The sequence below is a fragment of the Nicotiana tabacum genome, chromosome 5, assembly GCF_000715075.1.
Source record: "Nicotiana tabacum cultivar K326 chromosome 5, ASM71507v2, whole genome shotgun sequence".
In the NCBI taxonomy this organism is placed as follows: domain Eukaryota; kingdom Viridiplantae; phylum Streptophyta; class Magnoliopsida; order Solanales; family Solanaceae; genus Nicotiana; species Nicotiana tabacum.
In genome coordinates, this window is record NC_134084.1 from 94,390,012 (window position 1) to 94,534,190 (window position 144,179).

At 38.2% G+C, this 144,179-nt stretch overlaps 2 protein-coding genes across 4 annotated transcripts; one reads left to right on the forward strand and one right to left on the reverse strand.

Moving 5' to 3' along the window:
• The first annotated feature begins 22,721 nt into the window (after positions 1 to 22,721).
• LOC107768241 (rRNA biogenesis protein RRP5) lies at positions 22,722 to 69,440 on the forward strand. The gene is made up of 40 exons (XM_016587353.2): positions 22,722 to 23,041; positions 23,451 to 23,665; positions 25,214 to 25,357; positions 27,585 to 27,761; positions 39,414 to 39,513; positions 44,944 to 45,062; positions 45,194 to 45,316; positions 45,410 to 45,481; positions 47,801 to 47,893; positions 49,023 to 49,136; positions 49,233 to 49,355; positions 49,884 to 50,069; positions 50,164 to 50,238; positions 52,621 to 52,757; positions 53,888 to 54,022; positions 54,736 to 54,881; positions 55,010 to 55,075; positions 56,008 to 56,114; positions 56,425 to 56,505; positions 56,618 to 56,692; positions 56,789 to 56,890; positions 57,771 to 57,939; positions 58,022 to 58,167; positions 58,629 to 58,712; positions 58,799 to 58,899; positions 59,956 to 60,109; positions 60,208 to 60,282; positions 61,316 to 61,466; positions 62,329 to 62,956; positions 63,962 to 64,019; positions 65,680 to 65,825; positions 65,903 to 66,086; positions 66,445 to 66,543; positions 66,923 to 67,308; positions 67,412 to 67,588; positions 67,818 to 67,914; positions 68,024 to 68,179; positions 68,266 to 68,496; positions 68,604 to 68,687; positions 68,815 to 69,440. Exons 1-40 carry the CDS (start codon positions 22,882 to 22,884, stop codon positions 68,920 to 68,922), a joined length of 5,784 nt encoding a protein of 1,927 aa, XP_016442839.2. The 5' UTR covers positions 22,722 to 22,881; the 3' UTR covers positions 68,923 to 69,440.
• A 1,005-nt stretch (positions 69,441 to 70,445) lies between these two features.
• LOC107768240 (putative ribosome biogenesis protein RLP24) lies at positions 70,446 to 73,323 on the reverse strand. Of its 3 annotated transcripts, none has more exons than XM_016587352.2 (5): positions 73,205 to 73,323; positions 72,785 to 72,897; positions 71,202 to 71,315; positions 70,944 to 71,080; positions 70,446 to 70,860 (listed from the first exon to the last, which is right to left on the reverse strand). In XM_016587352.2, exons 2-5 carry the CDS (start codon positions 72,863 to 72,865, stop codon positions 70,692 to 70,694), a joined length of 501 nt encoding a protein of 166 aa, XP_016442838.1. In that variant the 5' UTR covers positions 72,866 to 72,897; positions 73,205 to 73,323; the 3' UTR covers positions 70,446 to 70,691. The 3 variants fall into 3 exon arrangements, with proteins under 3 accessions (XP_016442838.1, XP_016442837.1, XP_075109931.1); XM_016587351.2 differs by having other exon boundaries at positions 72,785 to 72,888; positions 73,205 to 73,300; XM_075253830.1 differs by lacking the exon at positions 73,205 to 73,323 and having other exon boundaries at positions 72,785 to 73,180.
• Positions 73,324 to 144,179: the final 70,856 nt, after the last annotated feature.

Below are 144,179 nucleotides of genomic sequence, written 5' to 3' on the forward strand. Positions count from 1 at the left end.
AATTTTGGAGCTCCATTTTCATCATCCATGTCAAGGTAAGGGATTCCCGCCTATTGCAAGTTAATTACTTGGATTATATCTAGATTTTAACATGGAAAATCATGTAAATTAGTAGAAATTTTGGGATTTTGAAGAAAACCTAAGAAATTTGTATTCTTGGATTTTGACCACATTTTTCGACATGAAATTGAGAACCGATTATTTGAGTTTGTGAGGTTGTGGGTAAACTTTATCTTCAAAAAATTTCGAAATCCGGGCACGTAGGCTCGAGGGTGATTTTGTCAACCTTTCGAGCGGAGTTGAGATTTTATATAAATTGAATTGTTATAAGTATTAGGGTGTATTTTCATTGGCTTGCCCGTTATTTGGCTAGTTTTGGAGCATTGGGGCATCGGTTTGAGTCGTCGGAAGGGGCTTGGAAGCCGGTTATTGGACTTCGGAGCGAGGTGAGTCTCCTTTCTAACCTTGTAAGAGGGAATTGTCCCCATAGGTGAGTTAACTGATTATGTGCTCCTATTTGTGGGGGCTACGTCCGTACGAGGTGACGAGAGTTCGTGCGTAGCTACTATTATGCTTAATTCCGGATAGTCTAGGGCCCAAAAGCATGCTTTACTTGTAATATTTGCAACCTTGTTGTCAATATAAAAATTCTTAAACACATATCGAATGTACAGATTTCTACAAGGCTAGATATCACTTCTTGACTTTTAAAAGAGAAACTTGCCTTTTCCTGAATAAATGCTCCTTGATGAATTCTTGATTTGATTGTTTGAATGTGTTTATCTATTGTGGAACGGGCCGAACGCCTCGGTAGATTAAATAGATGCATCTATGGTTCGCGTCATTTGACCCTCTGGCAGTGCACAGTTTAAATATTGTTGGATCGGGTCGTACGTTCTCGGCATGATTTGCGCATGCTTGTAATGCTCGCTTGAGATTTACAACTTGATATTGTCTCCCTAGTCTGAGATAAATTGATTAATAATGGATTATGAATTTGGAGGCTTCTAAATATAAAAAGGAATGTTTACTTGTTTTTTGACTTGCTTGAGTTTACTGTCGTTTTTAATAAATCCATGATTATTCGCATTATTAATATATTATTATTGGACCACTAGTAAGTGTTGAAGTCGACATCTCATCTCCACTTCTTCGAGGTTAGACGGGATGCCTACTAGGTACACGTTGTTTTTGTACTCATACTACACTTGCTGTGCAATTTTTGTTGCACAGGCACATGTATGTCTAGTTGGGCGCAGCGACATGGTTGATACGAAGACTTAGGTGAGCTGCACCACTCGAGACGACCCACAGCCAGCAGAGTATCCTTCAGAGTATTGTACTACATTTTCTTTTCTATCCAATTTGTATTCCGGACAATTGTTGTATTACATTATTTCCTAGAAACTGTTCATGCACTTGTGACATCGGGTTCTGGGATGATTATAGGGTATTCTGTATTAACTTCTAAACATTCTTTTATTTATTTTGTAAAGATTATATTTTACTAGCCAAATTGAAGAAAAATTGTTGGCCCAAGTAAAGGTTAGTTTTGAAGACTGACAAAGGAACTCAGGATGAACCAGGTCCATCCCTCAGGTGCACAAAAACGGGCAGATTCGAGCATGTGGGTTGCACGTAAAGGAGATAAGCTTAACTTGGTGTATTTAATATCTCCTGATCGAAAAGGTTGCATAAGTGATAAGGAGAAGGACTCCTTAGTCAAAGAGAACACTATCCAAGATAGGGAAGGAGTTAGAAGTTAAAATCAACTAGAACTCTTCCACCAAGGAAGAGTTGCATCAGAACTCTAGTTATTTCTTCATCTACTAACTCTATAAATTGCAGGATGTTCTCACATTACAAGTGTTGCACAAAAACGCAGAAGTTAAACGTGAATTGAGAGCAAAATAGCAAGGCTTTTTGCAAGTAGTTCGTGTGTGATTCAAGTGTGCAAACCTGAAGCTACATGAACCAGATTGAAGAACCAGCTCCATAAAGAGTTTTATGTGTCTTTCTTTATTTCTAGTTCAATTGTAGTAGGTGTTTTCATAATGTACCTTTCAGCTTTATCTAGAAACAATTGTAATAGGTACTTTGAGTATTCAAGTTAGAGTTAACTTGAAGTTGTCGTAACAGTTAGAGGTTGGTTGCTACAACGGGATTAGAGGTAATCCTTAGGTTTACAAAGAGTTTTTATAAATGCTGTTTTGGCTCAGTGATTTAGTGAAGTATTGGGGAAAATCCTACTAAGTAGTAGGTCGTGGTTTTTTCACCTTTTGAGCCAGGTGTTTTCCACGTAAAAATCTCTGTGTTCTTTATTTTCTGTACTTCTAATTCCGCAACAGTAGCAGTTAGAACACCTAGAAGAACCAGGTTCTTCTAGATCAAAAAATTGGGTACCACACAATTCAACTCCCCCCTCTTGTGTGGTATTGACGTTTAGAACATCAATTAGTATTAGAGCGGGTTATCCTTGAAGAGGCTAACACCTTAGGAATAGATCAAGATGAGTGCACCATCTGGAAACTGGGAAGGGCAATCCACTGATAGGCCTCCACTCTTTAATGGCCACTACTACTCTTGGTGAAAAAATAGGATGAGAGATCACATCATCGGAGAAGACTATCAGCTATGGGACATTATCACTGATAGTCCCCTGGCTACCATGAAGAAGAATGTTGAAGGAGTAGATGTGCCAAAAAAAGAGCTGACTGCAATGCTGAGGACTTGAGGAAATGGGAAAAGAATGCTAAAGCGAAGAAATGGCTTGTGTGTGGACTTGGTCTAGACGAGTATAGTAGAATTCAAAGTTGTACCACTGCTAAGGAAATCTGGGATACTTTTCAAGTGGCTCATGAAGGAACATCTCAAGTGAAGAGGTCTAGAGGAACACTGCTATATTCTCAATATGAGAATTTCACCATGGAGGAAGGGGAAACCATCCAAGAGATGTATACAAGGTTCACCACACTGACAAATGAACTTAAGTCTCTTGGAAGGGTTATTCTTGAAGAGAAAAAGTTGAGAAAATTTTGACAAGGGTTCTGCCAGTCACTTGGGAAAGCAAAATCACTGCCATTCAGGAATCAAAGAACATTGTCACTCTTAAGTTGGATGAGCTAATTGGAAATCTCACTACCTATGAACTTAGAAGGCAAATCATGAATATGGATGCATCTAAGAAGGAAAGGAGTCTGGCATTCAGAATCACTGAAGGTGTTGATCTAGAGAAGGATGAAATCACCATGATCACAAAGAACTTCAAGAAGTACCTAATGAGAGGAAAGGGTCCTTCCAGAAGTGAAAGCTACAACAAACCAAGGGTTCCTGAAAAACAAACCAATGAGGGGTGTTACAAGTGTGGGAAGACTGATCACCACATCAAAAACTGCCCTCAATAGGAAATTGAATGGAAGAAGGAAAGAGCTAAACGAAAGAGCAGGAAGAAGGAACAGGTTCAACCAAAAGGGAACAAAAGATCAACAAAGGCTATGGTTGCTGCCTGGGGAGATACATCAGATGAGGAATCAGAAGATGAAGCTGGAGATGAACAAGCTCTTATGGCCATAGGAGAATTAGATGATGAACAGGAGGTAAGTATTCTTCATCTCAAAGACAAGATTAAATTCCTGTCTAAAGAAAGGTTGTCTGAGCTATTGCGGGATTTTATTGATGAGTTTGAGATAATTAACAATGAAAAGGAAGAGCTGTCTAGGGAATGTATGATCCTAAAAGCCAAGTGCAAAAACCTAGAGTCTAGGGCTAATGAGAGTGAAAGTGAAAATACTGAGTTGAAGAACCAGGTTCTTAAACTTGACACTAGTGTCCTAGAACTTAGGTCTGAGAACTTAAAACTGAAACTAGGAACAGGAAAGAAGAAAGCTGATCACACGCATCTCACCCTAGAAAAAAACTTAGGAAAAATGAAGGATGAGCTGTACAGGAAAGATGAGCAGATAAGAGTATTAAAAGAAGATCTAGGGAAGGTAAAACATGAACTAGACAGAACTTGCAAATGGAACAAGGCTTCTGATGCACTCTCCTGGCTACAAGAATATCACAGTAGCAACAAAAGATGACTTGGTTATCAGGCTCAAACACCTAAGTGGGATCCCAAAAGCAAGTACCTCACACTTCTTGAGAACAAAATTTGCACACACTGTGGTAAAACTGGTCACTATAAAAGTGAATGTATTGCAAAAGAAAAGGCTAGTCAAAAGAATAATGAATTTGTTCAAGGGAAAAATAGGCTGTCAGGTTGGGCTAAAAAGAATCTGATTCACCCTTTTGCCTATAGAAAAGGACCCAAACTAGTTTGGGTTCCTAACACTAACCTTTGATTTCCTTTTGCGGGTCCTAGTGAAGGGGAGCAACCAAATATGGTACATGGATAGTGGCTGCTCAAAGCATTTGACAGGAAGCAAGAACCAGTTCCTTTCACTTGAGGACCTCAAAGGAGGTAATGTCTCCTTTGGAAATGGGAAGAAAGGTGAGATCATTGGAGTTGGGAAAGTAGGTAAGACTGATTCTCACTCTATTGAGAATGTCTACTTGATATATTACCTAAAGTACAGTCTAATCAGTGTATCACAATTATGTGTTAGAGGTAACTTGGTAGCATTCACTTCTACCAAATGTTTTGCTATTGATCTTACCACTGACAAGATTGTTTTGCAGGAAAAAAAGAGTAAACAATATATACATTGTAGATTTGTCCACACTTTCAGAAAATGAACTCACTTGCTTAAGTATGTTGGGCAATGATCCCCTCATTTGGCACAAGAGACTTGGACATGCAAGTCTGAGTCAACTCAACAAATTAGTCTCCAAGGACCTGGTGATAGGGCTGCCTAACATCAAGTTCAAAGAAGACAAAGTTTGTGAGGCTTGTGCAAGGGGGAAGCAGGTAAGATGCTCTTTTAGATGCAAGAAAGTGGTAAGCACCACCAGAACGATGGAACTGGTCCATATAGATCTCTATAGTCCAATGAGAACATTAAGCATAGGTGGTAAAAGATATGTGATGGTGCTTGTTGATGATTACTCTAGATTTTCTTAGACATTGTTTCTAACATTTAAAGATGAAGCATTTGACATGTTTACTTCTTTTGTTAGAAAAACTCAGAAATAACTAGGTAATCAACTTGTATCAATTAGGTCTGACCATGGAACTGAATTTGAAAATGCTAAATTTGCTGAATTTTTGCATTCTACATCATAAATAGTTGCATGACTAGACCTCTTGTTAAGAAGATTCCCTATGAGTCACTTAAAGGGAGAAAACTAAATATATCACATCTTAGGGCATTTAGATGCAAGTGCTTTGTGCACAATAATGTCAAAGACTCCCTAGGTAAGTATGATCCCAGAAGTGATGAGGGAGTATTCTCGGATATTCTTCACGTAGTAAAGCTTATAAGATATATAGTAAAAGAACTATATGTGTAGAAAAATGTATATGTTATTTTTTAAAAATTAACATTCTTTCTGAGAGGCAGGAACAAAATAATAAAGAGATTGGGCTGATAAGAAATTCAAATGGTGAAACCACAGTCCAGCCTGAAGATGCATCGCAGGAAGGAACAAGTGATGGAACAGGTCCTTCTACCCAGGGCAGCATGACAGAGGGAACTGACTAGAGAGGAACTGATCCTCAAACTTCGAGGGAACCTGTCCATGAACCTATTCCTCAGTAACAAAACTAGGAAGGAACATTCAAAGAAATTGACATTCCTATTGCAACATCCACAAAATTGGATATAGATGAACCTAGTTCATTTGTTGATCAGAAGTTGTATAGGGGAATGATTGGTTCTCTTTTGTATCTTACTGCTAGCAGACCTGATATTATTTTCAATGTAGGGCTTTGTGCTCGATTTCAATAGTATACTCTTATGTCATGTGTTAAAATGACTCATTAATCTCTAATGATATTTTCTCTATTTTGGCAAATTTAGACTTACATAAGAGAATTATCAGTGAAGAACCTGGTTCATCAAGATAACACGGTATGTTTTCTACACTCTGCATAATTTGAAATAACTATATTTGGATCATGAGCAGAGTCCTACCAAATACCAAAGTTCTTTTGAACTTATCCGTTACAAGTGAACCAGTTACGTTCAAGACTCATAACCTTATCAAACTACCTAGATTCTTTTAAATCTGCTACTCAGGGGGAAGAAAGTGGCTCTTCCGAAACTGAACAAGTATCTTCTGATTATAAAGTTTCTCCTGAGACAATTTCTAAAGTTGCTGCAAATTTGGAAAATAGATTTGTAGGATCTATAGCAGGTGTTGAGACTACAGAATCTGGAGAAGTTGGTGGTAAAAATGAAAAAGAAAAAAAGGAGAGCAAGGGTGCTAGGAGTACTGTGAGGGGAAAGGGGACAAAAGTGGTTGATTCTTCACCCACTCTTGTGAGTTTAACCAAAAACGCAGGTGCAATGGTTGTTTGGGGAGATGAACCTGGTTCATCTGTAGAGGAAATCCTCACAGACCTGCTGAAGAAAGTGACTGAAAGCTATAATCCAGCTTCTTGATAGAGTTATCGATGGTACCAAAACTCATATTATTCCCTATGGCTTCATTCTCACAACTGTGCTTGCACATTTCAATGTACCTATAAAAAAGTGGGAGGTTAGTACAAACATGGATCATTTTTAGGTTAATACTCTGCTTGCTTACAGTCATAAAGTTAATGTCACTCCTAAAGAATCTAGTTCATCCAAAAAAGTACTAGTGAATAGCAAGTCCAGAGCCTTGGTGCAAGAAAGTGGGGATAAAGATGCTGAGATTGAAAGGCCGAAGAAGAGGTTGGTTGAGGTGGAGACTAAGAGAGATACTCTCAGAACTGAGCTGTCAAGAGAAAAAAAGAAGAATGATGGCATTCTTCAAGGTATGCTGAAACTCCTCCAAGTCAAAAACCAAGCACCTAGTTCTTCACAGCCTTAAGCCTCCTAGCCTAATGTAGATAAACCAGTAACCCAGTTCGGGACTTTTTGTTTCTTTTGCTCATGTTTTCAGTATTTTTATTTCTTCTTATGCTTTATGGTAGAATCTTATCAATCATCAATGAAATTCACTGTTTCTGCTCTAATTGTTTGTTTATATTTCTTTGATAGTTAAAATTATTAGCTTGATCTATGATGATTAATTCATGATTGCATTTGAAGTACCCTCAGTGGCCATGAGTAAGCTTTAAAATCTAGTTATCTCACATTTTTTTGCAACTTTTCGATGATGCTAAAAGGGGGAAAAGGTTGTTCTTTAAACAAGTGATGTTTACACTTTGAACAGTGATGTTTATAACCTAATGTACCTGGTCCTTGATGATAAGTGATAAAAAGGAAAAATGTTTCCAACATTGTGTTGATGTTGAGCTGAGTTGAAACAGGGCCTAAGCTTATGAAAAGCACAGAGTTTGTCATCATCAAAAGGGGGGAATTTGTTGGCCCAAGTAAAGGTTAGTTTTGAATACTGACAAAGGAACTCAGGATGAACCAGGTCCATCCCTCAGGTGCACAAAAACGGGCAGATTCGAGCATGTGGGTTGCACGTGAAGGTGATAAGCTTAATTGGTGTATTTAATATCTCCTGATCGAAAAGGTTGCATAAGTGATAAGGAGAAGGACTCCTTAGTCAAAGAGAACACTATCCAACATAGGAAAGGAGTTAGAAGTTGAAATCAACTAGAACTCTTCCACCAAGGAAGAGTTGCATCAGAAATCTAGTTATTTCTTCATCTACTAACTCTATAAATTGCAGGATGTTCTCACATTACAAGTGTTGCACAAAAACGCAGAAGTTAAACGTGAATTGAGAGCAAAATAGCAAGGCTTTTTGCAAGCAGTTCGTGTGTGATTCAAGTGTGCAAACCTGAAGCTACATGAACCAGATTGAAGAACCAGCTCCATAAAGAGTTTTATGTGTCTTTCTTTATTTCTAGTTCAATTGTAGTAGGTGTTTTCATATTGTACCTTTCAGCTTTATCTAGAAGCAATTGTAATAGGTATTTGAGTATTCAAGTTAGAGTTAACTTGAAGTTGTCGCAACAGTTAGAGGTTGGTTGCTACAACGGGATTAGAGGTAATCCTTAGGTTTACAAAGAGTTTTTGTAAATGCTCTTTTGGCTCAGTGATTTAGCGAAGTGTTAGGGAAAATCCTACTGAGTAATAGGTCGTGGTTTTTTCACCTTTTGAGCTAGGTGTTTTCCACGTAAAAATCTCTGTGTTCTTTATTTTATGTACTTTTAATTCCGCAACAGTAGCAGTTAGAACACCTAGAAGAACCAGGTTCTTCTAGATCGAAAATTTGGGTACCACACAAATCGCCCCCCTCTTGTGTGGTATTGACGTTTAGAACATCAAAAATCATAGTTTTCACAATTATTTAAACGAGAATTTAATTAAGTACTTACGGTTGGCTTGCCTGACAGCGGTGTTCGGTGCCATCACGACCCTTAGTGAATTTTGGGTCGTGACAGAATCAATCTATTTAAAGAAAAAACTATCATATCTTTAGTTTGCCAAACTTTAATTTTAAAAGGTCATTAACTAGGACATGTAACTTGACACGAAAAATGATCAATTACTATGGCTAATATTTACTGAGGAGTATAACAGCTATCTTTTTTATCCAGCTTTAATATTTATTTTCACAAAGGAAAAGTCAATATTGCAATTAGATACTAAATTAAAAAAATTATGTGAAATCTAATTTTGTATCCTCAAGTAAAGTCTATCATCCTAATTTTGCAAGATGAATTGATAAGTCCTAGCTTAAGCAATCAAAATCATGATTTTTCCTGCAGATGGACCAGAAACGTGAATGACAACAATTTAAATCACTTTCCAATAATTTTCTTAGGTACATTCTACTCTTTTAGCTGATTTTATTGAAAAAAATAGTCAAAAAATTATTTTTAAATTAATCAATCCTTACCAAATATAATGACATATTAAAAATAGTAACATAGTGTCACAACCCTAAAACCGATCCGGTCGTGATGGTGCCTATTGTGAAACTAGGCCAATCATCACAATTCCCGAATTAATCATCATTCAATAAAGGTTATTTTTAAGCCTTTAATTAATCAAATATCTCATAATGTAAGTCTAAATGAATAATGCAGAATGAATACACATACCCGACATCGGGGTGTCACAAGTCACGAGCATCTACTAAGGTCTCAATACAAGAAGAGTCTGAAAATATACTAAAGACAATCTAAGAAAGACAAGAGGGAGAAGAGCAGGGCTGCGAACGTCGAGCAGCTACCTTGCTAACTCCAATGACTCTGCCACTGAGCAATCAACACCCACTACTGGGTTCAAAAATACTAGAATCTGCACACAAGGTACATGGAGTAATGTGAGTACGCTAACTCAGTAAATAATAAAAGTAAATGAAAACTGAGCAGTAAGAAAACACGTAAACCACGTCATAACGCTATAGCAAATGTAGTACATTTCCAAAACAGTACAGAAATCATTTACTTCGTAAATCAAGCTACGTTTCAGTAAAACCTTTTAAATCAACTTTCAATAGTTTCAAACGAGTGATGAAACAGTGAGAGGAAATGATAGAAACGTAAACAGCCCCTCGGGCAAACCATGTACCATACACCGCTCCTCGGACAAAATATTAACAAAACCAGCCCCTCGGGCTACCTCACAATCACTCGTAATCAGCCCATCGGGCATAACATGAATCAAGAACCGCCCCTCAGGCAAAACATGAAACAACAGCAGCTCTTTGGGCAATATCACATCTCACACTGGGTACCCGCACTCACTAGGAGTGTGCAGACTCTGGAGGGGCTCCTACAGCCCAAGCGCTATAACAAGCCATCTCGTGACATAATCAAACTGGCCCTCGACCCCATAACAAGCCACCTCGTGGCATAACAAATCAGGCTTTCGGCCTCATAATCATGAATCAGTACAACACTGTTACGGCGCGCAGCCCGATCCCATAATGTCCTTACAACACAGGCCTTCAGCCTCACTCAGTCAGAAATCTCTCAAGCTACTTGGGCAACAGTAAAACATGATGCTCAACCCAAATATCATTTAAAATATCAAAACGGAGTAAATATGGCTGAGTTATGAAAACACTAGAATACAACATGACTGAGTACAAATATAAAGTCAAAACAATGAGGAATATTAGTAAAAATCCCTAAAGGTCCAAAACAGTTGGCACGAGGCTCAAATATTGCATTCAGCCCAAAATATGGTAATAATTTCCAAAACACAATGATATCAAACAGTTTTCAATCAAATACGCGACTTAACAGTCATACAGGACGGACTAAGTCACAATCCCCAATGGTGCACGACCCCACGCTCGTCATCTAGCATGTGCGTCACCTAAAAGTAGCACAACGATGTGAAATTCGGGGTTTCATACCCTTAGGACAACATTTACAATCGTTACTTACCTTAATCCGGTCTAAACTCTATCTCGTAATGTCTTTGCCTCTCCACTCGGCCTATGAATGCTCCAAATCTAACCAAGAATAGATTCATACCATCAAAATATGCTAAGGGAACAAAGCCCACTCGAAAATAACCAATTTGCACCAAAAATCCAGAAATTGGCCAAACTGACCCCGAGCCCACATCTCGAAATCCGATAAAAATTACATCAATAGAATCATTATCCTCCCACGAGTCCATACATACTAAGAACATCAAAATCGGACCTCAGGTGGCCCCTCAAATCCCCAATGTACACTCTCCAATTAATTTCAAGCTCTAATTCCCTAATTTTAGGCTTTAAATCCCACTAATTTCATGTTTAAACAAGTAAGAATCAACATAGGATCGAGTATTGAGTTCAAAAATCTTACCTCCAAGTGTTTACCTTCAATTCGCTCTTCAATCCTTCTCAAAAAGCCCCAAAATCGCTCAACAATGGAGGAAATAGACCAAAAATCGCGAAAGACCACTTTTAAAACATTCTGCCCAGGGATTATTTTCCTTCTTCGCGAATGCGGTCAAAGCCTCGCGTTCGCGAAGCACAAAAATCTTTGACCAAATATTCCTCTTTCGCGAACGCGACTTCTTTCATGCGAACGCGAAGCCTCCGCTGACCAAGCCATCACGAATGCGACCATTTCTACGCGAACGCGATGCACAAACCCCTGGGATCCCAGCTACTCCACTTTACCCTACGCGAGCGCGACTCCTCTCACGTGTTCGCGATTCACTGGAAATCAAACGTATGTGAACGCGACCCTAGGCTCGCGAACGCGAAGAACATATTCTTCTCCAGACCTCGCTTCTCTTCGCGAACGCGAAGAACAAATTCTTCTGCAACAAAAACTAGCAAAATCTGCAACTTTCCAAACCGAAAATTGGTCCGCTAACCACCCGAAACTCACCCGAGGCCCTCGGGACCTCAACCAAATATGCCAACATATCTCGTATCATCATTCAAATTATTCCAACCTTTGTAACCCTTAAAACAACATCAAAATATCAAATCAACCACGGATTCAAGCTTAAGAACTCCAAAAACTTTCGAATTCCGATTTCGATCAAAAAGTCTATCAAGCCTTGCCCGAATGACCTAAAATTTTGCACACACGTCCCAAATGATACCACGGACCTACTCCAATTTCTGGAATTCCATTCCGACCCCTATATCAAAATTTTCGCTACCAACCGAAAAATGCCAAAATTCCAATTTCACCAATTCAAGCCTAAATCTACCACGACCTCCAAAATGCATTCCGGACACGCTCCCAAGTCCAAAATCACCTAACGGAGCTAAACGAATCATAAAAATTCAAATCCGAGATCGAATACTAAAAAGTCAAACTTGGTCAAACCTTTCAAATTTTAATCTTCAAATTGAGAACTGTTCTTCCAAATCTATTTCGATTACCCTGAAAACCAAAACCGACGATTTACATAAGTCATAATACATCACACAGGGCTAGTCATGCCCGAGAACTGGCGAACGAAGTGCAAAAGCTCAAAACGACCGGCCGGGTCGTTACATCCTCCCCCACTTAAACATACTTTCGTCCTCACGTGCCTAGAGTTGTTCCGAAAGCCATCAAATTGCTGTGTAACCTTACCATGCGCATACCCGGGGGTGATCCCACATCACCCTATCTCATATAGGTCTGATAATACAATGTAACTGAAATTTCGCAATCCAATCTAGCCATAAACCTTAGAACCACATTTTCACTTCTGAAATCATCTACAAGATCAGAATCTCACATCTATACTCTGAATAAGCCCGAATAAGTTGTAACAGACCATACATGCAGCCTCAGATGCTATTACATGATATACCACATAGCTCAAACTCACGTAGCGATAACTTTTGATCACAACAGTTGCTCGGAACAACCGAATATCGATAATAAACCTCTTATCAAATAAAGCCTCATTCCAACACTTCCTTATACTGCCAATGATAAATGAAACACGTAGAGAGTCATAACCATTCCTCAGATCAACCATTCGTGAAGCCACTTCTCCTTTGGCAAGGACCATAGAAAATTTCTGAGCTGAACATCGATGTTATCCTTCCAACACGCTGAAACTGAATGCGTTTGTATTCATTCTAGATCCCAACGATCTAATCTAATCCAACACAACTACTCTGGTGACATGACACATCAATACAATCTAAAGCCACAACTCGTGCAATCCACGCACCAATAAGCAACAATTCGAACGTACTCAAATCATGAAAAATGACTCAAATGAGAACTGTACTGCAAGCTCACCAGTACCACCACACACAATGTTGAGAACCCATCACACATCGTACAAACAGAACACACGAATCTAACCCGAAGGGTCATACCTCCACGTAACTTCGCTGCAATATACAACCCTATCCAAACACTGGTCTACATGAAACATCTCAAATCACTATGCTCAAAATCGACAACCACGCACAATTTGATGTCTAGGACCAAAACAAATCATCATAACCATGTCTAAGCGATTGACATAACATTACACAAACCCGAAAGGACACAATCGATATGCCACTCTCCGAGCAATACCCAATACTCTTCCCGCTCGAATTCCACTGAGAGACCCCAATAAAAACCGTACCACATGTACCTATAACCAACAAATCCTAACGCCTCATAACACGAAAAGGTAACTCATAGATCTCCCCAGATCACTAATAAGCTCAATAACATTTGAATCAACACATCCCTCAATAATACAACTCGGAGTCAACTAAGCCGACTCGATGTAGAACACACATCCCTATTGGCCTATTAATGAACCATTTATCAAGGAGTTCCTAAAGCTGCTCCTTCAACTCATTTAACTCTGCTGGTGCCATATGATACAGTGTCCTGTACCAAATCAATACCGAAATCAACAACCCTATCCAACGACATGCCCGACAACAGAAAACACATCCGGAAAATCCCCCACCACCGAAACTGAATCAATGGTAGGAGTCTCTGCACTGACATCCATCACGAAGGCCAAATAAGAAAGACAACTCTTCACAGCCATCCGCTAGGTCTTCAAAAATGAAACCACCCTATTGGGAACATAATCCGTCAAACCTCGCCACTCAATCCGTGGCATTCCTGGCATAGCCAATATCGCCTTCCTAGCGCAACAGTCCAGAATAACATGACACGGAGACAACCAGTCCATACCCAATATCACACCAAAATCTAGCATATTAAGCAACAAGGATCTACTCGGGTCTCCAAACCTCCAATAGTACCATACAAGACCGATACACGCAGTCCACAACTACGACCTAACTTGTTTATGAGAACTCCCAGTCTCCAAACCCATACAGTACATGAATCACCATATCCGATCCCAACTCCACCGTCTGAATATACAACATACCTCTAATACCCAATCATCCCACGAGAGGTACTCCTATAATTCTTTTGTGCCACTAAGCAAACTCGAATATCAGCAGTCAATCCAGCAAGAGAGCGTCACAATACCAATGAAGTACCCTTAACTCAAACACATTGCCCTTTCTGAAATGTACACCATCATCAAGTCGCACCAATTAGTGATATTATTTACCTAGTCATCTGAAGCTGCCCATGTTGTCTAAGAATTTATGACCTTCCTTTCAGAACCGAACTGTGACCTTACACATGCAAATCTCGATCCTACACAACATACCGCATATACTATACCCTCCTATGATAAACATAAGAACTTCATATCCATTCCGAGCCACAAGCAATTACATACTCAACTAGCCGAGAACTTTCTATCTGATCCCATCTAGAAGAAAATCATTATTCATCACATGCTCCTCATGCCAGTAGAAAATATACAACTCTAACCGTGGTAGAAACCATCAAGAATTCTTCGAATCCCATTTGCACAAAACCAAACCGTCTGAATTGAATCCTTCTAGCTCAACCAAGCTACGCAAGTCACCAAAACTTAAGAGCATTACCACGAGACACCTGTAGAAACTCATTACCTCGTAGGCACCCAAAGAACTAATCATATCCCTTACCATGCCGATCCGACCTACTACCAAGTTGTCCTATATATCCAAGTTCCTTATAAATTACCTTCAAATTGATACTTCTCCTTGCCATAATACCGCAAATCCTCAACCCAGACTCACTACACGAGACCCAAGCATAAAACCACACCGTCTAAGGCTCATAAGCTATTGAATACTCTCTTAAATATCCCCAAAAGCACCACATTTAAAATAACTACCCTGAAGAGACTTCCTGCGAATCCAAAGCCATTACCTTCACCTTTCCGATACTGATATATAGAATCCCATAATTGATATAGAAATGCCACAAGTCTTGACACCCTCCAATGTAAACCCCCATTCCTAGCCAAATATACATCCTGAAGATCTCCAATTACTACATGTAAATTTTGAATCCTTCAAAATCATTCTCGAGAGTCATTCACTCTACTCAAACCATAATTAGAGCGATCAAATAGATCGGACGACCTGTGCTCCATTAGCACTCCGACACCGCAGAATGTAACCTCACCTTGATGCAACCAAGCACTTCATGTTCTATGCACCGTACATCCTTTACCAATAACAACTCAAGTCATTCCGTGATTCTCATACACCTACAAAGCATAACGTAACCTTTATTGAAATTTCCTTTACTCGAGCCATCCTCCGCCTCAACCTCCGTAAGCCATCTGATTCACCAGTATGCCTCAAACTAGAACCAACATAGCACGTAACCGTGCAATCAACTAATCAATTGCAGACTCCCCCACTTGGCTCAAAGCCATAGATCAAAACACACAATAACCCATAATGCATATACCCTATTACTGCCATAATACCATAGTGAGATTAAACTCAATCATTCATAAGCTCGTGCAACATAGACCATCTAGTACTTCAAATCTTCTGCAAATCTTGCATTCACCATCATAACTATCAAGCCCACTCTCTTAAGCAACCCAAATTCAAATTGCAACACATATAATTCACTGGAAAAAGAGATCTTCCAACAAACAAGATAAGGATCACACAAACTTCAGAACACTCCGCATGAGATAACCTACCTGCTTCGCCTCAAACTAATATCTCCTTATACCCTTCCACCGTAATAAACATTATGCAGTCACTTAATCTTCTTGAGTCGGAACTCATATCACAACGTGAAATCTACTTCACTTCCCAACTAGGCAACATGAAAAAATCCTTCAACACACCCATAACTCGGGGCTATACATCAAATCACGATGGAAATCAACCACCAGATAGTTCTTGCTACCCCCAAGCAGACCCTTCTCATCTCATTCAATTCGTATGAACACATCTCGCAGTCACATCATACTCATCACGTAACTATCCAGTCATCACTTCCCTTAATAGGGACACTATCAAACATATAAATCCAGAAACGCTCGCTCGCACAATCAACAGCTCAGGGCTCAAGCTACAAGCAAAATTCAGCATCAAGTCCTCTTGACTGGCCCAACATCAACACACAGAAAATCACATCTCGCCCCTCGATCAGGAAATCACAAGCCGTCGATGCACAACTGATACCGAGCGCTCATGCGCGCATACGAATGCGTGGAAGGAATTTCAAGGGTTATATTTCAAGCTAAATCGATGTCGCACGATAAGAATTCAAGAATGTGGGATTTCCTAAAGGTTCTGCAATTTCCCGAGGATAAGTACAGACGTCTCCATACCGATCCGCGAGACTCTACTAAACCTGCTCATGACTCGTGAGACCTATGTAACCCACGCTCTGATACCAACTTGTCACGACCCTAAAACTGACCCGATCGTGACGGCGCATATCGTGAAACTAGGCCAGTCGATACAATTTCCGAATTAACCATCATTTAATAAAAGTCATTTTAAGCCTTTAATTAATCAAATATCTCATAATATAAGTCTAAATGAACATTGCGAAATAAATACATAAACCCGACATCGGGGTGTCACAAGTCACGAGAAATTACTAAGGTCTAAATATAAGAAGAGTCCGAAAATATACTAAAAACAATCTAAGAAAGATAAGAGGGAGAAGAACAGGGTTGCGAACATTGGGCAACTACTTTTCTAACTCCGATGACTTTGTCACTGAGCAATCAACACCCACTACCGGGTTCAAAAATACCTCAATCTGCACATAAGGTGCAGGGAATAATGTGAGTACGCCAACTCAGTAAGTAATAAAAGTAAATAAAAGCTGAGCACTAAGAAAACACGTAAACCACGTCATAACGCTACATCAAATGCAATACATTTTCAAAACAGTACAGAAATCATTTACTTCATAAATCAAGCTCAGTTTCAGTAAAACTTTTTTAAATCAACTTTTAATAGTTTCAAACGAGTGATAAAACAGTGAGTAGAAATGATAGAAACGTAAACAGCCCCTCGAGCAAAACATGTACCATACACCGCCCCTCGGGCAAAATATCAACAGAACCAGCCCCTCGGGCTACCTCACAATCACTCGTAATCATCCCCTCGGGCATAACATGAATCAAGAACCGCCCCTCGGGCAAAACATGAAACAACAACAGCCCCTCGGGCAATATCACATCTCACACTAGGTATTCGCGCTCACTCGAGTGTGCAGACTCCGGAGGGGCTCCTATAGCCCAAGCGCTATAACAAGTCATCTCGTGGCATAATCAAACTGGCCCTCGGCCCCATAACAAGCCACCTTGTGGAGTAAAAAATCAGGCCCTCGACCTCATAATCAAGAATCAGTACAGCACTGCCGTGGCGCACAGCCCAATCCCATAATGTCCTTACAACACAGGCCTTCGGCCTCACTTAGTCAGAAATCTCTCAAAACACTCAGGCAACAGTAAAACATGATGCTCAGCCCAAAATATCATTTAAAATATCAAAACGGAGTAAATATGGATGAGTTATGAAAATAGTAGAATACAGCATGACTGAATACAAATATGAAGTCAAAACAGTGAGGAATAGTAGTAAAATCCCCTAAGGGCCCAAAATAGTTGGCACGAGGCCCAAATATGGCACTCAGCCCAAAACATGGCAATAATTTCCAAAACACAATGATATCAAATAGTTTTCAATCAAATATGTGCCTTAACAGTCATACGGGACTAACTAAGTCACAATTCCCAACGGTGCACGACCCTACGCTCGTCATCTAGCGTGTGCGTCACCTAAAAGTAGCACAACGATGTGAAATTCGGGGTTTGATAACCTCAGTACAACATTTACAATCATTACTTACCTCAACCTGGTCCAAACTCTAGACCACAATGCTCCAAATCTAACTAAAAACAGATTCATACCATCAAATATATACTAAAGGAATAAAGCCCACTCGAAAATAACCAATTTACACTAAGAATCCCGAAATTGGCCAAACTCGACCCCCGGGTCCACGTCTCGGAATCTGACAAAAATCATATCAATAGAATTCTTATCCTTCAACGAGTCCATACATACCAAGAACATCAAAATCGGACCTCAAATGACCTCTCAAATCCGCAATATACACTCTCCAATTAATTTCAAGCCCTAATCCCCCAATTTTAGGCTTTAAATCCCACTAATTTCATGTTTAAACAAGTAAAAATCAACATAGGATCGAGTATTGAGTTCAACAATCTTACCTCCAAGTGTTTCCCTTCGATTCCCTCTTCAATCTTTCTCAAAAAGCTCCAAAATCGCTCAACAATGGAGGAAATAGACCAAAAATCGTGAAAAATCACTTTTAAAACATTATGCCTAGGGATTATTTTCCTTCTTCGCTAACGCGGTCAAATTCTCGCGTTCGCAAAGCACAAAAATCTTTGACCAATTATTCCTCTTTCGCGAACGCAATTTCCTTCATGCGAACGTGAAGCCTTCACTGACCAAGCCATCGCAAATGCGACCATTTCTACGCGAACGCGATACACAAACCCTTGGGATCCCAGCTGCTCCACTTTACCCTACGCGAATGCGACTCCTCTCACGCGTTCGCGATTCACTGAAAATCAAACCTACGCGAACGCGACCCCAGGCTCGCGAACAAGAAGAACATATTCTCCTCCAGACCTAGCTCCTCTTCACGAACGCGGGACAATCTTCGCGAACGCGAAGAACAAATTCTTCTGCAACAAAAACCAGCAAAATCTGCAACTTTCCAAACCAAGAATTGGTCTGTTAACCACTCGAAACTCACCCGAGGTTCTCGGGACCTCAACCAAACATGCCAACATATCCCGTATCGTCATTCAAACTTGTTACAACATTCAGAACCCTCAAAACAACATCAAAACATCAAATCAACCACGAATTGAAGTCTAAGAACTCCAAAAACTTCCGAATTTTGATTTTGATCAAAAAGTCTATCAAACCTCGCCTGAATGACTTTGCACACACGTCCCAAATGACACCACAGACCTACTCCAATTTCTGAAATTGTATTCCGACCCCTATATCAAAATCTCCGCTACCAACCGGAAAATGCCAAAATTCTAATTTCACCAATTCAAGCCTAAATCTACCACAGACCTCCAAAATGCAATCTGGATGCGCTCCCAAGTCCAAAATCACCTAACAGAACTAAACGCATCATAAAAATCCAAATCCGAGATTGAATACTAAAAAGTCAAACTTGGTCAAACTTTTCAAATTTTAAGCTTCAAACTGGGAAATGTTTTTCCAAATCCATTCTGATTACCTTAAAAACCAAAACCGACGATTTACATAAGTCATAATACATCACACGGGGCTAGTCATGCCCGAGAACTGGCGAGCGAAGTGCAAAAGCTCAAAACTACCGATCGGATCGTTACACATAGCATGTTCAAGCACAAAAACGAGGCAACATTATTCTTCATATACACATTTAAAATAGAACTCAAATAACAATTTATATTTTATGTAGATCACCTTGTAAATACAATATATCCCTGTTTAATTTATGTAATGGTGTTTGACTGGCGAGCTATTTAATAAAGAATTACCTTTTTTTTTTAAAATTATAGTTTAAAACATGCTATAGACATTTTTATGGCTTAGATTTATTTTATCAAGCGTAAAATAAGAACTTTAAAATTAATTATTTTTAAATATAAAAAGGTACTGCTCTTTTATGATATACTAAATGAAAAAATAACAAAAAACGAGACGGAGGGAATAAAAATTAAAACTAAGTATTGCACATTTGTCTTTTATGTAAATGCTCCAATTCATATGCTAGAAAGTTTATATAACTTTCGCATCTTCATTGTAAAACAACGTGTCCAATACGACATTATCACTTGCTATCAGGGATTCCTTCACCTTCTTTAGCCGAAGGTTATTCAAAAACAGTTTCCCTATCCTGAAAGAGTAAAGGTAAGGCTGCATACATCCTACCCTTCCCAAACCCTACTTGGTGAGATTATACTGGATAGTTATTATTGTTGTCCAATACGACGTTAACGAGTTCTCTGATGATCGCAAACTAAAATTGACACTAAATTTATTAATTTAACATATCTAACAAATAGAAAATAAAGTTTCATCATTAACAAAATTTATTTATGTTAATTTTTCCATTAGAGAAAATACTAAATATGTCCCTTTATAAGTAGCTTATTACAAAAATTGGCCAATTCATAAAATATTACTAATAATAGCCAATTAGTTATTTGTACCCAAAAAAAGGTCAAATTTTTGCTTTCTTTTGAGTGAGTGTTATTACAATAGATCGGGTACACTTTAAGGAGCTTGAATCTCAGTTTTGGGATGATTTGGTAGAGTTTTGAAGTGGTTTGAATTGAAAATTTGAAGTAGAAGATGAACATGAAAAAAATGATAGGTGTATCACATTGTGATTTGTGTATCGCACATATATATCATATTTGTATCAAATGTGTATCACATGTATATCCATATATACCTGCGTGTGAGATAGATGCTTGATACATGTGTCGCAAAAGAATTTTTTTAAATCGATTTTAACCATAAATTTTGATTCAAAATCAGTCCAAATCATCTCCAATCTTTCTCAAATGTTGTATATTAACTCATCTATATGTTTTCAATGAATCTCAACCATACCCATTGGAAAAAAAAACCATTTTTTGCTTAGATTTTTGGATTTTGTATATATATATATATTTTGTATTTCGTCACCTTCTTTGCTACCGGATATGAAATTTTCTTTCTATCTTACATCTAGTATTGCTAATCACGCTTAAAAATATGGAAGGAGATCTTAATGTGTGATTCTTGTAGAGAAAGAACCTTATTTCTTTGGTTTTTCAATTTTAGTGCTTGGCTAGTTTTGGTAAGTTTGTGATTAATGGTTAGAGATTGGTAAGTTAAGATTTTTTTAAGATATTTCCATAAGATTCCCTTTTCCATGTAAGAATAGTACGGACTAGCCAGTTTTCAGACTGGTCATTCAAAAATAGTCAGCGTTTGCAAAGTCATTAAAAAATAGCCAATATTTTGGTTCAACACGGAAATTTCCAGCATAATATAATGGAGATCGGTGCACCTATGTATGAACTTCCAGCATATTATGTTGGAACTCTAACACGCGGAAAGTTCTAGTATAATGTACTGGAGATGTAGCACTGGTGCTCCAATCTCCAGTACATTATGCTGGATCAACATATTATACTAGAACTCCAGTATATTATACTGGAGTATTTTTCTGGATTTTGAACAATGTTTTCGTTCAGATTTATTTTTACATGAAAAGAGACTAAATTTTGATTACTTTTGAAACTGTGACTATTTTAGAGAAATTTTCATAAAGCACTATCTTTTAGTGGTAATTAGCTATCTATAGATACCATTTGCTATATTACGGATTGTAGATACGTTTTCTGTTGTTATAAGATGTATTTAAGTTACTATATTCATGAATACAATAGCAAAAATAGGCGTGAATCAGGGAAGTCCAGCTAATCAGTTGTTGTATTCGAGTGTATTCGACTGTATTAATGGCGTGAAACATCGGATTATAGCTGGACAGATTATTGTATTCGACTGTATTTATGGTGTGAAACAAGGGATTACACTGTTTTTAAACGGAAAGTATATCAATTAACATAATAGACTCCTAATATAACTCAACAAACTCAATTATAACACATAAAATTTGTATTTTCGGTTGTAAAAAAAAATCTCAACCGAAAAATACCCCAAAACATAGCAATCTTCAGAGAAATTATATAATACATCTGCATACATAAATTATATTAATTAAAAAAATATGTGAATACATTCATGGTATATAGCGAGACATTGAATATAATAAAATACATAAAATACAACGGGATACATTGAAATACAATGAAAAAAAGACAGTGAATACAATGAAATTCATGGAATACAGCGAGATACATTGAATTACAATGAAAAAAGACAATGAATACAATGAAATACATGAAAATACAGCCTGATACGTTGAAAATACATTGAAATATATTAACATAAAATCAAGTTGCTCAGCCCCAAACTCCGTCGTCTTTGTTCAAGAACAAACTCTAATTTCCGACAAATCCGCTGTCGAGCAATAGTGGCAGAATAAGGAGCTGTTAATCACCATTAACGAGCAGATTATTAACAACTTTTGAAGCAGCAACAACATAATCTTCATATAAATCAAACCCGATGAGGACGTGCCTTCTCGCTAACCACCCAATCAAGCTACGACCTTGAGTTCCAAGCAGTTTTGGCAAGAACTTTCGAAGTTCATTCATCTCCAATATCAAACGAAAATTTTAATACTAGAGCCTGATGTAGGCCTTCTTCAACAGTGAACTTTCCAAGTTCCTCCATGGTAAACACAATAGTAGGTTCTCCATGAACTATTTCAATAGGTTTAAGAATTGTTTTGATGGATTTTGAGCAGGTTTGTTTGTGAGCACTCTCATAGCGTATGTAGTAGCTGGGTTAGGGTTTAAATTCGTCTCTCCCACAACGGCATATATCAAAGTAGAGAGAGAAAGAAAATAGTGTAACTAAATAACGTATTTAGTGGCTTAGGGGTAGGAGGTAACCAAAATTAGATATTTTGCTATAAACTTTAAAAGGTATCTATAGAATATAATTTTTTAAAATGGTATTTATTTAAAATAAATAAGGTGTTAACCTTTGCAATAGGAGGTAAAAATTCCATATAAATATGACCGATTTTAGGTTTGAAACATAATAAGAGAAAAAAATATATGGGGTGCAGCCGTTTTGAAGCTTTGTGAGATAGTTACCTTATATTTATGCACTTGACAGCAAATTGAAATAGCAAAAATCTGTACCAGCCCACATGGCCCATCGTCAAAATCCATCAACTTAAACCCTTCTAAACCCTCCGCCAGTCTCTGGCTTCTCGTTCTTTCTTTCTCGGACAAGAACGTCGTATTGTTTCTCTGAAAATTGAAAGAGGAAAAACATAGTAGAAACATGGCACCTCCTTCAAAGAAATCCCAAAGCAAAAAGTTTTCTAAACCCGCTTCAATGAATGTTCAAAATCCATCTAAAAAACCATTCAAGGCCAAAGGCAAAGGCGACGTTTCAACCATGCCCCTTCAGCTTGAAGACGACGTTCCTGACTTCCCTAGAGGTTCTTCTTCTGCTCAATCACCATTTCTTTTTTGTAAAAGGAAGCAACTTTGTTCAGTTTATTATTTGTATATTAAATTGCATTTAATGGAAAAATGGGTCATGAAGATTGTTGTGGGTATTTCTATTGGAATATTGCTATTGGGTCCGGTCAACATATTAGCTTTTATGAAAATTTGTTCAGTTTCTTGATCATATAACTGCTTGTGAGAAAAAAAAATGTAGTGGGCATTTCCCTTGTTGTGCATATCTACTGACATGCATTTATCTGTCTAAAGATTTTTTCTTTGGAAAGAGCTAGTTTATTTAATTTTCTCGGTCGTATTGGTTTGTTGAGCGAAAAATATGTATGATATATTTAATTTGGTTTCTCGAACATATGCACCGGTTTGTCCATATGAATTTTGTAGGTGGGGGAAGTTCTTTGAGTAGAGAGGAATTGGATGAAGTTCGAGCTGAGGTGGATGCAGAGTTTGAGGCTGAAGAGAGATTGTTGAAGAAGAAGGGGAAGAAGCAAAACAAGGTGCAACGGAGTAGTCAATCAACAGAAGATGACTTAGGTTCGCTTTTTGGCGGTGGCATCAATGGGAAATTGCCGAGGTTTGCTAACAGGATCACTTTAAAGGTATGGCCTGCCTGGAATTTCTTAACTAACTTTTCCTGGAATTGTAGAGGATTCAGACTGATCATAGACGTGTGCTATATCTGTGGCTTGAGCCTTGAACATTAGGGAAATTTACAATTATAAGTAGTTTCTCTGTATTTTGTATCCCTTTCAAAGAATGATTTTGTCACTGCCCATCCTGTTGAAAAATGTCAAAAGAGTATAAATGTTAATGAGACAAATTATATTTGGACTTGGTAATTGGATGTCTGTTGAAAATTCAAGTGCACGAAGTATGATATTAAGGCTGTGGGATTGAAAATCGAGTAGCTGCTTGCATAGTAGGACGGAAAGATAACTTTTCAATCGTAAAACGGTAAAACAACAGGGTACATGCTAAGATATCACAATGTTTTCCTTATAAAAAAGAAGTTGTCATACCATTATGATTAAGGTGGAGTTGTTTCATCCATATGAATCTGATTTAGAAGTCATTTTTTGAAATATATGTGCTTTGCTGATAATATCATTGTAAAAGTTCTTGAATTGGTTAGTGCAGTTGAATCTTTGGGTATTTCCATATTTAAAAAATGACAATGGAACTGCCAACACTAGTTGCCACCTATTGTCCAAAAAAAAAGGGGAACAGAAAAGGAAATTAGCTCAATTGTTGCAGATTTTCTTGAGTTATTCAGTACCTGTATTGGTGTGAGGTAGCAAGTACCCGTGGAATTAGTCGAAATGTGCGCCATCAAAAAGAATTTTTTTTGCTGATTTTCTTGCACGCCATATGCATTTTTCTTTTTGATAGTTAGCACCTTATGCATTACTTACCTCCATTTTAACCTTGTTCAATGTGTTTTGACTTTTTCTCTCAGACTTTTTTCCTTTTTCTTCTGATCTCTTCATTTTCTGGCTAGTACTCAGGCACTTGCTTTTATCGTTTGTGTTTATAGTTTTAGGTCTGAGTGCAGTAGATGTAGGACATTTCATTTAACCATGTATGTCTGTTGAAGGGTGTATCTCATCATAAAGCTAAACATGCTCTGTTAGTATAGTAGCTTTCTAACGGAGCAGAGATAGAGAACCATACCGTCGCTGTAATTTTGTGGTCTGCAGTACCTTCTTCGTACTTGCATTAATAAAATTCTTACTTTAGCTGGAAGTCTGTCTCTCGAAAAAAGAGTGTACTTAACAACTTGCTCACATGTCTGTGAAAACCTTGGGATCGTGGTTTCAATCGCTTCTTGAAGCATTTCTCTTCCTATTTTTGTATGCGACGGCTTTTCTTTTTTGGCCCTTTCGTCAATGAAAAATTATTTACTTTATAAAAAAATGTCTGTGAAACCTTTTGCTTTCACAATTACATGTGCCTTATACGACGTCATGGACTTCAGAAATTCCATCATGTTGTTTAGGCAGTTAAACAGTTTACAAGTTCATTTTTAGCAACTACATATGTAATTCATCATGTCTATCTGTGTTCCAAGTTTTATGCTGTGTGGTTGTCCTAACACTTACGCCAACTGGCAATAAACATATAACTGCTTCGCTTTCTTATGCATTCAGAATATATCTCCTGGAATGAAGCTCTGGGGAGTGGTTTCTGAAGTAAATGAGAAAGATATTGTTGTCAGTCTCCCAGGAGGCTTGCGGGGGTTGGTTCGAGCATCTGAAGCAGTTCCTCCTTTTGTGAAGGATGGAGCAAAAATGGTACTGAATCTTCTGACAACTTAATTTCTGAATCGTTATTTTCTGAATCCTAAGTATACGTTCTATGCACTGTATTTTCGCTATATTCCTGAAGTACTTTTATTAATGACAATTTAAGAAGAATAACTTTTGTTCCAGAGCTTATTCTAGGCAGGAGTTTTCATTATGTAGTGTGTGGTGCATCAATTTCTTCAATTTATCTATTAAATGGGAGGATAAAAGAAGGTGAGGTACTGTAACCAACCAAAAAGTGATGTTCCCACACTAGTTTAAACTTATTGACTAAATGCCCTTGAAATTCAAATGCTACTGAAGTAGACATATCCAATTAAGGCTCTTTATGTTTACTTGTATTCTTTCTAAGTAAATAATGTCTCTTTTAAGCCCCATTTGAGTAGGAGGTGTTAAAAGGATGGTAAGCCTAAAATCTCATATAAAGAAGTTGTCTCAAACACCTACAGTCTCTTAGAAACCATGCAGAGTTGGCACAAAATAGGGCAAAATGAAAGAAAAGATTCATGTAAGAGGTATCAATTAGCTGTGGTTAAGGTTTAGCTAACTAGGAGCCTTCTAATCTTGTTAGAGATTAGTATGCCAGCAGAATACATAGAGAGTTTCTAGTGGTGGGATATTTGAATCTTCAACTATTGAATTAAGGTTGTCTTAAACGGGTTAGTTCACTTAGCGAACTTGCTTGGCATTGAGGCATATTTGTTTTTGTTGATGAAATGCACTAGAAGGTATAAAATCATTAATTGGTTTAAGGTTTTACCCAGTCTAATTTTTGGTTAAATTAATAGGAAATGTTTTTGATTCCTTATGTTTGATAGTCTCTCATGGCTTACTGAAAAAGATATATGGTTATTGCATCTCAAGAAAATTCTGATGTACCACTCCCTTAAGTCCTTAATGAGACATTTGGTCGGCCTTTCAATGGATTCATATCCTTTGAGTTCATAGTCGATTTCTTGAGACGCAACGGGTGATACTATTTCACGTAATTTAACATGTCAAAGTTAAAATGATCTTGTTACTTGAATTAAGTTCCTAGATAATACTATGCTAAGGATCTCCATTAGAGAAAGGTCTTCTTGTTTACTCAAATACGGATAAACATTGAGCTATAGCATATCTGAAATATGTTGTATTCACAAGAGCTTTGGTCAGTCCTTTAATGGATTCATATCCTTTTAATCTTTAGCCAATATCTTGAGAACCATTATGAGAGGTGTGGAGTAGTTATTATTTACTATATGAAAACCAACTGGGCAAGGTTAAACTGATCTTTTTACTTGAACTTGAGTTCCCGGATATTACTGTGCAAAACATTTTCAGAATATAACAGTTATCTTGTTTAAGGTCAAAGATGGTTAAACGATGAGCTGTATCTTATTCGAAGTATTTTACATCCATGAGGTCATTTTTGGGCACACAATTTGATGTTTTGGAGAGAAAAAGCTTAACTCTTTTTCTTCATAAGAAAAGCTCAACTCCTTTTACTTTCCATGATCTAGAAGAATTTGTTAGTAAAATCTTAGAGGCACACACCACAAATCGAATAATGAAGGGAGATTTCCATATGTAACCCCATTAGTTAAGACATGCAATGTTAACCTTTGAAGTGGAAGCTTTTACAGATGTACAACACATACTTAGATTTGAGGAGATTATTTTTATGTTTATGTTTACTTTTCTATGCTGGAGGAAACCATTGATTGTTCTTTCCTATCATAAGATGATGATGTATCATCCAAGTATGACTTCTCTTTAGCAGCGCATAAATTCGATTCAGTCTCTGTCTGAAACCTTTATGAATTATTAAAGATATAATCCTTCTAGTTTTTTCTTTTCACCAAAGAGAATTATCAGTGGCACAATTTGTTCATTTAGTTGTTTAATTTTTGAGGTAATACACACAATTACACAAACAAATAATAGCTGAAATATTGTGTGTAGAGAACACTTGATTTTATATACATCTTATATGAGGAGTTTTCCCTTTTAATTAATAATGTTTATTACTTTTTCAAAATATTGGGATTTTTTTTAATGGAAGTATAGCTTGAATCAAAGAATTCTAATAAAGGTCAATTCAATGCAAGGTTCCTTAAATCTCTACATAGTTTATCATCTCTACTCTAATAAAAGTAATTGTTGAAGATATTACCTGTTCTTAATGATTGTTGTGTTATTTTATTTTTTTAATGGCTCAAATTTTCCTTTACAGTCGGAGATGAACACCAATCTCCTTTCTAGTGTATATCACGTCGGGCAGCTTGTTTCTTGCATCGTCTTGCATTTGGATGACGACAAGAAAGAAGCGGGGAAGAGAAAACTTTGGCTTTCTTTGCGTCTCGCTTTATTGCACAAGAGTTTAACTCTTGACGTTATTCAAGAAGGAATGGTATGTTAATAATCTTTTAGTTACCACCATTTTGAATTATTTCTATCGTGCTGTAGCCTAGTAAGGAGGTTGTTACAAGATGAGGTTTTTATAGTTACCTTTTGCTAATTTTTTTTTAAAACAAATTAAAATTAAAATGAAGGCTTCACAATTTCCCCAACAGAATATTATCATTGTCCTGCCTTTTGTTTTATCAAGGAGAAAATTAGAAAGTACTTACCAACAACAAAAAAGAAAATTAGAAATTATACGGTAGTCTGATATGCATTTCAGATTTTGAGGCATAAGCTGACAACTAATATTTGAGAAATGAATGAATAAAATTGACAAACTTGTGAATTTTTTGTTAATGGTTAGTGTAAGAAGAAATATTTTTACAGTAAGATAACTCATAAATCCACCTTATTGAAAAGATAACTCAGAAATCCAAGTGAACGTACACTTATCAATCAATCAAGTACGTCTGAATTCGGAAAAAAATTGGTAATATGAATCCTCTGTAACCATTCTGCTTTATTTGGGCCAAACACATTCAAAATTTTCTTTGCTCGTAAATAATTTGCATTTGAAGGGGAATTCTGGGCTCTTTAATTTTAGAGCTTCTTTAGATCTCACACTGAACTCTACAGTGGTATACAAGTTTATTCAAAACCAGAAATACTCATGGTGACATTGGACCTATTGTATTTGTAAAAACAATAAGTAAACCTTTTTTTAATAAAGAAACAATGATAAGTAAACCTTAATTCCATCTAATTGATAGTAGCACCCAAGGGTATGACCTAGTGGTTAATGAAGTAAACCTAAATTCCATCTAATTGATAATAGCACCCCAAGGGTATGACGTAGTGGTTAATGAAGTGGGTGAGAACCATGAGGTCTCAGGTTCAAATCCCAACGGAGGCAAAATACTAGGTGATTTCTTCCCATCTGTCTAAGCCTCGGTGGATAGAGTTACCTGGTACCTGTTGCTGGTGGGAGGTGACAGGTATCCCCTGTAATTAGTCGAGTTGCGTGCGCGTTGGCCCGGACACCACGGTTATAAACAAAAGTCCAACTAATTGATAGTAGTTTTATGGATCTGTTCCTTCCGTTGTGTTTTGTACTTGGCTAAGTATGCATTGATGCCGATAAATGATAGGTGTGAGACAATTTTATCCATGTGATTTTGGATCTTCCTCGTCTCATTTTAGCACCTTCAATCTTCATAATGTCGTGCCTAAAGACAGGTGCACGTGGAGGTGTATGTAGGACATGGGCTAACCAGTAACCACCATAGGGGACTTTATCTTATTTTTATTTTATATCCTTTTTGTGGTACTTGCACTTTTTGCTGGATGTGAACATTTCTAATCTTGTCCAAGATTGTATGATCACACATCCATTTTGACATTCATATTTCGGGGACCCTCATCTTCGGGATATGCTAAGGGTCAACATTCACTCCCATATAGTGTGATGTCACCACAATTCTATAGAATTATCTTTTATTTTGGTTATTTCCTATTGCATATCAAGCGTGTCACAGTTGTTCGTGTTAGCCATCCTATTATAATGTTATGTGCTATATCTTCATCTATTATGCCATTCTCTAGCAAGATTGATGGTGCATATATAATCACATTTCATGGACCCTCATCTTTTGGATATGCGAAGGGGCAACATTCACTCCTATAAAGTATTGTGGTGTCACCACAATTCTTTAGAATCTTCATTTATTTTGGTTATTTCCTATTGCATAGCAAGCATGTCACACTCTTTTGTGTCCTATTATTATGTTATGTGCCATATCTTCATCTATCATGCCATTCTCTAGCAAGATTATGGTGAATATATAATCACATTCCAGTTTTATCCTTCTATGGGGTCTAATTGACGGTCCATATATAATTTTTTCTACTCATCTTAAAACCCTTATCTCTAAAGTGCTTCTCCATATTACATATTTTCATGAACACTATTGTCACTTCTTCATCAGTTGATAGGCATTTTTCTTCATCAGAAGAGTGTAAAGTGTGTAGGAAGAGTATGAATGGTTTTAGCTTGGCTGGAGATAGACGTCTGAATTAAAGGAGTTTTACATGCTAGATAGGTTTCTCTAATCCTTTGTGAGGATGTGTGCGGTGCTATGTCTTGACATTCTTTCACAGGAAAGGAAATCTAATGGGTGTTGGAGTACTTGAGGGAAGTTGAGAATTGGAAGAAGTTGTTATGGAAATGGGGGGTTACTAATGCAAGAGGTGTTATGATGGGAGAGAGTAAAGTTCTTACAATGCTTTTCCGTGTAGTTGAAGTAGAGTATGCAGGTAAAAAGTTGTCTTAGGGGGATGATGGGGGGATATTTGAAAGGGGACACCATATGCGAATCCCAAGTATTTTCGCTATTGAACCAGAAACTCACTTCCAACCTATATGATGTCACTCTTTCCCATCCATGTAAGTGTCACTCAGAGACTGGATAGACTCAGAAGATCTTTCTTGTGGCAAAGAAACAAAGAAAAGAGGGGTTTTCACTTAGTGAAATGGAAATCTCTCATTATTGGCAAGAACAAAGGTGGGATAGGTATCAGGAATTTAAAGAATCAAAGCAAAGCCCTGAAGATGAAGTGGTTATGGAGATACTCTCAAGACCCTCAATCCTTATGGAGTAATGTCATTAAAGCTAAATATGGAGAAGAAAACAACTGGGTGTCAAAGGAAGTCAACACAGCATATGGGGTTAGCTTATGGAGATCTATCAAATTTGGCCTGCAGTGAAGAGCCAATCTTACGTTAGAGTGAAAAATGGTACCAAAACTTCCTTCTGGCAGGATAATTGGTTTGGATCTGGAAGCTTGATGTTATTCCCTGATATGTATGGCCTAGCTCAACACAAACAAAAGACTATTGCTGAAATGTGGACTCCTCAAAGTTGGGATCTAATACTTAGAAGAAGGCTGAATGACTGGGAACTAAGTAGGCTGACTGAGCTCTACAAGCAACTGGAAGTATTCAAAGGCCTACAGAATGGAAGGGATACTTTTTGGTGGAAGGGCCACAACAGTGGCATATACAAGGTGAATAAAGCGTACACGATATTTAATCATACAAACATACAAATTACTAATTGGCCATGGAAACATATTTGGAAAGTCAAGATACCTTACAAGGTATCTTGCTTCACTTGGTTACTTGCAAATGAGGTAGTTCTGACACAAGACAATCTTATGAAGAGGGGGATTCCACTGTGCTCTAGGTGCTTCATCGATCAACTATGGAAGATATTTATTAATCTCAGAGGTATCTCATGGACAATGCCCTCTAAGATTACTAAAGTGCTCACTAGTTGGGATGAAGCTGGAACTGGAGCTGGTAGCAGAGATAGATGGAGGACTGTCCCAGCTTGTATATGGTGGACAATCTGGAAGGAGAGGAACTCTAGATGTTTTGAGGACAACAGCAATTCAGTGCAGAAGATCAAAATGAATTGTGTCCTACTTTTTTATTTTTGGTGTAAACAAAAGTGGCCAGAAGATACTGTATCAATCCTAGAATCTCTAGGATACTGCTAGGACAGTAGCTCAGTAGCCCCCCTTTTTTTGTTTTCATGTAAATATGGTTTCAATACAACTTATGTACTGTTATATAAATATACACAAATGTTACCTTCTAAAAAAAAGAAAACAGAAAATGGTGCTGGCAATAGTTACCAGCTAACAAAACCTAATTTTATTAGAAGGTAGAAACAAAGTTGTTTCAACAGAAAGTACGATGTGCCACAGTTTTAATTCATTTCAAGTTTTGGATCGGGAAGTATAGCTGTAAAAGAACCCGGGGAGTTACAGGCTATAAACTGGCGGGCCCAAATAGTTCAATTTGATCAAAAGCAGTGTTGTGAAGAGCATGAAGCGAGGAAACGCGACAAGCCCCTTTTCGCTTAAAGCGACACACGAAGCGCTCGCTTTTTTGAAGTGAAGCGGAATTTTTAAAAATATTAAAATAAATACTGCATAGACAACACATGTAACTGTAAGCAACTGTTCAATACTTCAATGTAAAAACAAAAGAGTAGCATCAATTAATGCACAAAATGAGCATCCTATTCTTCTACTAGATTGTCAAATTCTTGTATTCCACTATCATTATTATATTGCTCTTCAACTTCTTCTTCTTCATCAACTAGGGACAAAGTAGCTGCTTTTCCCTTCCTCTGTGAGCTTGAAGTTGAGGTGCTCCCCCTCAAACCATAAATCCTCTCCTCAATTCCACGCGCCTCCGCTACATCACCCCAAGTGAAATCAGAAGTTTCCTCAAATACTTCTTCATCTACATGATCTATCGGGACTTTGGTTAGCCATTCATTAGCATCATCGATATTGTCCAAACTAACTGGATCAATTATATTGCGAGCGTTGTAACAACGCCTCAATGTTCTATTGTACTTGGTGAAGACTAGATCATTGAGACGCTTCAAGGTTAGTTTGTTCCTCTTTTTGGTATGAATATGCAAATAATAAGTAATTAGTAAGATTAGGACAATTGCGATATAATTGAATTGTCTTAATATACTAAATCTTTTTTCTTAGTTTTTACATGTTCAAACACGCTCCAATTCCTTTCACACCCGGATGAGCTACAGGTTAGACTTAGAACCTTGATGACAAACTTTTGTAATTCTGGAGTGGAATGGCCATATTGCTTCCACCATTCAACTGTAGAAGTAGAACAAATATTCAAAGCATAATATTGATGAAGAAATAACTTATTAACTATAAAGCAACATATAAGCACTCGCTCACCTGGTGACTTTATACATTCATTGTCCAATAGCCATGTTTTTTCCAAAAAGTTGCTCAGCATTCCTATAAGTACTAAATTGCTCTGTTATTTTATCTTGCACGGATAAATCGGGTATCAACTTCTCAATACATTCAATATATCCATTCCACAATTCTTCATCTCCTATAATCCTTTCTTCATTGTCATAAAACAGTTCCGAGTTCAAAACAAGTCCAGCTGCATGCAAAGGGCGATGAATCTGACCACTCCACTTTTTATCTATGATCTCAAAGACTCTTTTATATTTTCTTTAATCACTAAAAGAGTCTCGAATAACCACTTTTGCCCTATCCATTGCTTTGTAAAGGTAGCCCATTGGTGGTCTTTGCTCTCCATCTACCAAACGAAGCACTTTAAAAGGACCACCAATATTCAATGCATGAACCATATTATTCCAGAATGAAGTAGAAAGCATAATATCTGTAGGTTCTCTCCCTCGAGCTTCCCTTCTATAGGCACTGTTAGTGTACTCATCTGAAACAAACAACTTCTTCAAATTACTTTTTTGCTCATACATCCTATGCAAAGTCAAGAAAGCGGTAGCAAATCTTGTCTTTGCAGGTTTCACCAAGCTTCTTTGTTTAGTGAATCTCTTCATCGTATTCAATAACAAAGGCATTCGAACAATATAGGAATGCACTCTAATTGCCCGTTTAAAGATTGAACTGAAGGGTCTTTCCTTGAAAATATCACCGAAGATCAAATTAATGCAATGTGCTGCACACAGAGTCCAATAAATATGCGGGTACGCTTCAGACATCAAATCACCAGCTTTAACATTTTCACTGGCGTTGTCCGTGACAGCTTGAACAATATTTTTTGCTCCAATAGAGTCTATTGTACTCTTGAACAAAGAGTACATTTTGGTTGAATCTGTAGAAGATTTGCTTGCATCAACGAACTCAAGAAACAAGCTTCGCTTAGGAGAATTCAACAAGATATTGATGATCATTTTTCCATTTCTTGCCGTCCACCTATCTATCATAATGGAACAACCAAACTTGTTCCATTCTGCTTTGTGCTCCTCCACGGTTTTGTTAGTCTCTTCCACCTATTTCTTAGATACGGACCTCTAACTTCATGATAAGTTGGAGGCTTCATTCCTGGACCATATTGGAGTCCTAGCCCCAGTGGGAGTAGTGACTAGCGTTATAGGTCGTTGGGCGGTTGGAAGGTTGCCACGAGTAAGTAAGTTTGGGGCTCAATAAAAGCAGAAAAAATATCAGTATAATTAACACAATTAAAAGGAAGACCCGCATCATACATCCATCGCGCAAACATTGCAATCGCACGATCCCTCAAAAACGCTTTGGCATCAATTTGACGATTACCACTTTTCCCTCTCACATCTCCTGGTTTTTGCTGGATATAACGATCCAAGGACCTTTAGTCTTACTAGTAGATCCACAACTTGAAGATATTATTTGTATATTTCTTCGCTTTTGAGATTTTAATGGAAGCGACGAACCATCGTCACCTTTTTCTATTTCATCATCGTCATCATTAAGATTATGCAATTGTTCTTGTTCATGATGCATTTGAGTCTTTAACTCTTTTTTTTGAAGGTATGCTTTCATTTCTTCCTTCACATGTGGCGGAACTTTAGGACAAGATGGCGACGTTTGGATCACCACTGATTAGATGCAATTTTGAAATCTTGTCACAAAAAAGACATCTAATTGCCATCTTGTTGGTCTCGCTAACTCTTGTAGAATAAGCCCAAGCCGAGTCTTTCCTATCTTCTTTTGGTGCCATTAAAAGAACAACTAGATAACACATAAAATTGGCAACAAGAACTAAGAATAAATGATATGAAAAAAAAATTGCAGTAAGTATACCAAAAAATGGTAGTATAACTAAAACGAAAGAATGGGCAGAATTTCGCTGCAATTTATCGCTGAAATAGTGAGAGAAAATGAAGAAGAAAAAGAGAATGTGAAAAAGAAGAACTGAAGGGAAAGAAAATTCGCCAACATTTCGTTGCTATTTGGACGCTGAAACAGTGAAAAGAAAAAGAAAAAGGAGGAGGAGGAGGAAATCACATACCTAGGACCAAACTTGATCTTGAAGTTGAAAAGTGTAGAAAATTTGAACCCTAGTTGCCTCTGTTGTTCTCTGTTGTTGCTGCTCCATCGTCTTTTAAAAAAAGAGAGCCTTTTTAATTAATTAATGTTGGCAGCCTAGTTATAAAAAGAAACGCTCGCTTTTGTCGCTTTGTTCGCTTCCCTGCTTCTCGCTTTTTCCGGGGAAGCGATCGCTTTTGTATACCCGATACGCTTCAGATCAGAAAAGTGCCACATGGTCCGCTTCGCATCGCTTCTCGCTTTAAGTGAGGAAGCGGTCGCTTTTAACAACACTGATCAAAAGAGAAGTAATTCTAGACTATAGACTTTAAAAATAAAGTCAAGCAATTGGGGAAAATCTTGTGCAATCTCTTCGGTTAGCAACCTGATGGTGGGGAATACTTGAAAGGTGATGTCTTAAGTAAACAAGCTATCATTTGAACCTCAAGTATTTTCACAATCCGAAGCAGAAAATAGAAAATGCAGCATGCAATAGAGCAATAGACAAAACCTAATCAGAGTAAATTTAGAAAGGTAGAAACAAAGTTATTTGTATCTTTATTTTGAAGCCAGAAGCATCATATGAAGTTTAGATGAGAAAAAAGACTAAGCAACAAAAAAGAATGGAGTTCTCTTTTCTCCCTCTTGGGAAGTGTGCTAATTTACTTTTTTCTTCCTCTTCTTTCCGATTAGCATCTCCGACAAATCTCTCTTTCTATTTCGATTTTCTTAGATTCTATTTCTTCCTTTCCTTTCATCTTCTCTACTTGCCATTGATTCATTTTTACAATCACTGAGTAACTTACGCCTAGTTATACAGTGACGAGAAAGGTGATTGTAGAAAGTTGGCTGTCCCCTGATGGCAAGGATTGCTTTCTTTTGTATGGGATATAAGTCATTTGAAATTAGAGAAATTGGAGATTACTGGTATGAGATCATAGAGAGGAGGAGGAGGTTATTTAATAGACTAACAATTGATAGGGCATATGCAAATATCATAAAAACGGAGTTTTTTCTGTAAGCTTGCTTTATAAAATACTTAATGCTGATCCGTCAGTGCAAGTACAAAAGTGGCCTTAGAAAATGATCCGGAAGAATATAGTTCCAACAAAAATTGCATGTTTTGGTTGGCTAGTGTCTCATGTAGCGTGTCTGACCCATGAAAAGTTGATGAGAATGAGTTGGATTATGTGTAGCATATGCTACTTATGTGAAAAATCTTGTGAAAGTGTGGATCATATTTTTGTGCATTGTGAGTTTGCTTGGCAGGTGTGGACCATGTTTATGGCTAACTTTGGCATCTTTTGGATGAGTCCTATGAAGTTTAGAAATATGTTAGAGTGCTGGGAAACTCCATGTCCAATAGCATCCCTAAGAAAGATCTGGAGAGCTATTCCTCTTAGCATAGCCTGGAAAATATGGAAAGAAAGAAATAAGAGGTGTTTTGAAGGAAAAAAGGAGCAGTTGCAGTCTGTGAAATATAAATGTTTACTGTGAGAATGCACGGGAGAAAAATCTATATTTATTAACAATGATACAATGAGCCCTATATATAATACATATTCTACTCCTAATACATATGAGACTAGGACATATTCTGCACCTACTACATATGAGACTAGGACATATTCTATTCCTACTATATGAAACTATTTACAAATAACTATCTAACACTCCCCCTCAAGCCGTTTCATACAAATCATATGTACTGAGCTTGTGACATATATATAACTAATACGAGGACCATGAAGGGACTTGGTGAAACTATCTGCAAGTTGATCATTCGACATATAAGGCCACTAGACTCCACTTGAACATCAAAACCAGGTAATTGCTAATAAACAGAAGTTGGCCGAAAGGTCGCCGGAAATTTTTGAAATTAGCGAGACTAAGCCGAGTTCCACACTACAAAATAGGTTCTAAAATACCACCAAAAAATAGAAACTTTTCTGGAAAGTACTGTTCATGCCGGAAAAAATAAAAGTTGTCAAAATTTGATGTAATTTATATTGGTAGGCTCGGAATCACTGGACAAGTAAGTTGTCCTGAAGAAATTTTGTCAAAAAGTAGCCACAATGGCTCACGCGTGCCGGAAAAGTTACTGTAGCTCGTCGGAACCCTAGTTTCGGCGGCGCGTAGAGGTGCATGAGCAACTTTCTGCCGAATCGATTGACTGGGATTTTGTCGCCTGACTTTTCCAAACAAGATGGTAGTGTTGGTTTTCGCACAAAACTTACCGATGAGGAGATAATGCAAATCAATCTTGAGTCGTCAACCAGAAAGACGCACGGTGACTGACTTTTCTGTTCCGATGGGACTGGAATTTCTGGGGTTTGGTCGCACAACGGTTTCAGATCTGATGGTGGTACTGGTATATGCACAATACCACTATAACAGTGATGAACCCTGGGAACAAGATGAAGTTGTCGGAAAATTGCACGGTGATGAGATCTTTCTCCCCGGATGTCGCTGGAATAACGCACAGGGATAATTTTCTCACTGAAGCTCTGATACCATGTGAGATTGCATCGGAGAAAAATCTATATTTATTAACAATGATACAATGAGCCTTATATAATACATATTCTACTCCTACTACATATGAGAAAAGGCTGGTACAGCCTGATAAGATGACTAATAGCCTGTTTGGCCAAGCTTTATTTTGGCCAAAAGTGCTTTTTTGGCCAAAAGCACTTTTGGCCAAAAATTGAGGTGTTTGGCCAAGCTTTTGGAAGGAAAAAAGTGCTTTTGGAGAGAAACAGAAGCAGTTTTGAGAAAAATACACTTAGAAGCAGTTTTTTAAAGCTTGGCCAAACACTAATTGCTGTTCAAAAGTGCTTTTCAAACTAATTAGCCAAACACAAACTGCTTCTCGCCAAAAGTACTTTTGAGAAAAGCACTTTTGAAAAAAAGCACTTCTGAAAATAAGCTGATTGTTGCAGCTTGGCCAAACGGGCTATAGGTCATATTCTATACCTACTACATATGAGACTAGGACTATTTACACATAACTATCTAACATTTACATTACTTGTACTATTGGAGAGATGGAAGTGTTGTATTGGATCTTCAAAACATGCTGGACATGCTTGATAGCTTAGGTTTGTAATGTTTTATAACCAATATTATTTTTGTACTTTCACAGTATCTGTTTTTTCTAATAAAATTTTACCTCATCAAAAAAAAAAAATAAAAAAAAAAATAGAAGGTTCGATGCGCCGAAGTTTTGATTGATTTCAAGTTTTGAATCAAGACTTATAGCCGTAAAATTTGGGAAGTTATAGGCCATGAACTGATGGGCCCGTTATCATACAGTTTGATCAAAAGAGAAGTAATTATGGACTACAAACCTGACAAATAAAGTCAAGCAAGTGGGAAAAATCTTGTGCAGTCTCTTGAGTTAGCAACTAGAGAGATAAATATAATTGAATAAAAAAATTGAATGTGAATAATCGATTATGCAATTTAACCAAGTTTTCTTTGGGTAGAAGGGGTAGAACAACAATAAAGTTTTCTCGGTGTGGCTTATAGGTCACGGGTTCGAGCCATGTAATAGCCATTGACGCTTGCATCAGGATAGATTGCCTGTATCATATCTCCTTAGGTGCGACCCTTCTAGGACCCTACTTAAACGCATGAGGCTTCTGCACCAAGTTGCTCTTACTTTACTCTTTGGTGGAATGGTATTTGCCCCAATCCTTTATTTACTTATGTGTCAATTAGGTTCTTGAATGTAAACTTTGTTTGAGAAGGTAAAAACACTAGGTGATTTTTTCCGATCTGTCCAAGCCTTAGTGGACAAAGTTACTTTATATTTGTACTGGTGGAAGGTAGCAGGTACCTCGTGGAATTATTCGAGATGCGCGCATGGCTGCTGGCCTAGTCACCACAATTATAAAAAAAGGAGGTGATGAAAACAGTTATAGAGATATAGTTTCTTGAATGTAAAGTTAGTTGCTTTTTAGTTGGGACAATGGTTGAAACTTTAGTAAAAAGTAATGAGAAAGCAATTTGTGCACACCAAAAAGGTGAAGCGACAATAAATGGATAGAGGAAATTATCATATCAAATCATTCACGGTGAAGGCTGGTTCACGAATGGTGTGACTTTTCATCATCAGGAAATGATATTATGATTTAGATTTGGATTACGATGAAGAGACAAAATGCACGGGACATAAAAAAGGTGTTTGGGAAATCTACAATGCAAGATCTAAGGTGCAAGACTTCAATGCTTTTGCTGAGATTTGGTGTTAAAAATCGTAGACAATAAGCAGAAAACAAGGAGAAAAGGAATACACGAGTAGGAAAGAAAGCTTAATAAGTCACGAGCTTAAACATATGCAAACCAATTAACAATGTAAAAGGATGAGAAAGATGCTGCCCCTTTCCTTAATAGGGCGAGTTAATTTTGATCCTGGTCTTTTTAAGGTAGCTAAGGTATTTTAGGTGACCGAACCAAATCATCTATACACAAAGGAATCTTATGTGCGCTGAAGCAAGCAAGTCTGAGTGGATGTTCTCAGCTCTTGCACATGCCCTGTGCTTCCTTTCTTTGTAGTTCCTTAATTTGATTCCTTTCCTTCTATGCTTTCCTATAAGAAATACATACATTATCTAAATTTTGGTGCCTGATTACCTTTTAGAACTGTTCTATTAATTATCTGGGAGTGTATTGCTAACTTCTTTTTCCTTAAATGATATATTCACGTTCCTTTACCTTATATTGTGTATTTTTCCTGAACATGAGGCTTATCTTATGTTATGTACAGATTCTTAGTGCATATGTGAAAAGCATGGAAGACCATGGCTATATGCTTCATTTTGGGCTGCCTTCCTTCTCTGGATTTATGCCAAAAGATAATGAATCAGGTAATCTTCATGTCTGCTCAATTACTCCCTTTTGATTCTTTGTCTGATTAACAACAATAGTTGCTGTACATAGAAGCTTCATATTGAAAACAATTGGATCTATATATCTATATGTAGATCCCTCAACTACCTTGAATTATTAAGCCACATAAAGCTTTGAAGGGCTAAGTTTATTTTTGTGGCTCTTTTGTGCTTATCTGGTGCTTGGCTGCTGTTTCTTGAAAATGTGATCCTGATAATGGTGCAAAAAGCAAAAGGATATACATTTTCTTTCATGTATTTGCTTGAAGGGGAAAAGAAAGTTGAGTGTAGGAAGAACCCAACTTCCTTCTAATATCCTGCAGAAAGAACTTAATATAGATGATTGACAATGCAAACCTAAATTAAATTAATAAGCGCCTCCTCTTTAAGAGTGAATTTTTATTTGAAGAAGTTCACACAATTTAACATGGGATTAGAGCAGACAAATGTCTTTGTACGAGCCTTATTCTCACTAATCAGTGAATACTTTCATGTGCTTTTCCTAGAAAAAAATTAGATCAAGGAGCATGTTGCAGACTTAATCAAATAAAAGTGTGTCATCTGTAACAGTTTAAGCTTTTAGTGAGATGATTCACGCAATTCAACAGAATGCTTTTTCTCCGGGAAAAAATGTCTGTTCCCCTACTATGTTGCTCACCAACCTCAAATGCAAATAAGTCAACTTTCAGACACTATTTTCCCTTTTCCTATAACTAAAGTGAATTTGATGTATTTTTATTTGTTGTGTTGTCCCACATCGGTAGGATTTGAGGTCCTTGGTATCTTGTATGGTCTTGGATAATCCTCACCTCATAAGCTAGCTTTTGGGTTTGAGCTAAGCCCAAGGTCCATTTATCATGGTATCAGAGCGAGGTTCATCCCAATTATTGTTACCGATGTTAGGTCCCCATTTATGTTGTCCACGCTCCAGTTTGTAAGCCTGGGCGTGTGCCGGGAGGGGGGGGGGGGTTGAGTTGTCCCACATCGGTAGGATTTGAGGTCCTTGGTCTCCTTATATGGTCTTGGGCAATCCTTACCTTATAAGCTAGCTTTTGGGTTTGAGTTAGGCCCAAGGTCCATTTATCCGTATTTTGAGGATGTCATATTTGGATCGATGTTACCTTTCATTCTAAGATATGCATGTATCCTCTTTTGGCAAGGCCAAGTTGTTTGCGTGTTAGTGTAGTAATTTCAACCTTTGTAGGGATAGTTTGGAGCTCAAGAAATCATTGAGCCTCTTAAGGGACATAGAAATTTTTTGATACGACTCAAATCATTCTTTCTCTATTGTCTTTTTTTGAGACATAGAAATACTGCCTTGTACAATGACGGTGTGAATTTGATGAAATCCATATTCTGCATTGAACTTGTTCTTATGTGTATATATTTTATACGTATATATGTATTTCTTGGAAATGACATTTTGGAAAAAGTGAAAAAATTAGGTTTTATAAGCCAGAACCTTGTAATTTTGAGGGTGTTTGGATTGACTTTTAAGCTGGTCAAATAAGCTTTTAAGCTCTTTTAAGTTTTTTTCAGTGTTTGTCAAAGTTAAAAAATGCCTAAAATAAGTTAAAAGCTGCCTAAAACAAGCTAAAAGTAATAAGCTGGACAACCTCAACTTATTGCTTTTTGGCTTAAAAGCTATTTTTGCTGAAAGGCCACTTTTCTTAAGCCAATCCAAACGGGCTCTTTGTCATGTACGGAGTAATAATTTTGGTTGGGCTCTTGTCTTGAAAAGTACAACAACAACAACAAACCCAGTGTAATCTTCTCTTGAAAAGTAGTAAAGCGTTTTTCTGAAGTGTACTTTAAATCAAATACAGTAAAACGAAGACTATAAGGAGTTGGATGGTTCACATACTAGTTATGGGGGGGGGGGATAATGATGCAGAGATTGTGGCGTTGAATACATGAAGGAATTCCTTTTTTGACCAGGCAAGATAATCCATATACAAGTGGTATACCAAAAAGTAGAAATCCTACAAAAAGATATGATTTTCTATTTACGATCTTCTATACATATAGGAGCCTCACCGGTGTTTCAAATAGAAGTAAGGAATAACAGGTTATTCCTTAAATGTGCTAAATCATTCTCTACTCCTTCAAAAACTCCCCTATTCCCCTCTCTACGTGACCACATAAGTGCTAGTGGAACAAAATCCCCCGCCATGTCTCTTCTACTTTGTCTTTTAAAGGTCCACTTGGGTTTTTCACCACAAGCGAGCAACTATCCGACAATATAGAAGGAGATGGTTCCTTTTTTTATCCGAGAGTGCATATAAAACACCAAATGATGTATGCAATCTTCCTCAAATTCTCGCTGTCGAAAACCTCCCTTTGCTACTAGCCAAGAGGAACAACACACCTTTCTCGGTGCCTTAGGCATCCAAACCAAGAGAATTAGCAAAGTCATTTCGTCCTTGACTACGAGCTTCTCGTAATAGTACTTAATTGGAAGCACCTGTATTCTTTGCCCCCACCTTTATACATCATGGCTATCTTTGTTATTACTTTGTTTATGAAGCAAATCAACCAAGCTTGGGAATACTTCCACCTCCCAGTACTGAAAGTTCCTCCTAAACCTCATGTCCCAGTGAACTACTACTCCTCATAGCCTTCAGACCTGTGGGACTGTCATCCCCTTTTGGCATGAAATATTCTGCGAGTGTTTTGAATGTAATCCTCAATGCGTTTTTCCAGCAACTGTTGTGATCCCAAAAACTTGTCTTACTCCCATCCCCTAGCCTAATGATATGTTTCCGTATATAAAGGATTGTATTGTTGTGTAGGAATTACTTACTTTGAGGGCATTTTTGTCTTTAAATACTTTTATTCCTGTTTGTGGATACATGTGTTCTTGTTCCACATTTTATCCCTAGAAAAGAATATATTGATCCCCGCATTATTAGTGCGGGTATTATTTAGTGCAGCCAACTAAAAGCTGTATTAATTATGCCGGAATTATTTTTTCTTGTATGGACAATCAAACGTTGCATACTTTGTAAGGATTATTTTGCCTCATCTTTCCTTTCTGACATTGCATTATTTTATGCTAGGATTACTTTCCTAATCCCTCCACCAAACAACCTCTAAGGGATAGAGTTGCAACAATAACATTAGAAATAATTTTTTAAATGAAATTAAAGAAATTTATTAAAATGATGGAAAGTATATACTTTGAAAGAAAAAAAATGTTATATAGAAACATGTTTCTCTATACAAACACATGCTTTTTATAAAGCAAAATTCATCACCTGAACATCATGTGCTCCAAAAGTGTATAAAAAAAATGTTTCACTAATATTTGCAATTGAATTTTGAAATCTTTAGTTCCACTAATATTTGCAATTGAATTTTCAACTCTTTTGGATGTTCTTCTCTTTCTTTTCATATAGTCAACATAAGCACCATATGAACTATTTGTCATGTTCTCCTCTTCCTTTTCCTTCTAAAATTCCATCTTAGTTGCATATCTATGTCAACTCCTGACATCACCAGTCTCTTTTTGAACACATTTGAATGATATACCAGTCTATTGGTGAACCACTAAATTGTTAATATCCTCACCTGCCTTCTTACACATGAAACACCTATTTATGTAGACCATTTTCTGGTCCTCAAGTTTGAAGCAGTTGGAGTAGCCCCATGCTATTGTACATTAAAAAAAGACACTCTTGGTGCCCTTGGCACCCATGTTGGAGAATGAAGAAAGTTCATTTTTTCCCTTGCCAACAACTTAAATATGAAATACTATCATTATAAACATGCCATTCCCCTGTCCTTTTTCCATCCGCCTGTCATGAGAGATTTGCTTGTTTAGCAATTTGAACAGCGATTGATCTCTCTGACGTAGAAAAAATAAACTAAACTAATCAGATTATTTATTTAGAAGGACAATGAATACCAACTCAGTTTCGACATAGAAAAGGGTACAGAACATAAAACAAGGTAGAATCATGGTGAATCTACCACTTGAAATTGGATACTTCATGAACAGTTGGTATCATATACTTCCTAATCAACCACTTAACCAACAAGAACCAATGAGTGCAGCTCATCTAAGAAACTATTGTAGTCTGCTGAACTGGAAATGCTTAAGATATTTTTCTGTTGAGATGGTAACCTATTTGTATATATAAATAAAATCAGTACATAGGTTGTCCTGAAACCTTATTTACAAGTGAGCAAAAGAAGAAGAAGTACTGCTCTGCAGTCCTAGCAAGATTCTAGAATATCTAGGATTGACCGATTGATACAGCATCCTGTGTAAATCTGTTTACACCAAAAACAAAAAAGCAAAATACAGTTTAGTTTCATCTTCTGCACTGAGTTGCTGCTGTCCTCAAAACATCTGGACCTCCTCTTTTTCCAGAGTGTCCACCAAATACATGCTGGAACAGTCCTCCATCTATCTCCGTCTCTAGCTCCAGCTGCAGCTTCATCCCTGCTGAAAAGCACTTCAGTAATCTTACTAGGCATTGTCCCGGCTATACCTCTGAGATTAATAAAGATCTTCCACAGCTGGTCTGTTATGCTTAATATATTCGAGAAAGCTTCACACAGAAGGGCTTCTTTATGCCTTATTTTTCGAATGTTCCCGTGTTATGACAAGGGGAACCATTATCTTCAATGTTATTCATACTGAGCATGTAAATGTTCAGCAAGATGATGTATGCAATCAGAAATGGTGCGATGTGAGAGGTTTCTCAGCTCACATGGGAAGGTGAAATAGTATACAAGTTTATTATCTTTCTTTTGCAAACGATACACTTGTGTTATGTGATGCTAAGTAGGATAAACTACGTCACCTGAAAGGTTTTCTTCTGTGATTTCAAGCAAGTGTCAAGTCTGAGGAGAAATCTTAAGTCTGAAGTTATTCTAGTGGTTCAGGTCAACGACATAAAGCAGGTGGTATAGGTTATCAGTTTTGAAGATAATAAACTATTGTAATCTGCTGAAAGTGCTGGACCATTTTCAGATATAATCTTGCTGCATTTCCTTGATATTACTTTTGATTACTTATCTTTTTCCAAGTTCTTCCGGTGCAGTATTCTTTTTTTCTCTTTCAGATACCAAATTGGTACATCAGTCTGTTCGCGAGAGATACTTCTTTGGCACAAGTTTGCTACTATAGAAATTGCTGTCCGAATCTCAGTTAACTTTATTTTGCATATTTTCCTATTTTTAATATCATTAGGTCATATTGGAAACACAAATAGAATGTGTTCTGCATGATAAATTTAATTTATTCATTGTTCGCCTTATAAAAGTTTTCTTGCTGCTGGCTTGTTCTTAAAGCATTATTGTCAATTTGTCATGAAAGGCTCTATTTTATATTATACCTAACTCCTTATCTGCTTTTTGATATTGAACCTAATTTCTTATCTACTTATATCCTTTTTACAGCAAATGTGGAAGTTAAGAGTAGAAGTGGGCAGCTGGTACAAGGGGTTGTTAAAAGTATTGATAGAACACGTAAAGTAGTTTATTTGAGTTCGGATCCTGATGTGGTCTCAAAATGTGTGGTATGTTTTTTGAATTTATTCTACTGTTTGGATTGTTGTTAACTTTTGCACTGTGTTCCTTTTCATTGTCTTGTCCTTTTTGCCTCAAGATGCATTCATGTATAACATACAAAAATCTTACTTCTGTACAGACCAAGGATCTTAAGGGTATCTCAATTGATCTACTCGTTCCAGGCATGATGGTTAATGCTAGTGTGCGTTCAATACTTGAAAATGGAATTATGTTATCATTCCTCACGTACTTTACAGGAACAGTAAGTTTACTGTATTTCAGTCCTGTTCACCAGAGTTTTGCATCTCTAGTTTCATTGTTTCCATCTATTCATTTTTACTTTGTGCTGCTACAGGCTGATATGTTCAATCTGCAGCAAACTTTCCCCTCTTCCGGTTGGAAGATTGATTATCCTCAAAATAAAAAGGTAATAACTCCTCACTTGCCTGTTTTAAGAAGGCGCGAAGTTGAAAGGATTTTGGAAGAATGCTTCAAATGAGCAGGTCACATAAATTTATGCAAGTTGGTCTACGTAATCATCACAGATCATGAATGAAAGACTTGCTACACCAAGATATTCTTTCTCCCTTTTAAAAGAATGAGCTTGTACGTTCTAAAATACAAACTTTTTGTATTTGGAAGACAAAATAACCATTGAAAATCAAGGCATTTTACTTGGTTCCTGGCACATGAGGGTCTTAATACCTATGGTTTGCAATTTTGCTAATGTCAACATGACCTTACAAATCCATAAGCTGTCATTGTTGCATAATGTGTAGGAAGAACGATGAGAAGTCATTCTCATTTGTTCTTGCATGGCAATGAAAATCAAGGTATTTACTTGGTTCTTGGTACCTGAGAGGCTTATCATCAGTGTTTTGCATACAATTAGACCCTTGTGGTCCGGCCCTTCACCGGACCCCGCACATAACGGGAGCTTAGTGCACCTCTTTTTTTTTTTTTTTACTTATCCATAAGCTGTGATTGTAACATAATGTGTAGTAAGGGCAATGAAAGTCATTTTCATTTGAATTTTTTTGGAAGGAAGAGTCATTCTCATTTGTTTTTCCATTTGTGCTTTTGCATGGTTTAGATTGTTTGGGGCTACTTTTGCTGCTCCACCATCGAACACCGAGTTTTTTTCCTTTATAGAGAAAAGAAGATTTTATTGGTGCAATATAGAGGACCTGAAGTCCTCTTAAACAAGAAGTGACAAAGATGAGTTATTTTAGAAGTTAAGAAGACCGAGTTGCCCAGTGTGTTGTATATCAGTTATGTTCACATTAACCATTGCCCTCTATCCACAGAGGGGGTAAGGAAATCACTTTATCCCGGACCAAATACTGTGGTAGATATTTGTCTAGAAAACCCTAGCAGTTCTCTCAAGCCAAATACACCATGAGGCCACAAAATTTAGGTTGGAAATTGTAAATTGATGCTGGAGCTAGAAACTTTCACCAGTTATTCGGAATAGCCTCTTCCAAAAGTTGTAGGCAAACAGCAAACTTACGATGTTGGAAGGGTGATTATGGCCTTACATTACGCAAATATCACGGAAGATTTAACTTCAGTCTGTGGACCTGTAAAATGTCTTCTATGTTCAGTCTATTTAGAAACAAGGGTCATGCAGATGCCTTCATTTTAGAGGAGTATTAGATTTTCAATTTAGATTCCAAAGGAAAAGGAGAGTAGGTCTGGGATTGCACTAAATAATGGTTTTTACTTCAGCAAATTCCTGATTTATCCACCTCCTACACCCTTGTATCAGATCAAGGAGGTCAAAATCAGATGGTGTTTCAAGTAACAATTAGATTGCCTCTCTTTATCATCTTAAACGCAAAAATATGGAACTTCCACACAAAATTGCCCCCCTCTGAAGAATAAAAGTTACCTAATGAGGGAATTTAGTAGATAAAGGAGTAATTCCCATCCAATTATCCTCCCAGAATTGAGTGCAAAACCATTTTATCATGAACAAGAGAAAAGAAGGAACCATATACCTGCCCCCAGAGATTTGGTCTAGTGGAAACGCAACTCGTGATGTGTTGTTTAGGTGCACGTCACAGGTCTGGACAGAAAAAGAGCTTAGTGTTTAAGTGGAGAAGGGTAGAGGGGTGGGCCCATCATCCACCAAGTTTCGAACCGTGCACCATTTGCTCTTGGTGTTTTCTCGGTTATCAAAAAAAGAAAGAAGCATATACCTGAAATTAATGCCAGGGACTTAAACAATGGTGTTAGCTCGTATTTTAGCATCCCAACCATTGTGTTGCAGCCCATATTTGCTTTTGATTACAGTTCGTGAGTTTTAACGGTTGATATTGAAGTTTTGGTCACAGCTGGCAAGATAATTGGGATGTTCACTGTGTACTGTGGTTATTTAGTCAGATCTTCTAGAACACTACATAGGACAGTGGTTTTCCGGTCCTCCGTATGGTGTGATGCTGATGGCAATCAGTCTTTCATGATATACACTTGATCTATCTTCAGCAAGATTATAGAGCTCTATGTTTAAACTCGATAATGATAGACGTCCATCCCTCTTTGTGCTCTTCTTCCTTTTAATTAATATTCTTCTTTCTTTCTCTAAAAAGAAAATAAATGACTTGCCAAATTCGTTTATCCTGGATAGTGAATTTGAATTTCTAGGGACTTTTGTGTATTGGCTTTCTTTCTATCTTTTACTTGTTTCCAGTTAGATAATTCTCTCTTCTTTAATTTCAACTAGCACTTTATTTTCTTGGTGTAGGTTAATGCTCGGATACTATTTATTGATCCCTCAACTAGAGCTGTTGGTTTGACATTGAATTCTCACCTGGTTCACAACAAGGCTCCTCCTGCAGTAAGTTCATAAGATCCTAAGTATCCTTCTTTATCAACTCTAAAATATTGCAAGTTGCAGGTTTATTGTTTGCATATGGAGAATTTTCTAACAAAGCTGTTCAGTTTATTATTCATGGCTTTCACTTCTTTGATCATAGAAGTGCCTTTGCTTAGATGAAACATGGAATGAGGAAAAATACGATTTTGGATTATAGGAAGAGAATATGGCCCTAAGATAGAGCTGTTGGAGGGAAAAGATTGTTTAGTCAATCATAAAGATTAGATTACTTTGATGACACTAGGGCTTTAATGAAGTCACAGAGCTCTGGACCTTTTGCATCTTTCATGATGGTTGCAGGAGAAATCATTGCTTGTTCTATGGATGAATTTGCTAAGGCGTTTGATTGTCTACTGTGGATGTTATAGGTCCCGATTCAAATGTTATTTGTAAGATCCTGAGGGGAATGCTTTTTGATGGGTAAGACATTGTGGTTGGGTCTGTTCCAGTTCCTTCAGAGATGTCAGACTTAACTCTAATTGTTGGGCCTCCTTTCTCTATACTTGCTTTCAGTACACTTTTGGTTTGATCCAGCACATACATATTGCGTACCTGGTCTTTCCCTTCAAAATGCTTAACTGTTCTTCGATTAAGGGCATGGGAAAGCAGATGGAATGGACTGCTTCTATTGGCTGCTTAGAGCCCTACCTGTCAAATAAAGAGGAAGTATATCTACTCTTGTTGTATGTTGTAAGCACTGAGCCGTGCACTTTTCAAGATTCTTCCATGATGAAGCCAAGTACAGTTTTACTTTTGGTGTTTAAGATGGAAGCTAATAGGTTGCCACCTGCATACAGTGAAGCACAGTTCAAAACCAGCAAGTAACCTGCTAACATCTAAAAATTAGAGGAATTCTCAGTAAAACACGGTTTTCTGTTGTTTTAAGTTATGAGCTGATGACATGCAAGTTTTCATTGTAGTAAACTATTATCTATTTAGTTAGTCCTATTGAAAACACTCAATTTGGGCTACAGTGCTTCTACTGTGTCGCGAACTAAGTATGCATGCATCCATGCGTTCCTTGTATCAACTCCATGTTTATATTAATCAGTTAATATTATTAAATTAAACTGATTTTTCTGTTGTGCAGCTTATCAAGGTTGGAGATATTTTTGATCAATCAAAAGTGATCAGGATTGATAGGGGTTTGGGCCTTTTGCTGGAAATTCCCTCTTCCCCAGTTCCAACTCCGGCATATGTCAATGTAAGGATATTCCTGGATTCCATTGTTTTGGGGCCTTAATATTTATGCCTTTGAACTCAACTTTCAGTTTCAGTAAAAAATTGGCAAGTTTTGCAGGTATCTGACGTTGCTGATAAGGAAGTGAAGAAGCTGGAGAAAAGCTTCAAGGAAGGGAAAGTTGTCCGCGTCAGGGTTCTTGGGTTTAGGCATCTGGAAGGACTTGCTACTGGGGTTTTAAAGGTCATACTTGTTTTACTGTTGGAAATTATTCTTTTGGTTCAAGTCAATTTTAGATGTTGAACTGGTGTTTGTCCAGTGCAAAATGTGATAGAGTAAAGTCTGGTATACTTGTATGTGGATACCTTAGTTGAAGAACTCTGTCAAGACATTATTTTGGTTCTTGCTCTTGGAACTGGGGCACAACGCACGTTGCAAACATTACCTTCCTCTTGATTTCTCTTTGTTCTTTGCCTCTCTTTTCTGTTTGGTCTTGAAATGCTTTTTGCATTCTTGCTATGTGAATGCTGATTAAAAAACAACTATACTTATTCTCAATTATTGGTAGAACTGAAGAGTTGTGTTACTTCTCTTTTCCCTTTTTCATTAAAAATGGGGGGGGGGGGTGTTTGGAGGAGGGATATGGATGTTGCATTTTCTTTTGGTTTCTTGTTATTAGTACCTCAAAGCATGTCTAAGCATATGCTCTCCTTAATTAACTTTTCTCTGCAATCCCAACACTTTCCTTATCTTTCCTTTATTTATGAACAGACCAGTGCATTTGAGGGATCAGTTTTCACTCACTCAGATGTCAAACCTGGGATGGTGGTAAAAGCTAAAGTCATTGCAGTAGACAGCTTTGGTGCCATAGTTCAATTTTCTAGTGGTGTGAAAGCACTTTGTCCTCTTCGTCATATGTCAGAATTTGAAATTGTAAAACCCAGGAAAAAATTCCAGGTATTCCAAAATAATATGCTGGTTTTTTTTTTATTTTTTTTTATATTCATCTCATTGGTTTTGACCTGTAGAGAGTTGTTGATATCTTTTGTAGGTCGGAGCAGAATTAGTTTTTCGTATTCTTGGTTGCAAGTCAAAGAGGATTACTGTTACACACAAGAAAACACTAGTATGGCTCTTTGAATTAACTTGCTTGTCGATAGTACTTGAACTTATTATTCTCCAGTTTAACTGTGTTTTTTTCTTTTATCTTGTTTCATCTACTGATGAGTTCCTTATCTCAAGTCTTTTATTGCATCTTTTTTTGTCTACTGATATGTTTCTGAGCATGAGCCTCTTATCCATATTGTGTATGGTGCTGTTAATGATGCAGCGGCAAAAGGTCTTTGCTTCGTTATCCTAAACATAAACAAAGCTTTGGCATGACTACTTCCCAAATCTTTTCCTACTTGTTTCATTTCCTCTCCTCTCCTCTCTAACATGGTTTTCAGATACTAGCCCTCTTAAAAAGATTATCTCTAAGAGAGTAACTTTCAAGAAATTCTTTGTTTTCATATATGTAACAGTTGCATAATACGAGCAGAAAAGAGAAACTAACCCATTTACAGTGCTTATAACCATCAAAGAAATGAGCTTAGCAAAAGATATAATGAGTCCCATCATGCAGTTATTTTTGGAGAGAAGGGAACCAACAACGTTTTGATGGAATCTCAACTCCAAATCACACTCTCAAAGCTAATTGTTTGCTTACCCTTTTTAGCTGGGTTAAGTTAACACCTGTGATTAGCACTAAACAATTTTTGGACTTTGTTAGCACCATAGTTATAGATTGACACATTGTAAAGGGTCTTACATACTCTTATTTTTATGTATTTTTGTCTTCTGCTTCTGTAACTATGCATACCTTCATAAAAAAAGAAAGATAAGATGAGTTCCATTTCAATTTATCCAGGGCGCATTAAAACCCACTTCTCATTGGTTGGCATGGGCTAAGCCTAACCACAATTCACAACCTATTAAATTTTTCCTCTATCTAGCTTGGAACCTATTTATTGAGTAACTAGCACTAGCATAATTGGGTTTGGTACCCGACACTTTGCGTTATAGTCAGCCCTTGTTCTAGCATATTATTTGCCTATGAGTAGTACCTCTCTCATGTGAAGAGGAGAAGCACAGATGCCCCAGTTAGGTGGGGAGAGGCCTTGGTGGGTATAAGGAGAGGTAGAGGCAGGCCAAAGAAGTATTGGGGAGAGGTGATTAGGCAGAGCAACTGGAGCTTACCGAGGAGGGTGTGGAGGTCGAGGATTAGGGTAGAAGGCTAGTACGTAGTCACACATTTTTCTTTTTCTTTCTTAGATCGGTAGCATTAGTGCTAGTATGGTATCCTTCTAATTCGTAGATTGCTATTACTACATACTGTTGAGTGCTATTTTTTGCTTTTGTTTTCTTAATATCTTACTGTTGTTACTACTTGTTGCCGTTGCTTCTTTTTAGCCAATGGTCTATCAGAAACAATCTTTTTGCCATCCCAAGGTAGGGGCAAGGCCCGCGTACACACTACCCTCCGTAGGCCTCACTTGTAGGAATCCACCGGGTTTGTTGTTGTTGTAGTAGTAGGTCGCTCATGCATCTGTCTAGGTATCACTAATTCTCCTCTCGCTAATGAGGAGTAGAAGAAAACTGAAACATATATGTTGGATATGGAAAACATTGGTTTTCCAAATTGCCTTATTAAGTTTATTTTAATAAAGGAATGAAAGTCTGTTCCTTTAATTTTGTCTTGCATACTGCATAAGCTTTTAGTAATTTGTTTTTTCTTTTTTCCATCTTAGATTCTATACACTGCACTTTTTCATCTGGATGTCTAAGATGGTTGCATTTTGCATCTTAATTTCTTCTCTCAAATCGCAATTAAAGTACAGTTAACTTTGTCAGAAACTAAAACTGCTTGAGAATGTAGAGTTTCAAGTCATTTTTTTGCATTAATAAGGATGTTTATACTTCCAAAGTTTGTTGTAATGTGACCATTGCTTTAATTGTTTCTTATACCAAGAAACTAACAACTAATGTTCACCGAACATTAGTATTTGTTATGATGACTATCATGTTTTACAATCTCATTGTTCTTCTGGATTTTTTATATGGATTTAGCTTTTTTGAAAGATGACATCAGTGAATATGGGCATTGGGTGTTCGGGTGAGATGTGTTGAAGTGGGTTAGTGGTGGATCATGCCCATTATTAGGCTGAACTCATGTTGGCTTATAAAATATTCGTTAGGTTGCAGTTAGACAAAAAAAAAAGCCTTTCGTTGCGTTGAACCATTTTGTGAAGCTCATTTTGTGTCCGCACGTAATACCTATCTGTGAAAACCCATTCATTTGCCTCCTGCACTGCAAAGTCCAGTTAACTGTTTATCTGTTCTATCACTTGCTTCTTATCCCATTATATTGTTGCAACCTTGTAATAAATTGGCATTTAAGAAAATTAACTATTTGTCACTCTCTCGTCATTTGGACGTTTTAATAATTTGTTCCTGGTGTCTTTTGTAGGTTAAATCAAAACTTGAAATTCTTGGCTCTTATGCTGATGCTACTGAAGGACTAATAACACATGGATGGATAACGAAGATTGAAAACCACGGTTGCTTTGTCCGCTTTTACAATGGAGTACAAGGATTTGCCCCTAGGTTACCCCCTTGCAATTCCCCTCCAAACTTAATGCCAATACCTATCTGTATATCTGTATTTTTTGTTATTTTATAATGTGTGGTAACACATTGATTTTGGGCTTTTCTTTTCACTTCAGATCTGATTATGTTTCTGTAAATGAGAGTACTTTTATTTCATTCTGTTCCTTCATCTGTTAATCGTTTTTTACATCTCTGAGAGGATTAAATGTGTATTACCTATATTTAGACTTCTTCTTTCTCTTCTGAGTTATGAGTTTGCTTTACCAATTCAATGGATTTGGTGGACAATTTGGAAGGAGAGGAATGCAAGGTGTTTTGAAGATATAAGTAGCCCTGTACAGAAGATTAAAATGAATTGCATTCTTCTTTTTATTTTTTGGTGTAAAGCAGAATATATAGATGACCAGGATTCAATCATGAAGTCTTTGGCTCCTTGTAAGAAGAACACGGAAGTTTAATTTTGTGCTGATGATTTATTAATATATTGGATCTGTTACCATCTCCAAAAAAAAAAGAATATATTGGTCTAGATTAGCTTTAAGGATCTCTTTTCAGAATTGAACTCCGTTATTATCTGTATGATATTACATAATTGCTTTATAATGGAAAGTTGAATATACTGGTGTGGATTAGCTATAAGGATCTTTTTTCAGAATCTAATCTGTTATTATTTGTATGAGATTACTGAATTGCTATTATCCCGATACAACATTTAGAGTATCGGGAAGAGTGTGCAATAGAAATTTCCTGAAGTGTTGCAAATTGCATTTGCATCAGCGATGCTCGTGCCTTCATAATTTCTTTCAAATATGTGCTCTTAGAATATCTTTTGCGGATGTTAACTTTTTAATTGAAGGAAAATTTTATTATTATTCTTCTTTGCATTCTGACAGAACAAAATAAGACTTAATGTAAATTAAAATGAATAGGATGATCAAAAAATTATTTTAAGATCAGGGTATGGATACATGTGATCTGAAATTTGTTACTATATTTGGCTCTGTATGTTATATACACACAAAGATTTAAAAAAAGTCAAGGTCGTGGTACTCTCTTTACCCTCTCTATAGGTCAATTTATATTCTGCGGCGTCTTATTGGAACTGACGCTTCCATTTATGTATCCAGATCTGAACTTGGACTAGATCCGTGCTGTGAAATAAGTTCCATGTATCACGTAGAACAAGTGGTGAAATGTAGAGTTACCAGTTCTAATCCGGCTTCACGGCGTATTAACCTCAGTTTGACAACAACACCCTCAAGGTTTGTTTCTTTTTGTCTTTGTTAGAAGTTGCTTTAATATTGTAAAAAGAATTCATTTCTAACATGAAAAGAATGCATTTCTAACATGCTCTTGAAACTTTTTGTATAAAACCGTAACTCCAGTCTGAATATTGTTTCTTATTCCTCTAATGAGCTTCCGTTGGAAGAACATGTTATGTAGGAATCCCTTTTCATTTCTCTTGATTATCACTCAAGTTGTTGAAGAAACAGCTGAATATTTTTCCTAATGAGGGGATCGACTTTTCATATGCTTAAATATATGGAGTTCTTGTATTCCAGTAATGATATCGTGCGTGAAAAGTGTTCCTTCAAATGTTGCAAGGATGTCAGCAATCTTCTTTAATATTGGGCTTTATGTGACAGTATGTTGCTATTGTTATTGGTACCATATGTAAATTTTGTGGACCATCAATACATGGATATATTGAAATTAATATTTTTTGCAGCTTTTTGCTTTCTTCATGGTGGTTTGTTAGACAGGTGGTGTCTCTTGAATCATTGACATCTTTAGACTGAAAAATTAATGTGACTTTCAAGATTTTCTTCACGAAACCCCTTTATTGCCATATTGATCAAATATGCATGTCTCCTTGCCCTGCACTCACACGGCTTTATTTTTGAGATTACATTTTCTGGATTGCATTTTTTGATTAAATAAATGATTCCTCCATTTATTTGGACGTTAATGCTAGGGTATCTAGCAATGAACTGGTCAAACCAGGAAAGATTGTTTCTGGAGTGGTTGAGCGAGTAACTGCCGATGCAGTTGTCATAGATGTTACTGCTCAGGGTCATTTTAAGGGCACAATCTCTCCTCAACACTTGGCTGATCACACTGGTGAATGTTATTCAATTGAATCCTTTTTTTTCCCCCCGCAATTGCTTTTACAGTTTCCCCTTTGTTATTTCCTGTGCACTATATGTATCAACTAGGCGTTTAATATTCTTGTTTTTGCCACTTCGCAGGCCATGCTGAGTTGATGAAGTCTGCCTTGAGGCCTGGGTATGAGTTCGATCAGCTTTTGGTTCTTGGTACTATTTCTATTCTACATCCAGCTGTATTCAATGATCTCTGCAGTTAATTTCTGCTCATTTCCAACCTTTTTTTTCATAGCTCACTGTTCACTTGTCCAGTAATTTTGTCTTTTATTTGTTGGATAGACATATAGCTAATAGTTTTCTGACAAGAGGCCAAAGTTGTAGTATTACTGAATAAAACTTATCAATGGTGCAGCATATGCTATGCTAGTATCATATGTTAGTTGGAACATTTTTTTGATTGTATTAGCTAAATTTAATTGGTACACTATTTGATTTTTCTTTAGTAATAGCAGAATAGTACAGTATCTTGAATTTTTTTAATTTTCCTTTATGCATGTGTATTATGTAATCATTTTGATTTTTTCTTTATGCGTTTGTTTTATATAATATTGCTATAGTACAATATCTTGAAATACGTTATTATATTAATACGTGGTACGCTATTTTTTTCTTTTTATGCGTGTGTATTATGTAATAGTAGTATAGTTATAAATAGTTGCCTAGAATTAATTAGTAGAATTGTATAGCCTATTGGTATAAGTATATGTCATATTGGTATCATATGGTAGTTGAAATGTTTTTTTGGTTGTTTTAGCTATATTTTTGAGTAAGACTTCTGGTTTTATAGTTGCATGCGACAAAGTCAAGTATTGAATACTAATTTAACCAAGACTGCTGTAGATGTTGGAGATACCCATTATAATACCTGCAGTCAACTTTGTATCCTCTGGACTTGTTATTTGTTCTTGTTCTTATGTGATTCTTCTGTAGTTTAACCAACTGCGGCTGATAGACTAACCTGTGGTTTTTCTATGTTCTTTTAGTTTTTCGGGCTGCATGAGAGAGAGAGAGAGAGAGAGAGAGAGAGAGTATTTAAACATGTGCACTGACTAGATATTTGTCTGGCTCTTTGATGTTTGTAGATGTTGAGGGCTGCAATTTAATACTCTCTGCAAAACATTCTCTTGCGACCTCAGCTCAGCAGCTTCCGCTGGATGTTAGTCAAGTCCATCTTAACTCTGTGCTGCATGTAAGAAACTTTGCTTCCTAGTTTCTGAGTTTCTTTCATCCCTCCCTTCTAGGTGAGTTAGGTAACTGTTTATAATCCAAATGGCAAGGAACTGAGGCATATTTTTTTCTTTGTTTTACTCCTCTTATGGAGTGGGCGTGGTTCTTGCAAACTGTGATTGTTCATGACTGAAGAATCACAACAAATAAATTTAAAAGGATCTTTTGAAATCCCCAAAGCACTAGTAGTTGAAGTTAGTTTATTAACTATTATGATATTACTTTCTGGTAATTCCACTTCCGCTAACGACAGCATGTATCTTTTTATGCAGGGGTATATTTGTAATATAATTGAAAGTGGTGTCTTCATTCGCTACCTCGGGCGTTTGACTGGTTTTTCTCCAAGAAACAGGGTATATACTTCTTGCAGTAAATCTACTACCTTCATAATTGTCTATTTTATTTGGATGAAGTGCATTATATGATCAATAAAAAGCGCTGATTCATCATCGTTTTTTCGTGAAGGCTACTGATGACAGAAGATTTAGTCTTTCTGAAGTTTACCAGATTGGACAGTCTGTCCGCTCTAACGTAGTTGATGTAGGTCAACCGTTTGGTAAAATGAAGCTTTGGTATGTTATTCTTTTGGGATTCCAATTGAAATTTAGGTTCTTTCCTTCTCTCTCTCTCATTCAGGTTAGCAGTGAAACAAATCGAATTACAGTTTCTTTGAAGCAGTCGTTCTGCTCTTCAACAGATGCATCCTTTATTGAAGAATACTTCCTTATGGAGGAGAAGGTAATTACTGACAATGAATTCCATATTGCAGAACAACTCTTCTGATCACGACTGGCAAAAAATTCCCTGTTTGCTTGTCAGACGTACCGATTATTCTATGTCTTTTTGCATATTTAATCACTTGGTAGGAAAATGAACTATCAGAACATTTGTCAAAAGAATAAAAGTACAAAAAGAACTATCAGAACAAATAAACATTTTGGAAATCTGTAGAAAAATCTTCTTCAGTATAGAGTACATGGAAATGCTCCTTCACTGTATGGGCCTTGTGCAGGCAGATTTTTCCTTAGGGAGGGACTTTCTATCTGGTAGTGCACTTGAAACTGTCTACGTTAACTGTAGATCCTTTTATTTTTGGGTTAAATGAGACTCACTTTAAATCTTATTCCTTTAAACTTAGTTGAGACTTTTCCCATTTTATTTATCTTCTCTTCCTTCTTATTCTTGGTTGTGTCCATTTGGAATGGAAAGAAAAATATCACGTGTTCTTATGATTTGGCTGTTTTGACTTGAAACTTCTGCAAGTACCATAAATCTTCTGCTTTGCAGCTTTTGACTTGAATGATCAAGTCTGTTACGGTCTTAGCTCATCTGTTTTCTCATTATTAACCTTTACAACCTTCAAGAGCATGAATCCTGCCTTGGGTCTAGAATAGGTGGGTCTTGTATGTGTATTATCTCCTGCTTACAGAGGAGAATGTGCAAACCTGAGTCAAAAAATCAGGTGATGTTTTCTTTTGCTAGTACAAATGACGTACCAACTATCGGATCTCTGTGCTCAATCAGACCTTGTTACATTAAAGGGGATGTAGGGACACTCTTTTCTCTTAGAATCTATATCATTTTGATTGGATCTTTATTCATCTTTCGCTGCTATCAGATTGCAAAGCTGCAGTTGGTGGACTCTGGAAGTTCTGACCTAAGATGGGTGGAAGAATTTAATCTTGGTAGCACCGTGAAGGGAAAAGTTCATGAAATAAAGGAATTTGGTGTTGTAGTAAGCTTTCAGAAATATGATGATGTTTTTGGTTTTATCTCCCACTATCAGTGTAAGTCCCTTTGAAACATTGAATAACCAGTTATTATTTATTGCCTTGAGAACTAATACTAAGTATATGATATTCTTTGCAGTAGGTGGAATCTCTGTGGAAACTGGCTCAAGTATTCGAACCACGGTACTTGATGTTTCCAAGATAGAACGCCTAGTGGATCTGTCTTTGAAGCCAGCTTTTGTGAATAAATCAAAGAAACAGACCACTAATAATCAAGCCCAGAAGGTCATTCTTGAAATTGCTATTTCATTGTTGTGCTGTAATGTTCATTCTCTCAGTTTTGTTTGCCTCATTAATGATATTTTAAAGAAAAATAATAGCTTCTTGCTTTCATACTAATTTTTTTTGATAACGGAGAAATCCCAAGGGCTAGTGGCGGACAGTTCGAAACTCAGTTTATAATGGGCCTGCCCCTCTACCCCTTTCTACTTAAATACCGGGCTTTTGTCCGCAGCACTGTTTGAACCGTGACGTGCAGCTAACCCACACATCACAAGTTGTGCTCTTACCAGTTACCACTAGTCCAAAGCTGTGGGGGGCTGCTCTCATACTACTTCAAATAAAAACTATTAATTTTGTATATGCAATCTTGTATTTTGTTTTCTTCTTTTATCTTGCATCTATATTGGTTGCACTACATTTCTTTTTCTCTTTCATGTATCTGATTGCTTTCCCTTCATGAACAGAAACGCAAGAGGGAAGCACTTGGGGAATTGGAAGTAAATCAAACTGTAAATGCAGTTGTGGAGATTGTTAAAGAAAATTACTTGGCAAGTCTTTTCAGTTTTAATTGTAATTATTTTGGCTAGCTTCTATCCGTACTGTTTAGGCATGCTTAGCCATTTCTGTTAACCAGGTGGTTTCACTACCATCATATAATAACACTCTTGGATATGCATCACGAGCTGATTACAACACTCAAAATCTACCCCCTAAATCATTTGCCAATGGAGAGAGGTAATAATCCGGATAATTTCTATTGTATTTTTTTAGTTGTGTTTTCATTTTCAGTTCCTTTATGATGTCTAGCTGCAGCTAAAACAGATTGTCATTTCATTTATTGGTTTTTACCATTTAGTGATTTTGCTGATGTTTGGAATTTATTGTACTCGAGTTGACAATGAAAATGATGTTTACGAATTCTAAAGGAAAAGCAAATGAGATGTGCATTAAATCATGGTCTAAATGCTGTGGCTTGACATCGTCCTAGAAATGTGAGCTATTATCACTAGACTTGGGAAGCAAGTAAAGAGAGAAAATCAAGAAGTTCAGAGAGTAAAACTTGCTTCGACACGGTTGTAATTTATGCTTTGTGAATAGCAAATGGCTGAATGAGGTGGTATGATCAAAGGAAAAAAGGTATGTTGAAGAATCTTGTAGTATGGTTCAAGGAAAATGTGTCAACTTGATAAAGACAAGGGAATTTTAGATATAGGAGTTACCATCTTGGGGTGCGGCCCTTCCCCGAATCCTGCGTGAATGTGAGATGCTTTGTGCACCGGGCTGCCCTTTCATCTTAGTAAGATGTGTGCGCATATACCAGTCAAAGGATATGGCTAGCTGATATGTGAATGGAAGAATATATAAGAGAAAGCTACCATGGAATCTGAATCACTTGTGATATAGGAACATCAGGAACGTACACCTCTTTCTATGTAGTATTTTAATAGAAGGGGATTTCGACTTTTATGTCAAGGCTCAAGAATCATTAGTTTAATCACGGGACATGATAAAATTAGAATGCCTTATGTGGAAACTAGTTGAATGAAAGGGGGAAAAATTCTCTACAGCTACAAGTTGTTGCTAAGAATTTCCTCTCCATGAGGCTGTGGAAGAACGTACTGTTCTTGCTTCATTAATGTACTCATGTCTCCAGCTTCATGCTATTGTGCTTTCTATTCTATGGGTAGCTAAAGTAATTCATATTTATTTAATGCATGCTAATGTGGTTTCTAGTTAGTAATATTTTCAATTATTTTTCCTAGTTTGTAATTCATTTTTCTTTTAATGTAGTGTCATTGCCACTGTTATGGCCATTCCCCCTCCTTCAACAAGTGGGAGATTGCTGCTGCTGCTTAAATCTATTAGTGAAGCTATTGAAACTTCGAGTTCCAAGAGGGCTAAAAAGAAATCTAGTTATAATGCTGGGTCGCTGGTTCAGGCAGAGGTATGCATATCGTCCTTGGTAGTAGTTACTCTTACTGCATGCAAGATTGAGATTATAAATTAGCTGGGATTATATCTTCTCTTTTCGTTGAACTGCAGATTACTGAAATAAGGCCACTTGAACTGAGACTAAAATTTGGGTCCGGTTTCCATGGGAGGGTGCACATAACAGAGGTGAGCCACTACTTGATGACTTGTTCTCAACTGATTACATAAGGGGTCTTTTGGTTGCCGGTTACAAAAATGGGGAAACATGTATTAAAACTAGCATAACTGTATACATTGTTTGTTACAAAAATGGGGAAAAATAATCTCCACATAGAATCTAGCATAAGATATACAATGTTTGGTTGGTTTTTTCTCTTTTCCACATTAAACATAGCATTGCTAATACAATGTTTGGTTTATGTTTTTCTTTTCCGCTTAACTAATACATGTATAAGCTATGAGGGAATCGATGTATTATTTTATGCAAGTGTAAAAGATGGAATAACTAATACATATACTAGTAATACTTAGATTAAAACACAAAATGACAAATACCCTCTAGTCAAACTTGTATTTATTTTTGTTTAAAAAACTATTTATTATATGCAGTGGCGAAGCCACATGGTTATAAGGGTGGTCAACTGACCACCCTTGGTAGAAAAATTGCATTGTATATATAGGTAAAATATTACGTTTTAGAGGTATATAACACATATTGAATACCCTTTGTCGGAATTTTTTTCCACTTTTTTTTTTTTTAATTTGAACACCCTTGAAGAAATTCCTAGCTTCGCCGATGATTATATGCTAACAATGTTAATAGAATAAACTAGACAAATAATTGATAATATTGACAATACATTTTTATATTACTATCCTTACATAACTAATTTCCGTATAACTAATCCCCGCATAACTAATTCTTGTGTAACTAAACTCTGATATCTTGTCCATGCATAACTAATCCCTGCATAATTAATCTATCTCTGCGTAACTCGTGTTCGAACCAAAGATCCCTAAGGGTACTATGAGTTCCCCTCTCCGCCCTTAAGATCCCTGCCTTTCCCAATAGAAAAAGAAAGAAAATGTACCTGATAATAGAGATCTTACCCTTCCCGAAAGAAAAGGAAAAAAATAAAAGAATAGGAGGAAAAGAAAAAAAGTATGATTTGATTTTCAGTGTTACTAAACTTGTGGTTTTTAATTTCTTGATGAATAGGCATCAGATGACAATCATGCTGAAGCTCCATTTAGTAACTTCAGATTTGGGCAGACTCTTACTGCAAGGATTATTTCAAAGTTTAATATGTCAGAAAGTATTAAGAGAGGCTATCAGTGGGAGCTATCCATTAAACTATCCACACTTGCAGGTGAAATGATAACATGGCCACGTATGGCATGAGACCTTTTTTGTTTTACTGACTATTACTTCATGTATGGCATGAGACCTTTTTGTTTTACTTACTATTACTTTATGAATTTTATCCACTTGAGCTTGTCTTCTACCTCATCCACTTTGGACATATTTGCATTCTTGTTGTTAGATCAAATCCATAGATTGTCAAAGTTTACCTTTGACTGTTAAACTCCAAATGGTACCTTATCAAAAAAATATACTGAAATCGGTATTATGTGACATTACTAGAAGGTTTGTTACCTTATTTTTGTTGCTTTGCAAGCTCCACAAGCCCAATATGTGTAGTAGGACCTATATTTTACCCAATCCTTGTGTCTTTGCATGCTTTTTCTTATGTTACTGACTCCAAAAAGTCTCGTGATTCTATCCTTTGTTATATACAGGATATGGCGGGCCATTATTTGACTCGGCTCTTATTCCCTGTCTTATATATTTGTGATTGGCACATATATGCATGATGCTGAGAACTCTTATATTTTATTCAATAAATCACATTCATTGTTTGCATGAGTAAGGCTACAAATGTTGACTTCCTAAGCTTTAAAAATCTTGGCTTTCTTTTGTTACCTTTCTCAAAAAAAAAAAAAAAAAACTGGCTTTCTTTTATGATTCCACTGGGAATGGTCAGAGTAGATGCAGAAAAGCTTATTTTTATGCCGTTCAACGAAATAAATCTTATGAACCAGGGGTTGTTCTAAGATGGTCAGATTGACATTCTTTAATAGACATGATTGATTTCATGTTCAAGTGAGAGGCAAATCTACTTTTTTTAAAGGTATTCCTTTTGACTATGGTTGTTCTACTTCCATGTCCAGGATCTGGTGAAATTGAACCCGTTGAAGAATTCAATTATTCAACCGGCCAACTCGTTACTGGCTTTGTGTACAAAGTTGACAATGAATGGGCTTGGCTAACGATATCTCGAGATGTTAAGGCCCAGCTCCACGTCTTAGATAGCTCAAGTGAGCCTAGTGAGCTAGATGAATTTCAGAAAAGGTTCTTTATCGGCAGGTCTTTTTCCGGTTATGTTTTAAGTGCTAATAAGGAGAAGAAGTTGGTGCGTTTGATTTCACGACCACTGTTGGTTGACCTGGAAAGATCTGCCCATCAAAAAGATGGACCAATGGATCATTCAAGTGAAAATATGGCATTTCATATTCGTGAAGACAGTGTTTTGGGTGGCAGGATTTCCAAAATCCTTCCAGGTGTTGGTGGATTGCTTGTTCAGATTGATCCACACCTATATGGTAAGGTTCATTTCACTGAACTGACAGATCCAGGGGTTGCTGATCCGCTGTCTGGATATCATGAAGGACAATTTGTAAAGTGCAAAGTTCTGGAGACTACTCATTCAGGCAAGGGCACTGTTCATATTGACCTCTCACTGCGGTCTATGTCACACAGAACCCAGGAGCAGAAGCTTGCTGTAAACAATGACACTGTGTAAGTTCCAAATTCCTTACTTGAATTGTATTAAGGACTATTCTTAAGGCAATGTTCTCATTGTTTTGCATTATTTCTTCAAGGTCAACAACATGAGCTTCATGATACTAAATGCATTTATAATCTTCATAGGTATTAGGTTTATTATCATGCTGCAAATTTAAAACATGCTACAAAATTTCTATTACTGGAATATGTTGGTATTTTTAACCAATAAAAAATTGTTGTTGCCTAAGCCTTTTAGGTGGTTTCTAGAGAGCACTCTTCAATGAACTCTCACTCTGATGTGTGCTATGTACTTGATCCCAGTGATGACTTCTGTTATCCGAAGTGCGCTGGATCTTTTTATGTGTTCATGATCCTCCTTGCAGACCTGAGGTAGTCAATGTTAGATGATTAGTGGGACAATAGAGTTCTCTTTGATGAATCCTAAGGCCAATGTGTGTGCTATGCACTTGCTCCCAGTGATTTATATTATCCGAAGTGCATTGGACCTTCTTATGTTTCACGATCCTCCTCGCTGCAGGCCAAAGGGAGTTAATTTTAGATGAGTAAGCTGACTTGTCCTGTTATGGTGGTCTCTTAATATATTAGAAAAACAGGTTCGAAAATTGATAAAGTTGTATTACTTTGGAATCTCACTCTGTATGTAAGTAGTACTAGAGGAGGGCAGGGGCTATTTCCCTGGTTTGGCTTAGGAAATAAAAGACAAGGTCAACTGAAGTGGAGCCTCCACATTAATTAGCTTTTCCAGTCCCTCTAGAATCAAAAGAAACAATTTAGATGTCTTTCCAACTGCACCAAACAATTGGATGAGAAGTTTATTACTTGTACTAAAAGAAGTAGCCAGAGACCCGTATTTTCCCCTCTGCTTCCTTTCCTCCTTGAGCTTATCTAACAACTGATTCAATGTTGATATATAGGGGGTTGGCACCCATATCATTTATGTACTCTTTTTATTTTTGATTGATTTCTTTTCCTTTTCTTTGTTCACTTTTTATTCAGGAATTTTCCTGGATTGGTGGAGAAGATAGAGGATCTTCGTCCAAATATGGTGGTGCAGGTACAACATGATTTAGATGTATTTTTTTCTTTTGCAAACTGCATTAATATGCAGTCGATGCTCTTTCTGTAGTTTTCTTGACCTTTCCAAACCTATATTATTTGCCTCTGCTTGCGTCTTTGTTTTCATTCCCCCTCCATGCAAAAGATAATGTGCAACATTGACGATGACACTCTGATAGATGTCTCTAAGTTAATTTTGATGATAATCTGGTATTGAATCTTATTTAACTCTTGTCTAGATTGGAAATCTGAAGATTGAGGGTACTTAAAGAGGGAGGAAAGCCTCATCTTTATCATCTAGTTGGGAAGGCTTTAAAACCCTTCAAATTAGGTTCAATCCCTCCCTTAAGAAAGGCTGAGGTAGAATACCTTGTCTTTCCCGAGCCAAAGGACTGATTCTTCCAGTGGGTGGAGAAATCATATGATTCTTTTCCTCCCTTGGACCAAATGAAGTGATCTTCCTAATATCTCATGGACATGTAACTACTAGGTAATCACTTGCTCCTTCCCGACCATAATCAGTCCTACAAATTCTCTTCAAGTACCCAAAATCCCACAAGGAGGATAATTTCCTTTGCTATTCATCCAACATCTGCTTTTCTCGAAGTTTCAGCTTTCTATAAAATCCTTCACTCTAAGTTGCATAAACCAACCGATACCCTACATATTAAACATCAGTGACAAACTTGCATCATAGCAAAAAGAAGCTAACATTTAACAGCTAATGCCCTCCCCCTAAAATACAAAACAAAACCATTTTGTTATTTTTTAAATGTCAAGTCTCTCCTCAATGAACTGACCTCAAACCAAGGGTTGCTGAAAGAATGTCTTCCCAATTTCAACTTACGTGTTCTGGATCACCCAAAAATCATTACATATTTCCATTGAGCTGTCCCTTATGAACTGTTTAGCCCCTTGTACACCAAGTCCCTTTTTCATCCCCGTACTTGTCTGAAGTTAACCTTCTCCTTTCTGCTGTCTCTTACAATACCAAAGCAAAATTTCTCAAATGCCACTTTGCTGATTGATTAATCTCTTCTGCTTACTGTGGCTGGCGTCTTAAAAGAGATATGTTATATATTTGGGAAGATTAGAAAGTGTACTTCATTTTTGTAATCGCACTGACAACACTCCCTTCAGATACATTTTCTTTTTCCTGCCGACTAATATCAAAATCTTGAAGTAACTGATTCCATTGCATTGCATATATGATTTTTCTTGTTTCTTTTTCCATTCTACTTTTCTGCTGAAAGGTTTATGCATCCTTCATAAGTAACTTCTTTCACACGATCTCAAGTCTGAACTTTTTTTGCGACTGCTAGCAGATGCCTCTTGTATACCATATGTATAATAAATGGATATGTGCTGAGGTTGTAACAAACTCATTCTTATATATGCAGAAAAAATTTGTTGTCTATTCATCATTTTCCATTAAAATCGTTCAACATATAGGATATGAACTGGTTTCTCAGTTATAAAAGAAAAAAAAGGATAACACAGGATATGACCTGATTGTACTGATGAACTCATTACTCATATCATTTTAGCGTTTCAGTTTATCGATGTTACCGTCATCTGCAATGATGATGGATTTCCTTATTCTGGGAGTTAATTAATGTGGAGGTTCCTCTCTTCTTTTCTCATTTTTTTACTTTTAGGCATATGTGAAAAATGTTACACCGAAAGGATGTTTCGTAATGCTTTCGCGGAAAGTTGATGCGAAAGTTCTCCTCTCAAACTTGTCTGATGGCTATGTTGAAAACCCGGAGAAAGAATTCCCTGTTGGGAAACTTGTCGTTGGCAAGTAAGTTTTGTCAGTATGGATAAACTATTTATGTCTCAATCCTTATGTTGTCGTAAACTAAGTTCCTTTTACCGTAGAGTGGTGTCAGTGGAGCTATTGTCTAAGCGAGTTGAAGTCACTCTAAGGACATCAAGTGCAGTTGGTGCTTCCAAGTCTGATAAAGATGCTCTAAGTAATTTGACTGTTGGGGATGTCATATCTGGCAGAGTTAAGCGAGTTGAACCGTATGGCTTGTTTATCTTAGTTGACAACACAAACATGGTATGTAACTGGTCACTTCCAGCAGTTATGACTTGCATTTGGGTAGTAAGTTATGACTCAAGTTACCACATTATTACTTTTGCACATGCTTTAACTCACAGGAAATTCAGTCTATATTTTTTTACGTATTGTAATTTCATCAGCTGTAAAGCAATTTCTTGACTCTTTACTGATAAGTGTATCTTTTTTCTTGTCTTGTATTTTCATCAGCTATAAACAAGTTCTCTATTCTTTAAGAAACTTCTGATGTTCATCATGAATATGTTTTTCTCATCAGTTTACAATATTGATGAGCTATGGTTCTTAGCAGAAAGCTCGTGTTTTACTTGTGTGCTGATGATTCAGCTTCATTTTCTAGGTTGGATTGTGCCATGTTTCAGAGATCTCTGACGATCATGTCAACAATATTGACTCTAGATACAAAGCTGGAGATAGAGTGACGGCAAAGATTTTGAAGGTAAATGCTTGTTCTGTATGACAATGCAGTTCCACAGAGTAGACAAATACTCTGGACTAGGTGGAAACTTTATCAAAATTATAAGGAAAAGGGAGAGTAAAAGTATTTTGCTTATATGCCTTGTTTCTTTTTCTTCTCTGTTTTCTTTTCTTTGTTTTTGATTTCCTGGTTCGGACAATAATAAGAATGTTACCCCATGTTATATAAGCGAAATTCACTTAATTTGCACATCTCAAGTTCTTTAATCATCATACCATCGGAAGCACTTCAAGTGCTTATATAGCTTCCAGAATAACATGAGTGATGACTTCAGCTTGTGTGTTGTTTCTTCCATCTGAGTCTGTTTCACTCAAACTCATTTTTTTCAACCTTTTGTTAGGTGGATAAGGAAAGACAGAGAATATCACTTGGGATGAAGAATTCATATTTTAATGATGCTACAAGTGGTGAAACAAATATAAGGCACAGTTCTGGTTATCCAGTGGAAGGAAATGCTCTTTCCATAGGTATCGAGTCAACTCCTTCACCTGAGAGGAGCTCCCAAGAACGAGAGAATCTCGACGGTGAATCTGTAGATGCGACCGACCCGTTCCTTGCTGAAGTTGAATCTCGGGCATCAATACCACCATTGGAGGTCCCACTTGATGATATAGAAAATTTGGATGAGGACGATATAGTTAATCAAGACTCAGGTGATGCTAGCAATTTAGGTACTTCAGATGAAAAGAACAAGAAACTTGCAGCAAAGAAAGCTAAAAGATTGAGGTACTGTTTGATCATTAATCTTCTCTTCAGGTTTACAAATTCATAGAAAGCAAAGTTGTCTGTATCTTTATTGTCTTCATGTGATACAATCTTTTTAATGCAGGGAACAAGAAATTAGAGCTGCTGAGGAAAGATTACTGGAAAAAGATATTCCCAGAGATGAAGATGAGTTTGAGAAATTAGTTAGAAGTTCCCCAAATAGCAGCTTTGTCTGGATAAAATACATGGCATTTGTGCTGTCTTTGGCTGATGTTGAGAAGGCACGCTCAATTGCTGAACGGTAATTCTTTCAAGTTATATCTTCTTCATCTAGAACAAACAGTGAATTTCCTTTCTGCCAAATGAAGAGTTATTAAACAAGCCTCTGGTCATATTGGTATTTATGCTTGTGGAGATTGCCATGATATTTATTCCTTTTCGTGCATTAGTGTTCTTAGGTACTGTGAGTTGTAAAATGTGATGGAAAATTATCTCTAACCTGTTAATTGTGTCTTGATTCTTTTCTCAAGAGCTTTGAGGACAATAAATGTTCGAGAAGAGTCAGAGAAGCTGAATGTTTGGGTTGCCTACTTTAATTTAGAAAATGAGTATGGAAATCCCCCACAGGTATGAAAACAAAGATATCGATCCATTTTTAATGCTTGTTATATTTCACTTTGCAATGAGATTTCTTCCTATATTTTCCTCTGAATCCTTATTCTTGATTTTGATCCAGGAAGCTGTTGCAAAAGTATTCCAAAGAGCATTGCAGTATTGTGATCCCAAAAAGGTGCATCTGGCCTTGTTAGGAATGTATGAGAGGACCGAGCAACACACACTCTCAGATGAACTGCTTAACAAGATGGTTAAGAAGTTCAAGCATTCGTGCAAGGTACTGACAACTAAAAGTGGTTTTGGAAATATTTTGGCTGATCCTATTTAACTATTGCTAACTCTATTTGTTCTCTTTGCATTTAGGTTTGGCTCAGGCGGGTTCAGTGGCTATTGAAACAAAGCCAAGATGGAGTCCAGTCAGTGGTGAATCGTGCTTTACTAAGTCTTTCTCCGCACAAGCATATTAAGTTTATTTCACAGACAGCTATTTTAGAGTTCAAGTGTGGGGTTCCTGACAGGGGTCGCTCCTTGTTTGAGAAAATGCTTCGCGAGTATCCCAAGAGAACTGACTTGTGGAGTGTTTATCTTGATCAAGTACCGTCTTAAACTGAACTTTGATACAAATACATAGACATATATGCATATATAAAGAAAATCTTTTATTTTTACTCTACATGACTCAAATTAAATCAAATGAACAGGAGATTCGACTAGGAGATGCTGATGTGATCCGTGCTTTATTTGAAAGGGCAATTACTCTTAGCCTTCCACCCAAAAAGATGAAGGTGATTATATATTTTTAAAACCCTGGAATATTCTTTACGATATTTCTTGCGATTTGTTTTTTCTTAATTGTTTTAAGATGGTACCGATTCTATGGTTTTCTAATGGCTTTTGATGTTTGGAGTGCAGTTCCTTTTTAAGAAGTATCTTGAGTATGAGAAGATGCTTGGTGATGTCGATCGTATGGAGGCTGTGAAAAGAAAAGCAATGGAATATGTTGAGAGCACTCTTAATTAAACCAGCAGTCATGTAGATCTGAATATCAAGGTGTTGTGTCCTCGATCAGTGCCGGAGAAGAGATGTTCATGGCATGGCCTTGAATCTGTCCATTGGTTGAAATTCAGAGATTTCGTTGAGGTTGAAATTGTCTGATTCTCATGCAGTTTCGACATACAAGCTCGACAAACAGTGGTTAAGTACTGCTGGAAGTAACGTTCCCATCACTATAACCAACTTCTCTTGTAGGACCCACAATTCAGCGATTGAAATACAGCAGTTAGGAGATTGACATGCAACATGCTAGACAGCAGAGAAGCATGTGTTCATGCTGATTTTCAAAATGTCACACTAATTTTGTAACTTATATAGGAAAATTTTGCAACACTGAGGAATTGTGGTGTAAAGAGAATCTAAAGTTTTATGCAAGAGGAATATGCAACTGTGTAGGTGCTTGTATAATTATCAATATGATTCATGATAAAATTACTCATTGTATGGCATATTAACGTTAAAATATTTTGTGGGCAATGCCAGTATAATTGTGGCAATGCCACTTGGCTTAATATGGTATTTTTTTTCTTCTCATTTTAATAATATATAGATATAGAAGATTTGGCTGTGAGAATCAACAACTGTATTGATGTCTGATGTTAGAAATTTTGTTGTTGAAATGTGTCGAGGAGAATCTTTGTTGACCTCGTTATTTTCAACATTTATCTATAATTATAAAGTGCAAGAAAACAAGATTGCTGGGTTTTTAAATGAAGTGAGAAACTAATAGCGTATGCTAACATCAAAGTGAAAAATGAAATGAAGAGTTCTGCAGGCGTGCCGGAGTCACTTCTTCAAAAGGTTCATCCAATTGTCTGAAACGCTAATTTTAAACATTTCATGGCATTTATGTAAAAGCTTGTCAATTAAAAAACTTGTTTTCAAATTTAAAAATGTGTCATTCTTTTCATAACAAACAGATAAGGAATTAGTGTCATTCTTGGGAATAATGCATTCTTTTTTTGGAGAATACTGTATCCAATTCAAGTTTAGCTGTCGCCATTATCAGCTGTACAACCTACACTTTCACCTCCGAAAAGGTTAGTTGTGAGCTTTATTCTTGGGAATATATTCTTATTTCGCCAGAAAAGAATCTCATAGAATTGAACTTAAATTTGTTCATTGCAGCTTCATTAAAACCTTTGTAACTAGCATAACGGTTAAAAGAGTACAAGGGAATACAAGCTTTATTACTGCATCTCAGGTTGAAAATTGAAACAGTTGTACATAATGGTGACTTCATCAATTTACTAATGACTTGTGTGGTTGACAAACAATAAATCGCCAATATTCTGAAAGAGCTAATCTAAACTGTGCAAATTTTATATCATGGTTTGTACAGCAAACAATAAGCAGGTGGCCTTTTAAGACATCAACCTGTCTATTTATTCCAATTAATCTAGTTATCCTAGAATCCAAGTCCAAGTGCACTGTGAAAATGTGTCAATATCTCTTCAAAAGAAAAGAAAAAAGATCCAACAAACAATTCATAATCGAAAACACAAAACATTCCCAACTAGTAAATATTTCTTCTACAGGATGAAGTACTCTGATAATTTCTTCAAAAAAAAAAAGTCATCACTGGTGGTGAGCACGAAAGATAAGTGAATTTTATCACAGTTATGACATCAACTAGTAATCAAAAAGGCTATACATATTGTTACGCACGCCGACAAAATTGACCACTGCAGGAAAGTTATGATTTTGCATTTCCGTTTTGAGAATAAGGGAAATGCTTACTCCTCCATACGATTTTCCTCGGATTTCTGCTGTGAAACCTTGACCTTGATAGGCAAGGTGAGAGATGGGTCGTTGGCGAGCGCAGCAGGTGCTTTGACCATATGAATGCTCTGCTCGAGCTCCTTTGTTGCTTCTCTCTGCTCCTTGGTTTTCTTACCTTTCATCCTGTCCAATTTTCCAACTACTGTTAGTATTAAAAAAGAAAATAAAACTACATGTTGCAAATTAGTGGAGCAGTAGAAAAGGACCTGTTTTTGTGGTGCCTTTCATCTCTGACAACTCTGATTTTATCAATTTTCTGAATGGCCTTCAGAGTGTTCTCAGTGACATTCCTGTCATATCTCTCCGGCCTATTGCGCTTTCTCTCAAATTCAAATGTTGAGTCCTTAAAATAGCAACATGCAGCAACAACAGAATTCATAATTGAAGAAGAATAAACAAATCAGTGGAGTGGATGGAGCAACTGCATCAGGAAAAGAAGAATGAAAAGGAGGAATAATATTCACCTGAGTCATGTCCTTTCCATGCAGCCGTCTATATGCTTTAGTCCACTTAACTTTTCGTGGATTCCTCTTCATCTTAAAGTTCTTGTGACACTTTGATCTACAGAACCGAAATATCTGCAAAAGGAAATTTAATAGAAAGAACTTTTCATTTACTTGATCAAACAGCAAAAAGTGAGAATATACCCATTTTGTGGCACTAAAGCAAGACGCCATCACTACTGAACATTAGCAGAGCAATAGGAAAGTGAAAAAACAACAAAACAGGACATGGAAAAAAATAGAGCGCAAAAAGATGGTTTCTCTCCTGAAAAACCAGCCACTACTTTTTATTGCTTTGTCTGAAGGTGCATCATCATACTATGGTGGACCAACCATGATAAAGACAAAGAAAATATTACAGATCACATAAATGCACTACGACGTACTCTGGCCTTTATGCACCAGTTTTCCAGTATTGTCAAATGTCACAAAGCACACAATTTTTTATATAAAAAATGTGAGCAAGCACATGTACAGATAATTCTCAATTTTTTCACCAATCCTGACAACCAACATGCTTCTTGTACTAACAGAGTAGTTTATCCATGTAAACTTTGGGAAGGACAAAATTTTCGCCCATTATAGCCTTCTGAATTCGGGAAAATTGCACACTACTGCAAATACCATGCAGTCAATCCTGAAGTCTCAGAAAGGTGACACTTATCACCTTCAATCAAGTGATCAACTCAATACTAATCCTTGGCTTAATCGGAAATTTAGATTGCATACTTTTTAAGATGATGGTGCCTAGGCCAGCTAGCACGTAGCTTAACTACTCCACCCAGTAAATGCTACCTCATATCAGTACAAGTACCAAGTAACTCTGCCCACTAAAACTTAAGCAGATGGGAAGAAATCATCCAGTCGTTTTTGCCTCTACTGTCTCCACGGTTTGCGCACTTTATTGACTACTAGGTCACACCCTTGGGTGTGAAAACCAATTGCTAACATCTCCTGCTCGAAATCCTAAAATGAGCAGTGTTTCTTGCCACAGATCTACCTACACTCAAAAGCTACTCACCTAATAGCCCCACTGAAAAACACATTGACTAAATACTAGTCTTTGCTTAATCAGGAGTTCGAATTACAGACTACTAATATCACTTGCTCAAAATCCTCAAATAAGCAAATGTTTGTGCTCACAACTCAAATCTACTGCCCTAATTGCCGCTGTGAAACACATTGACTCAGGTCAACTCGGACAACGACACTACAATTGCAATTTAACAAATGACAATCACTAATCCTTCATATCTTAACCTGTTAGTTCTTTTTTTTTTTTTGAAAAGATACAGAAACAAGAATAAACTATATGGTTGAATATTTTTCTCTCAAAAGTTTATTAACCATGGGGCTTTAAAGAGCCTTAAAGAAAGCAGTAGACTCCTCTTACTAATTATATTAGTAAACCAAAGTATTAAACTCCTTCTACAACTAAACAAATAGTTATTCCGGCAAATTTGAGGCAACAAAGGACGCAACATTCAGCATAACCATGATATACAAGGGAGGAAATAGCTAAAGAAAAAGAAAAAAATCGTTACCTTAGCGTCGTTTCGAACATATTGAATACCATGGCCTGGATATACAGTTGAGGAGCAAAACCAACATTTCTCCAACCTCATTGTACCCTCCTTTTATAACTTACCTGAAAAATCTTTACCACAAAGTCAGTCAACAATTTGACAGGCAACAGTTAAATTGTTGTATATTCTAAAGCTAGGATTTTTCCAACAAAAAGAATTGACCCAAGTGATTTTACAGTTCAATTATTCAAAAATTGAAAAAACGGAAAAGGAAAATCATGTCAAAACGAGATCAAATAAACAGCAAAGACATTTCGAATTGACAAAAACAAATGAATGACAATTTCTATGGAAAAAACAGCTCTAACATTTTGTAAACACAAGCATATTTGAGAAAATTAGGAGAAAAATAAAGACAAAAAGAGCATGAGAAAGAACCCTAGTAAAAAGCGCAAGGGCGGCTCTAGGGTAAGGCAAGGGCGGCTGGGTAAGGAAGTGAAGCTCCAACAATATTTAATCCCAAAAATATAAAGTACTACTATATCATTATATAATATATGTAATTTATATTTATAAAATTATTGATAAAATATTTTAAATTCTAATATTTATTTAAATTTGGTAGACGTAGAATTGAATGAGTTAATAGGATAAAACTTTTCTCTCACTAAATTAAATAAATTCTATTTTTCTTTTTTCATATTTTTTACTATTTTATTTTCTAATTTAAAATCAAATTCTCTAAATTAGCTATTCCTTTTTGTCTCATTTGATAGACCCTCATATCAGTAATTAAGTTCTTTTGTGTCTCATTTTTTTTAACTAAGAAATCCCAGCGACAATTATCGTAAGGTTCAAAACACGATCGATACTAGGCTCAATCCTTTTACCATTTTCATTTAATGCTATATTTTTTTACAGGGAGTTCAATAACATATGACTTACGCCTAACCCACATATTATACGTTGTTCTATCACCTTTTTTTGTCTCAATATTATATGGATATTATGAAAGAAATTTCAGGGTCTTTTAATATATTTTAGTTTTAAGCAACCAGTTCCGTTGAGCCGCCCTCACTAATGATCAACAATTATTTATAGACCACTACCCATGAACGTGTTATTCAACAGCTCCATTCACATTTGGTAGCTAAATAACGTATTCACTAATTGTTGTCTTATCTTAATTGAGACTGTATAAAATTTGATTGAGAATAGCAGAGGATGGACATGTGGCTCGATTAGGAGACTAGTAAAACTTTAATTTAGGTCCCCAAATGTTTTAATTAATGGATTTTATGATTTTATTTCAAGTACAAACGATAATTAGTTTTATATATTTGATAAAATAATAAATATAATATTTGTATTAGAAGTAGAACTAAGATGAACTACATTTCTCATTACCATATTTACAAACAAAAAAAAATGTGCGTGTGAAGCCTGCTTTAATACATGAATTAGTGTACATGATATTAACACTTGTGTTTAAGTATTTGATATATTTATTTCGTTAGATAGTAGAACTATTTTTTTCTAAAAATTTCTTATATTAAAGAAAAGTTGATCAATTAAGAAGGGAGTCCATTACTCAAATGGTCACTCAATTATCCCAAATTATCTTCTAAAGTCACGTTACTTTTGTTTGTAACAACAAAGTCACTAAACTATGCCTATTACACTCAGAAAGCCACTCAACTAGATTTATTAAATTTTGGATTGCCAAATACCTATTTTACCCTCTAAATTATAAATATTTATTTTCTTTTTATTTTTTTTAAAACTTTTTAATATTATAATTTTCCCTTTTTAATTTATATTATGGACTTACCTATAGAATAAATAAATGTTATTTATAAATTTTAAAAAGTATTTAAGCATATATAATGTTGGACTAACAAAATAATGAGCATAGTAAAAAAAATTAATTAGAATAATTTGTTAGTAATAGTAATTTTAGTATTAACAAACAAAAATTCAAAATTTATTTACACAATTCAGAATGAAAGAAAATAAATGTTGTAAAATATATATATTCTATGCACGTAATATAAAAATAATTATTTAAATAAAGGTATTTTTATAATATACATTATATATTCTTGAAAATTAAACTCAATTATATTATTATGTTTTTCTACCAACTTTCCCACGGCACAAAGTTATATCACCGGAAAGCAGGGGACTATCTGTATAGGGTAAAATATGCTATGTTAAGTCGTGCATGGAATATATAAAATATAATTGAACATTATTTTCAAGAATATATAATGTATATTATAAAAATACTTTTATTTAAATAATTATTTTTATATTAGGTGCATGGAATATATATTTTATAACCTTTATTTTCTTTCATTCTGAGTTGTGTAACTAGATTTTTGATTTTTTTTGTTAATACTGAAATTATTATTATGAATAACTTATTCTAATTAATTCTTTTACTATGCTCATTATTTTGTTATTCCAGCATTATAGATGCTTAAATACTTTTTATTTTTTAATTTATAAATAATATTTTTTTATTCTATAGGTAAATTCATAATATAAATTAAAAAGTTAAAAAAAAATAAAAGCAGATAAATATTTATAATTTAGAGGGTAAAATAGGTATTTGACAATCTAAAATTTGGAAAATCTAGTTGAGTGATTTTCTGAGTGCAATAGGCATAGTTCAGTGACTTTGTTGTTACAAACGAAAGTAAAGTGACTTTAGAAGATAATTTGAGATAGTCGAGTGACTATTTGAGTAATTGACTCATTAAGAAGGCATCCCTTATCAGTATAGAATGAATCTCTTTTTGTAAAACTTTTATTCTTGTTAGTTGCAATAAGTTATTTTCTACTTAGATTTTGTTGTTACTTCTGTCAATCGATCGTATATTACAATCAATTATAAAAGGCTCATATTAAACAAATTGTAGTCCATCGTAACAATTAAAGAAGACATTCTTAAAAGAGAACTACAATAATGAGTCATTAATGTTAACAATTTGGCAGAAGTTAGATTAGAAGCACAGTGCAACCAACAATTGAAGAAGCAGAAGGCTTCGAATCAAAGAAAGATTAGAAGTGGGAATTGCCACTCTACACTTCAGCCACTCTCGGACAGTTGCACAGGCATTATAAGATATAGAATAAAGGCACATTTGACGCTCTGATGTGTAACAGACGAAGCCTTTAAGAGAGAACATGATATGATTATTGAGATAATGTGATGAAAGAGAGAAGCAATGCTTAGACTTCCACTAAAATCAGAGAAGACACAATAAGAGTAACTAAATGGGTGGGAAAGTTGAAATAGTGGAGATAGGAAAAGTTGCAACGGTTTGGACGTTCTACTAAATAAAGTAAATGAAAAGATAAAGAAATATCAATATTTTGAGGAAAAAGATAATTTAACTTCCTGATTATAGAACGTGCCACATCACCGGAATACAAGTGGACAGAAATGAAAATACAGTGCAATACTCTGAAGGAGACTCTGCTGGCTGCGGGCGTCTCGATAAATGCAACTCACCTAAGTCTCCGTATCAATCATGCCGCTATGCCACTAAGCCACTAGCCACACATAAACCTGTGCAACAAAAATCCACAGCAAATGTAGCATGAGTACGAAAACAACGTGTACCCACTGAGTATCCCGTCTAATCTCAAAGAAGTATAGACGAGAGGTCGACTTCGACACTTACTAGTGGTTCAATAATAATATATTATTAATGCGAGTAATCAGGGATTTATTAAGAACGACAGTAGTTTCAAATAAGCCACGAACAAGAAAAAGTTCCTTTTTGTATTAAAAATCTCCAGATTCATAATCTATTAATTTTCAATTACCTCAAGTCGGGGAGAGCAAATATCAATATCAATAAATCTCAAGGCAAGCAATACAAGCATGCGCAAATCATGCCGGAGACGTACGACCCGATCCAACAATATTTAAACTGTGCACTGCCAGAGGGTCGAATGACACGAACCATAGATGCATCTATTTAATCTACCGAGGTGTTCGGCCCGTTCGGAAATTAAACACACAGACAGTCAACCAAGGAGTCAACATGGAACAGTTATCCAAAGAAAGCCAATTCTCTTTTAACAATTTAAGAAAATGAAGTTTAATTTTTTTAGAAATTCACTTACGAATTCGACGTGATTTAAGCAATTCAAACTATCAATAAGATTACAAATATTCCAATTACAGCATGTTTTTGGGTCCTAGACTACCCGAACTCAAACATAATAGTAGCTACGTACGGACTCTCGTCACCTCGTGCGTACGTAGGCCCCACAAATAGGAGCACATAACCAATTATTTTATCTATGGGGATAATTCCCTCTTACAAGGTTAGAAAGGAGACTCACCTCACTCCGGAGTCCAATAACCGGCTTCCAAGCCCCTTCCGACAACTCAAACTGATGCCCCAACGCTCCAAAACTAGCCAAATAACGGGAAACCAATGAAAATACACCCTAATACTCATAACAATTCAATTTATATAAAATTTCAACTCCGCTCGAAAAGTTGACAAAATCGCCCTCGGGCCCAAGCCCGGATTCCAAAATTTTTCGAAGATAAAGTTTACCCACAACCTCACGAACTCAAATATATAATAGGCTCTCAATTTCATGTCCAAAATCGTGGTCAAAATCCAAGTATACAAATTTCCTAGGTTTTCTTCAAAATCCCAAAATTTTTACTAATTTACATGATTTTCCATGTTAAGGTCTAGATATAGTCCAAGTAATTAACTTGCAATAGGTGGGAATCACTTGCCTTGACATGGATGATGAAAATGGAGCTCCAAAATCGCTTTTAGGTCGGCTCACATGGAGGAAATGAGATGAAATAAGCCAAACCCATTTCTTTACACTTATACACTGTCCAGACGACTCTTCTTCACGTTCGCGAGACCCCTATCGTGTTCGCGAAGAAGAAAATTCCCAAAAACCATTTTCCAAACTCTTCTCAGACAACCTCTAGTATAATAGCCATAACTTTTTGTACAAAACTCCAATGACAAACGGTTTAATATTTTGAAAACTAGAACCAAGATCTACAACTTTCATGTTTTGGTAATCTCCCAATTCCTTATAGATTTTGAGATATAAGCTGCCAAAGTCAGCCCTGTGCAACACAAATTTTTTCTTCATCTTCCTAGACAGCCTGTAGTGTACCAGCCATAACTTTTGGTACACAAATCTAAATGCTAAATGGTTTACCCTTCTGAAAACTAGACACAAAGGGCTACAACTTTCTTTTTTGGAGTATCTCCAAATTCCTTATAGATTGTGAGATATAAGCCTCCAAATTCAGCTTCTTCGTGAACGCGAGGATATCTTCACGAACGCCAAGAACAGAGTTCCTGAACCCAAATCCTTATTCGTGAACGCGAGAGGATCCTCGCGAACACAAAGAACAACACCATACACCAGCAACAGCTATTGCAAAACAACACGAAATGATCCGAAACCATCCCGAAACACACCCGAGGCCCTCGGGGCCCCGTCCAATCACACAAACTAGTCCCATAACATAACATGGACCTGCTCGAGGCCTCAAGTCACATCAAACAACATCTAAATCATGAATCGCACCCCAATTCAAGTTTAATGAACTTTAGAACTTCAAACTTCTACATTCGATGTCAAAACCTATCAAATCACATCCGATTGATCTCAAATTTTGCACGCAAGTCACATTCGACATTACGGACCTACTCTAACTTCCGGAATTGGATTCCAACCCCGATATCAAAAAGTCCACTTCCAGTCAAACTCCTCAAAAACTTTCAAATTTCTATCTTTTGCGAAATGACTCCAAAATGACTCACGGACCTCCGAATTCACTTCTGATCGCGCTCCCAACACCAGAATCACCATACGAAGCTATTCCTAGACTCGGAATCCCAAACAGACATTGATAACATTAAAATGCACTTCAACCCAAACTTATGAAATTCTTCCAAAAATGCTAACTTCCACAATTGGTGCCGAAACGTTCCCGGGTCTTCCAAAACCCGATCCGGACATGCGCCCAAGTCTGAAATCATCATACGAACCTATTGGAACCTTCGAATCCCGATTTCGAGGTCGTTTACTCAAAAATTCAATCTTAGTCAATTCTTTCAACTTAAAGCTTCCGAAATGAGAATTCTCTTTCCAAATCAACTCCAAACTTCCCGAAATTCAATTCCGACCATGTGTACAAGTCATAATACCTGAAGTGAAGCTGTTCATGGCCTCAAATTGATAAACGACATGCTAGAGCTCAAAATGGGCAGTCGGGTCGTTACACTGCATTCTCCCCCACTTAAGATAATTTGTCCCTGAATGGCTTTTCTTGGATGTAACTCAGGTCTAAAGTTGAACACTTAAGCCTTCTTTTACTTACAAATTCTTAGGCTCAAAATTTGACTAACTCTCCACATTTCTAAAAATTTCGGCAGAGTTTATCTTTGTTTCTAGGACTATCCAAAAGTTTTAACCAGTTAGCAAGCCACAAGAATCTTCTATATATAATAAAAGGAGAGACAAAAATACATTATTAAGGCAGGTGACATAACCATAAAAAGCCAAGTGGCATTATTAAGACAAAATAAACTAACTTTTTAACTAAAAATACCTTCTTAAATTTTAAATTAGTTGGTTACTCTATTTGAATTAATAAATTGTCACGATTCGGATTTCTCACTATTGGGGTCGTGATGGCGCTTAACTCTTGAATGCTAGGCAAGCCAACATATAGGAATCCAATATATTAATTATTAACTCAAACAATAATGAAAATAATAGCTACAACTAAACAGATATAAAGTGCGGAAGTTTTATAACAAATCCAAAACTCTAAAACAAGTCTACCCCAATGATCTGGTGTCACAATTTCACGAACATCTAAGAATTTCTATAAATACTGGTTTAAAGGAAATAGAAATGTTCTCGAAATGAAAAGAGATAGGAAAATCTAGGATGGAGGGAAGGGCTCCAGGGTCTGCGAACGCCGGCAGATCTGCTTTGGGTCTCCTATAGACTGAAGGCAGCAACCCAAACTCTACTCACGAGGTCCAGCACCGAAATCTGCACAGAAAGTGCAGAGTGTAGTATCAGTACAACCGATCCCATGTACTGGTAAGTGCCGAGCCTAATCTCGGCGAAGTAGTGACGAGGCTAGGACACGTCAAACATCATAATCTCATGTAGTTAATCAATATACTAACAGGATAACAGTGATAAAAGTTAAGCAGAAATGAACGGGAAGGGGCAAAATGTTATGGGGGTACCAACATAAAGAATCACAGCAGGAAAGGAATTTAAACATCTAAAACACTTTGAACCGATAATAACAATAAACACAGCAAACAGAAATTTGCACGGCATCACCCTTCGTCCTTTTATCACTCTTCCTCATCATATGAATAATATAAATGTGCACGACATCACCCTTCGTGCTTTATCACTCTCCTCACCATATGAATAATATAAATGTGCACGGTATCACCTTTCGTGCTTTATAACTCTTCCTCACCATAACAACAACAGAAACAATAACACCTCGGCAAGGGCATAACAATCAAACAACTTTGTTTCATCATTTAATTTCACAATAGAAATCTCAACTTGAGCCAATACTCACCCAATAGCCAAACCATGAACAACATAGTAAAACTTGTTAACATGTACAATAACAAGTTTAAGAAGGAATAATACGTATAAAGAAACACAACGGTCACAAGTATAAGACTCACTCGCATGCTATGACCCTACAACAACGTATAGATACTCATCATCACACCTATACGTCGTACTTAACAACTAAACAAGTACCAAATAAGGCAACAACACCTAATCCTTCAAGCTAAGGTTAGCCACAACACTTACCTTGATTCCACGGCAAAAATCAAGCCTCAAATACCGCTTTTCCTCTAGATTTCACCTACAATCCACTCGTATCAAGCCACAATTAACTCAATATCAACAATTATTGCTAAGGGAATCAACTACAATGCATAAATTTAGATTTTCCAAACTTTTTCCCAAAAAGTCAAAATCCGACCCCGGACCCGCTTGGTCAAAACTCGAGGTTCGGACCAAAACTCATTCACCCACGAGCCCAAATGTGTAATAAGTTTCGAAATTCTGACCCCAAATAGAGGTCTAAATCCCAATTATACAAAAAAGCCCTAATTCTATCCAAATATCACGACCACTGGAGGGCCATGACTAGCACCCGGCCACACTTGTCGAGCACCAACGTATATTTTATCTAACCTTCTTTATTATCTTTTAGGGCCGACGAGATCAATATAAATGGTACACATGGATCATGGACAACCAACAATGAAAGATGATGGCATGAATATACATAACATATGATGACTAGATAATCAAGAAACTATATAGAAGGTACGAGTTACCACACTACCATGAAAGACTATACAACAAAAATCAGCGGACAAGACATACCAAACTATACATGAGTCGACACCTGTCTATGAGCCTCTAAAAGAACACAAGTGTTGTAACATTGCCGGAACAGGGCCCCGACATACCCATAATGTCTAAAACAAAAATGCATACCAAGACCACGGCAAGTCCGGAGAAGGGATATCGCCAATAACCGCTAAACTGGGCAGCCTACGGTGGTGGGAAGCTGCGTCTACCCGTCTATCAGGACCTGCAGCACGACATGCAGCGTAAAAAGGACATCAGTACAAATAAAGTACTGAGTATGTAAGGCAGGAAAGCATAAGTACGAACAGTAATGTAAACAGGGATATAGAATATATTACCTGTAACATCTAGGTACCTCTAAGGGCTACTGACATGAAATGTATGATACATACATATATATACATAAACCTTTAAAACATACGCCTCTGTGGGCATCATCATCATCATATCGTACTCGGCCGTAATAGGCTCGATAAAAATGTACCCGGCCATCATAAGGCTCGGTAGAATCGTACCCGACTACATGGAGCTCGGTATAACCAAACTGATCAGTGGTTGCACAATAGGTGCCGTACCCAGCCGTCTATAGCGCGGCTCGGTAGAGTAAAATAGATACATATATATAATGCATGCTGGACTCAATGGAATAATATTTAGAACCTTTCGGAGTAACGTAAGGTCGGTATACTTTGTACACGTTATTAGGACTAACTCTTCATCATAAATCTTATAAGAATCAGGAAGTACCAACAATATTTATAATATAAGAATAAGAGAAGCAACATCAACATCAATCTCTTCATAAGAAGGGGAACAATGTAAGTACTGCTAGCTTCTAAGAGTAGAGTATCTTTGGAAGCTCGTTCATTACATCATGTACAATCGGAGTAGTGCAAAAGAAGGAAAGGGATAGCCTCACATAACTTTTATATACTACCCAACCTCAAGCTATGCAAATGTCACGACTCTTTAGTCTACAATAGGAGAAATGACACTGTCGTTAACGTTTAAGCGTCATAACTAGTATGTACCGACCACAACTTATTTTACGATGAAACGGACAACACCTCATCTATTTATATGAATTCCCACAAGTGAAAACAATCACTAAACATCCCAAACAACATCAATATTAATCATATTGAGCCTCCCAAAATAGTCCACCAACCGACAACATTACAACCAAGCCTTTCGATATATATTTCACAAGTTCTAGCTTCAATGACTTAGCCGCAACTTGGATAATCTTAAATACATGTAGAGTAAGAGGTTCCTTACATTTATATAGAAATAAAAACTCCAATTTGACGTTAATTTTCCATGAAATATCCCTTCAATGCTGCCACAACAACAAGGAAGCGAAACTAGCAATCAATTAGGGTTTTTCGGTACTAGAATCACTTTAGAAGGTTGAAATCACTAGGGTTGATATTAAAAACTTGAGGGAGTATTTACAGAACATAAACCCCTTAAAAAGACCTCCCACACGAGTTGGAACAACACAAAAATTAGCAACAACAAGAAGAACAAGAAACTTACTAGCGCCACGGGATTCCCGACACTTGATTTGTATTGTTTGCCCTTTGTTGGGTCTTGAATCTTGATAGAACCTTAAGAGGGTGTTTCTAGGGTTCTAAGGTCTGAATATACTTAAAATGAATGACTTAAAACGGGTTCTAGGCATATTATATATATTCATATCTCTTAAGCCGACTATGTGGAGCCCATAGAGAGGTGTTTGGCGCAGTCTTGCAAAAATGCGAATATCTCTCTACTCCGATATCGTATCAATGAACAATTTAATGAGTTGGAAGATAGACTCATAGATCTTCAATTTGGTTGGTATATCACCCCATAATTCAAAGTAAATTAGGATAAAAGCTTAGTAATATTTGACCTAAAGTTTAAGTGAAATTATGAACATAAGTTGCAACAACTTTTGTCGACTTTTGTTTCATAACTCGTTTCACCTCAAGACTTATGATACGGATATTACATGATTCAAATACCTTAAACATGAACTCTTGAGTGTATTAAGCACCCATAGGCTTACCCGAAAATACGGCTGACAACATCCTTAATTCGTTTAACTTCTAATACTTGTTAACCACCATATACACCTTGTATCATTTAAGACCAATATGATTAACTTCTTATCATCTCAAAGATAATCTCTTCCTGTATTTATGTTGACTAACTTACGGCATAAACTAACGTACACGAATATGGGTTGTAACACCCTCCCCCATTAGGAACATTCGTCCTCGAATGTAAGGGTTTATGGGGAGTCCAAATCATCATGGATTCCAACGGAAATATCCGGTCAATTTTCCCCTATAAATGGTCACTAGACAAACTTGCAAGCAGTTAAGCCCACCGTATGGACTCACAAGGGTATATAAAGCATAATGGATATATACATTATCTGCATATCACCATTTTGTATTAAGGAAGAGTACTCTCAAGCTATTGCTTACCTCATAGAGCTGTTTCACCTTCTAATGCGTCCTGTGTTCCTCTGGCATCCTCGTTATCTTCCTTATGGAACAGGTAAGGGTATTTAGACTTCATCTCATCTTCTGCTTCCCATGTCATTTCTTCTATATTCTTGTTCCTCCACAATACTTTGGCGGAAGCTACATCTTTTGCTCTCAGCTTGCGGACTTGTCGATCTAATATAGCCACTGGAACTTCTTTATATAATAGATCCTCTGTAACTTATACATCTTTGATAGGGACGACTCGAGAAGGGTCTCCAATACATTTCCTCAACATAGATACATGGAATACTGGATGGACAAATTCCAATTCGGATGGCAATTCTAACTCTTAAGCAACCTGTCCAATTCATCGAAGAATTTTATATGGACCGATATACCGCGGACTCAGCTTACCCTTCTTCCCAAAATGCATAACACCCTTCATTGGCGAGATCCTTAGGAAAACCCAATCACCAACCTCAAACTCCAGATCACGATGGCGTACATCGGAATAAGACTTTTGCCTGCTTTGCGCCGTTCTCAGTCGTTCTTGTATCACTTTCACCTTCTCAATAGCTTGGTGAATTAAATCTGGCCCATATAATTTTGCTTCCCCAACTTCAAACCATCCAACTAGTGATCTACATCTTCTCACATACAGTGCTTCGTACGGAACCATTTTAATACTAGAATGGTAGCTATTATTGTGGGCAAATTCTATGAGTGGTAGATGGTCCTCCCAATTCCCCTTGAAATCTAGAACATATGCTCGTAGCATATCTTCAAGTGTCTGAATGGTACGTTCAGCCTGTCCGTCAGTCTGCGGATGGAATACAGTGCTGAGATTCACTTGTGTGCCTAAACCCTTTTGAAAAGACCTCCAAAAGTTAGCCGTAAATTGAGCTCCACGGTCTGATATAATAGATACCGGCACACCATGAAGCCTAACAATCTCCTTGATATACAACTTCGTATAATCTTCAGCTGTGTAAGTTGTCTTAACTGGCAGAAAATAGGCACATTTTGTAAGTCGATCAACTATCACCCAGATGGAGTCAAACTTATGATAAGAGCGAGGTAATCCAATAATGAAGTCCATATTAATCACCTCCTATTTCCAGGTCAGAGTCTCTATATTCTGAATCAATCTACCGGGTTTTTGATGCTCGATCTTTACTTGTTGACAATTAGGACACTGGGCTAAAAATTCTGCAATAGACTTCTTCATGTTATCCCATCAATACTGCTCCTTAATGTCATGATACATCTTTGTCTAGCCGGGATGGATGGAATATCGGGATTGATGAATCTCATTCATAATCTTCTCTCGCAACCCTGCCACATTAGGCACACATAATCAGCCTTGGTATCTCAGTGCTCTATCTCCTTCGATCTCAAAAGCCGTAATTTTACACTACTGAATGCTCTCTCTCAATCGTACTAAGATAGGATCTTCATATTGTCGTGATTTTACCTCGGCTACAAAAGATGATTCTGATGTATTATGTACAGTAACACCTCCGTCATCAGATTCTAACAATCTGATTCTCATATTGGCTAGCTGATGAAGCTCTTTAGTCAACCCATGTCTACCTGCCTTAATGTGTACTAAGCTTCCCATTGACTTACGACTGAGAGTGTCTGCCACAACATTAGCTTTACCAGGATGGTACAATATCTCGACATCATAATCTTTCAGTAATTGAATCCACCTACGCTGCCTCAAATTCAACTCCTTCTGCTTGAAGGTGTATTGTAAACTCTTGTGATCTGTGTATATATCAACATGGACGCCGTATAAGTAGTGCTGCCATATCTTCAAAGCATATATTGCTACAGCCAATTCCAAATCATGTGTTGGGTAATTCTTTTCATGCTTCTTCAATTTTCTTGATGCATAAGCAATCACTTTCCCATGTTGTATCAATACATACCCCAAACCTATACCTGAGGCATCACAATATACCACATAACCTTCTGTTCCTTCAAGGAGAGTGAGCATTGGCGCAAATGTCAATCGATTCTTTAGCTCTTGAATACTATGTTCACAAATGTTAGACCACTGGAACTTGGTAGCTTTCTGTGTTAACTTAGTCAATGGTGCTGATATAGAGGAAAACCCTTCTACAAACCGCCTATAATATCTTGCTAGCCCCAGAAAGTTGCGGACTTCTGATGGTGTTGTAGGTCTCGGCCAATTCTTTACTGCATCGATCTTCTGAGTGTCAACACTAATACCCTCGTCAGATATCACATGGCCAAGGAATGCTACTGATTTCAGCCAGAATTCACATTTGGAGATTAGCATATAACTTACGATCCTGAAGCATCTGTAATACTATCCGCAAGTGGCCTGCATGTTCCGCCTCCGAACGAGAATACACCAGAATGTCATCAATGAATACAATCACGAACACATCAAGATAGGGTCTAAAAACTGTATTCATGAGATCCATAAAAGTTGCTGGGGCATTTGTTAGCCTGAACGACATCACCAAGAACTCAAAGTGCCCATATCTTGTCTGGAAGGCCGTCTTTGGAATATCCTTCTCCTTAACCCCCACCTAATGATAACCTGAACTTAAGTCAATCTTGGAGAAATACTTGGCACCCTGGAGTTGGTAAAAAAGATCGTCAATCCTTGGAAGTGGATACTTGTTCTTTATAGTAAACTTATTCAACTATCGATAATCAATACACATCCTTAATGACCCGTCTTTCTTCTGTACGAACAAGACTGGCGCACCCCAAGGTGAAGTGCTAGGCCTAATGAAGCCCTTATCCAGCAAGTCCTTCAACTGCGCCTTCAACTCTTGCAACTCTATCGGGGCCATTCTATATGGAGGGATAGATATCGGTTAAATGTCAGGCAACACATCAATGCTAAACTCAATCTCCCTTTCAGGAGGAGGACTGGGAGTTCATCTGGGAAAACATCTGAAAATTCATTAACCGCGGGGATTGATTGTAGAGTAGGCGGCTTCGCCTCCGCATCCCTAACGCGAACGAGATGATAAATGTAACCTTTTGATATCATTTTCCTTACCTTAATATAGGAAATAAACCTACCTTTCGGTGTAGCAATGTTACCCTTCCATTCAATGATGGGTTCACCAGGAAACTGAAACCTTCGTACGACAGTCAACATTTGCATAGCATGAGGCCAACCACTCCATTCCCATTATCACATCAAAATCAACCATTTCTAACTCAAATAAATTTTTCGAGGTTTGACGACTACAAATCATCGCAGTGCAACCTCTATATACCCTTCTCGCAATCATAGAATCTCATATCGGAGTAGATACCGCAAGGGGTTTACTTATCAATTCAGGTTCAACGCCAAACTTATTAGCCACAAAGGTTGTAAAATATGATAATGTAGATCCCGAATCAATTAGCGCATATACATCATAAGAAAACACAGACAATATACTTGTAACAACATCTGGAGATGACTCAAGATCCTATCGACCTACTAGAGCATAGGTTCGATTTTGAGCACCACTCGAACTCGGCACTGCACCTCTACCTCTACCACGACATGTCGACTGCTGAAAACCCCGTGCTGGAGGTCGAACTGATAAGGAAAAACCAGACACAAATCTAGTTGGCTGAGCCATACCATCACCTACTCTGTTAGGATAGTCTCGCATCATATGTCCAGGTTGTCCGCAAGAATAGCACGCATCAGAACCTCGACGGCAAAGTCCAAAGTGGGCCTTGTCGCACTGATCACAACATGGTGTTGGGGGTCTCGTCTGACTAGTATCCTTATGATGTTGCGAGCCTGATGACCACGAACTCTGACCTGGACCAGAATAGGTAAATCGATCATATCGAGGCCTCTGAAACTGTGGAGGAGCACTAGCTACAGGTGGCGCTGAACTCCTCGAAGACTGGTCCTGACACTGCCTCTAAAGTCATCAGAATACCCTGCAAATCTTGCTCTCTTATGCTAGCCCCTATCTTGTTCCCTATTTGCCCTTTGCTGGCGCTTATGATCCTCTAGGGTCTGGGCATAAGCTTGAATACGGGAAATATCCATGCCCTCCACCAAGGAGGCTGTCGTGCACTCATTTATCAGATATGGTCCCAACCCGTTCACGAACAGATGCACCCTATCGCTCATCTCTGCCACCATATGGGGAGCATACCTTGATAAAGAATCAAACTGCATACTATACTCTCGCACACTCATATTACCTTGTCTAAGGTTCAAGAACTTATCAGCTCTATCTTGTTGTATCTCAATTGGCAAGTAGTGACGAAGAAAGGCCTCAGAAAATTCCTTCCACATAGCTGGAGGAGTGTTCGGACCCCTGGATCTCTCCCAACAATCATACCAGAAAATCGCTAAATCTCATAACCGATAAGAAGCCAACTCTACTACCTCTATATCACTAGCATGCATAACCCGCAGTGTACGATGAACCTGATCAATAAAAGTCTATGGGTCCTCCTTGGGGTATGATCCGGTAAACACTGGAGGGTCTAGATTAATAAAATCACGAACTCTCGTACTAACCAGTTTATCAACAACACCGGTATTCTGCCTCTAAGCCTAAGCAGCTACCAAGCTAGTTAACAACTGCACTACACTCTGCATATCCTGGTCTGTAGTGCCAAATGTCTGAACTGGAGGTGTTGGGTGCCTCCTAATATCCTCTGGAAGAGACGGAGTAGATGAGGTATGAGACGACATCTCACTCTAAGCCTCACTTTGGCCTGCTCTGGCTTGGGGCACCTGACTGGTACCCTCTCCCGCAGTCGTATCAAGCCGTCTACTAATCGCTGGCTTCCTAGTCGAAGGCATCGCTGAAAGACAACAAAGTGAATATTAGAGACGAACACTAATGACTCAACTCTATGCACGATCTAGATTCAGGAAGAAGGTAATAAAACCCTAGATGTCATATAGCCTCTTGATTATAAATGTGGGGCGCTACACATCCATAATCAACACTTTACTAGATACGACTCATAGACAACCCCTAGGACAGACTTGCTCTGATACCAAGTTTGTCACGACCCAAACTAGAGGACCATGACTAGCACCCAGCCATACTTACCGAGCACCAACGTATATTTTATCTAACCTTCTTTATTATCTTTTAGGGTCGACGAGATCAATATAAATGGTAGACATGGATCATGGACAACCAATAATGAAAGATGATGGCATGAACATATATAACATGGGATGAACAGACAATCAAGAAACTATATATAAGGTACGAGCTACCACGCACCATGAAAGACTATACAACAAAAATCAACCGACAAGGCATACAAAACTATACATGAGTCGACACCTGTCTATGAGCCTCTAAAGGAACATAAGTGCTGCAACATTATCAGAACAGGGCCCCGACATACCCATAATGTCTATAACAAAAATGCATACCAAGACCACGGCAAGTCCGGAGAAGGGATCTCGCCAATAACCGCTGAACTAGGAAGCCTATTGTGGTAGGGGAGCTGCATCTACCTGTCTATTAAGACCTGCAGTGTCCACAAATAAAAAGGACATCAGTATGAATAAAGTACTGAGTATGTAAGGCAGGAAAGCATAAGTACGAACAGTAATGTAAACAGGGATAGAGAATATACAACCTATAACATCTTGGTACCTCTAAGGGCTACTAACATGAAATGCATGATACATACATATATATATATATATATATATATATATATATATATATATACATAAACTTTTAAAACATACATCTTTGGGCATCATCATTATCATATCGTACTCGGCCGTAATAGGCTCGGTAAAAATGTACCCGGCCATCATAAGGCTCGGTAGAATCGTACCCGACTACGTGGAGCTCGGTAAAACCAAACTGATCAGTGGTTGCACAATAGGTGCCATACCCGGCCGTCTATAGCGCGGCTCGGTAGAGTAAAATAGATACATATATATAATGCATGCTGGACTCAATGGAATAATATTTAGAACCTTTCGGAGTGACGTAAGGTCGGTATACTTTGTACACGTTATTAGGAATAACTCTTCATCAAAAATCTTATAAGAATCAGGAAGTACCAACAACATTGATAACATAAGAATAAGAGAAGAAACATCAACATCAATCACTTCATAAGAAGGGAAACAATGTAAGTACTGCTAGCTTCTAAGAGTAGAGTATCTTTGGAAGCTCGTTCATTACATCATGTACAATCGGAGTCGTGAAAAAGAAGGAAAGGGATAGCCTCACATAACTTGTATATACTTCCCAAACTCAAGCTATGCAAATGTCATGACTCCTTAGTCTACAATAGGAGAAATGACACTATCGTCAATGTTTAAGCATCATAACTATTATGTACCGACCACAACCTATTTTACGATGAAACGGACAGCACCTCCCCTATTTATATGACTTCCCGCAAGTAAAAACAATCACCAAACATCCCAAACAACATCAATATTAATCATATTGAGCCTCCCTAAATAGTCCACCAACCAACAACATCACAACCAAGCCTTTCGATATATATTTCACAAGTTCTAGCTTCAATGACTTAGCCGCAACTTGGATAATCTTAAATACATGTAGAATAAGAGGTTCCTTACCTTTAGAAAGAATGAACAACTCCAATTTGACGTTAATTGTCTACGAAATATTCCTCCAATGCTGCCACAACAACAAGGAAGCGAAACTAGCAATCAATTAGGGTTTTTCAGTACTAGAATCACTTTAGAAGACTTGAAATCACCTAGGGTTGATATTAAAAACTTGAGGGAGTATTTACAGAACATAAACCCCTTAAAACAACCTCCCACACGAGTTGGAACAACACAAAAATGAGCAACAACAAGAAGAACAAGAAACTTACTAGCTCCACGGGATTCCCGACACTTGATTTGTGTTGTTTGCCCTTTGTTTGGGTCTTGAATCTTGAGAGAACCTTGAGAGGGTGTTTCTAGGGTTATAAGGTCTGAATATACTTAGAATTAATGACTTAAAACGGGTTCTAGGCATATTATATATATCCATATCTCTTAAACTGACTATGTGGGGCCATAGAGAGGTGCTTGGCGCAGTCTCGCAAAAACACAAATATCTCTCTACTCCGATATCGAGGTACTTGGCGCAGTCTTGCGAAAATGTGAATATCTCTCTACTCCGATATCGTATCGACGAACGGTTAAACGAGTTGGAAACTAGAGTCATAGATCTTAAATTTTTGTTGGTAGATAACCCCATAATTCAAAGTAAATTAGGAGAAAAACTTAGTAATATTTGACCTAAAGTTTAAGTAAAATTATGAACGTAAGTTGCGACAACTTTTGTCGACTTTTGTATCATAACTCGTTTGACCTCAACTCTTATGATACAGATACTATATGACTCAAATACCTTAAAACATGACCTCTTGAGTGTATTAAGCACCTCTAGGCTTACCCGAAAATACGGCTGACAACATCTATGATTCATTTAACTTCTAATACTTGTTAACCACCCTTATACACCTTTGTATTATTTAAGACCAATAGGATTAACTTCTTATCATCTCAAAGATAATATCTTCTTGGATTTACGTTGACTAACTTATGGTATAAACTAACGTACGTAAATATGAATTGTAACACCAAATCCCCAATTTCTACCATGAAAACCCTAGATTTTAGGATGAAAATTGATGAAATGCAATGGGTAATTGAAAGAAAGTGGTGAATCATATACCAACACTTTGGGGAAGAACTTGTCTCTTGAAAATCGCCTCTAAGCTTCCTTGGTTTTGAAAATATGAAAGAATGGCCAATTCCCATTTTTGATTCTGTTTTTAAAACACTGGACAGGCCTTCTTCGCGTTCGTGAAACATTGCAGCTAGAAGGGCCTTCGCGTTCGTGAAGAGTTGTTCGTGTTCGCGATGGTCTTTCCCTATGACCATCGCATTCGCGGGCCTTGGACCGCATTTGCGAAGAACAACTCAGAGATTCCTAGCCCACCTCCTTTTTACTCTACGCGTTCACAAGATACTGGTCGCATTCGTGAAAAGCAGCTCCCCAGTGCTTCGCGTTCGCGACCATGGCTTCGCGTTCGCGAAGAACAATTCCCTCCCCAACCCAAGTTGCACTTCGCGTTTGTGAGAGTTGCTTTGCAAATGCGAAGCACAAGGTACCAGAATACCAAAAGCAGCAATACAACAGAATTCCTAAGTGTAAATCACCCCGTAGCCTATCCAAAACTCACCTGAGCCCTCGGGGTTCCAAACCAGACATGCATACAAGTCTAAAAATATCATACAGACTTGCTCGTGCGATTAAATCGCCAAAATAACACCTAGAACTACGAATTTAGCATCAAAATCAATGAAAATCTCAAGAACTCCTAAACTTTCTATTTTCACAACCAAGGGTCCGAGTCACGTCATATAAACTCCATTTCTCACCAAATTTCACAGACATGACTTAAATACCATGTTAAACCTGTACCGGGCTCCGAAACCAACATACGTGCCCGATACCTTCAATTTCTAAAAGCATTATTTCTCCAGTTAAACAATTTTCTTCAAAAATTCATTTCTCGGGCTAGGGACCTCGGATTTCAATTCCGGGAATACGCTCAAGTCCCATATTTTACTACGGACCCTTCGGGACCGTTAAATCACGGGTCCGGGTCTGTTTACCCAAAATATTCACCAAAGTCAACTTAATTCAATTTTAAAGGCAAAATTTAGCATTTTCACATAAAGGCTTTCTAGAAGCACGCCCGGATTGTGCACGCAAATCGAGGAGAAATAAAATAAGGTCTTAAAGGCCTCAGAAACCCAAATTGGGTTCTAAAACACGAGATGACCTTTTGGGTCAACACATTCTCCACCTCTAAAACAATCGTTCATCCTTGAATGGACGTAGAAAAGTACCTGAGTCAGTGAAAAGATGGGGATATTTGCTCCGCATATCGGACTCGGACTCCCAGGTAGCTGTCTCAATAGGCTGACCTCTCCATTGTACATGAACTGAAGGAAAATTCTTCAATCTCAACTGATGAACCTGTCGGTCTAGAATAGCTATCGGCTCCTCCTCATAGGTCAAGTCCTTGTCCAACTAGACAGTGTTGAGGTCTAACATGTGGGATAGATCACCGTGATACTTCCGAAGCATGGACACATGAAACACTGGATGTACCGCTGATAAGCCTGGTGGCAACGCAAGTTTGTAAGCCACCTCTCCCACACGATCAAGGATCTCAAAAGGCCCGATAAACCTAGGGCTTAACTTGCCCTTCTTCCCAAATCTCATCACGCCCTTCATGGGCGACACGCGAAGCAACACTCGTTCCCCGACCATGAATGCCACATCACGAACTTTATGGTCGGCATAACTCTTTTGCCTGGACTGAGCTGTACGAAGTCTACCCTGAATAATCTTAACCATATCCAAGGCATCCTGTACCAAATCCGTACCCAACAACCGAGCCTCTCCCGGCTCAAACCACCCAACTAACATCGCCACCATATAATGCCTCATAGGGAGCCATCTAGATGCTCGACTGATAACTGTTGTTGTAGGCAAACTCTGCTAGCGGCAAGAACTGATTCCAAGAACCTCCAAAGTCAATAACACATACACGGAGCATATTCTCCAAAATCTGAATAGTACACTCGGATTGTTCGTCCGTCTAGGGATGAAATGTTGTGCTCAATTCAACTCGCTTACCCAACTCACGTTGAACTGCCCTCCAAAAATATAAGGTAAACTGCGTACCTCGATCAAAAATGATAGACATAGGCACACCATGGAGACGAACAATCTCACGGATATAAATCTCTGCCAACCTCTTAGAAGAATAGGAAACTGCCACAAGAATGAAATGTGCTGACTTAGTCAGCCTATCAATAATAACACATACTGCGTTGAACTTCCTTTGAGTCTGTGGGAGTCCAACAACGAAGTCCATAGTGATACGCTCCCACTTCCACTCAGGAATATCAATCTTCTAAAGCAAACCACCAGGTCTCTGATGCTCGTACTTTACATGCGGACAATTCAAACACTGTGCTACATATGCAATAATATCCTTATTCATCCTCCTCCACAAATTATGCTACCGCAAATCCTGATACATCTTGGTAGCACCCGGATGAATAGAATACCGGGAACTATAGGCCTCCTCTAGAATCAACTTACGAAGTCCATCCACATTAGGCACACAAACTCAACCATGCATCCTCAAAACTCCATCCTCTCATACTATAACCTGCTTGGCACCTCCGTATCGCAGTGTGTCCCTAAGGACAAGAAAATGAGGATCATCATACTGTCGCTCCCTGATACGCTCAAACAAGGAAGACCGAGTGACTATACAAGCTAGAACACGACTGGGCTCAGAAACATCCAGCCTCACGAACTGATTGGACAAAGCTTGAACATCTAAATCAAGAGGTCTCTCACCGACTGGAATATATGCAAGGCTACCCATACTAGCCGACTTCCTACTCAGAGCATCGGCTACCATATTTGCCTTTCCGGGATGATACAAGATGGTGATATCATAGTCTTTCAGTAGCTCCAACCACCTTCTTTGCCTCAAATTTAGCTCCTTCTGCTTGAACAAGTACTGTAAACTCTTATGATCCGTGAACACCTCACATGACATGCCATATAAATAATGCCTCCAAATCATTAGCGTGTGAACAATGGCTGCTAGCTCCAAATCATGAACCGGATAATTCTTCTCGTGAATCTTCAACTGCCGCGAAGCATATGCAATAACCTTGCTATTCTGCATCAACACTGCACCAAGTCCAATACGAGATGCATCACAATATACTCTATATGGCCCTGAACCTGTGGGCAATACCAACACCAGCGCCGTAGTCAAAGTTGTCTAGAGCTTCTGAAAGCTCACCTCATACTCGTTCGACCACCTAAACTGGGCACCCCTGGGTTAACCTAGTCATCAGGGCTGCCATAGATGAAAACCCCTCCACAAACTGATGGTAGTAACCCGCCAAACCCAAAAAACTCTGGATCTCTGTAGCTGATGTGGGTCTAGGCTAGTCCTTGACTGCCTCAATCTTCTTAGAATTTACCTGAATACCCTCTACTGATACGGCATGACCCAGGAATGCAACTGAGCTCAACCAAAATTCACATTTTGAAAATTTAGCATATAACTGGCTGTCCCTCAGAGTCTGAAGAACGACTCGAAGATGCTGCTCATGCTCCTCTCGGCTACGGGAGTAGATCAAGATATCATCAATGAAAACAATCACAAAGGAATCCAGATAGGGTTTGAACACTCGCTTCATCAAATCCATGAATGCTGCTGGGGCATTTGTCAACCCAAATGACATCACTAAAAACTCATAATACCCGTACCGAGTGTGAAAAGCCATCTTAGGGATATCGGATGACCTAATCCTCAATTGATGGTAGCTAGACCTCAAATCAATCTTCAAAAACACCCTGACACCCTAAAACTGATCAAATAAATCATCAATCCTCGACAATAGATACTTGTTCTTGATGGTGACTTTGTTCAACTGCCGGTAATCTATGCACATCCTTATTGATCCATCCTTCTTCTTAACAAACAACACTAGCGCACCCCAAGGAAAGACATTAGGTATGATAAAGCCCTTATCAAGCAAGTCTTGCAACTGTTCTTTCAATTCTGGCGGGGTCATACGATATGGCAGAATAGAAATGGGCTGAGTTCCTAGAGCCAAATCAATGCAAAAATCAATATCCCTATTGGGTGGCATCCCCGGCAAGTTTGAAGAAATTACCTCGGGAAACTCCAGGACAACTGGCACAGAATCCATAGAAGGAACCTCAACACTAGAATCACGAACATAAGCCAAACACACCTTCTCGACCATACGCCGAGCCTTTATATAAGAGATAACCATGCTGGTAGAATGACTAGGAGTCTCTCTCCACTCCAATCGAGGCAACCCCGGCCAAGCTAAGGTCACAATCTTGGCGTGACAATCCAATAGGGCATGATAGGGTGATAGCTAATCCATCTCCAAAATGACATCGAAATCCACCATATCGAGAAGTAGGAGATCTACATTAGTCTCAACACCCCCAATAACAACCACACATGAATGATAGACATGAACTACAATAATAGAATCACCCACCGACGTGGACACATATCGAGAGAACTCAAAGAATCACGAGGCACAACCAAATATGAAGCAAAATAAGAAGACACATAGGAGTATGTAGACCCTGGATCAAACAGACCTGAATCATCTCTACTACAAACAAGAACATTACCTGTGATAACTACATCGGAGGACTCAGCCTCAGGCCTGGCTGGGAAAGCATAACATCGGGGCTAGGCCCTACCACTCTGAACTACATTCTTGGGACGGCCTCCTACAAGCTAGCCTCCATCTCTAATGGCCTGACCTCCACCTCTAATACCTTAGCCTCCACCTCTAGCTACCTGACCCCTACCTCTAGCTGGTTGAGCGGGATGTGGAACACCCGGTGTCGGAACCATGGCACGAGAACCCTGATGTTGAGAACTACTCGAGGCTCGAGGGCAGAATCTACAATATGCCTCATATCGCCACAAGTATAACAAGACTTCGGTTGCTGAGACTACTGACCCTGAAACTGGCCCTAACGGCCTAGGTAGCCACCCTAAAAACTTTGGAGCAGAGGTGCACTGATAGGAACTGGTGGAGCACTATAGGGTAGCTGATCAGAATACTGGATATGGGGACTACAACCACCTGGAGCACTGTGAGAAGCCTGAAGTGCTGAATGAAACATCCTGGGTACCTAAAGAATCCCTGCCTCCAGTCGAGGCACCACTGAACCTGCCAGAATGACGAGGCCTTTGTCAGACCCTTGACCACTCCCCTGAGCTAACACCATCTCAACTCGCCTGGCCATATTGGCCGCATCCTAAAAAGAAATCTCACTCCTGGTCTCCTTAGCCATCTGCAATCTAATAGGCTGAGCGAGTCCCTCAATAAACCTCCTCACCCTCTCTCTCTCTCTCAGTGGGGAGTATAAAAAGGGCATGATGAGCCAAATCAATAAACCTTGTTTCATACTAAGTGACAGTCATAGAACCTTGCTGAAGACGCTTGAATCGCCTATGGTACTCCTCTCTCTGAGTGGCGAGAAGGAACTTCTCGCGAAATAGCTGCGAAAACCAGTCTCAAGTGAGAGCTGGTGACCCAGCTGGTATGGCCGAACAATAATCCCTCCACCATTTCTTGGTGGAACCTAACAGACAAAAAGCAGCAAAGTCGGGCCCATTGGTCTCCACTATTCCCATGTTCCGTAGCACCTCATGACAACTGTCCAAATAGTCATGGGGATCCTCTGAAGATGTACCACCATAGGTAGTAGTGAAAAGCTTGGTAAACCTGTTCATTCTCCACAAAGCATCAGAAGACATAGCTGATCTGTCACCGTCTGTGTCATAACACCCGGCGGGACTACCCCAACTGGCTGAGCTGCTGGAGTTTGAAACTGGGGAGCCATCTGCTCCGGACTACGAGTAGCGGGAGTCTATGCTCCTCCCCTAGCCCGAGAGACGACTGGTGCTATAGGAAGTATGCCGGCCTAAGTGACACTCTCCATAAGGCCCACCAGACGGACCAAAGTTTCCTGAAGTACTGAAGTAGCGATGAACCCCTTCGGAGCCTGATCTGGCTTTGTTGGAACGTTCTAGGCCGGAACCTCATCATCAAACTCTACCTGAGGCTCTGCCACTGGTGCTATTGCTTTGGGCTGAGCCCTTCCCCTGCCTTAGCCTCTAACACAACCTTGACCCCATCCTTTGCCCCTCGTAGGAGCTGTCGTTGGGGGCTCGGGCTGCTGATCAACTGATGAAGCAGTACGTGTTCTCTCCATCTACGAAAGAATAGAGTAAAAGTTCAATTAGCATTGAGAAATCAACTCGCACTACAGAGAAGAATAGATGTGAAGTCATTCTTAAACTCTGTAGCCTCTAGGGATAGCATAGACATCTCCGTACCGATCCCTCAAACTCTACCTAGCTTGTTCATGAATTGTGAGACCTAAGCAACCTAATGCTCTGATACCAACTTGTCATGACCCGGATTTGCCATTGTTGGGCTCGTAATGACGCCTAACTCTTGAATGCTAGGCAAGCCAACAGATATGAATCTAATACATTAATTATTAACTCAAATAGTAAAGAAAATAATAGCTACAACTAAACAGATATAAAGTGCGGAAGTTTTATAACAGATCCAAAACTCTAAAACAAGTCTACCCCAATGATCTGGTGTCACAATTTCACGAACATCTAAGAATTTCTACAAATATTGGTTTAAAGGAAATACAGTTATTCTCGAAATGAAAAGAGATAGGAAAATCTAGGATGGAGGGAAAGGGACTCCAGGGTCTGCGAAAGCTGGTAGATCTACCTTGGGTCTCCTGTGGACTGAAGGCAGCAACCCAAACTCTACTTACAAGGTCCAGCACCGAAATCTGCATAGAAAGTGCAGAGTGCAGTATCAGTACAACCGACCCAATGTACTGGTAAGTGCCGAGCCTAACCTCGGCGAAGTAGTGACGAGGCTAGGACACGAAAAACATCATAAACCTGTGCAGTTAATCAATATACTAACAAGATAATAGTAATAAAAGTTAAGCAGAAATGAACGGGAAGGGGAAACATGCTATGGGGGTTCCAACATAAAGAATCACAGCAGTAAAGAAATTTAAACAGCTAAAACACTTTGAACTGATAATAACAATAAACACAACAAACAAAAATTTACACGGCATCACTCTTCATGCTTTTATCACTCTTCCCCACCATATGAATAATATAAATGTGCATGGTATCACCCTTCATGCTTTATCACTCTTCCTCACCATATAAATAATATAAATGTGCATGATATCACCCTTCGTGCTTTATCACTCTTCCTCACCATAACAACAACTGAAACAATAACAACCCGGCAAGGGAATCACAATCAAACAACTTTGTTTCATCATTTAATTTTACAATAAAAATCTCAACTTGAGCCAATACTCACCCAATAGCCAAATCAGGAACAACATAGTAAAACTTGTTAAAATGTACAATAACTAGTTTAAGCAGGAATAATACGTATATAGAAATACAACGGTCACAAGTATAAGACTCACTCGCATGCTATGACCCTACAACAACGTATAGATACTTGTCACCACACTTATACGTCGTACTTAACAACTAAACAAGTAGAAAATAAGGCAACAACACCTAATCCCTCAAGAAAAGGTTAGCCACAACACTTACCTCGATTCCACGGCCAAAATCAAGCCTCAAATACCATTTTTCCTCTAGATTCCACCTCCAATCCACTCGTATCAAGCCACAATTAACTCAATATCAACAATTATTGCTAAGGGAATCAACTACAATGCATCAATTTAATTTTCCCAAAAAGTCAAAATCCGACCTCAGGCCCGCTTGGTCAAAACTCGAGGTTCGGATCAAAACCCATTCGTCCATTCACCCACGAGCCCAAATATGTAATTAGTTTCGAAATTCGACCCCAAATCGAGGTCTAAATCCCAGTTATACAAAAAGCTCTAATTCTACCCAAATCCCCAATTTCTACTATGAAAACCCTCGATTTTAGGATGAAAATTGATGAAATGCAATGGGTAATTGAAAAAAAGTGGTTTAGAATCATAAAGCAACACTTTGGGGAAGAACTTGTCTCTTGAAAATCGCCTCTAAGCTTCCTTGGTTTAGAAAATATGAAAGAATGGCCAATTCCCGTTTTTTATTCTGTTTTTAAAACATTGGACAGGCCTTCTTCGCGTTCGCAAAGGGCTTGTCATGTTCGCGAATCATTGAAGATAGAAGGGCCTTCGCATTCGTGAAGTGTTGTTTGCGTTCGCGATGGTCTTTCCCCCATGACCATCGCGTTCGCAGGACTTGGACCGCATTCGCGAAGAACAACTCAGAGATTCCGAGCCCACCTCCTTTTTACTCTACGCGTTCGCAAGATGCTATTTGCGTTCACGAAGAGCAGCCCACCAATGCTCCGCGTTCGCGAAGAACAATTCCCTCCCCAGCCCAAGTTGCACTTTGCGTTCGCGAGAGTTGTTTCGCGAACCAAAGCACAAGGTACCAGAATACCAGATGCAACAATACAACAAGAATTCCTAAGTGTAAATCACCCCGTAGCCTATCCAAAACTCACCCGAGCCCTCGGAGTTCCAAAACAAACATGCATACAAGTCTAGTAACATCATACGGACTTCCTTGCGCGATCAAATCACCAAAATAACACCAAGAACTACGAATTTAGCATCAAAATCAATGAAAATCTCAAGAACTCTTAAAGTTTCTATTTTCACAACCGAGGGTCCGAGTCACGTCATATAAACTTTGTTTCTCACCAAATTTCACAGACATGATTTAAATACCATGTTAAACCTGTATTGGTCTCCGAAACTAACATACGTGCTCGATACCAACAAAATCAAACATTGTTCAATTTCTAAAACCATTATATTTCTAGTTAAACAATTTTTTTCAAAAATTCATTTCTCGGTCTAGGGACCTCGGATTTCAATTCCAGACATACTTTCAAGTCCCATATTTTACTACGGACCCTCCGGAATCGTCAAATTATGGGTCTGGGTTCGTTTACCCAAAATGTTGACTGAAGTCAACTTAATTCAATTTTAAAGGCAAAATTTAGCATTTTCTCAATTTTTCATATAAAGGCTTTCTGGAAGTACGCCCGGACTGCGTACGCAAATCGAGGAAGAAGAAAATAAGATCTTGAAGGCTTCGGAACCCCGAATTGGGTTCTAAAACACGAGATGGCCTTTTGGGTCATCACATAAATATAGATATCTTATAATTAGCTATATTAGGAAAATAAAAATATCTATATATAATAAAAGGAGAGGCAAAAATACATTATTAAGACAAGTGGCATAACCACAAAAAGTCAAGTGGCATTATTAAGACATAATAAACTAACTTTTTAACTAAAAAGACCTTCTTAAATTTTGAATTAGTTGGTTACTCTATTTAAATTAATAAATATAGATATCTTACAATTAGCTATATTACAAAAATGAAAATATATAAAAAAAATAACTAATTCAAATTGGGGAGTAGTTTCAAGTTGGAGTTTTAAAGTTATTTTAAAATTAAAAAATAAAAAATAAAAAAATTAAATTAGATAAAAAACTAAAATATTAATAATTAAAAGTGGCACTTTTAAGACAAAATAAACTATCATTATACGACAAAATAAACTATCTTTTTAACTAAAAAAACCTTCTTAAATTTTGAAAAAATTGGTTACCCTATTTGAATTAATAAATATGGATATCTTGTAATTAGCTATATTAAAAAAACAAAAAAAATAAAAATAACTACTCATTCAAATTGGAGAGTAGTTTCAAGTTGGAGTTTAAAGTTGTTTTAAAATTTAAAAACGAAAAATAAGAAAAAAATTAAATTAGCTACAATAAAAAATATTAAAATAATAATAATAATAATAATAATAATAATTAAAAAAACTACCTATTCAAGTTGGGGAATAGTTTCAAGTTGGAGTTTTAAAATTGTAACGACCCGACCGGTCGTTTTGAACTTTTGCACTTCGCTCGCCAGTTCTCGGGTATGACTTGCCCCGTGTGTTGTATTATAACTTATGTAAATCATTGGTGTTGGGTTTCAGGTTAATCAGAATGAATTTGGAAGAACAGTCTCAGTTGAAAGCTTAAAATTTGAAAGGTTTGACTTGTGTGTATTTGATTTCGGGTTGGAATTTTTATGGTTTGGTTAGCTCCGTTAGGTGATTTGTGACTTAGGAGCGTGATCGGAATGGGCTTTGGAGTTGTAGAGAAGATTTAGGCTTGAATTGGCAAAGTTGATATTTTGGCGATTTCTGATTGATAGGTGAGATTTTGATATAGGGGTCGGAATGGAATTCTGAGAGTCGCAGCAGCTTCGTTGTGTCATTTGGGATGTGTGTGCAAAATTTCAGGTCATTCGGACGAGATTTGATAGACTTTTTGATCGAAAGCATAATTTAAGAGTTCTTGGAGTTCTTAGGCTTGAATCCTATGTTAAATTGGTGATTTGATATTGTTGTGAGCGTTCCGAAGTTTTGAACAAGTTTGAACGATGTCATGGGATATGTTGGTACAATTGGTTTGAAGTTCCGGGGGTTCCGGATAGGTTCCGGGATGTTTTAGGCCGAAAAAATAGCTGTAGCAAGTCCAGAAGGGTTGCAGGCATCGGAACCCACCAGCGCGGTCCGCACAAAAAGAAGTGCATCTGCGGTAGGTGCTGTGCGGACCGTATAAAATGAAGTTCGGTCACGGTAGATGTTGTGCGCCCCGCATAAAATGCAGTACGGCCGCGGTGGGGAACATTTCACTGGTCCTACTTCGGAAGCTCATATCTTTTGATCTACAAGGAATTTTGAGATGATTCAAAAATGAAAGTTGTAGCCCTTCGTGTCTAATTTAATAAATGTAAAGATATCACAATTTGGACATCTGTAGCGAGCCTATCACTACAGATGAAAACTTGTGCAGCCGCAGTCATTTTTGTGCGGATCGCACTGGTTTTGTGCGGACCGTGGTCGTTTTTGTTCGGTCCGCAAAGGTAGAAATCTGTGGGGTACTCTATAAATATGAGGTTTTGGATTTTATTTAATATTTTGACCTAGAGAGATCGGATTTTGGCAATTTTTCGAAGGTTTTTCAAGAAATTCATCGGGGTAAGTGATTCTAACTCAGATTTGGCTAGAGTACATGAATCTATCATTGAATTCATCATTTAATTCGTGATTTGGGATGGAATTTGGAAAGAAAATTTGTGGAATCTTCCAAAAATATAAAATGATGATTTGAAGGACCAAATGGTACCGGAATTGGATAATTTTGGTATGGTTAGACTCGTGAGGGTATGAGGATTTTGAAAATGTAAATTTTACCCGATTCCGAGACGTGGGCCCGGGGCTCAGGTTTTGGTAATTTTGGGAATTGTGTCATATTTTGATTGTTTTCGCTTGGGCTTTGTTTCCTTAGCATATTTTGACGTCCACGTTCTGCTTTTGGATAGATTTGACGCGCGTGGAGGCTGATTTGAGGGGCAAAGGCGTTGTGAGCTAGATATTTAGCCGATTCAAGGTGAGTAATGATTGTAAATGATGTCCTGAGGGTTTGAAACCCCAAATTTGCACATCGTAGTGCTATATTGAGGTGAGGCACACACTTGATGATGAGCGTGGGGTCGTGCACTATTGGGGATTGTGACTTGGTCCATCCCGATTGATGGTTTTACCGTGTATTTGATTTAAAACTATTTGCCATCATCATTTATTGGGCTGAATGCCATACTTGGGCTTCGTGCCAACTATTTGAACCCTTTGGGGCTTTATTTGATATTTCCTCACTGATTTGGTTTGTTACTTGAACTCAGTCATGTTATTTTCCACTGTTTTACTACTCAGCCATTTTTACTCAGATTTTGAGACTTAAATGATATTTTAGATGATGTTTTGAGCTGAGAAATACTATTTTTCTAATGCCCGAGGGGCTTGTGATGATTTTTCGGACTGAGTAAGGCCGAGGGCCTAGTTGTGAGGATACATTGATACTGATTTTAGGCTGAGGGCCTGAGATACATATATTCCACGAGGTGACTTGATTGATATGAGGTCGAGGGCCTAGATGTGATGCCACGAGATGGCTTGTTATTGCGCTTGGGCCGCAAGGGGCCCCTCCCGGAGTCTGTACACCCCCAGTGAGCGCGGGTACCCATTGTGATGTGAGATTGAGCCCGAGGGGCTGGTATTGTTCTGAGATTTGAGCCTGAAGGGCTGGTACTGTTCTGAGATGTTGCCCGAGGGGTGGATTTGTTGATACTGTGCCCGAGGGGCAAATTTCTATTTGTTTACTTACTTGTCAATTACTTGTTTTACTTGTTGAGAAAGGATTTTCACTGTTTTACTGTTTTAAGTAATTTTACTGCTTCAGTATGGAATGCCTTGTGTTTTATGTGATTTCTTACTTTCAGTCATTATTTATATTTGTTACTTATTGAGTTGGAGTACTCACTTTGCTCCCTGCACCTTGTGTGCAGATTCAGGTATTTATACACCCGGTAGCGGGTTTTGGCTGATCGGAGGCAGAGTCATCGGATTTTAGCAAGGTAGTTGCCGGCGTTCGCAGCACTGCTTCTCTCTCTCTTCATTCATTAGTCTATATTTGTACACTCAGACTTTCAGTTGTATTTATACCTTAGTAGATGCTCGTGACTTGTGACACCCCGGTTAGGGTTGTGTTGGGTTGTACTTTTGCACTTTATTGGCATTATTTGCTACTTAGTATTGCTATATCATGTTTCAGACTGCTTTTATGTTATTTAACTGTTTAAAAAGTGAATTGGATTTAATTGACTGGCCTTGTCTTCATGAGAGCCGCCATCACAATCGGGTCCAGGTTTGGGTCGTGACAAGTTGGTATTAGAGCTTAGGTTACATAGGTCTCACGAGTTATTAGCAGGTTTAGTAGAGTCTCACAGATCGGTACGGAGACGTCTGTATTTATCCTCGAGAGGCTGCAAAACCTTTAGGAAAAACTTCACATTCTTGAATTCTTATCGTGCGTCCTTGATCCATCTTGAAAAGTAACTCTTTGAATTCCTTCCACGCGTTCGTATGCACGCATGAGCGCTCAGTATTAGATGTGCATCGATGTCTTGTGATTCCCTGATCGCGGGGCGAGATGTGATCCCTGTGAGTTGATGTTGGGCCAGTCTTCAGGACTTGAGGCCAGATCTTTGCCTACAGCTTGAGCACTGAGGTGCTGATTGTGTGAGCAAGTGTTTTTGAACTTATATATTGGGTATTGTCCCTATTAGTGGAAGTGAAGGCTGGATGGCTATGTGATGAGTATGTTAGTACTGCAAGATGTATCCATATGATTGGAAGCACCAAAAGGGTCTGCTAGAGGATAGAAGAGCTATTAGGTGCTTGATTTCCATCTTGATTTGAGGTATAGCCCCGAGTTATGGGTCTGTGAAGAATCTTTTCATGTTTCCCAGTTGGGAGTGAAGTAAATTTCATGTTGCGCTATGAGTTTAGACTCAGTAAGACTAAGTGACTGCGTAAAGTTTATGACGATGGAAGGTATGCGGAAAATTTAGTTCGAGGCAAAGCAGGTGGGTTATCTCCTACGGAGTGTTCGGAAGATTGTGTGATCTTTATGTTGTCTGATAAAAGATCTCATTTGCAAGTGAAAGATATGTGTTGTAATTTATATTGGGTCACTTAAGAGAGTGGGTTTAACTGTTGCGAGAGTGAATGCGAGATTTGCAGAAGATTTAAGGTACATGATGATCTTTGTTTTCCCAAGCTTACAAAGGATTTGAGTTTAACCTCACTATGGTATTATGGCAGCAATAGAGTATATGCGTTATAAGTTATTGAGTTTGTTTTGATCTATGGTTTGGGGCCAAGTGGGGGAGTCTGTTATTGATTAGTTGATTGCACGTTTATGTGCTATGTTGGTCCCTGTTTGAGGCGTTCGTTCGAATCAGTTATGGCCTATGGAGATTGAGACCGAGGATGGTTCGAGTAAAGGAAAAATTCTTAACAAAGGATATAATATGTTTCATAGGTGTGTGAGAATCACGAAATGTCTTGAGTTGTTATTGGTAAAGGATGGTCGGTGCATAGAGTAGGAAGTTGCTTGGTTTTAATGGAATGATGTCATATTCTGCAGTGTCGGAGTGCTAATGAGGCACAGGTTGATCGGTTCATTTGATCAGCCTAATTGCAGTTTGAGTAGAGTGAATAACTCGTGAGAGTGGTTCTAATGTGTAAGTTAAAGTTGTATATGTGGTTAGAGACTGAGTCTTCATTGGAAGATATCAAGACTTGTGGTGTTTTCTATACTAATTGTGGGATTCTATGTATCAGTATCAGGAGGTAACAAATCTAGATTTGCAGGAAGTTCTTCAGAGTAAAGTATTTCAAATGTGGTGCTTTTGGGAATATTTAAGAGAGTATTCAGCGGCTTATGAGTCTTAGACAGTGTGGTTTTATGCTTGGGTCTCGTGTGGTAATCCTGGGTTGAGGAATTTTAGTGCTACAACAAGAGGGAATATCAAGTTGAAGATGAATCCGAAAAAAACTTAGATAGATGGGATAGCTTGGTAGTAGACTAGACTGGTATAGTAAGGAAATGATTAGTTCCTTGTGTGTGTTCGAGGTAATGAGTTCCTACAGGTATTTCGCGGCAATGCTCTTAGGTTTGATGGCTTGCGTAGCTTGGTCAAGTTAGAAGGATTCAGTCCTGGCAGGTCTGGTTTGTGCAAGGGGAACTCGGAGAGTTCTTGATGGTTTCTACCTTGGTTGGAGATGTATATTTTCTATGGGCATGAAGAGCATGGGATGCATAGTTATTTCCTTCTAGATGGGATCATTGGAAAGTTCTTGACTAGTGGAGTACGTAGATGTTTGTGGCTCGGAAAGGAGATGAAGTTCTCATGTTATCCTAGGATGGCATGGTATATGTGGTATGTTGTGGAGGATTGATATTTGTGTGTGTAAGGTTACGGTTCAGTTTTGAACGGAAAGTCATAAAATTCTTAGGCAGCACAGGCAGTTTCAGATGATTAGATAAATGAGCTTCAGATGATTAGGGGGATGATCTCCAGATGATTAAGGAAATGGTATTGCTAAATGGGAGTGATTTGACGAGGGTATATGTTTCAGAAAAGGCAATGCGATTAAGTTAATGGTACTTCGGTGGTATTATGACACTTTCTTGTTAGATCGACTGTTGATATTCGAGTTTTCTTGGTGGAGCAGAAGAATTTTAAAGTATCTCTCATGGAATGATTGGATATTAGAGGTATGGTATGTATTCAGATGGAGAAAATGGGATCGGATATGGTGATTCATGTGCCATATGGATTTGGAGATGGGGAGTTCTCATATTCAGACTATGTTGTGGTTGTGGGTCATGTGAATCGGCACTGCTCAGTGACTATCGGGGTTTGGAGACCCGAGCGGATCTTTTGTTGCTTGGTATGTTAGATTTGAATGTGATATTGGGTTCAGACTGGTTGTCTCCGTGTTGTGTCATTCTGGACTATTGCGCTAAGGCGGCGCTGGTGGCTATACCGGGAATGCCACGGATTGAGTGTCGAGGTTCGACGAATTATATCCTAGTAGAGTGGTTTTATATTTCGAAGACCCATCGGACGGCTGGGAAGGATTGTCCTTCTTATTTGGGCTTTCATGATCAATGTCAGTGTAGAGGCTTCTACCATCGATTCAGTTCCGGTGGTGATGGACTTTTCGGATGTGTTTCTTGTGGCCGGGCATGTCGCCGAGCAGGGTGGTTGATTTCGGTATTGATTTGATGCCAGGCACCGTATCGTATGGCACCGACAGAGTTAAAGGAGTGGAAGGAGCAGCTTTAGGATTTCCTTGATAAGGAGTTCGTTGGCAGGACAATGTGGATGCGTATTCTAACTTGAGTTGGCTTGGTTACCTCCGAAATGTATTGTTAAGGGATGTGTTGATTTGATTGTTATTGAACTTATTAGTAATATGGGGAGATCTATGAGTTACCTTTTCGTGTTGCGAGGCATTATGATTTGTTGGTTATGGGCACATATGGTGCGATTCTATTGGGGTTTCATAGTGGAAGTCGAGCGAGGAGAGTAACTGGGTACTACGCGGTGGATGGCATATCGGTTATGTCCTTTCGGGTTGTGAGGTATTATGTATTTGCTTTACCGTGGTTATGATGATTTACTTTGGTTCTAGACATCAATTGCGCGTGGTCGTCAATTTCAAGCAGAGTGACTTGAGGTGTTTCATGTGGAGCAGTGTTTGGATAGGATCACGCGTTGCAGCGAAGTTATGTGGAGGTATGACCTTGCCGGTTGGATTTGAGTATTCTGTTCCAATGATGTGAGATGGGTTCTCAGCCTTATGTTGTGGTGGTACTAGTGAGCTTGAGGCACAACTCTTTCATTTGAGTCATTTTCATGATTTGAGTATGTTCGGACTGTTGTTTATTGGTGCGCGTATTGCGCAAGTTGTGGCTTAGGCCTGTATTGATGTGTCATGTCACCGAAGTAGTATGTTGGATTAGATGAGATCGTTGGGATCATTAATGGATACAAACGGGTTCGATTTCAGCATGTTGGAAGGATAATATCGAGGTTCGACTCAGAAATTTGCTATGGTCTTTACCAAAGGAGAAGTGGCTTCAGGAATGGTTGATTTGAGAAATGTGTGTGGCTTACTGTGTGTTTCATTTATCATTGGCAATATATGAAAGTGTTGGAATGAGATTTTAGTTGATAAGAGGTTTTCGATCGGTATTCGGTTGTTGTGGGCAGCTGCTGTGAATAGAAGTTATCGATACAAGCATTTGAGTTATGTGGTTTATCATGAAATGTCATCCGAGGTTGCAGGTATGGGTTATTGCAGCTGGTTCGGGCTTATTCTGAATATAGATATGAGATTCTGATCTCGTGGATAATTTCGGAAGTGGAAATGGGGTTCTAAGGTTTATGGGCTAGGTTGGATTGTGAAATTTTAGTTGCATTGTATTATCAGACCTATATGAGATAGGGTGACATGGGATCACCCCCGGGTATATGCATGGTAAAGTTATTCAGCAATTGGTTGGATTCTGGAACAACTCTGGGCACGTTCGAGGCCGAACGTGTGTTCAAGTGGGGAAGGATGTAACAACCCGACCGGTCGTTTTGAGCTTTTGCACTTTGCTCGCCAGTTCTCGGGCATGACTTGCCCCGTGTAATGTATTATGACTTATGTAAATCGTTGGTGTTGGGTTTCAGGTTAATCAGAATTAATTTGGAAGAACAGTCTTAGTTGAAAGCTTAAAATTTGAAAGGTTTGAGCAAGATTTGACTTGTGTGTATTTGATCTCGGATTGGAATTTTTATGGTTTGGTTAGCTCCGTTAGGTGATTTGTGACTTAGAAGCACGATCGAAATGGGTTTTGGAGTTGTAGAGAAGATTTAGGCTTGAATTAGTGAAGTTGATATTTTGGCGATTTCTGGTTGATAGGCGAGATTTTGATATAGGGGTCGGAATGAAATTCCGAGAGTTGCAGTAGCTTCGTTGTGTCATTTGGAATGTGTGTGCAAAATTTCAGGTCATTCGGACGAGATTTGATAGACTTTTTGATCGAAAGCATAATTTAAGAGTTCTTGGAGTTCTTAGGCTTGAATCCTATGTTAAATTGGTGATTTGATGTTGTTGTGAGCGTTCCTAAATTTTGAACAAGTTTGAACGATGTCATGGGATGTGTTGGTACAATTGGTTTGAAGTTCCGGGGGTTCCAGGATATTTTAGGCCGAAAACATAGCTGTAGCAGGTCCAGAAGGGTTGCAGGCCTCGGAACCCACCAGCGCAGTTCGTACAAAAAGAAGTGCGTCAGCGGTAGGTGCTGTGCGGGCAGCACAAAATGAAGTGCGGCCGCGGTAGGTGTTGTGCGGACCGCACAAAATGCAGTGTGGCCGCGGTGGGGAACATTTCACTGGTCCTACTTCGGAAGCTCATATCTTTTGATCTAAAAGGAATTTTGAGATGATTCAAAAACGAAAGTTGTAGCCCCTCGTGTCTAGTTTCCATAAAGATAAGGATATTACAATTTGGACATCGGTAGAGAAAGGTATGGCCAAAATACTAAAGTCTGTCACTGCAGATGAAAACCTGTGCGGCCGCAGTCGTTTTTGTGCGGACCGCACTGGTTTTGGGCGGACCGCGGTCGTTTTTGTGCGTTCCGCAGAGGTGGAAATCTGTGGGGTACTCTATGAATAAAAGGTTATGGGTTTTATTTAATATTTTGACATAGAGAGCTTGGATTTTGGCGATTTTTTGAAGGTTTTTCAAGAAATTCATCGGGGTAAGTGATTCTAACTCAGATTTGGCTAGAGTACATGAATCTAGCATTGAATTCATCATTTAATTCGTGATTTGGGATGGAATTTGGGAAGAAAATTTGTGGAATCTTCCAAAAATATAAAATGATGATTTGAAGGACCAAATGGTACCGGAATTGGATAATTTTGGTATGGTTAGACTCGTGAGGGTATGAGGATTTTGAAAATGTAAATTTTACCTGATTCCGAGACATGGGCCCAGGGCTGGGGTTTTGGTAATTTCGGGAATTGTGTCATATTTTGATTGTTTTCGTTTGGGCTTTGTTCCCTTAGCATATTTTGACGTCCACGTTCTGATTTTGGATAGATTTGACGCGCATGGAGGCCGATTTGAGGGGCAAAGGCGTTGTGAGCTAGATATTTAGCCGGTTCGAGGTGAGTAATGATTGTAAATGATGTCCTGAGGGTTTGAAACCCCGGATTTGCACATCGTAGTGCTATATTGAGGTGAGGCACACGCTTGATGTCGAGCGTGGAGTCGTACACTATTGGGGATTGTGACTTGGTTCGTCCTGATTGATGGTTTTACCGCGCATCTGATTTAAAACTATTTGCTATCATCATTTATTAGGCTGAATGCCATATTTGGGCTTCGTGCCAACTATTTGAACCCTTTGGGGCTTTTATTTGATATTTCCTCACTGTTTTAGTTTGTTACTTGAACTCCGTCATGTTATTTTCCACTGTTTTACTACTCAGCCATTTTTACTCAGATTTTGAGACTTAAATGATATTTTAAATGATGTTTTGGGCTAAGAAATACTATTTTTCTAATGCCCGAGGGGCTTGTGATGATTTTTCGGACTGAGTAAGGTCGAGGGCCTAGTTGTGAGGATACACTGATATTGATTTGAGGCCGGGGCGTGAGATACATATACGCCACGAGATGGCTTGATTGATATGAGGCCGAGGGCCTAGATGTGATGCGACAAGATGGCTTGTTATTGTGTTTGGGCCGTATGGGGCTCCTATCGGAGTCTGTACACCCTCAGTGAATGCGGGTACCCATTGTGATGTGAGATTGAGCCCGAGGGGCTGGTATTGTTATGAGATTTGAGCCCAAGGGGCTGGTACTGTTCTAAGATGTTGCCCGAGGGGCGGATTTGTTGATACTGTGCCCGAGGGGCAAATTTCTATTTGTTTACTTACCTGTCAATTACTTGTTTTACTTGTTGAGAAAGGGATTTTCACTATTTTACTGTTTTAAGTGATTTTACTGCTTCAGTATGGAATGTCTTGTGTTTTACGTGATTTCTTACTTTCAGTCATTATTTATATTTGTTACTCATTGAGTTGGAGTACTCACTTACTCCCTACACCTTGTGTGCAGATTCAGGTATTTATATACCCGGTAGCGATTTTGGCTGATCGGAGGCAGAGTCATCGGAGTTTAGCAAGGTAGCTGTCGGCGTACGCAGCACTGCTTCTCTCTCTCTTCATTCATTAGTCTGTATTTGTACACTCAGACTTTCAATTGTATTTATACCCTAGTAGATGCTCGTGACTTGTGACACCCCGGTTAGGGCTGTGTTGGGTTGTACTTCCGCACTTTATTGGCATTATTCGCTACTTAGTATTGTTATATCATGTTTTAGACTGCTTTTATGTTATTTAACTGTTTAAAAAGTGAATTGGGTTTAATTGGCTGGCATTGTCTTCACGAGAGGCGTCATCACGACCGGGTCCGGGTTTGGGTCGTGACAAAAATTATTTTATAATAAAAAACGAAAATAAAGAAATAAAAAATTACCAATTCAAATTGGAGTGTGGTTTCAATTTGGAGTTTTAAAATTATTTTAATATAAAAAAATAGAAATAAATAATTATATGATGCCAAGTGGTATAACAGTAAGACGCCAAGTATAGATTTTTATGACAAAGCTCCAACAAAGTTAGTGTTTTAAAATTATATTAAATAAAAAACAAGACTAAAAAATAAAAAAATTACCAATTTCAAATTTGGGAGTAGTTTCAAGTTGGAGTTTTAAGACAAAATAAACTACCTTTATAACTAAAAAATCTTTTAAATTTTAAATTTTGAATTAATTGGTTACTTTATTTGAATTAATGAGTATAGATATCTTCTAATTAGCTATAAAAAATGAAAAATAAATTACACATTCAAATTGGGGAGTAGTTTCAAGTTGGAGTTTTAAAAATATATTAAAATAAAAAACAAATTAAAAAAATAAAATTAGCCATAATAAAAAACGGAAATATATAAATTAAAAAATACCCATTCAAATTAGGAAATAGTTTCAAATTGGATTTTTAAAATAAAAACGAAAATAAATAAATAAAATAAATTTCAATTCAACTGAGAAATACAAGAAGTCAAGTGGCATTGTTAAAATAAAATATTTTTCAAGCGACATTCAAATTGGGAAGTATTTTCAAGTTGAAGTTTTAAAATTTAAAAAAAAACAAAAAATAAGAAAAAAATTAAATTAGCTACAGTAAAAAATGAAAATATTAAAAAATAAAATAAAATAAACACTACCTATTCAAGTTGGGGAGTAGTTTTGGTTACTCCCTTTCTAACTAAAAAACTTTTGAATTTTAGTTTTTTAATTAATTGGTTACTCTATTTAAATTATAAATACAAATATCTTATAATTAGCTATAATAATAATAAAAAAACTACCCATTTAAATTGGCAGGTAGTTTCAAGTTAGAGTTTTAAAAATATTTTAAATTTGAAAAAAAAATATATTAACTATAATAAAAAAAATTAAAATATATATTAAAAACGAAAAAAAAACTAACAAGTTCAAATTAGGGAGTAGCTTCAAGTTGGAGTTTTACAAATATATAAAAATATATAATAAATTAGCTATAATAAAAAATGAAAATGTATAATAAAATTATCCATTCAAATTTGGGAGTAGTTTCAAGTTGGAGTTTTAAAATTATTTTAAAATAAAAAATAAAATAAAAAATAAAGAAACTTTCAATTCAAATGAAAAATACAAAAATATAAAGATACTATTAGGATTTTATACATAAGATAAGCATAATACATACATACATATATATGTGTGTGTGTATGTGTACGCGCTTGCGCTTGCGCTTATCTCTTTATACTTTTGATGAATTCAAAAGTATAATTTACTAACAAATATTACTTTATTTAAATTTTTTATCGATTACAAAATTTGGAAACTAATCAAATAAGTATAAAAGTAGAAAGGAATGTGTCACACCTCCTTTTTCCTACACCCGAATGGGTATAAGGGAGTTTTTTCCAATTTAAGTGACAATCGAAACATGATTTATTTATATATTGTTCAGAGTTGCCACTTGGGATAGTTTATGGTGTCCCAAGTCACCGGTTTAAAATCTCGAATCGAGGAAATTTGACTCTTATTTATGGTCTGCGAACACAGAAATTCGGATAAGGAATTCTATTAACTCGGGAGAAGGTGTTAGGCATTCCCGAGTTTCGTGGTTCTAGCACGGTCGCTCAACTATTATTATTGTCTCAATTATCTGATTTAATTACACATTTAAAACCTACGTGCATTTTTTAACTTTAAAACCCTTTTGTTTATTTAAGGAATTATTCAAAGTTATCTAAAATACATCGTAAGCCACGCTACATGAAATGCACCATTTGTTCACGACACGCTTTATTTAACCTTGTTGGAAATTGGAGTCGGGTCTCATGAAATGTACACCCGGATTTATAACATGTTTATTTTCATTAATATTATTCAAAGTTATGGCAGAGTCACATGAAATGCACACCCGGATTTGAAAATTGTGTATCGCAACTACGTCACGGGAACCATATCCGTAGTCACGATGATCTTATTATAACCGCGCCTAAAGGAAACTACGGTGTTCATAATTTATTCAACTTTTAAACCCAATCCAACTAATATCTTGTTCAATTCACTGGATCTTTGATCCAACAAACTATTCAAAGAACCATTTTTAAGCGACATTACGAAACAAGCAACTTCGAACAAATGAACAGTTATGTCTCATTAGAGAATTTAACAAGTGAACTAATTTTCGAAAACAAACATAGGCTAATGAACCATGTATTTCGCTCAAATCCTTATTCAAAGGTTCAGGGGCAGATTCAACAAAATTCCAACATATACTAGTTTGACTAATGGATCACAGTCATCCAAATACCACAAAGATCAAGTAAAGCGAGCTTTGAAACATAACTTAAATTAAAAGATCAGTTTAAGAAGGGACCTTATAATAGCAAAAATCAGATCTCCTTTTTCCCTTGATACTTTGAGAGATATACAAGGACCTCCGGCCAAAATCAAATAAATCACAGTACGGCAAACAGCAGCAGCAACAGAAAATTACCCCCACGAACCTCGAACCTCAAACAACAAACTCGACGGGTTGGCTCAAGGAAACTAGAATAAACTAATTAAAGCAGAAGAAATCTTAATCGGAGCCCATCAATCTCAGAAACAGCAAAATTGACGGAATCAAACGAACGATTTGACTCTAAATTCTCCGTAAAACCAAAAACCAGTAGAGGACCTATTGTTTTAGATCTTCGAGTTCCTCTTTTTGCTCGTTGCTATTTCCTTGTGTGAGAGCGAGGAGTAAATGATGAGGCTATTGTGTGTGTGTGTGTGTGTATTTAAGTATGGTAGTTGCTAGTTCTATTGCTGGCAGTGTCACCACTCGCTGGTGACCAATTCCGGCGAGTTCTAGACGAAAGGGGCTGTAGGGTGAAGAAGAAGGTGGGGTGTAAGAATGGGGATTTGTGTTTGTTTTGCCGCGGGTGTGTGTGTTTGATGAAGAGAGCAGGGGTCGTTTGGGAGGAGATGACGACGTGGGGGTGGGGGGTTCCGAAGAAGACGAAAGTCAAAAGGGGGAGGGGTGGTCGTGTATTGCGGTGCTGATTGTCAGCATTTTTTTGTCCATAGGCGTTATTTTTTGGGTATTTCAGCTGATAGTCCTTTAGGTCTAGGGGTTAGATTTTGTAGGTTTTTTTAGATTAGGGGTATGGGCCTAGGAATTATGGGCTTGGGAATTATGGGCTTGGGAATTATGGGCTAGGTCCAAAAATTAGGCTTAAAAAATGGGTCGTTTGAGCCCAAATGTTATTCTTTCCCTACGAACAAGATTAAAAATATGACCTCATTTATTAATTAATCCTATTTAAATAAAATAACTATTAAAATAAGATTGACCGTTAAAACAAAACTATTTTGGTATTTTTCAAGATTAAAAATGACTACAAAACATTAATGAAATTATTTTTTTGTAATAAAATAAAGTAAAAGAGTCAAAATTAGCTGAAATAGTGATATTAGGTCTAAATTAAATATTTTACGCTAAAATGGGTGAAATCTCGGGGAGGGTTAAAAATCACATGTCTACAGTTGCCCCTCTTTGACTGGAAACGTGAAGAGTTTTCAGACAAAGAACGACTAGACATGTTTTTTGACCCGACCCTTATTCAAGGAGATCAAAAACTAAAAGAAAGGAGAATGTGATCGAGCCCTGGTATCTGAGTTGCCTACATATCCTTGGCTATAAAGGAATCAGGTCATGTGTGGTTCAGAAGTGAATGAGGTGATGGAGTATATTGAGGTGGAGAGCCGGTCGAGGTGCCATTCTGTCGAGGTTCCGGTTTGCGGTCCTGTTATTACATCAAAAATCAAAAAAATGAAAAAGACTAACTAAGCCGGTCAACTATGAGTTACAAGATTCATATTTATAAGTCTTCTGAAGCTTGATCTTGAGTCTTGAATGGTTCTTCATGCAGACTTTGGATTTGAACCTTGACGCTCGCTAGTTGCAAGTGCTAGTTCATTCTTCTTCAGCTTTCCGGATCAAAGCCGTACATCCAGTGCTTGTGACCTCAACCATGTCTTGAGCAGCTCATATCTTTCATCAACTTCTGCATTTGGATTCAGTTCTTGCTTTTATTTTCTTTTTTTATTCTGGATTGTGACTAACTTCTGTTAATCATCTCGGACTGTTGACTCGCATTCTTGTTGTGAGCTTCTTTTATTGCTGACTTGAATTGCATTCTGAAGTGAATTCACTTGTTTTTCAGGTGGATGCCTGCAATCAAAACAAACGAAATTTTCTGCCCCAGTTTACACTAGGAAGATTTGTGAGTTGTTAGCAAAATATAAACCACTTATACTATTGATACAATGATAAGAGTAAACTAAAGACTAGACTAGGATGTGCGTCTCCTATGAGTAAAACAAAAAAACTTTGACTAGCAAATACGTTTGCTAAAATAAAACCTGAATGAACCAAAACTAGGAAGTGCATCTCCTAGGGGTGAAACTTGAATGAACCAAACCAGGAAGTGCGTCTCCTACGAATGAACTCTCAATTTAGGGAGCGCGTCTCCTAAAAGAATAACTTGACAGACCTTGATTAAGAAGTGCGTTTCCTACAGGTAAAACTTCAATGAACCAGACTAGGAAGTGTGTCTCCTAGGGCTGAACTTAAATGACTCAAACTAGGAAGTGTGTTTCCTATGAATGAACTCTCAATTTAGGAAATGCGTCTCCTATGGGTGAAACTTCAATGACTCTTACTAGGAAGTGCGTCTCCTATGAATGAACTTAAATGACCCAAACTAGAAAGTGCGTCTCCTAAGGGTAAAATCTCAATTTAGGAAGTACGTCTCCTAAAATAAAATATAACTTGAAAGACCCAGACTAGGAAGTGTGTCTCTTAGGGGTGAAACATCAATGACTCAAACTAGGAAGTGCGTCTCCTAGGAATTAATTTAAATTAACCAAATAGGAAGTGCATCTCCTAGTGGTAAAATCTCAATTTAGGAAGTGCGTCTCCTAAGGGTGAAGCTTGAATGAACCAAACTAGGAAGTGCGTCTCCTATGAATGAACTCTCAATTTAGGAAGTGCGTCTCCTAAAAGAATAACTTGAAAGACCTTGATTAGGAAGTGTGCCTCCTACAGGTGGAACTTCAATGAACCAAACTAGAAAGTGTGTCTCCTAAAACAAAAATAAAACCTGAAATACCCAGACTAGGAAGTGCGTCTCTTAGGGAAGAACTTAAATGACTCAAACTAGGATGTGCATCTCCTAAAGATGAATTTAAATAATCCAAGACTAGGAAGTGCATCTCCTAGGGGTGAAAACTTCAGTGACTAAAACGCATATGATCCAAACTAGGAAGTGCATCTCCTAATGGTAAAAAAAATCTCAATTTAGGAAGTGTGTCTCCTACAACAAAATATAACTTGAAAACCCAGACTAGGAAGTGTTTCTCCTAGGGGTGATGTGTGATCTTCTCAATAGCCTTTGCGTATGCAGAATTGGGGTATTACGCCTGAAAATTTCAAGCTTCCAAGCTTTGATATGAACATAGCTTTCGTCCCTTTTTCAAACAAAAACAACTTGTGAGTTTAAACATGGTGGTTAGTTTGTGGCCTTGACTTTGAGGGCGATTGCTCCTTCCCTTGCCATGATAACTTTGATTTCACCTTGAAAGACATTACTTGCTTATTGACTAATCAATTTCTCTGTCACCCTTATCACAGGAAATACCTCTGTTCAGTTCAAACCCAATACCCTTTATCTGTTGCGTTGCTCATGAACTGACATTTACCGAACCTTTACATTTCACATGAATCCCAAAGCACATTGATTGTTACCAACTCAGTGCGCATACTATTCTTTCCTGACTTATGTTGATTTGATGTGCTAGCCAGACTCTGCTTTGTGCAATTGGAAAGCTGGTAGCAGATTTTGAAGTCATTTCTCACTTGTTCTTACCAAATAGACTCAAGAATATGGAGTAAACAAAACAAAAGGAACAGAGTAAAGGACGATGAAAAGAGATGATTCCTAACAAGAAAACTACAAAGTAGAAATTTATCAGATGTGGATACCAACTCTAATGACCATGACATGCACCTTGGGTTAAGTGGCCTAATCTGTCAAGCAATTTTAATGTTCAACTCTTGTTGTACCTCTGAGTTGTGAAATTGGGCTTCAATGCTCCGATTATCCTATCTGATTCACGATCCTTATTCGACTTGCAGTGCCCGAAGTGTTTTCACCACCTAGCCTCTCTCATTATGTTCTTTCTCTCAACTTACTGTCGCCTCATGGTGCCTGTGAAAGTTTTCACCAATAAGACTCTATCATTTTTGTTTTCCTTGTGTAGTACGGGGTGTTGCCCCTGATGAGAATCATACCTCTAACTCTCTTGACTTGGTACTACTCAAAGATTGATCGGAAGGTCTTTCTTTGGACCGTAATATAGACTTTTGGATAGGATTAAAAACAAAGGGTATCATAAAGGCTCAAAAACAGCTTAAAAGGGCTCAAAATTAAAACTTTTGGAATTAGATTTCTTACAACAACCACAACATCCGCCCCAGTTTCTTTGTCTTGGGGATTTTGAATTTTTATTTGGATGGGACCGAACCGTGAGGTTGCCTACGTATCCTTAAAAGGAATCAGGTTGAACGTAGTTCACGACATAGGAATTACTTTGTTGTTGTTACATTTCTCTCTTTTTTCTTTTTCTTCTTTTCTTTTCTTTACTCTTTTTCTCTACTCTTTTCCTTATTTGGTATCTGTATTTCTAAACTCTACTTCTTATTCCAAAAGAGGGATATGAAAGAAAATAAATAAGCCTCAAAGGAGACAACAAAGGATAAAGTGTTTAGATAGCAGAATAAAATGTCTTCGTCATTCCAATCTTCAAAGCATGCCAAATACAAACAACATAATTAAACAAACCAAAGAAATCATGCATAATATCTTTTGAATGCATCATAATTGATAACCATATCCACACATTTTCCTTCTACATCTGTTAAATACAAGGCACCATTGGATAACACTCTCGTTACCACAAACGACCCCTGCCAATTTGGGGCAAACTTGCCTTTAGCTTCGACCTGATGCGGCAGGATGCATTTTAAGAGTGTTTCTTTATGTTTTATTTGCCCCAGTTTCACATGGTTCGGGCTTCAAATGATCTCAAAATGTCCAAATCTGTACTTATTTCCCTCAAATGTCCCGATCATCTTCAAAATTGTTTCATTGCTCCATGATTAAACTAACTTTTGAGACCAGGCTCAGAATTATGCGTGTGTGTTATGTCACTAGAGCCAGCATGAAAAGAACTATAAAAGGAAAAGAGAACTAATAAAAATGACTAGAAATAACAGAAAATAGAAAATTACATTAGACAGACGGTGAAAGGGTTTAAACAACAAGACAAGAAAAATAAACTGGGGTACAACCCTGGAACAAAACTAGATAACACTAAATGAGTTACTATGACTAAAGGAACTAGGCAAAATAAAAGGATAGAAGGGTTTGAGTCACAAGACAATATCCGGATTACAACCCTGAAAATAACCCGGACAACAGAAATGACAACAAAATAAACCACCAAGACTCCTCCCCTACTTGTCAAGAGATGGAGCGTCTTTTCAATTACCGAGAATGGCGTCTTAGCCACTGGATTCCACATCAATATTGTCAAGATCATTAACAACTTCAATATCATTAATTTCAGTCAGCAGGTTCACAAGAGGATTCGCATGCTCCCTATCGTTGTCCTTGATCACAATTACCCCTTCTTGAATCATTCTTTCTATTTCCCTTTTCAAAGCACGACAATCTTCAATGCTATGCCCTTGGACGTTAGAGTGGTACATGCATCGTACAGTAGGATCAAAACCTTTTGCATATGGGTCTGGAGTATAGCCTAGGAACGGCTCAATTAGGCCAGAATGCTTTAACCTTTCAAACAAGCTTATGTAGGACTCCCTGATTGGCGTGAAACTATTTCTTTGCCTTTGGTCCCCTCCCTACCCCTATTTTCAAGGGTTGTTGGGTGCTTGAAAATGTTGTAAAGGTAAGAACGCATTATGCGGTGCTGGCGCTCGCCATAGGGAGTGACCTGGTTGTTGGACAGATGACCGGACATTGTTCGGAGGATAATACTGAGGTGGATTATGTGGAGCTCAGGAATAGGTTTGGGGTTGGGGTTGATGCTGGGTATATTGGTGAGGCAGACCCTTCCATGTCGTGACTCTAAAACAACCATGGCAACATCATCATGTTCCTTCTAACCCAGCAAGCTTCCTGTGTCGTTCTGAATTGCTTGTGTTGTGGCATTTAAAGTAGAATAACTCATCTTGCTAGACTTCAGCCTATATTCTACCATTTCTCCCATTTTTACCACATCATTAAAAGGCCTACCCAGAGCCGTGATCAAATGCCCAAAGTAAGTTGGCTCTTGAGCTTGAAGAAAGTACTCGACCATCTCTTTTTCTTCCATCGGGGGATTGACTCTAGCAGCTTGCTCTCTCCATCTGAGCCCATATTCCCTAAAGCTTTCATTAGGCTTCTTTTCCATCTTGGTGAGGGACATGCGATCCGAGACAATTTCTATATTGTACTGAAAGTGTCGGGCAAAGGCCTGAGTCATATCATCCCATGTGTACCACTTGCTAACGTGTTGGCGGGTGAACCACTCCAGAGCTGCCCCACCCAGACTCTAACTAAAACATGCCATCAACAATTTGTCTTTCCCACCAGCGCCTCTCATCTTACTGCAGTAACCTCTCAAATAGGTCACGGGATCTCTGTGCCTGTCATATAAATCAAACTTTGGCATCTTAAACCCAACAGGCAGTTGGACGTCAGGAAACAAACACAAGTCTTTGTAAGATACGCTTATCTGGCTCTCTATCCCTTGCATGTTTCTTAAAGACTACTCTAAGATTTTCACCTTCCTGGATATCTCATCTTGCACCACTGTCTTAGCAGGCTTTTCAGCTTCACTGGGAGGCTCAAAATGAAGAGCGTGAGAGTAGGGATCCGAAACCTTGGAAGTTGGTTCTGGAGCAAAGTGTTGGGCATCGGGGACTTTGAGCACAGTCTCGTTAGAGGATCAAGGAAAAGTAGCTGGAGAAGGAGCTATAAGAGCATGAGTGGCCAAAGGAGCGGGACTTGATGTGCTTTTGAGGGGTGAAGTGTGAAAAGATTGTGGGGAGATATTACCAGTAATGGGAACCTGGGCTTGTGATAGTGGTGTGATAGTTGCAGGGTTTTCAGTATAGTTAGTGGAGAATAAAGGTGGAGGATGCCCCCTGACCCAAGATTGATACATTTCTTCCATCTGTTGTTTCAATATTTGGACCTTCCCTTTCAATTCCGACTCCGACTCCACAAACTCCCTCGACGGGTCAACAACTCTTGTGCCCAAGTCTTTGCTAGCCATGGCTACCTTGCTCTTTGACCTTCCGTTGTATGGAAGAGTTACCAGTTTAAGAACCACAAACCAACCACCCTTCTGCTATAATGAGGATAACAAAGAGGAACAAAATAAGGACATCTTGTTAGCGTTAGGGCATTTAACAGCTGCAAATATCACATTGTGTGCAATGCACCCCAACAACAATTAACGGTTCAAAAATGACTTCGAGGGTTACAAGGTCACTTGGCATCATCCCAATTTGTTCATTTCAATCTTCTCTTTTCTTATCTTTTCTGGTACTTCTTGGTTTGCTCATTTTCCTTCCTCTCTTTTTTCCCTCTAATTGTTACTCTTTTCTTTCCTTTCATCTCTCACATCCCATAATTTCACCTCTTTTTTTCTTCTTTTTTTTTTCTTTTAATAAAAAAAAATAATTCGATCGAACCCTATGTAGATTGCCTACGTATCATGACGCCACATGAATCAGATCTTTGCGTAGTTCAGGAAGATCGAGAATAAAGTAAACAAACTAACGTTCTCATTTTTTTATTTAATCTTAATGACTATTCTGATGAGAAAAGGAAAATAAAAGAAACAAATCTCCGTTTTTGAGTTTTCTAGACTTCATGTTCTATAACCTATTCTAAACTCAAGCTTAACGGATTTTTTTTGAAACAAACACGCTATTAAGGAAAAATCCTAAAAGAGAAAAATATTTTTTTGACTTCTTTTTTTAGGAAGGAAATCTAAAAAAATAAACCAAGAAAAACTATTTGACTTTTTGTTTATGAAGGATTTCGAAACAGGAAATGAACAAGATAAAAAAATATTTTTGGATTTCAATTTTTAATTACCTAAGGGAGAAAACTCTAAAATATAACAAAGAAAAAGTATGTTGTTTTTTTTCCTTCTATGTACAATATCCTAAAGTTCTAGTAAAAATAAAATAAAAAATTATTCATTTTTCATTGATTTCCCAAAGAAGAACCTCAAAAGAAATTTTTTTTAGATTTTTGGAATTAATATCTTAAAGAAAACTTTTAAAGAGTTACTAAAAGAAAATTCTCTTTTTTTTTTTTGAATTTTTACCTGGAGATGCTCAAGGAAATATAAAAGCAACTTTTTATTTTGAGTTCTGGATATTAATTTCCGAAGGAAAACCACAAAAGATTTTTTTTTGAACTTCTAGAGTTAGTATTCTAAAGAAAACATCTAACAGAAATATAAAAATGCAAAATCTCTCTTTTTCGGATTTTTTTGATTTATTCCACATCTTTTTTTTTCAATAGGAAATAAAATAACAAAAAACTCGACATTACTGTACAAAACTAGAAGGTAAAAGATGACATAAAAAAGAAAAACAGACTCAAAACATAAAAAATAAAAATAAAATCTCCTTAAGCAACTCTTGATTGAGCGATCCTGACTGGATGGTCCCGAGGTGTCTGTCATGCTCAAACTCCGGTAAGTAGATCCATACCTGTATGAGAAAACTTTAAACCAACACTATATGAGACAATAACACTCTCTACTGGACACATGCAAGACATGATTGAGGCTATTTTTGCAAAATGGGTTATTTGGCCAAAAGGTTGCTAGAAGTGCAAAATTTGGCTAAGACCCGGCAAAGACAAGAACCTAAGATTTACTAGGAAGACCGGACCCTATGTGGGTTGCCTATATATCACGCCCCGAAAGACGAGAATCAGGTATGCGTAGTTCGGGCATATTGGATACGGGCGAGAAATAAAAAAAATAACAAATTTAGAGAAAAATATATTTTTTCTTTTGTTTTGAAAAATGATGAAATATGTAAACTCTTTTTGGATTTTTCTTTTCCCTCTTTTTTGATTTTTTTCCTTTGAAAAATGATGAAAAAATGCAAAATCTTTATGGATCATTCATGTATCTTTTTTTTGATCTTTTCTTAAAAAAATGTGAAATAAAAACATAATTGGGCCCTACTTGCTTTATTTTCACACTTTACCGTCTCTTTCTTTTTTTTTTCATTTGCCCTCAGCTATCATTGGTCCATCAAATGACCCTTTTACCTTTGAAGATTGCAACATGTATTATATTAGGATGCATCAGGATGGTCTTTTATTTTTTAGGGTACACCTGTCCTAGACGGACCCAACCCCTGTGTTGAGTCCCCAAAGTCAAATTCACGTGATGCAACAAACGTTCCTACTAGGGATCTGGCATGAGGCTATGTTATTTTAGGTTTAAAAACCTGGGTTTATTTGTTCTATACCTGGCTTACCCGAGCGGATAGCTCGAGCCGAGGGGGGGCAGCGTACTGGGAATACAGAAGCTTCAATGGCTTTGCAACTTGTCCGAACCTCGTTCTAAAATTGGAATATGACTCTAACAAAAAAGAAGTCACATGAAGTGCATACTTCCCAGATTATTTAGAAGACTCAGAGAGAGGAGGGTTTCGTAACAATTATATACAGTTCAAACAATATCAAAGCGGTAAAAAGCGACATTTAGCACCTTAGGCTCAAACACGTAAAAATCAGATGATAAACAAAAGCCAACTATAACAATTATTCTAAGCTCAAATTCTGAACCCTGAACCAAAGGTTCTGGGTTCTTCTCCCCAACAGAGTCACCAGAGCTGTCACACCTCCTTTTTCCTACACCCGAAAGGGTATAAGGGAGTTTTTTCCAATTTAAGTGTAACGACCCGACCGGTCATTTTGAGCTCTAGTGCATCGTTCAACAGTTTGAGGCCATGAGCAGCTTCACTTCAGGTATTAGGACTTGTACGCATGGTCGGAATTGAATTTCGGGGAATTCAGAGTTGATTTGGAAAGAGAATTCTCATTTCGGAAGCTTTAAGTTGAAAGAATTAACTAAGATGGGATTTTTGAGTAAACGATCTCAGAATCGGGATTTGAAGGTTCCAGCAGGTTCTTATGATGATTTTGGACTTGGGCGTATGCCTGGATCGGGTTTTGGATGACCCAAGAGCGTTTTGGCACCTATTGTGGAAGTTAGCATTTTGGAAGAAATTTCATAAGTTTGGGTTGAAGTGCATTTTAGTGTTATCAATGTCCATTTGGGATTCCGAGTATGGGAGTAGCTCTGTATATTGATTTGGGTGTTGGGAGTGCAATCGAAAGTGAATTTGGGGGTCGGTGGGCCATTTTGGAGTCATTTGGCTAAAGATAGAAATTTGAAGGTTTTTGAGAAGTTTGACCGGAAGTGGACTTTTTGATATCAGGGTCGGAATCCGATTTCGAAAGTTGGAGTAGGTCCATAATATCGAATATGGCTGGTGTGTAAAATTTGAAGTGAGTCGGACGTGATTTGATAAGTTTAAACATCGAAAGTAGAAGTTTGAAATTCTAATGTTCATAAAGCTTGGATTGGAGGTCGATTCGTGGTTTTAGCATTGTTTGATATAATTTGAGGCCTCGAGCAAGTCCGCAATGTATTTTGGGACTGGTTGGTATGATTGGTTAGGGTCCCGGGGGTCTCGGGTGGATTTCGGGTGGTTGACAGATCGAAAATGGAATTTTGGAGAAAGCTGAAGTTGTTGGTTGCTGGTGTAACCGCACCTGCGAAACTAGGGCCGCAGGTGCGGAGCCGCAGAAGCGGCCTTCGTGCCGCAGAAGCGAAAATGGACGGCTAGGTTGGGACCGCAGATGCGGTCATTTTGCCTCGGATGTGGGACCGCACCTGCGGAAGGAGAAGCACAGATGCGGAAGTTGAAGGCTTGGGGGAAGACCGCAGAAGCGACAATTGGTCCGCACCTGCGGGACCGCAGGTGCGAAAGGACTGGAAGTAGTGAGTGTTTTAAAATCGGGATTTGGCCATTTTCTCTCATTTTTCTCTTGGCTTGGGTGATTCTTGGAGGGTTTTAAGAAGGGGTTTTCATTATCAATGATAAGGTAAGCTATCCCCACCTATCTTGAGTTAAATACATTGATTATGTACGGATTTGAGCATGAAATTTGTAGAAACTTGGGGTTTGAGGGAAAACCTAGAAAATTGATATTCTTGGATTTTGACCACGATTTTGGGTATGAACTTAAGACAAAATTATATAGTTGAGTTCGTGAGTTCATGGGTAAACTTTATCTTCAAAAAAATTAGGAATCCGGGCACGTGAGCCCGAGGGCAATTTTGTCAACTTTTCGATGGGGGTTAGGAATTGTTATAAATTGAATTTTAATGAGTAATTGAATGTATATTAATGGATTTTCATAATTATTGGCTAGTTTTGGAGCATTTAGCATCGATTCGGGTCTTCGGAAGGGCGTGGAATGTCGGTTATGGATCTTCGGAGCGAGGTGAGTCTCCTTTCTAATCTTGTAAGAGGGAATTGTCCCCATAGGTGAAATAATTGATTATTTGCTTCTATTTGTGGGGGCTACGTACGCACGAGGTGACGAGAGTCCGTGCATAGCTACTATTATGTTTAACTCCGAGTAGTCTAGGACCCAAAAGCATGCTATACTTGGAATATTTGTAATCTTATTGACAGTTTGATTTGCTTAAATCACATCAAATTAGTAAATGAATTTCTAAAAAGATTAAACTTCATTTCTAAAATCTTTAAAAGAGAATTGGCTTTTCTTTGGATAATTGTTCCCTGTTGACTTTTTGATTGACTGTCTATGTGTGTTTAATTTCGGAACGGGTCGAATGCCTCGGTAGATTAAATAGATGCATCTATGGTTCGTGTCATTCGACCCTCTGGCAGTGCACGGTTTAAATATTGTTGGATTGGGACGTACGTCCTCGGCATGATTTGCGCATGCTTGTATTGCTTGCCTTGAAACTTATTGAAGTTGTTAATGCCTTTTTCCCGGCTTGAGAATATATGTGTAAATGATGAAAAGGAATTTGGAAATTTCCTATAAAAGAAAGAATTGTTTACTTGCTTCATTATGTTGAATTAAAATCATGTTTATAAAAATTCACGATTTAATATATTATTGATATAATATTATTGGACCACTAGTAAGTGTCGAAGTTGACCTCTCGTCTCTGCCTCTTCGAGATTAGATGGGATACTCATTGGGTACACATTGTTTTCGTACTCATACTACACTTCTGTGCATTTTTAATGCATAGTCACATGCATCTCTAGTAGCCTAGTGGGCGTAGCAGCATGGTTGATACAGAGACTTAGGTGAGCTGCATTTCCCGAGATGACCCGCAGCTAGCAAGTCTCTTTCGGATTACTGTATTTATTTTATGTCCAATATTGTATTACGGACGGTTGTTGTATTACATTATTTCTTAGAAATAGTTCATGCACTTGTGACACCGGGTTCTGGGATGTCTATGGGTTTATTCAGAAATTTTAAAAGTTGTTAAATGTTTTCATTATTTATTTAGTGGAATTTACTATGTATTGTTTAAAAGTAGAAAAGAAGTGATTTCGGAAATATTTAAAATGAGAAGTTAATTAAGTATTTTGGTTGGCTTGCCTGACCTCGGTGTCCGGTGCCATCATGACCCTTAGTGGATTTTGTGTCGTGACAACATGGTATCAGAGCACTAGGTTCCCTTAGGTTTCACGAGTCATGAGCGAGTCTAGTAGAGCCTTGCGGATCGGTACGGAGACGTCTGTATTTATCTTCGAGAGGCTACATGGCTGTTAGGAGCACTTCCCTTCTTGATTCCTCGTCGTGCGGTTTAATTCCTTGAGACTTATGCCTTTATTTCCTTCCTATTCAATCTTATGCGACGCGAACATCTTGTTATAAATCGAGAATTGAAGAATTATAATGGTACTACTGATGTGGAGCGGGATGTTTCTCCTGGTATAGTTGATTTGGGATATTGTCATCTCCTTGCGGAAGCCTATCTTGTCATTTCAGCTCAGTAATAGTATTCCCGAGAGCTTTGAGTCTATGCGCAAATTTCTACAATTACTCATGATCGGTTGTCGCACAGTATGGGCGTGTTGGTAAAGTTCTTGCCTATATATTGGGGCAGTGAAAGATTTGGAAGGGAGTTCTCTCAGTGCATAATCTAGAGATTCGGTATTTTATTCCCGGCAGGGGAAAGGTAATCGAACTAAGAATGTTCAGATTTGGGTTGATGGAGCAACGAGACTTGGTATTTGCGAGCATGGTGGAGTTTTCTTCTATGATGAGGTGTCGTCGTCCTTATTGAATGTACTAAGTTCGCCAGTGTTATGATCTTCTACAATTCGCCCTTGGAGCAGGATATTGCGAGACAGTATTGAAGAAGTTACGGTCAGAGATCGCAGGGTGCGGTGGTGCAGGATGGAGTCGGTGTTTCTAATGTCGACGGTGTCGCGCCCCCTTTTTCTAAAAAGCGAAATCGGGTTCATGACATTTGGGAGGATAACTCGTTCCCTCTTGGGAATTGGGTTTTTTTAAGAGTCGCCACCTAATGATTAAATTGCATTAGGACACTAAAGAAGAGTTCGAGTTGGAAAACCAGAGTTTGGGTAAGGGCTAAAAATTATCTCGAGGGGAAGGCGTTATGCACCCCCCCAAGATCCACTAGCGTGGTTCCCAGCCATGCTACAATTGTGAGTTTGAATAACAAGTAAGAAAATAGAAATCTCGAATAGAAGGGAGTTTTCACATAATATTGCAAGCAAGTTGAGAGTTTGACGAAAGTAAAGAAAGCAGAAATTTTAAAGAAATAGTTTGAGAATAAAATAAACAAATAAAGGAAAGGGGGTCCTAGGTTTACAAATAATATGGATCACATCAATGCAATACCCGGTAATCACTCCTTAGAAGAGGGGTTACACGTGGTATTAGCGCACCGATCATTATATCCATATCTACCCTTTCCCACCCCGTTAAGGTATTAAGCGCGGAATAGTATCGTTACTTATTGCATGCTAGTACCCACCCCAATCCTATCAGTCCCGAAGGCATTTGGGACTACTAGTCCTAAAGGGAAGGGAGATTTGGCTTTTCAGAGTTTTAAAAGGATAAAATTCTAGGGCGACAATCAAAACATATAAGGCAGGTATGAGAGAACACATAACAGTTTAAAGGGCTCAAACAGGCCTCCTCATTTAAAGAAACAAATTGTTTAGCATGACTTACAAATATTGGTTATGGTCTGAATTAAATTTAAAGCGTTAGGGAAGGCTGATTTATCACATATTCTCAGAGGAGAAGTCCGAATTAGGCCCCACTGATTGTAATTGTCAAAGACTGATGCAGTTAATTAATTACCTAATGGCTTGCCTAGGTGAAACCTATAGGCATGATATCTAATGATGCTTACTCTGATTTTAAAGAAGGCTTACTGGTTATATATATCAAAAAAAGATCTGCATATATTAAATGACATTACTACTTATTTTAGACTTGCAAACAATTTAAATTTGGTTAATTACTCCTATAGGCATGCTTTCTATGCGTCGTTGGTCTAAAACAATTATGAAAGTGCAGGAGTCCTATAGATATGGTATCTAGGATGCATTTTGTTATTTTTAACCTATAACTGTTTGCCTAATGATGGAGGTATATGCGGAAGTGCAGAAAACCTATAATCATGATTTCTATATGCAGATGTGCAAAAAAAACCTACAGACAGGATTTCTATATGATATGCAGAAGTGCAGAAACTTATAGGCGGGATTCTATATGATATGCAGAAGTGCAGACACTTATAGGCAGGATTTCTAATGCAAAAGTGCAGAAATTATAGGTAGGATTTCTATATGAAATGCATAAATGCAGAACTTGTAAATAGCAATACCTATGAGCATGTTGTCTACCCTTTCCATACATAAATGACCCTCTCCTTCTTACTTATAACCCCATAAGTTATTATAAAATATTACAGACCAGAATGAATCAAAAGAAATACATCAGAACTTCCAGCTACAACCAAACAGCCTAATTCAGACTCAAGGTCTAGCAATATGAGATAAACCACTTCCAGGATCCGTTTTCCAAAACGCCTTTCTCTTATTTGGGATATATCAAAGTTCCCAAGAGTCTCAAAGGGACTCAGGGCAGTGCTTACACCCCAAACACATTGCAGAATCAGATTATAGTGCAGTGTGAAAGAGTCAGCCCTCAAATGTCCAAGTTCAGAGGGAACTCAGGGTCCCAAAGCATGGCTCATAAGAGGGGACAAAACTTAGAATCTAAGAGTAAGTGCAAGTGCATAGAGGGGATTTAGGGGAAGGCCATGACAGGCTGGTGGTCATGATCAGCAATTAGGAGTGCTGGCACACCCCTGACCAGCCTGTTAGCCAAAGTTGGGAGTTAGGATCCATTGAGGATCAGGTTCAGACCTAAGCAGTAACTTGGATGTTGTCAGGCCATTAACCTTAACTGAAACACATAGAAGGGAATGGGGGTATAAGGAGTTCATAACAAACAGCAGATGCAAAGAAAAAAAATAGTTTACATAGTTAACATTAATCACTGAACATGAACAACAAAGTAAACATGCTTGCAGAAACTGTAAATAAACACATAGGGGAGTGAGGCAGAAAAGTTAAATTAGAACATACCAGTTTCAGGGAAAACAAACAAGTAAAAGCAGTCTTGAGAAAGCCAAGTTGCAAGCAAACAGTTCCAAAAGATCTCAGAAAGAGTAGAATGTTGTAAGAGTATTGAACTCAAAGCAGTATTGTAAGTATGTAAGTAAGTCGAAAGTATTGAACTAAAGTCTCGAGGTATTCAACTCGAAGTAGTGGTGTAAAAGTATTGAATTGGAAGTGTGTTAAAAGTGCGGAAGGGTAGTCCCTTTTATAGTGCAGAGAAGCGAGTAAGAAAGGTAAGAAATAACTTCCAATCAATCACATAGAATTTCCCTTCAGTTAAGGGATTTGATTTCAAATGGGTAGAAGACATTTAAGGAAAGAAATTTTGATTAAAACCTTTTCAAAGTAGCACAAAATGGGTAAATACATAGAAGTTTATTTAAGAAAAAGCTCAGTGGTGCACGGCTTGGGAAAAATAAGGAAAGGGAATCAATCAAACAGCCAGGGAAATCAAAGTTATAGGTTTAATCTCAAATGAACCAAGTCAGGAAAGGTAAAGAAGGTTCAATAAGAGAGAATCAGTAACAATCAGTCAGGACTCATTAAAAGGAATTCGAAATCAATCAATTAGTCAGTAAATACTTTTGAAAGAAGAGTTCCCATATATAAAACACACAAACACGTGAATCAAGAAGTTATACAGAAGAGAGTTTACTCAAAGAGAGGTTCAGAATCATGAGCAAGAAAGGGTACAGGTCCAGTTTGCAGACTCACAATGAGTCTGAGAGTTCATACTCGCCAAATTCAAAATTGCCAAGAAACCCCCAAATCCTAGGGTTTCATAGAGATGAGAAAGCAAGTCATTGAAACAGGCCCAGAAGCCTCTTTCGAAGACTTATGAGAAGCAAACAGACATGATACAAAGAAAGAAAGCTAATTTGAGGTCATAGAGAACATATTTGAGAAACTTGGAACTTAAATAAGTTCAGAAAAGAAGAGGTGATACAGACTTAAATTAAAACAGAGGAAACATGTTCAGCAAGAACGCAAATAGAGTTTAATAGAGCAAACAAAAATAAAAAAAACTCAACAGTAAGCACATATAGTAGAAGAGTAAGGGAAACATAACAAGGATTAACAGGAATAATAGGTATAGTAGAAAAAGAAGATTAGGAGAACAGTACACGCATAGTAAAAGAAGCCATACGAGCATAGCACAGACAAACACACACAAAGAAAGAATCAGAAAGATCTTTTTTAAAACTTTTTCAGAAACGATTTTTGAAAAGAAAATTTGGGGTAAACACTTTAGAAGCCCAGTAGAACAATAACATACCATAGATCTAAGAAAATAAACAGAGAACAACTTAGAAGAAGTGAGGAATCAGGCTCCTGAGGCCTGAATGTGCCGGAGCATGGTCGGAGAAGCTATAGAAATGAAGATCTGAGAAGATCTGGAAGAACCATCGAAGTCAGCCTTCAAAACCTTGAACACCCAAGGTATAATGATGGAGAGGGATGAGTATATACCGTCCATGGCCTGAGAAGCCATGGATTCCGGTGAAAACATGGTGAAATAAGGTAGGAGGAGGCTAGGGTTTCGAAGAGCTGATGAGAGGATTTGAGAGTGTTTGGGATTCAAAGGCAGCAGGTCAAGTGAGAATGAGGGAGATTAGGGTAGGTCGTTTGGTTTAATTATGGAAGGGTGAGTTATGGTCATTGATCTTGTGTGATCAATCGACCCAGATTTAGGAGGGTAGGTGGGAACCGGGTAAGGGTCATTTGGATCGGGTTGTGGGTTTGGTCAAATTAAAAATTGGGCCGGTCCAAATGGGTTAAGATTGGGTCAAATAATGGTTAAAATTGAAATGTAAAAAGGCTGTATTTGAAATGGAATGAGGCTAGATGTTAAATAGCTAGTTTTCCCTTTTATTTTATAAAAATAGTAAAAAATAATTTTAAAAGTAAACTAAAAGTACTGAGCCAATTAATAATATATAAATATTAATTTAAAAATACTGAAAATAATTTTACAATTGTAAAAATACTATTAATCTTAAAGTAGGCTAGAATTGTAATTATATGCAATTTAGCTTTAAAATACCAAATAAAATTTGTAAAAATATACAAAAATCACCTTTACTATATTTTGGTATAAATATAAGAATAAGATAAGTTATTCACCAAAATGATAATCTTGGGAATAATTATTGGTTTTTGTACTACTAAAGTGGACAAGAAATTGAAATCTTAAAAATTAGGAAAAAATACCAAAACTCTTGGGCATGCTTATATATGTATGTATATTCTATTTTGAAAGTATTTTGTATATAAGAATAAATAGGAAAAATTGGGTATCAACAGTTGCCCCTCTTTACCCGGGAAAGATGAAAGAGTTGTCGGGTAAAGATATGATGGCCAATTTTGACCGAATGAAACGATTTTGAAGAGTTTTGACCGAGCTCTGGTTTCTGAGCTACCTACATATCCCTGGTATTACAAGAATCAGTCCATATGTAGTTCGGGATCCATCGGCGGAGTATGCCGATGGAGATTTTCAAAAAGCGGATGCGATGTTCAGGTTAAGAAATGATGGTCAGAGTCTGATAGGCTGCGGGAACTGGAGCGGGATCGCTCCTGCTGAGACGGTCGTTGCTTGCCGGTGTACCTGCGAATGAACAATACCAGCATATATATATTGTGCATAAATTTAAATGTGATGCAAGTTCCCGTTGGACCGTGAATGCTGTCTTTGGACGGTTAGGATGACGTCCTTGGACCATGATGTCCTGGGCCATGAAGCGCATGATAAAGGATTCACAGGCTATGAAAATGATGTTCTCGAGCTATGAGGATGATGCCTCCGAACCATGATGCCTTTGAATAATGATATGCAAAAGATAAAATGGGGTACTCAGGCCATAGCATGGCGTTCTCGGGCTATGAAAATGGTGCCTCCGAACAACGACACCTTTGGACAATTTGGCGATCTTTCAGCCCATGAAAATGTAGAAGGTGGCAATCTTTCAACCGATGCAAGACGTAAATAAAGGGTGGCGGTATTTCAGCCATGCAAGAGAAATAAGATGGCGGTATCTCACTCGTGCATGAGAAATAGAGTGGTGATATTTCAGCCATGCAAGAGAAATAAGGTGGCGGTATTTCAGCCATGCAGATGGAGGTAGAGCTTAACCTCAGAAGGCAGAAAGGTAGCCTTATGCAATGCAGGAGATGCAGATGGAGGTAGAGCTTAACCTCAGAAGGCAGAAAGGTAGCCTTATGTAATGCAGAAAATGCAGATGGAGGTAGAGCTTAACCTCGGAAGGCAGAAAGGTAGCCTTATACAATGCAGAAAATGCAGATGGAGACAGAGCTTAGTCTCGGAAGGCAGAAAGGTAGCCTTATGCAATGCAGAAGATGCAGATGGAGGTAGAGCTTAACCTTAGAAGGCAGAAAGGTAGCCTTATGCCATGCAAAAAATGCAGATGGAGACAGAGCTTAGTCTCGGAAGGCAGAAAGGTAGCCTTATGCAATGCAGAGAGATGCAGATGGAGGTAGAGCTTAACCTCGGACGGCAGAAAGATAGCCTTATGCAATGCAGGAAATAAAAGGCTAATAGTAATGAAATCTCTTAGCTGATAGATGATAGCTGATAGCTGATTGCTATATTGTGGCTGTTGTGGGTGTCGTGTACGGATAGCAACCGTAAATAGGTGATGATTTCGAGAGTTGTATTCCCGGGAAGTATGAGTGTATAGATATATCTTATGATTTTACGACTTGAGTGCCTGCATCCAAAGAAAAATTGTGAGTTTTGTAAAGGGGGAAAGGTTAGTTCGTTTCCCCATGAGCTTCGCTTGTCCTGCTCGGCGTTGTGTATCATTGAGGTAGAGTTGCTAAACAAAGCAATTTTGATACCAGACATGCATGATTTAGAAAAAATGTAACATAAATACATAATTTAAAATAGTTTTCTTTAGATGAACCGACGAATGCGACGCGGTTCAAGACATTGCAACCTCTCTCGCTCCAGAATTTTGAGGGTCCTCCTTAAAATTCTGCCCCAATTTACTGGGCTAGTGCTTCTGACGGCCACGTGTGATAAATGGCTGAAATCAATTTCGGCATTTTGAGGGTCCTCCTCAAAATTCTGCCCCAGTTTCCAATAGCGGGGGGAAATAAAAGTTTTACTGAATTGTGACCAAACCTATAGGGCTGCCTACGTATCCCCTCTTAAACGGGAATCAGGTCAGGCATAGTTCAAATACATTATATAGGAAATCGTAAGAGTTACACATAGTATTGCTTCACTGCATCTAAATCGATCGACTTCGGCCAAACTTCACCGTCCATTTCTACAAGTATGAGGGCTCCTCCGGTTAGAACTCGGTGAACCATGTATGGACCCTGCCAGTTGGGAGAGAACTTCCCTTTGGCTTCATCTTGATGCGGGAAAATCTTCTTTAACACCAGCTGCCCCGGTGTAAACTATCTCGGCTTGACTCTTTTGTTGAAGGCTCTGGACATTCTGTTCTGATAAAGTTGACCATGGCAAACTGCATTCATTCTTTCCCATCTATAAGAGCTAACTTCTAGTAGTAACTCCTTACCCATTTTGCATCATCAAGTTCTGCTTCCTGTATGATTCTCAAAGAGGGAATTTCTACCTCGGCGGGAATGACTGCTTCTATACCATAAACCAACGTATAGGGAATTGCCCCGGTTGATGTGCGAACTATGATGTGGTATCCCAATAAAGTAAATGATAACTTCTCGTGCCACTGCTTATGTTTCTCTATCATCTTCCTTAGTATCTTCTTAATATTCTTATTGGCGGCTTCTACAGCTCCGTTCATCTGAGGTCTGTAAGCCGTAGAATTCTTGTGTTTGATCTTGAAGGTTTCACACATGGCTTTCATCAGGTCGCTGTTCAGATTGAAACCATTATCAGTGATGATTGACTTCGGAATTTCGAACCGACAAACAATACGGTCGCGGACAAAATCTGCTACCACTTTCTTAGTCACTGCTTTGTACGATGCTGCTTCGACCTATTTGGTGAAATAATCAATTGCCACTAGAATGAACCTGTGCTCGTTTGATGCGGAGGTCTCGATAGGTCCGATAACATCCATTCCCCAAGCGGTGAACGGCCATGGCGAGCTTGTTGCAGTAAGCTCGTTTGGAGGCACCTTTATCATGTCTGCATGTATCTGACAGCAATGGCATTTTTGGACATACTGGATGCAGTCCGTTTCCATAGTCATCCAAAAATAACCAGCTCGGAGTATTTTATTGACTAAGACAAAGCCGTTCATATGTGGTCCGAAGGTCCCCGCATGAATTTCCTCCAATAATCTGGATGCCTCCTTTGTGTCGACACACCTTAGTAATCCCAAATCAGGAGTCCTCCTATACAGGATTCCTCCGCTATGAAAGAAGTTGTTAGATAATCTCTGAAGTGTGCGCTTCTGAGTAGGATTTGCAAGTTATGGATATTCTCCCTTTGTCAAATATTCCTTGATATCATGAAACCAAGGTTTTTCGTCTGCTTCTTCTTCTACATGAGCACAGTAAGTTGGTTGATCATAGATCTTTACCGGAATAGGATCAATGAAGTTCTTGTCTGGGTGTTGTATCATGGACTACAGGGTAGCCAATGCATCGGCAAACTCTTTCTGAACACTGGGAACATGTTGGAACTCTGTCTTTGTGAACCTCTTCCTCAACTCCTGTACATGATGCAGATAAGGGAGTATCTTGGAGTTCTTGGTTTCCCATTCTTCTCGGACCTGATGTATAAGCAGGCCTGAATCTCCGATCACTAGTAATTCCTGAATGTTCATGTCAATGGCCAGCTTGAGCCCTAAGATGCAGGCTTCATACTCGGCCATGTTGTTGGTGCACGGGAACCTGAGCTTGGCAGACACCGAATAATGCTGACCGGTTTCTGATACTAGGACTGCTCCTATGCCAACTCCTTTGAAATTTGCTGCTCCATCGAAAAACATTCTCCAACCATCATAGGATTCTGCAATATCTTCCCCTATGAAAGATACCTTTTCATTAGGAAAATACTTCTTTAGAGGCTCGTATTCTCCATCCACAGGATTTTCAGTAAGATGATCTGCCAGTGCTTGTCCTTTGATTACCTTCTGAGTCACGTAAACAATGTTGAATTCACTCAGCAGGATTTGCCACTTGGCTAGCTTGACAGTGGGCATGGGCTTCTGAAAGATGTACTTCAAAGGATACATTCTTGATATGAGATAAGTAGTATAGGCACAGAAATAGTGCCTCAACTTCTGAGCTACCCAAGTCAGAGCACAACAGGTGCGTTCCAATAGAGAATATCGGGCCTCGTACGGGGTGAACTTCTTACTGAGATAATAGATGGCCTGCTCCTTTCTTCTCGTTTCATCATGCTGCCCCAGAACACAACTGAAAGCTCCATCCAATACTGCAAGGTAGAGTAATAGAGGTCTACCCGGCTCGGGCGGGACCAAACCTGGTGGTGTTGATAGGTATTCCTTGATTCTATCAAAGGCTTTCTGACAATTATCAGTCCATTTGGTAGCGGCGTCCTTCTTCAACATCTTAAAGATTGGCTCACAAATGATAGTGGATTGAGCTATGAACCGGCTGATGTAGTTAAGTTTTCCCAAGAAACTCATAACCTCTTTCTTGTTCTTCGGTGGTAGCAATTCTTGGATGGCTTTGACCTTTGACGGATCCAATTCTATTCCTCGGCGACTCACAATGAACCCAAGTAGTTTTCCGGCAGGAACCCCGAATGCACACTTGCAGGATTCAGTTTCAGGTTGTATATTCTCAGTCTGTTGAAGAACTTTCTCAAATCTTCCATATGGTCAGTGGATTTCTTGGACTTTATGATGACATCATCTACATACACCTCAATCTCCTTGTGTATCATATCATGGAAGATAGTAGTCATGGCCATCATGTAGGTGGCCCCTGCATTCTTTAACCCGAATGGCATCGTCTTGTATCAGTACATCCCCAACGGCGTAATGAAAGCCGTTTTCTTAGTATCTTCTTCGTCCATCCAGATCTGATGATATTCGACGAAGCAATCTACAAATGATTGCAACTCATGTTTGGCGCAATTGTCAATTAGAATGTGTATGTTCAGCAAGGGAAAGTCGTCTTTCGGACTAGCCCGGTTGAGATCCTGGTAGTCGACATAGACTCTAACCTTCCCGTCCTTATTCGGCACTGGCACAATATTGGCTAACCATGTTGGATACTCTACTACCCTGAGAACCTTGGCTTTGACTTGCTTGGTGACTTCTTCCTTGATTTTCAAACTCATGTCGGGTTTGAACTTCTTGAGCTTCTGTTTTACAGGTGGACATGTTGGATCGGTTGGCAGTTTGTGAGCTACAATAGATGTACTGAGACCAGTCTGTCATCATAAGACCAGGCGAATATGTCCTCATATTCCCTTAGAAATTCTGGGTACTCTTTCTTTTCTGATGGTGACAGATGAACACTGATGCGCGTTTCTTTGATATTTTCTGCATCTCCCAAGTTGACAACCTCAGTTTTGTCCAGGTTAGACTTAGGTTTGTTCTCAAAATCCTCAACCTCTTTAACTACCTCTTCGGGTATATCTTCTTCTTCTGAGTCTATATCTGTTTGTTGTGTTGTCTCGTTGCATGTCACAATCGTCGGTTCATCAAGATAAGTAATAGTAATGTTGTGTAAATAAAGTAAATGATAAGAGCAAGATTTATAAAAAACCGAAATGCTTTGATAAATTTCATAATTGTTTTGAACATTGGAGCTCTTATTTCAATATTAAAAATGCAGAAAGAAAGTCAACTAGCGAAAAATAAAGATAATGCATGGTGTTTTGTTCAGCCTTGCTACCCCGAAGCTTTCCGGGCCCTGGTGGTTCTGATGGACCAATTGTTGAGGCGTGCTCCTCGGCTCACAGCTTGTATAGAAGGGTCTTCCTCCCCCTCCTCCTCGAAAATGACACAACAGTCCATATTATCATTTTCCAAAAACAAATTCCTTATCGCCGCCAGTGCTTCCTCTTCTTCCGACCCATTTATGACATCAGCTGGCTGGAAAGTCTGCTCTAAGTGAGGTATCGGATGCTCCAGCGGGTAGTAGGGATTGCGCCATGGTGGCGACCAGTGGTTGAACTCCTCCCAAATGTATTTATATCCCAATCCGAAAGTGGTACCATGTTTCTTCAACTTGATAGGCTTAGCGATTCCTTAGAGATTCTTGCCAAGTCCCTTGCCAGGTTCGTATCCACACCAATTTAGTATACTTTTAATTTTGTTATCCCACCATTTATCCTTGTCCACGGCGTTGACTCGCTCAATGTGATGGTAGGTTTCTCCACCTATCTTCCTTCTTCCTCCGATTATTAGGATGGTCTGGAGACTGTATATGGGAGTGCTGCCGTTGCTGTGAATAATTACTTCTTGGTGATTCCACTCGAATTTCACTGCTTGATGTAAGGTTGATGCTACGGCCCCAGCGGCATGGATCCAGGGCCGTCCCAATAGCAAGTTGCAAGATGTTGGGACGTCTATCACTTGAAAATCAACGTCAAACCAAGTCGGTCCCATTTGCAGACACAAACTGATTTCCCCAATAGTGGACCTTTGGGATCCATCGAAAGCTTTGACATTGATGGCTCTATCATTGATCTCATGCAGGCTCTTTCCCAATGTTCTGAGAGTCACCAATGGACAAATATTGTGGCTGGACCCTCCGTCAATCAGGATTCTGGTGATGAAATAATCTTCGTACTGCACAGTGATGTGCAATGCCTTGTTGTGGCTTAGCTCTTCAGGTGGTAGCTTATCTTCGTGGGAAGTGATTTTGTGACTCTCTAATAATTGCCCTACCATGTTTGCCATTTCTCCTCCAGTTATGTTGCTGGGCACATATGCCTCGCTCAGTACCTTCAATAAGGCATTCTTATGTGCGTCAGAGCTTTGTAGCAGAGCCAAGATAGAGATCTGGGCTGGCATTTTGTTCAACTGATTAATGACCGAATACTCTTTGGCTTGTATCTTCCTCCAGAGATCATCAGGCCCAGTTTCAGTGACGGTTGGTCGTCCAAAGGCCTGCTTACTGGACTCAGCTAGATGTTCTGAAGTATAAACCCTGCCAGTTCTTGTCATACCCTGTGCTGCAATTGCTTCTCCAGATTTGGTTTTCCCTTTCCTTCTCGCCTCAGCGGTGTAATCCCACGGTATGGCCTTTCGGTGGAACAGTATTACAGTTGTCATGGCCACCGGAATGGGCACCCTTGCTTTGGAAGGTAATACAGCAACCTCAAATGGTACAGGTGCCTTTGGGGACCCAAACTCAACCTCAATAAGCCCTGGCGTCTTTGCAGAAGAAGGTGTTTCGAACTCAAGTGGTATGGACATGTTCACTTCGGCGTCTCCAGAAGGTTGCATCTGGACCACAATCGGGTTAAGGGTGACTGTTGGTTTCTTTGGCTCGTCACCTTCAGCGATCAATCCAATCGACCCTTTGGGGTTCCAATCGTCTGATATCTCAATCATGTGAACACCTCCACCCTTGTGGTCTGGTAGAGGGTTGTTACGGACATTCGGAGTAGGCTCCTTTGCCACAATGATCTTGTTGTCAATTAAAGCTTGGATTTTATCCTTCAGAGAGCAGCACTTATCAATGGTATGCCCCTTCATGCCGGAATGGTATGCACAGGTTTTGTTTGGGTTGACCCATTGGGAGGGGTTTTCAGGATTATGGCAAGGATAGGGGTGACGTAACCAGCAGCTTTGAGCCTTTCATACAGCTGGTCGATAGGTTCAGCAATGGCGGTATACTATTTGGGGGGCCTGCGGTCAAAGTTTGGTCGGGGTCTAGGGAAATTTTGGCGAGGGGAAGGTGATTGATAGTGGGATTGTTGGGTGTTGTAGGCTTGGTAGACAGGTGCAGGTTGAGAGTATCTGGGCGAAGTGGGCTGATATGTGGGAGGTGGAGATGATTGATAAGTAGGCGGTGGAGCTTGGTAAGAGGGCAAGGGTGCTTGGTAATTTGGGGTAGGCTGATATGTGGGTGGAGATAATGGGTAGGTTTGGTATTTGATTGGGGACTTTGTTCTCTGTGCAACCATCACGGCACTCACATCCTTTTTCTTGGACATGCCACTAGACTGTAGAGCCTTGTTGGTGGCCTGTAATGCTTCAAAGTTTGTGACCATACCACTTTTAATACCTTCCTCGATCCTTTCACGTAGCTTAATGATGTCGGAAAATTTATGGCCTTCAATCAACATCAACCTCTCATAATATTGTGGGTCTTGAGCCCGGATGAAAAACCTATTCATTTGTTCTTCTTCTAAAGCCGGCCTGACCTTAGCAGCTTCTGATCTCCAACGAGTAGCATACTCGCAGAATGTCTCCGTAGGTTTCTTCTTTAAGTTCTAGATGTAGAATATATCTAGTGCGTTCTCTGTGTTGAATCTGAATCTGTTCATGAAATCGGATGCCATACTTACCCAATTCGACCACTTCTTCGGGTCTTGGCTAATGTACCAAGATAGAGCATCCTCTTTCAGGCTTCTCATAAAGAGCTTCATGCGAATCTTTTCATCCTTCTCTACTCCGACCAGCTTGTCGCAGTAGGTCCTCAAATGGACTCTGGGATCCCCTGTGCCATCAAACATCTCGAACTTGGGAGGTTTGTACCCCTCGTGCAGTTCGACATCTGGCTGAATGCAAAGGTCTTCGTAATTCAATCCCTCGATCCCCTTGCTTCCTTCAACACCCTGAACTCGGCTAGTCAGCTTCTTGAGTTCTGCGGCCAGATTCCTAATAATAGAGTCTTTGTCATCACACTCAGGTTTCCTTGAAATATGTGGAGTATAGTGGGGTATGGTTTCCATATAGATGGGGGTGTTGTGGAGATGATTGTTTGTGGAGTTTAGTGGTTCAGGGATGAGCAGTGGTGTGTTGTTTGAAGTGTGGCATGTGTTGCAGTGGTGATGGGGAGTGGATTGGTTTTGTGGTTTCGGGATGTTTTGTGGAAGTGTGGGGTTTTGAGTGTTGGGAAAGTTGACATCTGGGGTGGTGAGGGAAAACGACAAGCTTGCCAAGTTCCGAACTTGGTCCAGTTCTTCCTGAAATTTCAATAACTTTTGCTCGAGCTGAGAGGCACTTTCCTTGGAAACCTAAATACCTGAGGAACCTCTACCCTTTCAACTGAGTTCTCCTTTCTGATGTTGCTCAAATCTTCCAATTTTCCCTTGTTCTTGTTCCTGATAGGACTCGGAGGAGGAGGAGGCGGAGGGCCCTTAGATCTTGTGGAGTATGATGACGATGCCAGAGTGCACGAACTAACCTTTGGGGAGGGGAATAAAACAAAAAATAAAAACAAAGGTAGCAAGTTAGTGCGGGTTGTAAGAAAAAGAAGTTGCAATATTTAAACACATAGTGCGAGAATATAATTCATGTCCTAATTTGGGAGCCTCGTTGTGCCCGAGGTAGGCCTAGCGACAAGTTGATTTGGAGAACTTATAATGCTAAATGCCTCATTTTATTGATAAAAATAAGACAAATCCCAAAACGACGCTAAAATAGCAGAAAATAAAATGTCACTAATGGCCATTGGCCTTATTACATTCTTAAAGCAAAAGAAAAGACTCCTAGCTACTTGGTCCCAGAAGGACCTTCTTCAGGTTGAACGTTTTCGTTGATTAGATCCTCCAGCTCGCGTAGATTTTCTAGTAAAAATGCTTTCGCCAGGCGTTCTCCTTTGCCTTCCTCAGCGTTTTGACAGTCGATGACTCTTTTCCTCACTTTCCCTTCCAACTCTAGCAGACTGTATTCCAGATATTCCAGCTTCTCACTAGCCCTGGTGACTCTCTCTTTCCATTCGTTGATTTGGTTACTTGATGGGAGGTTCCTCTACCAGGTCAGCAAGAGTGAGGGTATGTTGACCATACCAAAGTCGGGAACTTTGTCATTCATTTCTGCAAAACAAAAGGGTGAGTCCATACTTCTGACAGATTCAGCTATTAAATATCAACAAGTAGCATGAGCAGCATTTAGTTCTCCAAATAAATGCACAGACATGTTAGCGTCCATTTGGGTTTCAAGGAAACCCGGTAGACTTTGGACAAGGATATCTTAAAGAGTTATTATGCGGACAACATAACTGACTCGGCTAGGTTTGACAGTGATGCATGCACAATTGAACAGAGTAAGGTTTCTATGGGTATTAGACAGATACCCTTGAGCGGACAACTCAAGAAGGAAAGGCACGGAACCGTTGACTGCACCGTTGATCGACTATTTTACCGCAAATACGCCTTTGCCAAATTTAAGGGGTGATAATATTGGAAGGGCGCAACCACTCATTATAAGCGTTGCTATGGTATTTTGTTTGGCACGAGTGGAATATGATGTTGAATATGCAATTACAAGAATGAAACAAGTTGTCACGTATTTGCATGTTCATAAAGTGATGATTACAATAATTGCTCATAATTACAACGGCATTGAAGGGAAGTGGTAAAAGGAAGCGTTAAAGAAAAGAAACAAAGAGCCAAGTCAGTTTCATAGCAGAAAAGAGGTAAAGGCATTAAATAAAGGTAATAAAGAAGCAATGAAGTCACAAGTAACATGATATGGTAAAAGCCTAAAGAAGTCCCCACCAGAGTCGCCATGTTGTCGTGCCCCCTTTTTCTAAAAAGCAAAATCGGGTTCATGACATTTGGGAGGACAACTCGTTCCCTCTTGGGAATTGAGTTTTTTGAAGAGTCGCCACCTAATGATTAAAGTGCATTAGGACACTAAAGAAGAGTTCGAGTTGGAAAACCAGAGTCAGGTAAGGGCTAGAAATTATCTCGAGGGGAAGGTGTTAGGCACCCCCCAAGATCCACTAGTGTGGTTCCCGGCCATGCTACAATTGTGACTTTGAATAACAAGTAAGCAAATAGAAGTTTCAAATAGAAAGGGGTTTTCACATAATATTGCAAGCAAGTTGAGAGTTTGACGAAAGTAAAGAAAGCAAAAATCTTAAAGAAATAGTTTGAGAATAAAATAAACAAATAAAGGAAAAGGGGTCCTAGGTTTACAAATAATATGGATCACATCAATGTAATACCCAGTAATCACTCCTCAGAAGAGGGGTTACACGTGGTATTAGCGCACCAGTCTTCATATCCATATCTACCCTTTCCCACCCCGTTAAGGTATTAAGCGCGGAATAGTATCGTTACTTATTGCATGCTAGTACCCGCCCCAATCCTATCAGTCCTGGAGGCATTTGGGACTACTAGTCCTAAAGGGAAGGGAGATTTGGCTTTTCAGAGTTTTAAAAGGATAAAATTCTAGGGCGACAATCAAAACATATAAGGCAGGTATGGGAGAACACATAATAGTTTAAAGGGCTAAAACGGGTCTCCTCATTTAAAGTAACAAATTATTTAGCATGACTTACAAATACTGGTTATGGTCTGAATTAAATTTAAAGCATTAAGGAAGGCTGATTTATCACATATTTCTCAGATGAGAAGTCCGAATTAGGCCTCCACTGGTTGTAATTATCAAAGACTGATGCAGTTAATTAATTACCTAATGGCTTGCCTAGGTGAAACCTATAGGCATGATATCTAACGATGCTTACTCTGATTTTAAAGAAGGCTTACTGATTATATATATAAAAAACGATCTGCAGATATTAAACGATATTACTACTGATTTTAGACTTGCAAACGATTCAGATTCGGTTAATTACTCATATAGGCATGCTTTCTAAGCGTTGTTGGCTTAAAACAATTATGAAAGTGCAGGAGTCCTATAGACATGGTATCTAGGATGCATTTTGTTATTTTTAACCTATAACTGTTTGCCTAATGATGGAGGTATATGCGGAAGTGCAGAAAACCTATAATCATGATTTCTATATGCAGAAGTGCAGAAAAAACCTACAGACAGGATTTCTATATGATATGTAGAAGTGCAGAAACTTATAGGCAGGATTTCTATATGATATGCAGAAATGCAGAAACTTATAGGCAGGATTTCTATATGATATGCAAAAGTGCAGACACTTATAGGCGGGATTTCTAATGCAAAAGTGTTGAAACTATAGGCAGGATTTCTATATGAAATGCATAAGTGCAGAACTTGTAAATAGTAACACCTATGAGCATGTTGTCTACCCTTTGCATACATAAATGACCCTCTCCTTCTTACTTAGAACCCCATAAGTTATTATAAAATATTACAGACCAGAATGAATCAAAAGAAATACATCAGAACTTTCAGCTGCAACCAAACAGCCTAATTCAGACTCAAGGTCTAGCAATATGAGATAAACCAACTTCCAGGATCTGTTTTCCAAAAAGCCTTTCTCTTATTTGGGATGTGTCAAAGTTCCTAAGAGTCTCAAAGGGACTCAGGGAAGTGCTTACACCCCAAACACATTGCAGAATCAGATTATAGTGCAGTGTGGAAGAGTCATCCCTCAAATGTCCAAGTTCAGAGGGAATTCAGGGTCCCAAAGCATGGCTCATAAGAGGGGGACAGAACTTAGAATCTAAGAGTAAGTGCAAGTGCATAGAGGGGATTTAGGGGAAGGCCATGATAGGCTGGTGGTCATGCCCAGCAATTAGGAGTGCTGGCACACCCCTGACCAGCCTGTTAGCCAAAGTTGGGAGTTAGGATCCATTGAGGATCAGGTTCAGACCTAAGCAGCAACTTGGATGATGTCAGGCCATGAACCTTAACTCAAACACATAGAAGGGACTGGGGGTATAGGGAGTTCATAACAAACAGCAGATGCAAAGAAAAAAATAGTTTACATAGTTAACATTAATCACTGAACATGAACAGCAAAGTAAACAAGCTTGCAGAAAT

What these genes read in the sequence shown, in the direction of transcription:
- LOC107768240 (XM_016587352.2), bottom strand. Translation starts at nt 72,865, where the DNA reads ATGAGGTTGGAGAAATGTTGGTTTTGCTCCTCAACTGTATATCCAGGC. An exon ending in ATGGAAAGGACATGACTCAG is followed by an intron (nt 71,081 to 71,201) that starts GTGAATATTATT and finishes TGCTATTTTAAG; the next exon opens with GACTCAACATTTGAATTTGA. An exon ending in GAAAGGCACCACAAAAACAG is followed by an intron (nt 70,861 to 70,943) that starts GTCCTTTTCTAC and finishes AAAATTGGACAG; the next exon opens with GATGAAAGGTAAGAAAACCA.
- LOC107768241 (XM_016587353.2), top strand. Translation starts at nt 22,882, where the DNA reads ATGGCACCTCCTTCAAAGAAATCCCAAAGCAAAAAGTTTTCTAAACCC. An exon ending in ACTTCCTTATGGAGGAGAAG is followed by an intron (nt 56,891 to 57,770) that starts GTAATTACTGAC and finishes CGCTGCTATCAG; the next exon opens with ATTGCAAAGCTGCAGTTGGT. An exon ending in AGTATGGAAATCCCCCACAG is followed by an intron (nt 67,915 to 68,023) that starts GTATGAAAACAA and finishes ATTTTGATCCAG; the next exon opens with GAAGCTGTTGCAAAAGTATT.